The sequence below is a fragment of the Neovison vison genome, chromosome 1 (assembly GCF_020171115.1).
Source record: "Neovison vison isolate M4711 chromosome 1, ASM_NN_V1, whole genome shotgun sequence".
NCBI lineage: Eukaryota > Metazoa > Chordata > Mammalia > Carnivora > Mustelidae > Neogale > Neogale vison.
This window is the reverse complement of record NC_058091.1, coordinates 282,174,340-282,318,518: the sequence shown is the minus strand read 5'-3', so window position 1 is coordinate 282,318,518 and position 144,179 is coordinate 282,174,340. Positions and strand designations below refer to the sequence as shown.

The 144,179-nt window shown below is 37.2% G+C and overlaps 1 protein-coding gene across 1 annotated transcript; it reads right to left on the bottom strand.

The window, feature by feature from the left end:
- Positions 1-52,850: 52,850 nt before the first annotated feature.
- Positions 52,851-139,960, bottom strand: FGF10 (fibroblast growth factor 10). Its single transcript, XM_044241351.1, has 3 exons — positions 138,798-139,960; positions 57,402-57,505; positions 52,851-54,480 (listed from the first exon to the last, which is right to left on the bottom strand). Exons 1-3 carry the CDS (start codon positions 139,141-139,143, stop codon positions 54,283-54,285), a joined length of 648 nt encoding a protein of 215 aa, XP_044097286.1. The 5' UTR covers positions 139,144-139,960; the 3' UTR covers positions 52,851-54,282.
- Positions 139,961-144,179: the final 4,219 nt, after the last annotated feature.

Genomic DNA, 144,179 nt, shown 5'->3' with positions numbered 1-144,179 from the left:
AAAGTTTAATTCCAAAGAGAGTCACTGTGTGGACGGCCATGATACATCTGAGGTAGACAGTTGGGGTAAGGCTTTGGAATAAAGGTTTCTGAATAGAACTTATAGCATCATAAGTTCTTATGCATTTGGGTTTCTTAAAACCATTTTTATCTAATTTTTATTCCATATCATCCTTTTAGAACATAGACTCTCGTGATTTTTATATAAAATTTATTTAATGCTTTTTGATCATTTTTGTATAGTAAATTACACTTCTAACAGGTCAATTAAGTTGTCAAGGTAGGGGGAATGCATTTCAAAATAGTCCAGTTATTATCTAGTGAGAATCAATGAAAGTTAAGACCTCCTCTCTTTGGAATAAATGTTAACAACCAAGGGATTTAAAGACATGTGGTTTTCAAGACAACAGCTCAGTGTGCATTTTGGTTTAATTCCCAGTAGGTTATTTATCACTTTGGTAAATTCTTACATTCTAAAACACTTTGCTAAAAAGGAGATAGATAACTTAATAAATTGAAAAGAATTCCTTAAAGGAAAGAAAAGTCCTCTAGAAAAATGCTTGTCGAAGTTTTATGATTGCTTTCTCTCCTCTACAACTGCTACTTTTGCTGACTGAAATAGCTGTGAACATCAAAGTAAGATCTTCAGTTCCAGAAACTCTCCAAGCTTGCTATAGCTCTAAACTTGTGTTTCCTGTGTTGACTTCATGTATTGCTGTCATCCGTACACATTTCAAAGCTTCAGGTTAAATGTGGTGTGGTTTCCCTTTGCCTAACTTTTTGTATTTTAGAGTGGGAATAAGTAACGTGAATCAGCAAGCTAATGGATACTGTTGAGAATTCAGTATTGGCTAGTTTACCATTCTCTGGTTTGTTTTCCGGCAGCTATGGTGGTCTTGCTTTTGACATTAGCTAAGGGAGCAGTAGCTTGGCCTTTAAGTGGAAAACAATCCAGGAGTTTCAGAGGAGAGGAACTAAAGAACAAGAGGCTGGGAGCCATTATCTCCTGAAGAGAGACGAAAGGCTCTCTGGTCCTGTGCTTTTTTCCCCTGTTGCCTGCCTAGACTCCAGTATGAGAAGAACCTATCTGTGGTAGAATTTGGCTGTGGGTTTCTTTAGTAGCTAAGTCTCATTGAGTGAGACACAAAGTCACTGTTGGCTCAAGTGTGATTGTCCATGGAAGACCAGGAATGTGATGGGCGTAGATCTAAAAAGGTTGAGGAGGGGCAATGAAGGAAAATCTATATTTAGACTTAATATCTAGAGAAAATATCTAGTGGAAAGATCCAATTCAGTAAACATTTTGGGAAAGCAGGCTAGATGAAAGCAGTAAAAGAGCCATTATTTTGACATTTAAAACTCTTCTGAATGAGTTCTCATCATGAATAATCTTATACGGGTCTCCTTTGGAGAAGTTGAGTTACAAGTATTTTCCTTTCTAAACTTTTTTTGTGAGTGGTGTGAGATCTAAATTCCAAAAAAAGAAAAAAGAAGAAAGATAATTATCTATTATGTTTTTCATATATATATGCATATCTACATATCTTATCTATATACATACATATGTATATATAATATATACATGCATATGTATATACATAATATATACATAATATGCATAAATGTATATACATACATTTTCACATGTGTGTGTGTGTGTATGTATAACACCCTGAAATATACACATAATATCCTTCCAGGCTCTTGCCAAAGAATATTATTTCAAGGTGTACAAAGGAGGAGTAGCTTTTGTTCCATAAAAGGCCAATTCTAGGAACTAGAACTCTGACCTCCCTGCGTTTCTGGAGTTGAAAGTGAGATTGATGAACATACAGCAGGACATGTGTATGGGAGCTTATATGCATTGGACGTATATGGAAATAATTTTTTCTCTTTTCATCTGGCACAGAGTTCAGATTCTACCAATGTTTTGTGTGGTAAGCATGTTCAAAGAATAAGGAAGTCACAAAGCAGTAAGAAAAGTTGGGAAAGGTAAACTGATACGCTAACCTAGGCTCTGAAGCGTTCTAAGATAGGAATTAATAGTATTAAGTGTCCATTATTCAACTCCAGTGAATAAAATTGCTCTTTGAGGCCACCTTTGGTGGGATTGGTTTTTATGGTTTTTATACTTGATCAGGGTAAAAGCTAAAGAGAATCCAAGAAGTTTTTAGAATACATGATTCATAAGGGTTGTTCATGAATAAAATTTATAGAAAACAGATCTTCAGAAGATGTTTATTTGGCTATCTCCTGTTTTAAGATAGACTGCAAAAAAAAATCTAAATTTCTGCTGGAATTCTTGGCAGAAGCTAACGATAGTTTCATATAAGGTTTTGAAACATGCCTTGTTAGTTGTATCTATTTTTGAGGAAAAACTTTCTGTCTACACAAAACTCTAACATCAACATTTGGTATGTATATTATTTATACTCTCATGTTCAGAGTGTATACAAAATTGAGTGTGTAAACTAGAATACATTTTAATTTGATAAAATGCCAATCACGAAGGGGTTGTTGATCTTAAAATAATCAATGAGTCTAATCTGTTAAATGTGACTGAAAAATTTTTTGTTGTGGTGTACAATACCTAGATAGTGTTGTATTTCCAAGTTCTAATAATTTTAACATAGATTTTCATATTTAGAGACTTTCTGAGAAGAATTCAAAGCTCTTTGATTAGTATCACATCCAGCAATTTCTTTTTCTTTTAAATTAAATTTATTTATTTTCAGCATAACAGTATTCGTTATTTTTTCACCACACCCAGTGCTCCATGCAATCCGTGCCCTCTATAATACCCACCACCTGGTACCCCAACCTCCCACCCCGCCGCCACTTCAAACCCCTCAGATTGTTTTTCAGAGTCCATCAAGCAATTTCTAAGGTAGAGAATTTTGAGAGAAACATTGGAGGATAAGCTAAGAGATCACTCCTTTAAGAAAAATAGAATCTTTTAAAATCAATACCTTACTCTAACTTTTCTTCTTCCTTAGTATGAACAGTGAGCATCTCTATGCTTTTTGGAATTAAGAAACAGTAGGAAAAATGTTTTGCTCAATTAATAACTGCTTCAGCTCAACCCTATATTGAGATGGATTCTTCTAGCTCCATTCACCCACTAGTGGTTCAGTGGGTACTTCTGTGCCTCAGAAAAAAGCCGGGAGCATGAGGTGATTGGTGGTTTAACCAGTAGAGTTAATTTCATCATGCTGTTTTTCCTCTACCTTTTTTCACCCAACTTTCTTTTCAGGAACATCAAATACTTAAAGTGGTTCTATATCATTCCCCCAGTCCTTCCAGGTTGCCAGTCCTGAGCATGCCCAGCTCTTTACTTCTTTGTCCTCTTTGTGAAAGACATGAGTTGTGTCTCCTTGTACAGAATCTAGCCACTTTTTTTTTTTTTTTTTGGCAACAACTCTCTGATTTTCATTTGAGGAATCTCTTTCTCCTACTCTCAGTCCATGTGGTTTAGGTGGGATTACTTTCTCCACACTCAGAGCCATGGGTGGCTATAGGGCCAGATTTATTCACCAAAACATTCTACCCCTCTGATGGTGATGATAATCAAAGCAGGTTAATGATATTCAATTCTGGGACTTCTGTTAGAAAGAGTGATTAAAAAAAAAAGTTCTTTCCATCAGACTTGCTAAGCTGTAGGGAGATGTTCTTGCAAGAGAAAAAATGTTCCTGCTAATGAGGGCAACCCAGAGGAAAGTAGAGCTATGTGTAGAGGAATACTGCTGGTAATATCATAGAAATACCTGCATTTTATTATACCTGGAGATACCTAGTCCTGGACCGTTGAGCTTTGAATACTTTAATTTATTTACTTGGCTTAGTTCACTTTGGGTTGAATTTCTGTCATTGAGATCAAAATAATTCTTCTCTACATTGCATTCCAAAATCACTCATATTTAGAGTAATATAAAAAAGACCAATATGATGCTTATGATATTTATCAGTGAACTAGTAGAAACTTTTCACAATCTGTCATGTATGCATGTTGAGAAGGCCATCCTCATAGTAATTTTCTCCTGTCATTTTTAAAAAATTTAAAATGTAATTATTAATCAGAAATTTCAGGCTGCCTGGTGTCTGTGTGAAGGCTCATTAATCCCTTGAAAACTGTTTGAGCATCTCAAAAAGTGGTAATAATGTTAATAATAGCTCCTGCCTTGCTGGGATTGATGTGCAGATGGTAGGACATAATGAATGGGAAGGCGTTAAGCCTAGTGGAAAGCACACGTATGTAAAGTGTTTAATAACTGCCCACAATTATGTTAAAGGCCTGGAATAGGAGTTCTTTGAGGACAAGGACAGTATCATGGATGCTGCCATGTCTGTGGTACCGAGCTCCATGAGATGAGTTGAGTTCATATTTCTGCATATGCTGTTTGGAAAAGTGCTGTTATTCTAAGAAATCACACCCACCCACCTCATGGAAGAATTCTATGTGCAAAATCTGTACTGCAGGAAGAACTGGGTCCTGAGATTTCTGCTGTTCTTCCTCAGAGGTTAAGACACTGTAGGATTTACCTGAAAAACATGATCCTTTCCTCATGGGAGACTTTGTTGAAAGCGTTTCCGCTGCATTAGATGGGAGACTGAAATTAATGGAAACCTAACATATATCAAGGGACCATTTCCTTTGATTGATAATAAAGGTAAAATAAAAGAATCATGTTAAATATATGCTTGTCTTTCTCATAAAAGGTTTGGTCTTTTGTCTAAGGCATATTCTAACAGGACTGAACTACTGTGAACAAGATGGCCTGGTCTTTATCCACCTCCTCAGCAACTGTCTTATTTTAGATAAAAGGCAGGGGTTTTCTAGAAACATAAAGTGTCAGGCATTAACAGGGTTTTTATTATTTATATTCTGAGCTTCATTATGGTTGATGCTGTCTCATTTTTTCCATTATAAACCCCTTCTTCTCAAGGGCCTTTAACTTCCCCAATAAAAAGAATGGCTTCAGGCAAACACTGGAAGCATTTGCTCTCAGCTGAGGAGGACTTTTGTTTTTCCACGTCTTGAAAATGAAAATCCATTAAATTCTTTTCAAATTATGGGAATGTTAAAGTGAGAAAAAAAAACACCCCAGAAATTACTGCTTTCATATGTGTCTCTTTACTACCTGGGCTCAGAATTTGTTTTGAACAGCTGCAGCCCCCTCTGATTATATTAACAGACCTTCCTTTATTATCTGAGATAATTCAGTAATGTCCACATGTACCTTGTCCACTGGCTTCCTCAGAATACTTGCTGGAGATGGTTTTCTGGGTAGTTTGTATGGGTCATTTCTCTTTCCCTGATAGATGACCCAGTGTCTCCCAGAAGAAAGAATTCACTCAGAACACGGTCACCTTCCCTCAGGGAAACACCATGGTGAGTTGCCATGCTGAGGGCGAAGCACCAATAGTGGACCATGTTACTCTGGGATTGTGGTCTGTTAAAAACAACTTAAAAATGTCTCTTCCTATTATGCTCCCAGAGAAGTACTGAGCTAGAGATGGTCATGGACTCAGGTTGTGGGCTATAGATAAATTCAGGCTGAAGTTGTGGTCCTAGAGATAACATTTCAGAGACTCACAAGAAGCCTGAAGTCTGTCCATGGCAGGATTTTGAGACTCTGGTCATGCAAATGGTTGCAGGATATGACAGGAAGACCTCTGTCGCTGAGCCATACCTAAGAGTCCCCAACATCATTGATACTCTTTTCTTCCTCTGCTTTCCAGCCCACTACTATCTCATATTAAGTATTTTAAAAATAAGATTTCCAGTAGTTCGTTGCTTCTGGAATACACACATGCACACACACACAGAAATCCATTAAGTTTTCTGTAACTACTTCTGTCCCGAAATAGCTTAAAAGAAAGACTATAATTTTTAGAATGTGCTGCATTCTGGAATCTTCTGAAAAGATTACTTTTAGGAGTAGATTAGAGGCAGAGTTATAAAGCAGTGACAATAGTGTTGTGAAAGCTGGTTGTTTGTATAGGAAAAAAGAAATTAGATTCCTGTGTCACATCATACAAAGGAAGATATATAGGTAGAATAAACATCTAATTATTTTCTTAAAGTTTTTACAAGTAAATACAGGGGAGAGTATTTTAGGGGAGACATAAGATGATAAAAGCATCATGTAAAATGCCAAATTTGACTGTTTCAAAGTGACCAAATTCTAAAAAAAAAAAACCCCACACCTCACAAAGTTATTATTATGCATTATTTTAGATGCATAAAGCTAGCAAGATGCTATTACCTAGGATATGTAAATAATTCCTCCAAATCAACACAAAAATAACAAAACAACTAAATAAATATGCAAAGGATGTAGTAGGCAATTGATAGGAGAGGAACCACCAATTAACTTAAGAACTAATGCACTATTTCATGAATAACAAGAATATACATAAAAACAAAAGGAGATACCATTCTATTAGATTGTCAAAAATTGAAACCAAAGTTTGTACTAAATACCACCGAGAATGGCAGAAATGAGAATTGTCATATGCTACTAATCGGTAAAAAAACTATTTGGAGAGATTTTGACAATATATAGTATTGCTGAAAATGTACATATCCTTTGAAATCCACACATTTCTCTTCTTAACATATGTTCTTGAGAAACTCTTGGGCTTATGTCTAAGAAAATGTGTACAGGAATGTTTATTGCAGTGATGCTTGTGTTGGTGAACAACTGGAATCAGCCTAACTGCTCATTTATTGTTTTAAAAATGTATCTGTGTTGATGTCTATTTCTTGCAACTATTGCAGAGGATTCCACAGTATAAGTATATCTGAATTCATTTATCCATTATTTCCATTGATTTATCCAGTGCGGAAGGAAAATATCAAGATCATAAGAATCACCATTGTTTTACCATCATTTCTTAAAAATAAAGGATTTGAGAAAAGTATGAAAAAATATTAAGATTTAATAAATCTAGATAATGGGATGGGATGTGAGACTTCTTGAGGGCTTCTCATTCCTAAGATCTTAATTATCCAGTATTATTCAAAACTATATCCTCTTCTAGGAAGTCTGTCTAAGACATTTAACTGTGACTCTTGGGTAACTGTATGACTTAGTAACTCTCCAATTATAGTGTGTCCATTTGCATATACCATATCAACTTAGACCTGGTGACTCATTACTTTCTAAGTCTTCTAGTGAAAGACTTGAGTGGTGAGGGTGACGAGCGCTACCACAGGAAAACTAAGTCCGGCATGAAGTCATAGGATTGGGGGAAGGGGAAAAGCTATATGAAGAAAGAAGAGTCATGGACTAGAACTGTGACCTGAGGCTTACAGCATTTTAGGAAGATCAGACAGGGAGACTGTTAAGGGAGACTTTCTCTAATATGAACTCTGCACTTTCTGCCATCCATTCAGCCCTGGATTAATTGTTAAGCGAAATAAGCAGGTGCACCAAGGGAAGGGAAATAGATTTTCTTCCCACTCTAGCTTTTGTGCCCTTTGCTTTTTCACTGCTGTGCCCTTTGCTTTTTCAGTGCTTCTCTTAACATTAGTCCATTTTTTGTATTACCTTCATCTGTCATATTTTACTTTAATCTGTTATTAAACATTTTATTTGTCATGATGAGCAACTAAATGTTTGGGTTGAAGCTATTGTCAGATATCACATTTGTTTCTATCTCATGGCTTGAGAGTTTCACTTCTATCTAGTGTAAACATAGCTAGTGAGTCTGGCTAGAATTAACTTACCAGCTAGTTAGTATATATGATCCTGAAACTCTTCGTTTTGAGCTGTGGCTGAATGGTTACCATTGTGGGACTGTGCTGAGGGCATCAGTTGGTCTTTTTTTTTTTTTTTTTTTTTTTTAAGATTTTTTATTTATTTATTTGAGAGAGAGAGACAGTGAGAGAGAGCATGAGCGAGGAGAAGGTCAGAGAGCGAAGCAGACTTCCCATGGAGCTGGGAGCCCGATGTGGGACTCGATCCCGGGACTCCAGGATCACGCCCTGAGCCGAAGGCAGTCGTCCAACCAACTGAGCCACCCAGGCGTCCCGACATCAGTTGGTCTTAATGGAGGCTTGCATTTATTCATTAATTCATCTCAGGTGTTCAGAAAACCAGGCATTTATGCTGGCACTGGAAATACATGTTAGAAAAGACTCACCATTGCTTCTTTCCAAGTTTACTATATCCTAAGGGTTAGGCTGATAAGAGGAGTCACAATAAGATATATTTATATTGCTTTAGTCTGTTTAGTCAGCACTCAGTCATGGATCATAAAATATGTGTGTAGCAACCTTGACCCAAAATGTCTTCTTTCCAACAGACAGACCTGATGCTCCAGCAAATCAGAAAGTGAAACTTAAAAAAAAAAAAAAGAAAAGTTCTATTGAGAGAAAAAAAAGAAAAAACCCTACAAGATACACTAGGCCACAGTTATTTACAAACATATATATTTCAACTTTTCTATTTGGAGCTGCAGTTCTCAAACCACAATTGTCTAATTCCATCTTCTGTCATGTATGCATCCTCCTTGCAACCAAAGGTAATTATCTCTGAGTACATGAACCTAAAATTTGGATTAGGAGTGCCTAAAACCACTCTGGAAGTGCTGAAACCACAATACAAGAAAGAATGAGCACAATACCAGTGTGGGTTGTTAGGCATAAACACCAAGATCAGAATAGAAACATGAATCAGTAGCTGTAAATAAGATCTGTCTTAGCTTTGTTACGATTGATAGAACTGATGGATATTAGTTCTAATCTAATCTAATTGTTTGAAAGAACAGTTGATAATTTTTTATCTTGAAAGCTAGGCCTGGGTTATGATGGTGAATATGGAGCAGGTGTCTTTTGGGGGGGGGCGTTTTTTGGAAAACAACATCTTTATTTTTATATGTAAACCCTTTTTCCAAATACACAATGCCCCAGGTTGTAATAAAAGGCCAATCTGATCATTCTAAGTCATCCCAAATACTTCCTACTTATCAGGAGAGGTCAAGGTAGGTATGAACCCTGCAGAATGAGCAAAATGGGCCTCAGAGATATTCTGTGACTTGCCTAAGATTACACAGCTTTTTAGTGATAGAGTGAGGAATGAGCCTTATTTTTTCAGATGTGCCTAAAGAACAACCATATCAGAAGCCTGGAGCCTAGAGGCCGGGCTCTGGGCCATTCACATCTTAGTACTGGTTAGGGACCAGTCATAAATAAAGCCAACAGCAACACGCTTCTCATAGGGAATTTAATACAGAACATTAGCTACGGGTTAGAAGAGCTTGAACTAGCAACTTGGGAAGCTGAGGCAACTCCAAGGTAAACACCTGCAGAAATTTACCCTTATCCAGAGGCCGGAGGGGAGTTAGGAGGAGAGGCTAAGGTAGGAGGGAAACTTTAATGGGGGACAGAAAGCAGGACTACTGAAGATATTTCTGGGAGACAGAGTAGAGGGGAATATTAGATTCTGCTTCTTATAGCCTACAAAACAAGCTCAGTGGTAAGCCAGTTTGTAAGAGAGTGGGAGTCCATCCCCTTCGGAGCATAGCAGAGCATGAAGAGATCAGGACTGGGTGTGATGACCAGCGTGACTTTTCCAATGGAGTATCTCTATTTCTAATCTCACAGTGTGCTTTGTATCTTAAGGATGAATTCTTAAAGAAGGGATTCTACATTAAAAAAAAAAAAAAAAACCCAGAAGTTTAAAATTCACTATATTAGGGCAGCTCACTTTTAAGAAAATATATCTCTAGGATAGCATTTCTGTGTACCTAAGTACTTTTGGTTGTGTTCGCTCTTAGAATGATGAAATTGATTATATTTTAAAATGAAGAAATTGAAGCTCAGAGTTATGAATAGATCTCCCCCATAAGACATGGCTAGAAGACTCAGCAGCCCAGACCAGAAATCTGAGTCTTGGGCTTCAGATTTGCTAGAGCCACCATTTCTGAGTTGTGTACAAAGGCATTCCTGTGTGCTACAGCCGATGTAGAGTGACATAACCAAGTATTTCAAAAAGTCAAGGGAAACGCAGTAACCTCTTTCAGACTCCACATGAGCTCCTCTAACGGTTTAAATGTTAGATTGCCATGTTCCATTTGTTCGTGTCATATCTTGGTGAGGCTGAGTTTTCTATGATAAAAAGCAAGGACTGTGTGAAGTCATTTTGGGACAAGAAAGAGCGTAGCAGTGTTCTCTCTGATTGCAGTTTGAGATGTGTTGTGCTCCACAGGCACTGAGTTATTGGGATATAAGTCCTTACAAATCGTTAGACCCTAACTACTGAATAAATAGAATTGTTAGGTATTGCTTGTAGCTTAGGGTGTGCTGTAAAAAAATTACTGTGATATTAAGAACATGTAAATGAAGAAGGCATCTCTGCTCTGTTGACATTACCCCATAAATACCCCAAAGCAGTAACATTAATAAGTTGAGATTGTGAGTGGGAGAACTCTTAATTGTCTGGACGGTTCTTTCAGAATCTTTAGCCTATGACCCCCACCTCTGTTTGCTTTTATATGAAGAGTGACATGGGCTACAGTGGAGTTTGGCAATTGAAAGCCAAAGCCATCCTTATTAAGAAAAGAGAAGCTATGTGCCTCCTTAGCTCTTAACTTGTTCCTCAAATCAGTGAGTGGTAATTCTGGAAGATAACTTGCTAGCTTATCAGACTCTCAAAGACCACATGCAAGGCCAGTATGGCAGGAGGTCCCTTCCAACGCCTTCTTATCAGTGTTTGCTCTTATCTCAACCATTCTTTGCTGTGCGCACACTTGGAAAGCTTAACTGCACAATAAGGGGGCCATCTCTTTAATTGTCCCTCAGATACTAGTTTTTTCTTTTACCTTCCAAAATGTAAATCTTTTTATTTATTTTTTATTTATAAACATATGATGTATTTTTGTCCCCAGGGGTACAGGTCTGTGAATCACCAGGTTTACACACTTCACAGCACTCAACATAGCACATACCCTCCCCAATGTCCATAACCCCACCCCCCTCTCCCGAACCCCCTCCCCCCAGCAGCCCTCAGTTTGTTTTGTGAGATTAAGAGTCACTTATGGTTTGTCTCCCTCCCGATCCCATCTTGTTTCATTTATTCTTCTCCTACCTCCCTAACCCCCCATGTTACATCTCCACTTCCTCATATCAGGGAGATCATGTGATAATTGTCTTTCTCCGATTGACTTATTTCACTAAGCATGATAGCCTCTAGTTCCATCCATGTCATCACAAATGGCAAGATTTCATTTATTTTGATAGTATTCCATTGTGTATATATACCACCTCTTCTTTATCCATTCATCTGTGGATGGACATCTAGGTTCTTTCCATAGTTTGGCTATTGTAGACATTGCTGCTATAAACATTCGGGTGCATGTGCCCCTTCGGATCACTACGTTTGTATCTTTAGGGTAAATACCCAGTAGTGCAATTGCTGGGTGATAGGGTAGTTCTATTTTCAACTTTTTGAGGAACCTCCATGTTGTTTTCCAGAGTGGTTGCAACAGCTTGCATTCCCACCAACAGTGTAGGAGGGTTCCCCTTATTCCACATCCTCGCCAGCATCTGTCATTTCCTGACTTGTTAATTTTAACCATTCTGACTGGTGTGAGGTGATATTTCATTGTGGTTTTGATTTGTATTTCCCTGATGCCGAGTGATGTGGAGCACTTTTTCATGTGTCTGTTGGCCATCTGCATGTCTTCTTTGCAGAAATGTCTGTTCATGTCTTCTGCCCATTTCTTTTTTTTTTTTTTAAGATTTTATTTATTTATTTGACAGACAGAGATCACAAGTAGGCAGTGAGGCAGGCAGAGAGAGAGGAGAAAGCAGGCTCCCTGCTGAGCAGAGAGCCCGATGTGGGACTTCATCCCAGGACCCGAGATCATGACCTGAGTCGAAGGCAGAGGCTTAACCCAATGAGCCACCCAGGCGCCCCTGCCCATTTCTTGATTGGATTTTTTGTTCTTTGGGTGTTGAGTTTGCTAAGCTCTTTATAGATTTTGGACACTAGCCCTTTATCTGATATGTCATTTGCAATACCTTCTCCCATTTTGTCACTTGTCTTTTGGTTTTGTTCACTGTTTCCTTTGCTGTACAAAAGCTTTTGATCTTGATGAAATCCCAGTAATTCATTTTTGCCATTGCTTCTGTTGTCTTTGGCGATGTTTCTAGGAAGAAGTTGCTGTGGTTGAGGTCAAAGAGGCTGCTGTCTGTGTTCTCCTCAAGGATTTTGACGGATTCCTTTCTCACATTGAGATCCTTCATCCATTTTGAGTCTATTTTCATGTGTGGTATAAGGAATAGTCCAATTTCATTTTTCTGCATGTGGCTGTCCAATGTTCCCAGCACCATTTGTTGAAGAGGCTGTCTTGTTTCTATTGGACATTCCTTACTGCTTTGTCGAAGATTAGTTAACCATAGAGTTGAGGGTCTATTTCTGGGCTCTTTATTCTGTTCCATTGATCTATGTGTCTGTTTTTGTGCCAGTACCATACTGTCTTGACAATGACAGCTTTGTAATAGAGCTTGAAGTCTGGAATTGTGATGCCACCAACTTTGGCTTTTTTTTTTTTCAATATTCCTTTGGCTATTCAAGGTCTTTTCTGGTTCCATATAAATTTTTAGGATTGTTTGTTCTATTTCTTTGAAAAATTGGTTGGGATTTTGATAGGGATTGCATTACGTGTGTAGATTTCTTTAGGTAGCATAGACATTTTCACAATATTTGTTCTTCCAATCCATGAGCATGGAACATTTTTCCATTTCTTCATGTCTTCCTCAATTTCTTTCATGAGTACTTTATAGTTTTCTGAGTATAGATTCTATGCCTCTTTGGTTAGGTTTATTCCTAGGTATCTTATGGTTTTGGGTGCAATTGTAAATGGGACTGACTCCTTAATTTCTCTTTCTTCTGTCTTGTTGTTAGTGTAAACAAATGCAACTGATTTCTGTGCATTGACTTTATATCCTGACACTTTACTGAATTCCTGTACAAGTTCTAGCAGTTTTGGAGTGGAGTCTTTTGGGTTTTCCACATATAGTATCATATCATCTGCAAAGAGTGATAGTTTGACTACTTCTTTGCCAATTTGGATGCCTTTAATTTCTTTTTGTTGTCTGATTGCTGAGGCTAGGACTTCTAGTACTATGTTGAATAGCAGTGGTGATAACGGACATCCCTGCCATGTTCCTGACCTTAGCGGAAAAGCTTTCAGTTTTTCTCCATTGAGAATGATATTTGCGGTGGGTTTTTCATAGATGGCTTTGATGATATTGAGGTATGTGCCCTCTATCCCTACTTTGAAGAGTTTTGATCATGAAGGGATGCTGCACTTTGTCAAATGCTTTTTCAGCATCTATTGAGAGGATCATATGGTTCTTGTTCTTTCTTTTATTAATGTGTTGTATCACACTGATTGATTTGTAGATGTTGAACCAACCTTGCAGCCCTGGAATAAATCCCACTTGGTCGTGGTGAATAATCCTTTTAATGTACTGTTGAATCCTATTGGCTAGTATTCTGTGAGAATTTTCACATCTGTGTTCATCAAGGATATTGATCTGTAATTCTCTTTTTTGATGGGATCCTTGTCTGGTTTTGGAATCAAGGTGATGCTGGCCTCATAAAATGAGTTTGGAAGTTTTCCTTCCATTTCTATTTTTTGGAACAGCTTCAGGAGAATAGGAATTAGTTCTTCTTTAAATGTTTGGTAGAATTCCCCTGGGAAGCCGTCTGGCCCTGGGCTTTTATTTGTTTGGAGATTTTTTTTTTTTTTTAAGATTTTATTTATTTATCTGACAGAGATCACAAGTAGGCAGAGAGGAAGGCAGAGAGAGAAGAGGAAGCAGGCTCTCTGCTGAGCAGCGAGCCCGATGCGGGGCTCAATCCCAGGACCCTGGGATCATGACCTGAGCTGAAGGCAGAGGCTTAACCCACTGAGCCACCCAGGCACCCCTGTTTGGAGATTTTTGATGTCTTTTTCAATCTCCTTACTGGTTATGGGTCTATTCAGGTTTTCTATTTCTTCCTGGTTCAGTTGTGGTAGTTTATGTGTCTCTAGGAATGCATCCATTTCTTCCAGATTGTCAAATTTGTTGGCGTAGAGGTGCTCATAGTGTGTTCTTATAATTGTTTGTATTTCTTTGGTGTTAGTTGTGATCTCTCCTCTTTCATTCATGATTTTATTTATTTGTGTCCTTTCTCTTTTCTTTTTGATAAGTCTGGCCAGGGGTTTATCAATCTTATTAATTCTTTCAAAGAACCAGCTCCTAGTTTCGTTGATTTGTTCTATTGTTTTTTTGGTTTCTATTTCATTGATTTCTGCTTTGATCTTTATGACCTCTCTTCTTCTGCTGGGTTTAGGCTTTCTTTCTTGTTCTTTCTCCAGCTCCTTTAGGTGTAGGGTTAGGTTGTGTATTTGAGACCTTTCTTGTTTCTTGATAAAGGCTGTACCGCTATATATTTTCCTCTCAGGACTGCCTTTGTTGTGTCCCACAGATTTTGAACCGTTGTGTTTTCATTATCATTTGTTTCCATGAATTTTTTCAATTCTTCTTTAATTTCCTGTTTGACCCATTCATTTTTTAGAAGGATTCTGTTTAGTCTCCATGTATTGGGGTTCTTCCCAAATTTCCTCTTGTGATTGAGTTCTAGCTTCAGAGCATTGTGGTCTGAAAATATGCAGGGAATGATCCCAATCTTTTGATACTGGTTGAGACCTGATTTATGACCCAGGATGTGGTCTGGAGAATGTTCCATGTGCACTAGAGAAGAATGTATATTCTGTTGCTTTGGGATGGAATGTTCTGAATATATCTATGATGTCCATCTGGTCCAGTGTGTCATTTAAGGCCTTTATTTCCTTGTTGATCTTTTGCTTGGATGATCTGTCCATTTCATTGAGGGGAGTGTTAAAGTCTCCTACTATTATTCTATTATTGTCAATGTGTTTCTTTGATTTTGTTATTAATTGGTTTATATAGTTGGCTGCTCCCACGTTGGGGGCATAGATATTTAAAATTGTTAGATCTTCTTGTTGGACACACCCTTTGAGTATGATATAGTGTCCTTTCTCATCTCTTATTATAGTCTTTGGCTTAAAATGTAATTGATCTGATAAAAGGATTGCCACCCCAGCTTTCTTCTGATGTCCATTAGCATGGTAAATTGTCTTCCACCCCCTCACTTTAAATCTGGAGGTGTCTTCGGGTCTAAAATGAGTTTCTTGTAGGCAGCATATTCATGGGTTTTGTGTTTTTATCCATTCTGATACCCTGTGTCTTTTGATTGGGGCATTTAGCCCATTAACATTCAGGGTAACTATTGAGAGATATGAATTCAATGCCATCGTATTGCCTGTAAGGTGACTGTTACTGTATATTGTCTCTGTTCCTTTCTGATCTATTACTTTTAGGCTCTCTCTTTGCTTAGAGGACCTCTTTCAATATTTCCTGTAGAGCTGGTTTGGTGTTTGCAAATTCTTTCAGTTTTTGTTTGTCCTGGAAGCTTTTTATCTCTCCTTCTATTTTCGATGATAGCCTAGCTGGATTTAGTATTCTTGGCTGCATGTTTTTCTCGTTTAGTGCTCTGAATATATCATGCCAGTTCTTCCTGGCCTGCCAGGTCTCTGTGGATAAGTCTGCTGCCAATCTAATGTTTTTACCATTGTATGTTACAGAATTCTTTTCCTGGGCTACTTTCAGGATTTTCTCTTTGTCACTAAGACTTGTAAATTTTACTATTAGGTGACAGGGTGTGGACCTATTCTTATTGATTTTGAGGGGCGTTCTCTGCACCTCCTGAATTTTGATGCTTGTTCCCTTTACCATATTAGGGAAATTCTCTCCAGTAATTCTCTCCAATATACCTTCTGCTCCCCTCCCTCTTTCTTCTTCTTCTGGAATCCCAATTATTCTAATGTTTTGTCTTATGGTGTTACTTATCTCTTGAATCCTCCCCTCATGGTCCAGTAGCTGTTTGTCCCTCTTTTGCTCAGCTTCTTTATTCTCTGTCATTTGGTCTTCTGTATCGCTAATTCTTTCTTCTGCCTCATTTATCCTAGCAGTGAGACCCTCCATTTTTGATTGCACCTCCTTAATAGCTTTTTTGATTTCAACTTGGTTAGATTTTAGTTCTTTTATTTCTCCAAAAAGGGCTTTTATCTCTCCAGAGAGGGTTTCTCTAATATCTTCTATGCCTTTTTCGAGCCCGGCTAGAATCTTGAGATTTGTCTTTCTGAACTCTAGGTCTGACATATTACCAATGTCTGTATTGATTAGGTCCCTAGCCTTCAGTACCGCCTTGTTCTTTTTTTGTGGTGAGTTTTTCCGCCTTGTCATTTTGTCCAGATAAGAGTATATGAAGGAGCAAGTAAAATACTAAAAGAGTGGCAAAGACCCCAGGAAAATGGGCTTAAACCAAATTAGAAAAGACCCCAAATCGTGGGGGAAAAGGGGGATAAAAAGAAGTTCAGAGGAAAAAAAAATTTAAGAAGACAAATAAAGAAAAAATATAAAAAAGAAAAAAATATATATATATTAGATAAACTAGTTAAAAAACCTTATAAAAGAAAAGGGTAAAAGTTAAAAAAAATTTAGCAGAAGAAAAAAAATTAAATTAAAAAGATTAAATTAACCACAAGATTAAAGAATCATGGGGAAAAAGCCACGAGTTCCATGCTTTGCTTTCTCCTCCTCTGGAATTCTGCTGCTCTCCTTGGTAGGTGAACTTAGTCTTGGTTGGATTTCTTGTTGATCTTCTGGATAAGGGGCCTGTTGTAGTGATTCTCAAGTGTCTTTGCCCGAGGTGGAATTGCACCACTCTTACCAGGGGCCGGGCTAAGTAATCTGCTCGGGTTTGCTTTGGGGAGCTTTTGTCCCCTGAACGCCTTCCGTAGAGTTCTGGAGGATGGAAATGAAAATGGCGGCCTCCCAGTCTCCAGCCGGGCAGAGCCGAGAGCTCCGGCCGCACTCCTATGTGCGCCCTCAGAGGAAAGAGCCCAGTCACTCCTGTCTCCCTGGCCTCTGGCCATGCTCCGAGCTCACCCAGCCTGCGACTCGTTCAAGGTAACCCTGAGCTAAGAGCTCACTCCTCGCTCTGTCTCTGTAGCCGGCTTCCCTGCTCTAATACCCGCGAGCTCTGAGACACTCAGACACCCCTGATCCTTCCGTGACCCTGCAGGATCTGGGGCCACGCTGACCCTGCATGGGCTTCACCCCAGTTTAGCCTCTGGATGATGTTCCTCAGTGGAGCAGACTTAAAAGTCCTGATTTAGTGCTCCGTTGCTCCGCCACTTGCCAGGATCCGGCCCCTCCCCCCAAGGTCTATCTTCCCGTTGCTTTGGATTCACTTCTCCCTCGGTCCTATCTTTCAGAAAGTGGTCGGTTTTCTGTTTCTAGAATTGCCATTTTTCTGGTCTTTGATCTCCTATTGGATTTTTAGGTGTTTGCAATGGTTTGATAAGCTATCTAGCTGATCTCCTGCTACCTGATGTAGTCTCAGCCTGCTACTTCTCTGCCATCTTGACTCCTCCCCCCCAAAATGTAATTCTTGAAATGATTTTTATATCTTGAACACTTCTCCTTAACTGTCCGTACAGACCTCTAAAATGTGCCTTATAAAGAAAATTACACCTGACAATAAGCTCTCCAAGAACCATAGACATCTTAAAAGGTCCAAGAAAATAGGGATTGAAATTTTTAAGTGATGTTATTTTAAGAAAAAAATGAGTGAAACTGACATCTTGTGACATTATAGAGTTGTGAGATATTTTGTACCTTGGAAACTAGAGAAATGAAAATCTCAAGATTAAAAAGATGAGAGATAGAAATCTGAAAGTGTCCAGTATTCTACAAATGTATGAAAAGTTCTCTTGTGATGAGTTAGCATGGAACTAGAATTCCTAATAGTTGCTATGAGAATACTTGCTTGAAGATGCTTAAATATACAATACAGGTGCTATGACTTTGTAAGTGTGAAAATATTCTCAGCCCTTCTTATTAATCAGAACCTTTCATGGAACTTTAAAGAAAATGCAGAGGTCAGTGTTCTGCACCAGACCTACTGAAGGTCCTGAGCTAAGGCTCTTGAATCCATATTTTAAAAAATACTTGATGAACAGCTATGAATTAAGAGATTACTAAATTCAATGGCAGTCTGGTTTAGAACTACAGACCAGTAGCATTGGTATCACCAGGGAGCCTGTTAGAAATGCAGAATCCTAGGTCCCACCCTAGAACTACTACATTAGAATCTATAATTCAGCAAGATTCCTAGTCATTTGTTTTCAAGTTCCAGAAGCACGGTCTGGGTGAAACCAGCCATACTGGGATTCAGGGTTCTTGCATGCCATAGCTCTGTTCCTTACCAGCTTATCCAGGCCATTTATTCTTTGTGAGTCTACTTCTCCAGCTAAAGGAACAGATATAATTATACCTATCCAGCTTACTCTAAGACTGTTGCCAGGATATAAGATGGAATATGGAAAAATATGTGGAAGTACTTCAAAAGATTAAAAGTGCCCTGTTTATATAAATTGATACTCTCATGTGGTCAATAGAACCACAGATTTGTAGAGCTACTTGGCTCTTCAATTTATTCCACCTCTATATTTTGAGCCACATCCTTGATTGCTACATGGTTAAACCCCACTCACATTTGTTTAGCCTCCTACTAAAAATGCCCAAAGGTAGCATTGCTTTTTTCTTACATTTTTTAAGTCCAAAGGAAGTAAGAAATTCGAGTGAAAGAATAGCCTATTTAGTATCCTTGGAGTGTCTGGTAATTTGCTGCATATATGAATGTAACTCCATATACAGAATTTTGCAAATTAAGGATTTCAGTAAAGCCACCTTGGCATTATGAGTCTTACAGTCTCTTGTGTCATGGATAATTAGTGTTTGACTCATGGTTTCTTGATTAATGGGTCATCTTCTTGTGATAAGCTGCTCTGTGCCATTAGGTGATTTTAGTACTGGTGCTCTGTCATTTGTGTCTAGGAAAATAAACTACCAAGAGTATAACCTCCAGAACTTGTCTGGGTCCTGTTCTCCAACCTCCTTTGCTCCGTTGTGACACCTGATACCATTTGGAGTCTCCTGACTTTTTGCCACATTTTTAGCCCGAGCTCCTCCCAACCTCCTCCTACTCTTACCCTCAATACAGACCTATACAATGCCTTTTTCTATGAGGCTGAGAATTCGCTAAATATAAACCTAAATTTGTCTCTAACTGCAGTTCTCATGTCTGGCTAGAGAGCCAGTGCAGTCCGGAGAGTCTCTTCTGTTGTGTGTGCGTGGGTCAGAGTATCTCTGCTTGTACTTGATCCTTCTGGCCATCTCCTGTTCTTGATGCTAATTCTAATAAAGCTTTTCTTTGTCTCTTCTCCTATTCCCTTGATTTTCTTTTTTCTCTTTCTTTTCTTTGTTTTTTTCTTTGTTTTGTTTTGTTTTGGTTTGTTTTTCCCACCTGAAGTTGCGTAATACAATCCTTGCTCCATGTACACTCAGCTTATCCTTTCTGTTGTTTCTCTTCTCCTTCCGCCCATTTGCTGCTGATCCTATTTCTTTTTTTTTTCTTCCTCTTCCTCTTCTTTCTCCTCATCCTCCTCTTCCTCCTCCTCCCCTTCTTCTTCTTTTTCTTCTTCTTCTTCTTCTTCTTCTTCCTACTGTACTCACTTACCACTTGTGTGGAAACACTTGTGTTTCCCTTCTGGCTAATGTCTATCTCTAATTTAAGATCTTCTGGCCATTTGTTACTATGGGCAGACATGAGCAAATAAAGTGTTTGACCTCACCATTAATAAGTTTCTCTCTGTCATTTCCTGGATGGTGGGGGACACTATTGAACTCCATTAGGAGTTCATTGTCAATCTGGAGGACTGGGAGTCAGTCATGAGGAAATAAAGCCAATCCAGGTTACATGATGTTTCCTTTGAAGATTTCTTGTCAAAAAAGTAGGACCAATGAGTCAGTCATCCAATAGGACTTTGAGAAACTGCAAAAATCCTTTTTGTTTATATCTCTGTATGGTCTCTATTACATGTAGGTTTACACATAGGATACACATATGGCATTTCCAGCAGAGATTTCCTTTATATATGTATAAAGTCAGATTATAGTTTACAAATCTTACTTTTTAGTTACATAGCCACAGGCTGATAACAACCAATGGTGTCAGCTTACAAGTTAAATGGTAAAAAATTATTATTTATATCATTTGATTTAAATTTCTTTTGGCAAAATTTCATGAGGTCCTTGTTATACATATTATTCTCTGTCTTCTTAGTGCTTAGAGGGAGTGGTAAATCCAAGCAGCAATCATAATAAGTATCAATTACTGAAAGATTTGAGAATTGAAATTAAAATAATTGAATAAAAGGCAGGTACGTGTCTAGAATCCCACAAAGTTTTGGTTACTTGCATTTGTATTTTATTTTAAAGTGTGAGTAGCTTTTGTGCAGCTATTTCCCAGAAATTTTTGTTTGTTTGTTTTTAAAAGATTTTATTTATTTATTTGACAGAGCAAGAGAGCACAAGCAGACAGAGCAGCAGATGGAGAGGGAGAGGCAGGCTCCCCACTGAGCAGGGGCTTGATCCCAGGACTCTGGGATCATGACCTGAGCTGAAAGCAGTCGCTTAATCAAGCCACCCAGGCAGCCCCCAGAAATGTTTTAATCTAAAAATGTGCCAACTAGTCATGCTTTGAAGTTCTTATTGTCTATGACTTTGCAGTACATCTTTCATGTTTATCGGGATTTTTCTTATTGTTGTCGTGTTGCTGTTGTTCTTCTTTTTTTCCTCTTCCTTCCTCCCTTTCTCTTTTTTTCTTCTTTCCTTCTCCTTTTCTTCTTCTTCCTTCTTTTCTGGACTCAGTTGGTACAGCTCATCTGAACCATGTCTACCGCCTGGTAATCACATCCTGGTATAGTTTCCTACCACATGGAACAGAGATAACTTGTGTAACCTATAGAACACTGGGGAGATGGTGGAATGTGACTTCTGAAACTAAGTCATAAGACATTGTGGTTTCCTTCTTTCTTAATACGACTTGCTCTGGGGGAAGCCAGCTGCCATTTTGTAAGGACACTCAAGAAGCCCCGTGGAAAAACCTATGTGTAACGACCTGATGCTTTTTGCCAACAACCATCGAGAAACTGAGGTCTCTTGCCAGTAAGCATGAAAGGGTGAGCAATTTTTGGAAACTGATCCCCCAGCCCCAGCCAAGCAGTCAGATGCCTGCAGCCCTGACTATCATCTTACCTGTAATCTCATGAGGGAACCTGAGCCAGAATTTCTCAGTGAAGCCACCCCTGAATTTCTGGCTCCCTAAAACTGTAAAAAAATAAATGTTTGTTATTTAAAGCAGCCACATTTAGGAGTAATTCATTATATAGCAATATATAACTATTGAATATGTACTCTACCACCAATGGGAAGATCTCTGACCCAAATGATATTAAATTAATACAAGTCCTGAAACAACTTGCTAAAGAAATTAGATCTAGTTTATATTTTTATGTGCCTCAAATAAAATCACTTTTCCTTCATTTTATATTTGACGATAATTTAAGTTAAAAATAAATGATAATGCTATAAATTGGATATAATGCTATAAATTGAAAAGTCTTAAATGCAGAGGCTATTATTTGAAGGCTTTAATAATAGAAATAGTTATTCTATCTCTAAATAACCAGAAATTAATAATCTCCACTTGGGTTGGCAATTTTTATATATATTAAAGAAACTAGAATAACATAATTAAGTGCCACTTGCCAGTATTTTCCAGTTCTGTGTAAAGTTAACTGAACATTATAAAACATATTTTCTCCTGCTGTTGACTTTTTATTGTCCTGGGCCTGTAGTAAATGTAAGACTGCTTTGCTTAAGGGTATAATTTTGTGCAGGAAACCACAATAAGGTCTGGGAATAATTGCCACAAAGACTAAGATTAAAAGATAAAGTTAACAAAAATCTTTTGACATTTCTATCAAAGTCTGTACTCTAGTAGAAAAATTCCAATTATTTCTTCAATGATGAACTCATTATTAGAGAAAATGCTGTTGCAGATTTCATTTTGTTGTATAGTCCAGAAACTTTTCTACCTTCATATTTGTTCTTACTTTAGAAAAAATTAGAATATTAAATCTTTTTGGAACCAAGTCCCATTTAATTTTATTTATTTATTTATTTATTTTTAAAAGATTTTATCTATTTATTTATTTGGCAGGTAGAGATCACAAGTAGGCAGAGAGGCAGGCAGAGAGAGAGAGAGAGGGAAGCAGGCTCCCCACTGAGCAGAGAGCCTGATGTGGGGCTCGATCCCAGGACCCCAAGATCATGACACGAGCCAAAGGCAGCGGCCCAACCCACTGAGCCACCCAGGCGCCCCCCATTTAATTTTAAAATGAAGTAGCCATATCCTTTAGAGAGAAAAAAATTTAGATTTCCAGTTTTCTGTAGCTTTAAATATTTTTATCATGCTTGCCCCTTCCCCTTGGTCTTCTCACAAAATCAATTTCCTCATTCCATTTTTCTTGATAACATTATGGGAAATAAAATAAATTTGGTTTGAATAGTGTGTTATAATTATTGGAAATATTCTGGTTCTTTCTTGGGATGTCACAGAGTTATCCTGAAGGCAGCCCTGCATTGGTTTCTGTGATCCCAGACCTCTCTAAATCAAAGTCCTTGGGGTCCAGAGAGAGCATATACATCCCAAGAGTACATCTTTTTGCATTTTACTCTAGAGTGTTGAAGTTAGTGTAAGGATTTTTGTAACATACCTAAAAGTAGTCTGTAGTTAACAGCTTTAACTCAGCTGTGCTGGAGATCGTTGAGGAATTATGCTGTGGTCTTTTCCCCATCTGTATCTTTAGTTCAGTATAAACCCCTAGTCAAAGTGGGGAATGAACTCTTCCCATACCCTTCTAGACAGTGTGCTCCTTACTCCCTACATGCCTGGTCTTGGGACAGTTCCCTAGAACACTGTCAACACTTTTATTTGGAGGTTTTATTGGAAAGATCGCAGGGAGGCAAGTTCTAAAGACAGTCCCTGTGGCTAGTTCCTTATCGGAAAACCATCACTGGATATGGCAGAACATGTTAATGTGAGAGATAGGAGGGAAGAGAGACTGATTTCACAATATAAACAAAGCATTGTTCTTTCCCCCAAATATTTATTGAACACATTACAGGCATGGAGCTCATGCCACATGCAGAGAAGGCATTTTAAGACTTATTTTAAGTAGACATTCAACTTCCTGAACTAATACAGGCATAAATGGTAAATAAAAGGCAGTATATTATGACATTTTTTGTTTGTTTTTCCAGAGGAGCCCTCAGCCTTTATTGGGAAATTATTACTAGAAAGATATCTTGCTCTTAATATGCAAAGTCAATGACAAAGATCCAAATTACTGGGTTCTATTTCAACATGTGAATCCATAGTTACTTGAATAGTTCTGCAAGTAGATGATGACTTAGATCACCATCTTGAAAATTCACTTTCCTTGTTCTGACTTTGTACAGAACAATGTTGGTGTTGAATAGAGAAATAGCAAACAGTAATTTCAGCTGGTTGAATTCCAAAGCTCTGTTTTCCACAGACACATAAAATTAGTTGAGAGTAGCCAACATTCTGGCCTGTACTGCGGTCTGGGTTTGCTGTGTCGGCTTCTGTTACTACATCCCGTCTGCAAACCAGGTGCACAAAACATTGTAAGGAAGTGAAGTCTGGTTGCTGGTAATTAATGGAGTTATTTGGTGAATGAAAGTCAAAGCAGTAGCAATGTATTACGCTAGAGAGTGTTAGAGAAGTTTTCCTGAAGCCAGAATGAATCTTATAAATGGGAGCTTCTAATCTTGGTGAACTGGGATATTCTTACACTTATTAAAATTCAATTTCTGATTATCAACCCTTGCTTAAAGAGGGGAGGGGGGAAAAGAATTTTATGGGGTGAATAAAATGTTCTCTGTAAAGCAAATATGGCAAAGCTACTCATTGTGATGAACTGTGAAAATAATGACCCACTAAACATCTTACTGTGCTTAGGGGCTAAAATTAAGGCTGTGTCACATATCGCTTCTCAAACTAACTATGTGTCCTCTGGTTAAGCAGGGTTCATGATTGGTGCAGGAATCTAGATTTTATTTTCTTCCATATTTGATACAGTATCTAGATACAATCATGATTTAAATGATGTTTAATGATGAAAATGTGACTGCTTATTTAGAAAAAATGGAAAGAAACGGTAGTAGAAGTCATATATGACAAATAATCATGATGTATGCTGAATAACTATGAATAAATAATTATTTTATAAAAAGGAAAATATTCTACAAGCTAATGAGAATTTTTGGAGGGTTTGTAGATCATGTGTTCATATAATAATGCTAAGCTTCTTATTTCAAAGAAAATTGTGGGATAATAATCCCATTAATGCAAGAAAGTTATCCTATTTGCATCCAATGTGAAATTGCTAAAGAGGAAATAAAAGCCAAAGCAAAGCCAAACAACAAATAACTGTCTTACCTATTAGAAAGCTGTCATCTTTTTCTATATATTAAGTGTGGAGTCAAATTTCTAGCAGTTTTGGGTAGACCTCAATCAATTAACAAGTATTAGTCACCACTAGGTCTTTAACATTGGACCAGACTGAGCTACTCTGGTTTGTAACAGAATCATCTAGGCAATTTATTAATGCAGGTGGTGATAGGCACTAGAAATGTTGCTAACCCAGTTTCATTATTCTGAAAGAATTATCCTAAAGAAGTGAAACACCTAAGTTTTTATGCAGAGGGAGAGGAGACTATTATCTATTATCAGAAGACTAGACCTTTATACAGAAAATAAAAGCAAATAATTGATGGCAATTATAATTCTCCTCAGAAGACAAATATTACTTCTTATATTTGCATTGGAGCAGTATGTTGATGATTAAAATTCAGTTGATCAGTTAGAAATGACATATCCCTTGCCTAGACTACTGATACTAATTTTTTTTTTTTTTTTTTTTTGGGTGGTAGGCTCTTGTTGAATTTGATGGCTATTTGAAACTTTTTTTTTCAAAAGGAATAGTTTTTAAATTATTGTATGTAATTGAAAAATGAAAATGATTCCAACTATGCACCTTCAAATATGATACATATAAATTATATACAACCAAAGTAGTATAGATACCTACTTTTAAATATGTTTTCTTAGAGAAAGTAGAGGCATAGTTCTTTGGTTTCATTGTTGGATGATAATTGAAGCCAAAAATGTTGATAAAATTACCCATGGGAAAGGTTTAGAAAATGAAGAATGGAGAAAGAGCAATGCTGGAAGACACACAAAATTGGGGGTTGGGGAATGAAAGAAGAAAAGCTCATGAAGGAGAATAAGAAGCAATAGCCAAAGAGAAGAGTTGCCAAAAGTATTATGACAGGAATGGGGGGAATGTATTATCATGCACAGAGTGAGCAACATTGCTAAGTGTTATTGAGGTAAGGTAAGGTAAAGAAGGCAACTATGTAGTTGGCTATTTAAAAGAAATATAAGTAAAGTTTTCAGGACTTCAGGAAGTCATGGATCTATAAGATTAGAAACTATGTTTTGTTTTGTTTTGGTTTTTTGTATGGATTTTGAAGTTCTCTAGGATAATAGCAAGGCTCAGTATGTAAAAGGTAACTGATCAGGAGTCATTTGTCCTAGATGTGAGTGTGTTTTTAAGGAGTGATAGATGATCGTACTAAGTAAAAGTGGAATATTGGTACTGAAATGCAAGATTAAGTCTAGAGGTGCCACAGTTGTGCTCTCACATTGTACAATGATCATCACAGAAACATGCTATTAAGTGAATATGCCATGTAACATTTGTCAGGAAGAAAATTATAAATAGGTTATTTTACATTATTTCTTATTAATTGACTTAAATTATGATATAATTTAGAAATGTTTTAAGATCTAAAGAACTAAGGAAGTGGCTGTTAATACTGGCTACACATCATATCCATTCAGGGAAGTAAAAAAAAAAAAAAAAACCAAACCCAAAAAACAACCCCCACCCCCCACAAAACAAAAAAACACCAAAACAAATTCCTGGCAACAGCCTAATCTAATTGGATTTTAAAAGCCCCCTAAGACTTCTGGCTTCAGCTCTGACATATAAAGAGCTTAGAGCTTAGAAGTCATCATTCCTGTCCTTATAACAAGAAAAGATCAGAACAAACTAAAAATCATTGATTTTTGTTGAACCTACCAAAGACTAAAGTCATAGGGAAAAACCATGGTCTCCAAATGTAGAGAGATTGATGATTCCAGATAATTACAGCCAAGCAGAATAAAAAAATATATAGATATATACTCCTAGGATATATTATTTTCAAGCTGCAGAAAATCAAAGACTAAGAGAAAATTTTGAGGTAATGAAAAAGTCAGAGGGAATGAAACCCCTTACCTATAGAGACACAGGATAAGGATTACAGCAGACTTCTCATCAGAAATCATGCCAACAAGGAGAAAGAAGACTGAATTATTTAAAATTTGAAAGAAAAACTCACTAACCTAGAATTCTATATCCAGCAAAATTATTCTTCTGTAGTGAAGGAGAAATTAAAGTCCCTTAAATGTTTTATCTTTTTATCATTATTTTTTCAAATATTTTATTTATTTGACCAAGAGAGCATGCATGAGCAAAATGAAGGAGCAGAGGGAGAGGGAGAAGCAGACTCCCCACCAACCAGGGAGACCGATGTGGGACTCAATCTGATAGCCCTGGGATCATGACCTGAAGACAGATACTTAACCAACTGAGACACCCAGATGTCCAAGTCAGCCTTTTAACAAAATCAGACAAAGACATTACAGGAAAAGAAAACCGTAGGCTGGTATTTCTCATGAAAACAGATAAAAAGATCCTTAGTAAAATATAATGAAATTAGGATCAACAATTTTAAGAAAATGTTATGACACCAAGATTGAGTGGAATTTATCCTGGAAAAGCAAGGCTGGTTCAGTACTCAAAATCAATGCAGTTAGGATATCAGTAATTAAAGAAGAAAATCCATATGATCATATTTATACAGAAGAAATTTTAGACAAAAGTCATCATCCATTCATGATAAAATTCTTGACAAACTAAAAACTGAAGATTACTTTCTCAACCAAATAAAAAGATCTTCTTCCCTCCTCCCTACCCCTCAAATAGAGTAACATAATACTTCATTGTGAAAGACCAAATTCTTTCCCCTTAAGGGAGAAGAAAGTGGGAAAGAAGAGGGAGAGAAGGATGTGAAAATGTGAAAAGGGAGAGAAGAAAATATGCACAGTCTCATTTCACTTCAATTTTACATTATGTTGGAAGTCCTTACCAATGCAACAAGGGAAGTAAATAGGTAAATAAATAAATGCCGTACAGAATGGAGAGAAAGGATTAAAATGTACTCTACTTATAGATGGCATGATTGTCTATGAAGAATGTACACAGAGGGACGCCTGGGTGGCACAGTTGGTTGGACAACTGCCTCTGGCTCAGGGTGTGATCCTGGAGTCCAGGGATCGAGTCCCACATCAGGCTCCCAGCTCCATGGGGAGTCTGCTTCGCTCTCTGACCTTCTCCTCGCTCATTCTCTCTCTCACTGTCTCTCTCTCTCAAATAAATAAAATAAAATCTAAAAAAAAAAAAAAGAATGTACACAGAACCTACAAAAAAGGTATTGGTTTAAAAACTGAGTGTAGCAAGGTCAGAGGAAACTAGGTGAAAATGTACAAATCAATTGTATTGCTATGTACTAGTATAAAGAATTTGAAATTGAACAAAATTCTAAAGTGGAGTTTAATGACTGGACACTCATTAATTTAGTAAAGTTAACTTATTTTTCCACATATAAAATGCTATTTAGAAGCTTGGTCAAGATTTGATTTGGATTTTCAGAGCCCTTCAAAAGAAAATAATGTATTCATTGGTTGGGGCTTCTCATGGTTCAACATACTCTTGGTGTTATTTCAAATCTCTGATGGTGCACTCACAACTCAGCAGTTGTTATATGCAACACAGATTGACAAGAACTGTTGTTTTCAACAATAGATCTGAAATAGTTTTGGTTGAGTTCAAATAATTTGTGGACAGAAAAGGCATGTCATCTGCATCATGGCATCTCATCACCCCAAAACATGTGCTTAATAAGCTCTAAGGAAGGGACCAGAAAAAAAAAAAAGAAAGAAAGAGAGATTTCCTGAACAAGCCTGTTGAAGGTGACAGTTGAAAAGGCCTTCAGATCTCTTGGAACCCAACGTGTCACTGTGAATTTCATTAAAAAAAAGTCTGTCTTTCTGAATTGCTTACACGGTGAACCTATTTATAAATAATGACTTGAAAGTGAAGTGTAGATGTTGTCTGGATATGGTTCAGCTTTTATTTACTTTTAACTTAAATGTTAAATTTTCTTCAAAACATTGACTTGAAACATGGTGGATTCCTCTCTCCTTAATAAAGATTTTTTGGCCTCTGTTTTACAAGGCACATTATATGATATGGCACTGCTATGTTCATAGGTGCCAAGCTATGTTCATAGCTGCCTTGATGATAGATGTACCATTAAGTGTGTCTCCACCAGAGCTATGAGGCATTGAGTATTTTTTCTCTGCCACATGTCTGCAAGGCCCGCAAAAGAGGAAATAATTATTTTCAGGCCACCACAGTGACCTAAGTAAAAACATCTGGTATTTCTGCAGTCAGTATCGTAGAAAGGTAAACACACTAAAAGCGACCCATTTGCAGGTGAAGTAGTTATTTTAGAGGGGCATTATATATTCCATCAGGGTGTGGTTTTTGTTTTTCCCTAACGATTTTTCAATATACATTATTCATTTGTTCAAATATTTGTCTCAAATATTCTTCAAATGTTTGAGAAGGTGGTACACTTGAGACAGTGAACCAAGATACTTAAGTAATTGTGTAGGAAGCAAAGTGAAGCAAATTACATGGAATTATTTCTAAGAACTAGTCAGTCCAGAAGAAACAGAATCTTCAAATACAGGGGCAATAAAGTACTCAGATTAGTTCTCTAGGTACAAGTAAGGTTGCCTTTTCATTGTGCCGTCAGAGACAGAATCTACATAAAAGAAAGTTGTCTTCACATGGCCTACGGCTATCATTGTTCTATGAATGTCATGCACAATTTTATTTCCTACTTCTTTGTTTCAGTTAAGAATATAAATATGTAAAAACATTTAAAATATGAAATGTTGCCAGAAAGGTAAAAACAGCTCCTACTGTTCTCTTCTGTCAAAATAACTTTAAAATGTACTTGAGCTGGAAGAAAATGAGATTGGCCTTAAAGGTTTACATTAGTTATGTTGTTACTGTCTGGAGGGGTAGCATCATTTTAGAAACAAGTGAAAGTGAGGATTCCGTAAGTGAAGTCTAAGAACTTTATGTCAGCATTGGTATTCATGTCCTTGAGTTCTGTTTACCCAAAGGAAAAAGAGGGTCAAAAAGCCCAGAAACATTTTGTGGGCAGCTTTTATAGTTCAAAACCAGTTTATTTGCTTTGGTGGCTAATTCTTTGTAAGCAAATTCTCCTATTTTCCCAGCCTCCGTAGCCACACCATTGTTCGGAGAAGTATACTTTCTGTATTATGATATTAATAACTAGGAGTGACTAGTTACCACAAGTGTGGAAAAGAGGGAAAAACTTGAAACAAACATATTTCTTTTATATGAATGATGCCATTAGAAAACTAATTTTATAAAATCGAAGGCAAGAGTTAGGACACATAAATGGCATCTATTAGTTTTTACAAGCTTGTTTTGAACTCACAGTTTAAGCTTGGGGATCTAGTTAGAAGAGTGCATTTTTTTAAAACCCACAATCTGGTGTTCTCCATTCACATAAAACCAAAAGAAATATATGTAAGTCCTTATGGGTTTTTAACAGATGAATTTAAGTATTTGAACCATCTAGCAGATTTAAGGGAAACTATCACTTTGAAATTATTTCTTTGGACCGAAGGCTCTTGTGTGGCCAAAGAGGGATGCCGCTTAACTGCCCAAGGCCTTGTAATAGCTATGGGAACATACTCCTTTTGAGTACATTGCGTCTTCAGTTAAACAGTATTTGAATCAGCTTTAGTGGTGCCTTAGATTTCCATAACCCAACAGCAGTTTTGCATTTCTTAAAACACAGAATATGAGGTCACTGTATCAAATTACATGGTTTCATTTATAATGAAAATGATGAGAAGATGACAAGAAATTTTAAGACTCTAAAAACATCTTACCTAAGCTTGTCTTATCTAAGCTTGGATAATTACGTATTTCTTTTACCTCATGCCAGGGGATCAGAGAAGGAGGGATAGCAAAGAGACAGATGGAAGAGACAACATACTATGGGGTAATCAATATTCTGGAGTGTAATGGGAGTTGGGGAGGGAGGTACAACTTGTAGTATAGGGTAGTCAACACAATGAAGGATGGATCCAGGGAGTACCAGTTCTTGTTTTGGGAAGATGTTCTGTTTCTGTGAACAGAGAATCCTCAGATTTAACATTAGGTATTACAGAACCTAACTTGCAAGATCATGGAAAGCCATAGAATAATGCTTGATCCTAAGCTTGGAACACAGTTGGTTCCCAATAATATCTGGCTTCTCTGCTTCCTACTATAGCATTTATTATCCAGTATGGGAGTTCTATTTTAACCATACTGGATTTTGAGGTCCTTGAGCAATGAGCCATGTCTCATTCATTTTATACTCTCAGCACTTTATCACACTTAGTCATGATGGAGTGCAAAAATATTAAATGGAAATAATAGAATTTTTGTGTACAGGAAGCCCACAAGGGGAAATATTTCAAAAATAAGCATGTTAAAAGTTACCTAAATATCACTGGTAGCAGTATAGTAGTAGTAATGCTGGTAGAAGAAGAAATGGTTTTCAAATGTGGTATAGGATTTGGATGTCAGTGGAGTATGGTTGAGAAGTATTCTTTTTTTTTTTTTTAAGATTTTATTTATTTATTTATTTGACAGACAGAGATCACAGGTAGGCAGAGAGGCAGGCAGAGAGAGAAGAGGAAGCAGGCTCCCTGCTGAGCAGAGAGCCCGACACGGGGCTCGATCCCAGGACCCTGGGATCATGACCTGAGCCGAAGGCAGAGGCTTTAACCCACTGAGCCACCCAGGTGCCCCAAGAAGTATTCTTTATTGGTTGCTACAAATGTTCATTAGTTCCGAGTTAATGGCTCTGTAAGTATCAAAGATGCACTTTATTGTTCAGATCCTGCTTGTTCCAAGGAGTCTTTCCAAGCATTCCAGGTCAAATGAACTCTCCTTTTTTCTTTTCTTTTCTTTTTTTTTTTCACATGCTGCCACATTCACAGTTGAGGTGATAATCAGTGACAGACAGTCCAGACCGCAGAGTTGGTTGTTACTGTGTACCAGGTACTGTTTCAGGCCCTGAGGATAGAGCGGAGTAAGACAGCCAAGGCCCCTGTTGGCATGCCACGTGTATTCTAGTTGGGGTACCAACACTGGTACCCCTGATTCACTTTTAAATTTCTGTTTCACAGCTGTAGATTTTGTCTCCAATTCTTTCCCAGGAAGACCACTAGTTCCATTAAAATAGAAAATTGTCATATACTTCCTTCATAGTATTATCCTTGCTAGGAATAAATGTTGAAAAATCAAAACCAAACAAAAACTAGTGGCTGGGATGAGACCATAGGTTTTCAGTTTGCTGCTCTCAGTCCTAACACCCTTATGCCCCTTAGATCAATTTTAGGAAATGGAAATGGGTTATTTAGGCATATTCCTAAATAGAAATGATTGGAGAACCTCTTAAAAGAGAAATGGTTGATCATCAGACAAAAATACTTACTGTCAGATCCACAGTAGGCACTCAAGTGATATTTGCCCCACAATAGTGGGTTGTCTTAATTTTGGTCAAAGATGCACTGTATTGTATTCACCTCATATCACAGTGTGAGAGAAGTTACAAGAAAAATAACATTTTTGAATTCTGAGTAGTGAATGGAATTGATTAGGTGTAATTCCAAACCTAAGGGTCCTAATTATTTTACAAGCTATTGAGACGAAGCTGAATTATGTTTTCCCCTAGGATTCACAGGCCCAACTTATGCTGGAATGGCTTATAGCTAGACTTTTGCATTCATTTTATAGGCTACTCATCCATGATAAGAGTGTTGTCCAGTACAGATGCAAAAACACAAAGTTATATGCTAACCACCAAAGTTATTTGATAACTTGAAGTAATAAAATTAATAAAATTACTAACAGAATTTGAAAAACACCAGCATTGTAAAATAAAATCTTAGAAAATCCAAGAAATATTTAAAATTAATTCAGTTCATCAGTGGGAATTATTATAGAACATGCAAAAGATTAGATTTCATCCAATTCATAGGATTTGCTTCCTTATGCAAGTGTGGGTGTGTAAATTGCTTTAATTGACACACAAAGGAAGATTCAGGGTAGAGTGACAAAACAATTTCTTTAACAAGGTGTACTGACATAATATAAGAGAGTACAAAAGATATTGTTTCTTTAGTATCTATACTCATATTATCAAATGTTAAATAAAAACTAACTAATTCCAAATCAAGCTCTAATTGGTAGTTTTCAATAATACTGAATGAAATACAAAACATTCAAACATCTGAGAAAAATGACTAGAATCAGACTTAAAGAGATTGTTTCACTAAATTAAATGTAAGGAAGATATCAAATGGATTAGCGTTTTTGAGAGGAAGATATAAGGATGGCCAATTTGAAGAGCCTTCTGTACAGCACTCAGCACATCACATTATGTACTCCAGGAAAGAAAGCTAGACTCCTTGTCTCTGTGTCTTTATAATATCCCTTTACTCATGGGATAACATACTGTGTTTTTGAAATACCTGTTATTCATCACGGAAGGAACACTAGAGTGTGAGGGAAGAGCTTGACATTCTTGGAACAGAATTGAAATGCTTGTTCAACTCCTTGTATAGAATGACAGTATCTCAGAGAAGGCAACCCCAATAATTCCTCAACGTCATGGGAAACTTTCCTTGCAAAAGGAGGCAGGTGGTGATGAAGTATCCAGAGGTTTTCCATCCTTCCTTACAGTGTAGGGGAAGAATTTGAATGTTTGGAGTAGGAGGATTGAATTTGAAACATTTCTGCTTCGTGTGTGCAGAACTGATATTTTATGTCTAGAAAAATGTTTAGAGGGTGCCTGGGTGGCTCAGTGGTTAAGCCCCTGTCTTCGGCTCAGGTCATGATCCCAGAGTCCTGGGATTGAGTCCCGCATCGGGCTCTCTGCTCAGCAGGGAGCCTGCTTCCTCCTCTCTCTCTCTCTGCCTGCCTCTCTGCCACTTGTGATCTCCCTCTGTCAAATAAATAAATAAATAAAATCTTAAAAAAAAAAAAAGAAAAATGTTTAGAGCATAAAGTTGAAAATATTATATACGTACCCTTCCAAAATATCATGTTTCTAATATTAAACACTACAAACATAGATGAATAGGAATGTCTGAAACCTAGGAAAATGGCACACTCTTTCAAGGGGAAACAAATAGAAAACCAAAACAAAATGGGAAGTTCTAAGAAATAATCTCACACTCTGCATTTTATGGAAGGGAAAGGAAAGGGCTTACCAAGAAAGTTGTTTTGGCTTCAGGAAAGAAACTTCATTTTCTTATATAGAATGATATCATCATACTTGGATAAGTTAAAAAGAAAATTTTTCGTTGTCTGCTTGATTCTATTGACTTGATTCTTTTACTTCTTTTCTGGAAATTATTTCGTTTTTACTACCCTTATAGGAATGGTGAATTAAACATTTTCTTCTTTATTTAAACTATTTTATTAAGTGGAAAAACCCAAATGGGATTATCTCAAATAGTTACTATATATTTATGAAAATAGTCATAGATATATAAAATTTATCCTGGCAAAAATGTTACTGTTCACAAATGTTAAAGGTGTAAAGAACAAACAAAAGATTCTGATGGCTGCACCATTAATTTTATTTTAACATGTGTCTTTAATAAGAAAAATACCCGTTGGCTTCTTGGACTCTGTGGATATTGTTAAAACATGTACAGATTATCTGAAAAATATTATTTTTAAATAATAGCTTTCTACATGATTTTTACCTGTTCAAAGAACAATGAGGAAGAATGATAAAGTAGAATATGATTGTGTGAAAAGGGGAAGGAGGAAATGATTGTGAGCCATCGGCCACAGGGGGTTAATGTCAATATTAAAAAAGGTGATTTTTTGATATGCAGAGTCCAAGAAATCATGGGCCCAGAAACTGGTGGAGGAATTAATAACAGAACTGCATATTTAAAGACCTGGAGGCACAAAGGTCATGGCACATTCAGAAACCTGAAATAAGGTCATCATGGCTGGACCCTATGTTTAAGAGCATTAAGGGTGCTTCTAGAGTGGATGTAGAGCAGCCAATTACAACTGATCTGTGGGCATGATTTTTAAATATTCCTGTGATCTGTAACTATAGATCTGTTAAATAATGATTAGCAAGTCTAATTTTAAATTGCCTATCAAACAATTTGAGAAATTTAAGGGCAAGCTAATGTTTTGGGAGCATTACTCTAATTAGAAGCAAATAGTCTTATAGATCCAGCTCAAATGATAAGAAAAATTGGAGTTAAATAAGAAACATACCATTCTACTTTGTTTGTACAGAATCAGCTATAACCCTCAAAGATATATAGCAACACTTGCCAAATAACATGGGTTTGGTTTTCAAAATTCTTGGTTCCCTCAGAAAAACAGTTGGGTCTTGCTGTAATACTATTCATGATTTTGATAGAATTCACATAATGCTCTTTGATTTTTCTTTATTCATTAATTTAAGAAACAGTTACCTGGACATATCTTTTTTTTTTTTTAAGATTTTATTTATTTATTTGACAGAGAGAGAGATCACAAGTAGGCAGAGAGTTAGGCAGAGAGAGAGGGGGAAGCAGGCTCTCCGCTCAACAGGGATGCTGAGGCAGATGTGGGGCTCGATCCCAGGATCCTGAGACCACAACGTGAGCCGAAGGCAGCGGCTTAGTCCACTGAGCCACCCAGGTGCCCTGCCTAGGACATATCTAATGCTAGGAATGACCTACAAACCTATGAAATATTCATCTTTGTTAACTAACTTTTACTTTCAAGAGTATTAATGGTTAACAGTGAGTTACCATTTCACACCACCAGGTCACTAAAATATTTTTTTTAAAGTTTTAAAAATACACTATGTTGGTGAGAATGTGTTGGAATGGGAACATTGTGCAACTGTAACAATTACCGTTACTCTGAAAAACCATTTCATAATACCTGGTAAGGTAATAAATGCACACATACCATCAATTTTACTCCTGTGCATGCATGTTCTTGATGATGTGTTGTACCAGCAAAACTATGAAACAAAATAAGCAAACAAAAGCTAGATTCTTTAATACTAGAACAATTAATTACTGATATCTTTATAGAACTGCAAACATAAATGTGAATTAACTGCAGCCAATTTTTCAACATGGATGAGTCTCAAACCCACATTTGGGAAAATTTTACAAAATACATAGTTTGGTTTTTTTCATATGAGGTTCATAAGTAAGTTAAACTAAACAGTAAGTTGCTTAGGAGTACATCCATATGTGATAAAACTATTAATGAAAAACCAGGCATTGGTTATCTCAGCACCCTTTCCCCTTAGTATCCTTTTTCTCCCTTTGATGGTGAGATTTATTTGGCTTTCTGCTTCTCCTCTTTCTCTTTACCTAATATCGCCTGCTTAAACCTTACCCTGTTTTGAAAAGCCAAATTTGAATACATTTCTCCATAATCCAGAATTTACACAGTCTTTTCTGTAATACATTACTATATTATCACATTATATTTTGTGAAAGATTATCTACTCGTCCAGGATTCCTTTTAGATTGCTACCATCTCAGAGATCATACGTCCTTAATTGTTTACAACCTCACAGCCTTTAGTAAAGCACCTAGAATATGTACAAATGTACTGGTTTTTTTTTAGATTTTTATTTATTTATTTTTAGAGAGAGAGACAAAGTGAGAGAGAGCATGAGAGAGGAGGTCAGAGGGTGAAGCCGACTCCCCGTGGAGCTGGGAGCCCAATGTGGGACTTGATCCCAGGACTCTGGGACCATGACCTGAGCCGAAGGCAGTTGCTTAACCAACTGAGCCACCCAGGTGCCCCACAAATGTACTTTTTTATGGAATTGTATATTTAGACCAAAATTCACTTTATTATAAAACCCATAAAAGCCTTATAATGAGGTTGTAAGAGGGGAGAACACTTTGCTCTGCATTTTCAAATTTTAAACAAGATATAAAGAGGAGGATTGTTTTAGTGGCAAAGCTATGAAAATGGAATTAGGAGAAAAGATTCACCATGTGTGTGTTTGCATGTGTGCTCATGTGTATGCACAGGCACAGATACTTGAGTTTTTAAAAGTAATAAATGTATCAAATTTCAATATAAAATCATGTAACAGTAGAAACATTTCCAAGCCTCTGTTTCCAAATTACCCTCACCACCCAATGAGTGTACTTTTTAACAAAGCCTTATTTTGAAGTTTACTGATAAAATTTTACTTTGGAGAAATGGACTGTTCATATTTTCAACAACTGTGCCATCTTTCTATGTCAGATTGGGTTGCATAGTTACTGTTTGAAACTTGTGATGAAGTTAAAGCTTGGTCCTGGAATAGAAATATTTCTATTATTGTTTGCTTGTGCTTCTATCAGGAGCATGTTTATTCTGCATGTTTATGGAACGCTTTTATGGCCTTTTGTTTATTTCATCTTATGAGGGCTAGTTGAATTACAGCTGGCTAATATAACCTAGTAAATCTGCTTAGCTGGCCACATGTAAAGTCCACTATATGCTAACATGCTGAAAACAAATAAGTCTTGAGGGTCTCACTGCCTTGATCCTCCCTCAAGGCATCTCACCTTGAGTGAGTGGCCATCAGACAAAAGGACTACAGAGGTCTACAGTGTCTGCACGTTTGTTGGATTTTATGAATGTTTAGCTTCTGTTTACTTTTTCATTTAAAATATCTAACAGTTTTTCATGCATCACACAGATAATTTTTACATTCCACTTTTGAGATCCTATAAATTAATCTAGTGCTTGTTAAGGCAGTATGAAGAGATGAAGAATTCATAAAGAAACTTTTTCACAGTCAGTGCACACATACGATTTTCCTCTCTATTATCTTGGGTTGAAGACCATGGTTTTATGATCACAGGAGTCATTTACTTAGGAAAAAAAAAGAAAATTCCAACCAAGTGTGAGTATAAATGTGAAGATACTTGGCCAACCAGACTTTGAGACCCTCAACCAACAGTAATTCCCCAAAAGGAATTTTGGGTTTCTTCATTTCTTCTTCTCCTACTTCTTAAATCTTGGGCTTTAAAAAAACAAACTATAAAATTATATTTAAGTTGTAATTCCAACACAGGACTTCTAAGAAACATTCATATGAAAAGAGGTGAAAGGAAAAACCTCGGAAAAATGAAAGTGATCAGTCATGGAATTGTGAATTTTATTTTTTACATGAATTTTTGTCATTACTCTAAAGCCAGGCTTGGAAAATTTAAGGGTCAGGGGCGCCTGAGTGGTTCAGTGGGTTAAAGCCTCTGCCTTCGGCTCAGGTCATGATCTCAGGGTCCTGGGATTGAGCCCCGCATCGGGCTCTCTGCTCGGCAGGGAGCCTGCTTCCCCTCTCCTCTCTCTCTACCTGCCTCTCTGCCTACTTGTGATCTCTATTTGTCAAATAAATAAATAAAATCTTTAAAAAAAAAATTTAGGGGTCAAGTCAGTTTTTTATTTGAAACAAATATCAGTAAGGACCTTTAAGAATTCAATTGGTTTTGCATTTATTGGGCATTTTCTGTAAACCAGAAGCTGTGCTAGGAGCTTTTTATGCATTGTTTCAGATCTTTATAATAACCTTCGAGGAGAGAATTATAATCCCTATTTTACCATAAGTAAACTTCCTTTAAAGTCAGCTAAATGACTAAGCCAAAATTTGAATACAGATATGTCAGACTCCAATACCCATATTATCTCAACTACACTGATTTTTCAGGCCTGTTATTTAGTAAACCAGTTAAATAGTTTATGAAGAAGTGTGTTGTTACTTTACCTTGGGCATGGAGGGGGTGAGGAATGAGAAGAGACAAGAAATGATAATGATTTTCATCACTGGACAGTGAATATACTTTTATACCACTGGAAAGAATGAAAGGTAGTTCTTTCTCAAACTTCCTAAGTTTGGTTTTAGCCTGACCTGCATAACTACATGTAAAATATTTTCTACAAGTGATTATTCTTTATTTTCTCATATCTTTGAAAACTGTTGTATATGTATGTAGACACTATCACATGCACTTACTGAATCTGTAACTCTACATACAGGACAACAAATCTGGTGCAAATTTCATGCTCAATTAAAAAGAAATCTTACAACTTTTCTATGTATTATGGAAAGATCGACATCTGTCCTCCATTTAATTAGGTCCATCCTGATTATGTTAAATGTGTTCTGGCTCCCGTTAAGAAAATTACCTAAATATACATGAAGGAGAACCTTGTTAAAAATGAATTGTCAGCAAGACACAGGGGAGATTTAAACAAAGAAATTCCAAGTAAAACTTAACAAAAGAAATTATCTCAAACATGAATGCTCAGGCTGAATAATAACCCTTCCCCTTCATCTCTCGTGATTGATCCATACGAAAATGCAAATGCAATTTGAAACCAATAGTTTTGGAGCTTCAAGAGTTTGGTTAATTTTTCCTTCCTGTTGCTTTTCACTTTGGAACACCTTTTGGCTTCTGGGATCTGACTGGAGCCAGGAGGGGAAATGCCAAAATACTATGGGGAAAGGCTTGTTCTTGGGGTAATTAAGACGTGATTTGAGGAAACCAATCCCTGCTATAAATTTTATGTTAAAAAAAGTTCTGTCTATGAAATTTCTAGTGGGCTGAACAGAGGCAAGAATTTCAGATAAAAACATTTAGATAATAATGTAAAAGTAGAGAATGGTCAGAATTCATGGGAGAACTTGGGTTTAAACTTTGGATCCTGAAAAGATTGTGTTCCCTTCTTTGTTTTGCTATTATTTCTGTGATTTTTTTCTCCCATACTTTTTCTTTGAATTCCTGCCTTTAAAATGAGCAGCATTAAGATCTCCCTGTGTCACATCACTAGGGATAGACAAGCATTTGAAGGGGTGGAAATTCCTTTTATCATTTATTTTTCATTTGCCCAACAAATGTTTGCTTGCCAAATATGTGCCAGGAGGTAATCTAAGTTTTGGGATGTAACTGTGAACAAAAGGAATCTGTTCTTATGGACCTTAAATGCCAGTGGAGAATAAAGGGCCAGGCATAAAAATGAATTCATATACAAAAATATTTTATAGAGAATGGTTAGGAATGGCCTTTCTGAAAAGTGACCTTTAAGCAGAGACCTGATTGAAATGAGCGAATTAGCCATATAGGTGCCCTGGGGAAAGAGTCCCACAAAGGAGACAGCAAGCACAAAGGTCCTGAGGTGCCCTTATGCCTGTGTATTTGAGAAGCAGTGAGAACAATATGGTGGAGATGAATGAGCATGGAGGAAACAGTAAAAGTCATGTTCAGAGTTTTAACAAGAAAGAAGTCCTCAGTTAGAGTCTAGATTATAAGCTGGTGAGTGAAAGAAATAGTAACCACCACATTCACTAAAATATTGGCCAGTCCACCATGATTTAGGAGTATACCTTGAAGGACTCTGCTACATGATTTTAGAATATCAGACTGTTCCCTTCACCAAATTTATCAGAACAGCTGGCAGGGATGCACTTACAAAGGGGGAAACCTAAAAGCTTGAGAAGAAGTAGAAACTGATTGAAATAAGAGAAGGAGATGACTAGAGAAAAAACAAGTTGCCCCTAAATAGGCTATACATTTTTAGTAGTTCAATCAAAACCCCAAAATGATGCTTCCTATTTCTCTTCTCCTCCCCTACCCCCTCTCTTGCTTTTTCTTGCTTCCAAAAGGCTACATGCTATATGATTTCATTATATCACATTATTGAAACAACAAAAGCATAGAAATAGAAAACAGACTAATGGTTGCCAGATGTTAAGGGCAGGGGGTGAGAAGGAAATGGGTGTGGCTATACACAGCAATATAAAGGATGCTTGTGGTAATGAGAACGTCCTATGTGTTGACTCTCTTCATCCCAGTATCTTGGTTGTGATAATCTATTACAGTTTTGCAAGACGTTACCATGGGGGAAATTAGCCCAAGGATTCACAGGCTTTTGCTCTGTTGTTTTTTACAACTCCCTGTGAAATCTGTAAGTATCACAAAATATAAGTGTAAGAGCTTAAAAAATAATGACCACTGTGATCCCAGAGGACAGCTTGAGGCATCTGAACTCCGTCATTCATATCACAGTTCCCCATGCATGTTTCCACCATGGCTGTCATAGTACCATATATTCTACCCATTTGTATCCCTTGGTGTAGTAAAGCACATGTATTTCTTGATGCATGAAAACAACATTGTCAATACTTTAAATTCACTGGTACTCTCCTCTGCAAGCAAACAGCTGAGAGCAGAAAAACTAACTCAGATGAAACCAGTTTTTAGAGGAAAAAGATGAGTTGATTTGAAAACTCCTGTAAACTAAAAAGGGGTATGAAACATTTGGGGACATTTCTGGTGAAGAAGGTAAATAAATTGTTCTCCCTTTTTCCTCTTTGTTTGACAAGACACCAGCAGTACCTAAGATTATCCATTTTACCGAATCTTCTCCAACACTTAGTGTTACCAGAATTTTCAGTTTCCTAATTTGATGGATATGAAGTGGTTTCTTTATTTTCACAGAAATTTATAGGAGTTCTTGATACATTCTGCATATTAATCTTTCTCAGTGTTATGTGCTGAAAATAACTCTTCCCAATCTGAACTTTCTTTTTTTAAAGATTTTATTTATTTATTTGAGGTAGAGCAAAAGAGAGAGAGAGAGAGCACACATAAGCAGGGCAGAGTGGCAGAGGGGGAGAAGCAGACTCCCCGCTGATCAGGGAGCCCAATGTGGAGCTCAATCCCAGGACCCCAGGATCATGACCTGAGCTGAAGACAGATGGTTAGCTAACTGAGCCACTGGGGTGCTGCCCACTCAATCTGAATTTTGTATGAAATAGTTTTATACTGTAAGACCATGTGTTAACATTTTGTTAAAACTGGCCTGAAACTATCTGGCATTATAAGATCATCACTAAAATTGTGGGTTGCAGCTGTAAGAATAGATAAACTTTAGCAGAGAAACCAAAAAATGGAAAAAAATGGACCCACACACACATTTGAATTTGGATTATGAGTAGAATGATTTTATGTCCCAGCTTGCCTGGACAGTTTTTCTTATGCTTGACTAAGCATTATTAGTAACAATTCCCCCTTTAATTTTGAGAGCTTTTTGGTTTGGATGAAAAAATGTATATGGTGACTATATATATATATATATATGACAAGGATGGACCTAAAAACAAATCGGGATACCAATTACTGTCCATATAAAATTTTATCCATATCCTACATTGTAAAAAAAAAACAAATTTCACATGAATTGAAAATCTAAATATGAACAAAATCTTCAAAACTTTTAGAAAAATGATAAGAAAAGCTTTATAACATTAAGTTGGGGGAAGAATCTCTTTAAAATGACATGAAAACATAAACCATGTTAAAATGAAAAGTTTTTCTTTTGGAGAGCAACTGGACAATATGTGAGAAAGTTCAAAGGTGATAAAACCCTAGAGTCCATCTCTAATTACACACTGAAAAGGCCTTTTGACCTTGGACACCAAGGGACTTGGATGAGATGTTTCACTGTATCAGTGGTTATAAAAATTTAGAAACAACCTTATATGTGCATCAGTTTGAGGATAGATGAATAAATAAATAATGCTATTTTCATAAAATGGAATGCCATTCAGCAGTTAAAACAAGTGTACCGTGTTAAAATTTCCAAGAAATCATGGAAAGATCTTGGCCTTTTTCTCTCCAAATTGATGGAGTCACCTGTCTCTTGCATTTTGCATAGTAAGGCTGCTGAAGACAAATTCAAATTTCATCAAAAATTATTTTTGTGAAAATAGACAATGAGGGACACTGTATTCTTTAATATTTTAAGATTTACTAATAGGATCAGAATAAAAAAATAAACAGAAACAACACCCAACATATACTATATTGTGTTTTAGCTGCTCAGGGATATCTTAGATATAATGAAGAGTGAGGTTTTTGAAAAAGTTGATTAAGGATATGGTTTAGAACTTAAATACTTCCAAAACTGTCATCTTGTCCTGTGTTGAACTGATACATATTAATACAAATATACTAGTTTATGTAATCCTTGACAGCCTCCAGAAAAGAAACATTGCATATATAAGGTGAATTAAATGGATTTTATGTTTTCTTGGGTTAAAATTGTTATACCATATGACTATCTCTAAGATTTATTTTAATCTAAGTTTGTTTTTACATCAAAAGGCTGTGTATTGGGGCGCCTGGGTGGCTCAGTGGGTTAAGCTGCTGCCTTCGGCTCAGGTCATGATCTCAGGGTTCTGGGATGGAGTCCCACATTGGGCTCTCTGCTCAGCGGGGAGCCTGCTTCCTCCTCTCTCTCTCTCTCTCTGCCTGTTTCTCTCTGCCTGCTTGTGATCTCTGTCAAATAAATAAATAAAATCTTAAAAAAAAAAAAAGGCTGTGTATTCCCTCTACCCAATTTCTGACTTGGGTTATTAAAATATTTTCTTGAATCCATTAAACTAATAAATTCCGTAAACTAATATTTACTGTTGTCTCATGGACATTTAGGTATCTATCTCCATTGGGCTTGAAGAATGTTTCTGCTTTTCATCTTTATTTTCACTACTGGCCACCACTTTCCCACAGTGTTAAAACTGTATATCAAGAGGCTAAAGGGATATCTGTCCTAAAACCAATCACTTGCTCCCTGAAACTTGCAATTTCATGTTAATGTTGAGGCCAGTCCAAGGACTGAGACTCGGGATCAGGACGTAAATAGTATCCAGGGTGGAGGGCAGCATATTCTTTGGTCTGCTCTAGTTTTGCTTCTTCATCTCTGAGCTGAACATCTGTCTCCTAAATCCCATTTCTTTTAGCCTCTTTTCATGCCTTACAAATGGCAAAGCAGTTAATGGGAGGGTGTTAGGGCAGGGATGATGGTGATAAGGATTTTAGTTGAATGATTATTAACCTATTTCTGTCTACTTACTATTTTAATGAGAACCTGGATTTTGTTGTCAATACTATGGGTTGCCCTGTTTGAGACTTCTTTGAAAAATTTCTTTAAAAAAGTCTTTCACAGAAATAACCATATTTTATATTCTGTATTTCTTCAGAGGCAATCCAGGGTGGGCTCATCAGAATATAAACTGGCAAATACCAGCATGCTGCAAAACAATGTGGAAGCCCTCTAACTTGTGAGAAGCACTGTACCTCATTTCTTTGACTGGTTTTGCTATGTGGTAATTGTTAAGGAAACATCTGGTTACTGTCACATATTTGAGTATCGGATCTCATTGCGTGACATTTTGTTCTGTGACATTTAGTTCCCACTTAGGACTTGGAATTGAAAACCTAAAATTAAGTTCCATTTCCAACATAATAATAGGGAATTGTCCTGGATAATGATGTTTGAGGCTCTCCGTAATGGAATTTCAACATAGCACATTGGGGAAAAATAATAGCGAATTGTTATCAGTGATTTTCTTCACAAAAATACAAATACTTAGAAACTGTTTTTGGAGGGGCTGCTCTGGAACTCTTCTTAGTTTTGCAACTAGTATCCTTTGCTTTCTGGACTCATGGTAAATTGAATTGAACTCTCTTACTGTAAAATTCATCTACTTACACATCTCTCATTTTATACTGACTCCTTTCCCCCCCATTCCCGGTAAGGAAACATTTAGGAATATGCCTTTAAAAATGTCTGAGTATACTTTTCTAACCTTTAGGTTTTCCACAACAGAACTGCATCTATCATAGGTTCTCTCAGCTGGTTCTTTCATAAAATAAAAAGGGAAGGATATTTAGACAACTGCCATTTTGCCTCTGCATGATGTTGGCCCTTAGCATAGTGCCCATGGGCCTGTAGTTCATATCCTAGAACTAGATCTGCAAACCCAGTCTTAATCGCTTATGCTGTTAACTCTGTCCAAGCCAGTCCTAAAAATGTCTGCTTTCCTCATCAGTTTGTTCCTAGGAAGTATTCTGTGTGTATCCTTAGGTTTCTCCAGTGGACTTACTATTTATTTGTTATTTGAGTTAAAAACAGAGACAACCATTATTCAGAAGAAGGGCTAGTTGTTTTGCTACAGTTTTATCAAATAGTCCCTACCTTAAAAACAAACTATGCTTAACAGGAAGTCTTAGAACTAGGTCCAAAGGAAACAGACTCTGTGATGGGAGATTTGCATGTAGGAAGTTTATGGGGGTGTGCTCTCAGAATGAACACCTGTGAGAGGTGAAGTAAATAGCTCTAGGCAGAGGGGGAAAATGTTGATCTGAGATGAAATCACAACAGATGTCTCAGCTGATCCCACAGGGATGACCCATCAAGTAAGGCATGACCCTTATTCCCAACTGAGCAAGGGGCCAAGGCTAACGCTGAGTGGTCTTTGGATGAGGCTGCCACAGCAGGGACCAGGGGAAGCATGCAACTTGCCTTTGGCATCTAGGGAATGAGTGCCTAGGTCCTGAAAAGGGGACCTGGGCAGTGTATCACCCATTAAGTATGCAGGATTCTAAAAGATAACCAGTTTGCTTGGAAACAGAGGATAGATAGTCATAGTTTCCCTCTTTTCCCAATTTACTTGCAAAAGGATAAAACATAAAACATAAAGCAGGTGGCTACACAGTGGAGAAAAATTTGTGTGTGGGGGGGTTGTTTGTACTTGCTATTCACTGTGGGTTGGATAGTTATCACTTTCACTTTCTAGGAAAGTGAGGCTTTCTATTAGTTGTCGACAAAAAGCTGAAAAGCTGCTAAAACATTGCTATACTAAAGCACCTAGAATTTGACTAGAAACCCTTGTGCTCAAGGTATTTATTCTTCCAAGTGAACATCAGTCCCTCTTCGTTCTCAAACCAGACTTTCCATAGACGATGCATCGCCATATCTGAAGTAAGGAAGCTATGTCCATGCATATGTTTTTTTTATATTTTCTGTGCCTCCTTCATTCTGATGCCTCAGAAAGCCCATTCCCCCCCCACCCAGGGGAGAAAATTATACTTTAGAACCAAAGTTCCTCCTCATGAGCTGGCCCACAGCCCAGTAATCAACAGTGCCGAGAGAAGTATGATTTTAATATACATTCATGATCTAGTCAGTGGTCAGAAAAAGGTTTTCTGGAGAAGAAAGAAATAATACATGAATTAAACCTGAAATCTGTGTAACGAAGTAATCTTCTTGAGAAATGTGGAAATTTTGAAAGTGACCCAGTCATTATTTTAGCACATTAGGAAATGTTCTATAAATATTAACAATTGACCAGTGAGAGGGCAGAAAGTCAACTTGTATTGAGCACTTATTGCTTGCCAGTTGTTGCAGAAAACAGTTAGCAGATACGAATGTTCAATCTTTACCACTGTCCCAAATATTAGGAATTATTATTCACATTTTTTCATTCATTTTTATCTTTTTTTTTTAAGATTTTATTTATTTATTTATTTATTTATTTATCTATTTGTCAGGGATAGAGGGAGAGAGAGCGAGCGAGCACAAGCAGACAGAGAGGCAGGCAGAGGCAGAGGGAGAAGCAGGCTCCCTGCCGAGCAAGGAGCCTGATGTGGGACTCGATCCCAGAACGCTGGGATCATGACCTGAGCCGAAGGCAGCCGATTAACCAACTGAGCCACCCAGGCGTCCCTCATTCATTTTTATCTTAAATGGGATTACTTTTGTAAGTTTACACTGCCAGAGAGTGGAAGAGCTCGGATTAAAAAGGATCTCTCTCTGATTCAAAAGTGTATGCTATTCCTCTCAAACAACCTCCATTAAGAGAGATGCGTCAGTGAAGGAAACACCTTCATTATCCTTAGAAGTACACTGAAACAAAATATAAACATTGGGCTATAAATGGTGTGGTCTTCATTTCTTTCATTCTTTCTTGGCCAAGTGTCCATATAATGGAGGGAACAGTGATTTTGGAGTTAGGAGACCTGTATTCGTTACCTCGCACTGAGCTCTAGTAAAGAAACCGAACCTCGGTCTTGTCATTTTTAAAATTAGGGCATAAAAGCAGAACGAGATAGCTCAACCTGTCAGCTGATTTACTGCATTTGATAGAGGAGACAAATTTTGAACAAGTTTTCCTGTGATGGGGCTACATTGTATCCTGGAACCAAACTGTGATACTTTGAACACTGAATGCTCCTGTGGTTGTATGAAGCACTGACAGCACTGGGTTATCTGGGAGTCATTTTGTTTCCATAGCAGTTGGCTATTTTGATGCTGACTTCTTGCTTATTTGATTACTAGTTGTACATAAGAAGATGGAAGTTCAGATGGTAAATGATCAAAGGAGGAGGAATAAACAAATTAGGAGAAACGGTTTGGCAAATGCGACTATATTTACAAAAGATCCTTGTAGTTTTGGGTACTTAACACAAACATTTCCTCGTTTATACATTGTTGGTTCCGGATGGATTTACTAAGGTTTTTGGAGAAGGGGGGTGGTTGAACTACTGTGGGATCATAGGAACTGATTCAGTAATATATTTGGACTCAAAAGCTAATTGTGTAATTCTACTGGGAAAATTAAGACTACAAAGATGGAAGCTAGGATTGTAAATGAGTGTGAGCACAGTACCTATCTCTGGTGTAAACCGCTGTGGATGGGATGGAACAGAAAGTCACTTGCATCATCTCATGCCCTTGAAAGGAGGTAGGAATTGAGAACATTTGATTTTAAGATGAAGAATATCATTAATATAAATATGGTCTCCTAATGTTCTCTGAAGTGGGCAATATTCATTAGATGCATAAATTTCAATATATTAGCCAATTCCATTATTTTAAGTCCTGTCTCTTTTATAGTCTAATTATAAATATTTCACATATGAGATGTTAATTCCTAAAATTGTCATAAATCCTCGGGAATTAATGGGGGCTACCATATGTAGATTTATATTTGTATGTCTGAAATTGATTGTATTTTGTTGTTCTTCTAGTAAACGAGGAAGGTCAAGATTTAAAAATATCAGAACTCCCGAAAGTATGTCCGTTTCTCACTAAGTTTACTTAGAGAGTGAACTCACTAAGTTTTCTGGCTTCCATCAGTTTCATCTAACTAGCATTTTGAGACTTTGGTCAAGTGTTGTTTTTTGAATCTATCATATTTGGGGCATTGAGCAAACTACAAAATTTGGGGGAAAAGTGTGACATTGTGGGGAATATTTCATCTATGGGTTAAGTAAAGATTTATTGAGCAAAACCATGCATTAGACTTTGCAGTGCCGCCATGGCTTAGGAGTTGGTTAAGGTGGTTTGATATGATGCTTGGTGCCAAACAGTTCTGTGTATCACGTGAAAGCATTATGATTCCAGGTGTGTCAGACATCCTCCTGGGAGTTCCGTGGGTCTTATGTTACAGACTCTCTCTTAGTTTCCCAGGGCTCCCATAACAAAGTACCACAAACTGGGTGCATTAAACAACAGAATTTCATGGTCTCATTGTACAGAAGGCTAGAAGTCTGAAATGAAGGTATTGGCAGGGTTGGTTCCTTCTGAGGGCTGTGAGTGAAGAGCTTTTGGTGGTTTGCCGGTGATCATTGTTGTTGCTTGGCTTGCAAATTCCTCACCCCAGTCTCGGTCTTTGTGTTCATATGGTATTCTCCCTGTGTGCATGTCTGTGTCCGAGTTTCCTATTTTTATCAGGACACAAGTCAGATTAGGGGTCCACTCTGGTTTAACTTGGTCTTAACTAATTACATCTGCAAAGGCTGTATTTCCTTTAAAAATTTTTTTTTTTAATTTTTAAGGAAGATTTTGTTTATTTATTTGACAGAGAGAGACACAGCGAGTGAGGGAACATAAGCAGTGGGGAAAGGCAGAGGGAAAAGCAGACTTTCCGCTGAGCAGGGAGCCTGATCCGGGACTTGATTCCAGGACCCTGAGATCATGACCTGAGTGGAAGATAGATGCTTAACGACTGAGCCACCCAGGCACCCCAAGGCCTTGTTTCCTAATAAGTCTACATTCTAAGATGTGGGGGCTGTTGGACTACAACCCCTAACAGGTCCTGTGTTTCAGTTTTGGTTTTCTTTTTTCTCGAAAGTGAGAGTGAATGATTTCAATGATTAGGAAGCACAAATTTTATCACTAGGGAATATTTCTAACCATAGAGAGAAATAGAAATGAAACAATAAATAAAATCAGAAAAGCAAAAATAACAGTTCGAGGTACTCAATATTAGATGCCTCCAACAACCTCTACTAACATTACTATGGAGTCTTTTACTCATTTGAAGCAACTGAAGGCAGGTATGGGTCCAAATAAAATCTATCTTCTTCTGAGTTTAATAAGGAAATAGATTTCACATAGCTATTTAATATCACCTAGAGTTAAGAATGAGGAAAAAGAGAAAACGTGGTTGATAATGTGGTGATTTGACTATTTCTTAGGAGATTTTAGAGGATGGAGTGCAGAACTTTCTCCTAGGGTAGGATGAAGAGGAAAATTCTCCAATCTGACTTTAAAAATTCTATTAAAAATCCTATTAAATTTCATTTGTTTCCTGCATGAGGTTGAGCTTGCATTATAAAATACATTTTATACTTACTATCAATTTATCAGGGAAACAAATAAGATATTGTTTGTAACTTATTTGCAATGTCATTTTTCAGTGTTTTTCTTTTGTTAGTTGGAAAGCTCCCTAAAAAACAGTTTTTTTTCTTATATCAGTTTCACAGATATTGGCTTAAATATTGTTAATGTCTGAAAATATTCATCATATCACTGAAAACAATGGGTATGGAAAATTCTGACAGTTAAATACCAGATGTTAAAATATTTTTATTGTTGAATTGAATTGATAAGCGACCTCTAACCCAAATGCCTCCCGTAACCATAAAAGGCAGTCTTTTTTTGATTTATAATACCTATGAAACACTGATTTTAATTTACTGCTCCTTGAAAGACCTGGGAATATTTGCATTGTCAGCAGCTTAAATTGAGCACAGAAATGATAACTAATTTAGAAAATTATAAGATTATTTAGTCATTTACGATGTGTATAAGGTAATTAAAAACAAACTTTAGGAGGGTTAAGACCTCACTGTAGTTGGTTATTCTACAGCTGGGGTCACTGCCTAAGTTGTATGAAGGCATATGTTCAATTTACAGTTGTAATGAGGAACATGGGATGTTTTGATTCTTCATTTGCTGTGCTCATCTCTAGAGGATGCAATTGCCTATATTAAAAAATGAACATAGGCTCTTTTGTAGAGGATAATAAAAATGTGTAAGATAATACATGCCACATGCATATATGGTTGACATATGGCTTTTCTCTTTGAGTGTAGAATTGTTGCCCTTAGCTGATACCATGGAGCAGCCACATGGAAATATTCATTATGAGCCACTTAGGAATGAAACCAATTCCTTTGATCTCATTAGTTTGATCATGATTATTCCACTTTAACTAAGATGTGGTGTTTGTAAAGTTGTTTTCACTAGGTTATTCACTTGCAGGAGTATTTTGTGTTTTATTCTAATCAGCAAAAGACAGAAATGCATGTTATGAAGTTTTCTTTTGTCACATAGTGAATGCATACAAGGCATAGTAGAAGACATAAAACAGGTTTTTTTTCCTTTCTTTTTTATTCTACATTAAAAAAATGGCATTTGAGTTGCAGATTTTTTCCTACATATTGATTAACTTGAAAATACTGGTACATACTTTTGAGGTAAATACTTTTGCTGTCATTATGGTAGAGGTTGATATATAGTAGGATTACCTTTTGATTTAGTGAAAAATTGCATTCATCTCAATTATTATTCTTTAAAATTTGCAGAATTATAGTGATTCTGACTATATTCAGGGTCATTCTCTTGGCTTCAAGACAAAAGAAAACAAAACAAATGTAATCTTTCTCTCATAAAAAAAACACATAAAAGAAGAACATCTTGAAATGTCTCCAATTTGAACAAATTATATGAAGGCCAATTAGAATTAGTGAAAAATATAAGATTAAATGATACATGTTCTGGAAAATGGTATATGTTTGTGTCATCGGTCTCATTTAAACAGGTGTAACTAAGAGCCTTTTTTGTTTTTGCCTCTGTCCAGCACTGCCCTTCCCTTGGTACCCCGTTCTTCATTTCTTCCAATTGTGTGGGCTGCCAAAACCTGCACCTTGCAGCTCTCTGATCACGTGACCCAAACCGGGCCAATCCCAATGTCCCTATGCCTTGTCAGACTATTTGCTCTGGAGGTTGAGGTGCTATCCAGTCCTGGCCAATAATAGTCATACCTAAGATGTTTCCATTTGGGGATCTTGAGAAAAAGAGGTTTTGGGTTTTAAGAGTTGGAAAAATGTAAATTGGTGGCAACCAGTAGCCTAGCAAATAAAGCCAGTCAGAGGTAAGAGGAAATGAGTGCAGAGTTTAGTCGCTTCGTGTCCTGGTTCTGATGGAACTCAGACCTGCCCATTTCTTTCCAGTATCCTTCCAAAATGCTCTTCTTTTTTTCTTTACTGCTTTGTTTAAGTTGCAAAAGTCCTCTCAAGTGAAACAGACAAGAATTCTTAACACGGTATTTGTTTGTATTACATGGGTTACTTCTAAAGCAATAGGTATTGTAAGTATTTCATGGTTTCCTACAGATATTTTTATTTAAACAAAGTTTGGACCAGCTAGAGCCTTCACTGATAAGGACAAGGTAATTTTTTTTTTTGGCTGCATAATCATAAATCCTGAATTAACAACATCCAAATTATTGGAACTGTGCAGCATTAATGCTGATCAATTTAGATAGTGTCCATAACCTTGCTTGTGCTCTGAACCCAGCTTGCATAATTATATAGATTTCTCTCTCTACTTTTTAAATCAAATTCATTGGCCTACTCTCTCCCCTTGAAATCAGAGTTTGCAGCCTCCTGGCTTTCCTCCAAAAGTCTTTCATTGTTTCACAAGCCATCCTTGTTTTCAATTCATCCTTCTTTATCCACTGTGTAAACTAGGTGGACCTGAATACTTAGGAAAAATCTAAAGCATTTGGTTGTTATTAGAGTAAGGATAGCTGACTCACACATGTAAAACATTAAAGAAAACTCACAAATGTTTGAATGATTTTTTTTTTCTTTTGTTGTTGTTTGGGACTGTGGGGCATTTCACCACATCCTGCCATGCACAGAACACTTGAATTTCTCTTTTTGTTAGCAGGTAGAGTTCGTTATAGGCTAATAAAACAAACCAGAACAATATTTTTATTTTCTTTTCCCAGCATTTTTATTGATTTATTTAAATGTAACATACTATACACTGTTCAGCCTTTGGGGAGGTAGGAGGAGGGAGGGGTTCTATATCTTTATGAGGCGTCTCCTCAGAACCAACACTCACATGGGCACACGTTTGTGGCTGACACACCTTGACATCGTGGCCAGGGACCACACTTCCCACAGAGGTTGAGCTCCCAAAATCATGATGTTTTTTTTTTTTTAAACATACAATATTCAGGGCTGGAAGTGCTTTTTCTTCACTAGCACAAACCAGCTGCAAAGGGGATCAGAATTCTACCTCAATATCAAGCAAAGATGCCATTTTTAAATGCAGGAGAATCTCCTTTCTCCTTACCAAATTGTTTGTCCGTGTGTGTGTGTGTGTGTGTGTGTGTGTATGTGGTGTTGGAGTAAGGAGTGGTGTTGGAGTAATAGTAATTTCCTATTTTTGGCTTCTGTAAGCTTTGATATATTTTGCTAGAAGCTGTTTTAGTGTTTGGAGTCCGATAATGATGTCTGTTTACACATAGTCTCCTTGGTAATCTAAGTGGCTGTGTGAAATATGAATCCAGTTTGTGCCCTGTTTGCTGTTCGTGCAGTCATCTATTCCTGTATTTATCTCACCAAACGTTTAATTTTGGTTTTGGGTGGTCTGTGTTCATGTGTCAGGTGCAATTATTATTTTAGAATAAAAGAGCAAAGATAATCTAGTTCTGATAGCAATACATTACATTAGAGGTCTCAGACTCAGTTACCAATTATGTTTTCACATACAGATTCCAACCACAAAAATTAAACATTTTTAGAATCTGATTTGTTAAGAAGCAAGTTGGAAGCCAAGTGCTATGAAATGCAACTTTAGCCATAAGCCCAAAACTCTCTGCCTCAACTGCATACCTTTTGAAATCCCGACATTTTAAGGAATGAAAAAAAATAAGACCTTTTACGGGATGACTTTATGGTAAGTTTCTTAATAAAACTAATTCTTAAATAACAGATTAACTGGAAGTGCTGGTTAAGCATTGACACAATTAAGTTATAAGAGAGGATCACAAAACACCAGCCTTTCTAGAGGTTAAACTTTAGTAAAAAGACACATGTACTGAGTCTTTCCCTTGTACCAAAATACTGTGTCCAAACAGTAAAAATAAACAGACCTTTTCAAAACAAGAAGTATGAAGATAAAACCGCAGCATCAATATAATCTTATAGTTATCACTTAAAGTATTTAAAACAAATAGTATTTTTCTACACTTTTTAAAAAAAAATCACTACAGACACTGCAAATAAGGCTTATGTATTTATTTACTGGAATACAATGTGATGATGACTGGTATACTCCTATGTATTGTTTTCTCTACCTGCTCTAACAAAATGAATTTTGATATGATTACATGATGGAGTCTTCCAAAGCTCTTTACATTGACAAGAAATAAGTTTTATTTGGTTTTGTAAAGACTAGATCATACAGCTCGAACAGGTTTCAGTATATGGTTACACATATACCAGGATATAGTTGCTCAGTTTAAGCCCCTGGGAGAGTTACACTTCAAATTCCTTGATAATTTCCTTTGGGGGAGATGCACTACGTGGGACTTATAAAGGGATCTTATATATGCGGACAGCCTCTTCATCTCTAACCACCATGACACATGGCAAAAAGTCGTTGGTAAATAATGAGGCTGGGCTACTAAAATTTATTTATAACAATTTTCCTTCTTTTAGTATATTCTTGGAGCCCCATTGGTGTATTGAAAGAGAAGACTTGGCCTTCTGGTCTATTTCTTATGAAAGGAAGCCTTAGGAGTGATAGATGTTTTTAAATGATGGCAGATATCTCTCATCAAGCCGTGCCACGACACTGTCATATTTATTGTTGATGGTTCTTATTGCAGAAGTGATATTAAGTTAACTCACAGCACATGGGGCTCTCACCCTGCTTTCCTATCTCCTCTCCTATTCTTGAAGTGTTTGCCAAGTTTTAAAAACACTTTGTCATGAACATGCATGTGGTGTGCTGAAGAAAAAGAAAAGGTAAATCAGAGGGCAACTGCTGAGGATACTCTTTAAAACCCCAAAAGATATTTAACATCCTATTAAATAAATAACTTAGAACGAAATAGAAAGGGATGAAGACAGAATGCACAAGCATACCATACTATTTGGTTTGTTAGAACAGTTTTACACTAACATGTTTACATTTTTAAAATCTTATCCAACTCTTCCATGATGCCATGCCCAAAGCGCCTTTGGTTGTGCATATGACGTGACCCAAGTGCTTTCCAGTAAATGCTTGCGTGTCTGACTGCTCATTGAATCGTTAGGCTTGCATGAGCAATGAAAGTCTTTGATATGAGTTTGTATTCCATAAATAACTTTCCCGAAGATCATTCAACAGATTGTTCCATGTCCTTTCAGTCCTATCTCAGAGGTTAAAAAACAACAACAGAAACAAAAACTTCACCAAAAACCCAGCCAACATACAATGTTGTTCACTTAGGAGTAACTTCCATCCCATTTAATCTGCCTATTATCTCGGTTATAAGGCATGACACAGAACTAATTAAAAGAACATCATATGTCAGCAGTGAGTACAAAACCTTCAAAGACTTCCTTTCTTTCAAGCGAGCAGACATCTGCAATGTGTCTCTGCCTTTTGAGCTACTGTCTTCGTGAAGAATACCAACTAGTCCTGGCAAAAGAACCTTTGGTTCTGCTGCATCCACAAACATTGCCTTCCTCTATGAATGTACCACCATTGGAAGAAAATGAGCTGAGGTGTTTTTCCTTCGTGTTTTCTGTCCTCTCCTAGGAGCTCCTTTTCCATTCAATGCCACGTACATTTGCCTCCCATTGTGCTGCCAGTTAAAGGATGCATATGTATTGTATCCATTTTCCTCTATCCTCTCCTTGAGCTTACAGTCATTGTTAAATTCTTTCTGCAAGAGAAAAATAAAATCTTTTATTTCTGTGATGACGGTACTTACTTCCGTTGGACACACACCATCCAGAGAACTCCAATTCAAGAGTTTTGTTTGCTGTTGCCATTTGTACATTGGTTATGTATTTAATGCACCGTGTCAACAATAGAAGAGTAAAACTCACAACCACAGAACAGAATCTGTGTTTGAAGGCTCATGATTCATTTTAATTGATCATCATAACCACATGTTAGGGCCCTTTTAAAAAGCTGGTGTGTTTTGACTCTGACATGGCTTAAGTGCCTAGAATGATTATTAAGAAGCAAACGTTTCTCTGACAGTATTTGTGATGAGTCAACGACAAAGAATAGTCTTATAATCCCTTTTTTTCCCCCTGAGTAATGACCAGGGGTCTCATGGGAAAAACAGAATTTAAGAAAAAACTTGAGCTTATCAGTTTTGCAAACTTTACCTTTAAATCCATAATAAATACACCCATATAGACAAGAAAACAGACCTTATAGCAAAATCATAATCATTCGAGATAACCAAGAGGCCAGGGAGGGGTGGAGGTATGTCTTCCTATTTTACAAATACTAGATTTCTCTATTTTGTAGATAATATATAATTTTCCATAACTTGGAATTTTAATAGATTTACTCTTAGGTCTAGAAGTAATTGAAAACTAGGACATGAAATTCCTCACTTCGTGAATTACCATATCAAAGAAATTACAAACATGGTGACTATCACTACCTTCATTGTATAAACCTGAGACTTTGATCCTGGGAAATTCCACTCTATAGCCATAGTCCTTTGGCTTTGTTTCAAGTGGCCATGTGTTTTTAAGGGAATCTTTGGGACAAGAATTCATGTTTCCTTCATTCCATAAATCCAGTATCTCACTCTGAATTGCTGATGAAGAGTAACCACTCATTTCAAAACTCTGCCTTTAGAAATGTCATTCTTCTCTTAGATCCACACTAAAGCAGATAAGAAGCTAAGGAATAGGGGCTTTTGCTCTTCTGGCTCTACGTTTCCCAAGCAAAACCAAAGGTATTGTAGGGATCTTTAAGTTGGCCTCTCCTGGGCGGTTCAAATAGGTTTTCTCACCATGGGATTTAATTTTTTTTTTTTTTAACTCAATTCTCAATTCCTAAATATCTGTATTTTTAAGTGTCTGGGTTTCTGTGAACTAGATCATCATTTTGAACATTATCAGAACCATCACAAACATAGTTTGTCTAAAACTGTATGGCTTCGAAACAGAGATGATTTTTTATGTGAATAATTATATTCATTCTAATAAAAGGGATGCAGTTTAGAGACTGGGAGAATTGGGGTTATTTGAAATGATTTTATATTTGCAGATACACAGAGCTGTGTACAAAAAAGCAGCAGTACTTATTTTTCACTCCCCCAAATAAATTTATAGAGCAATTAAGATTTGTTTATTTGAAAGAGAAAGCAAGAGCGTGTGTGTGGGGGAGACTCAAAAAGATTCCCACTGAGTGTGGAGCCCAATGCCAGGCTCGAACTCAGTACCCTGAGACTGTGACCCCTAAGACACCCAAGACCTTTTCTTTTTTTTTGACTTTCATGCTGATGATTTGCCTACATGCTATAAACACGTAGATCCCTAGGTCCCTCCTCCAGAGATTCTGATAAATTTGAGCTAAGGTGTAAATATTTAAAAAACAACTGAGATTAGGAGTCTGCTAGAGGTGTATCTCACCTCTTTGGGGCACCTAAGTTTTGACTTAGTGTTTTAGTATCTCTGCAAAGAGCATAAACCTGGTCCTTCCCCCAGTGATTCCTATAATAGTAGATTAAGGAGGGACTCAGTCATGTTCATTCAAGAAAATAAATAATAAATGCCTCAAAAGTGATTATGCTATGAACCCCTAAATGGTACCACTTTTAAAATGGCCCACTACTCTTCTAGGCTTAGGAGCAGAACTGCACATAATGGAAAAATCTTAAATTCCTTTAACCACCTCTCTCGTCCTGCCATGCAAAAGGCAGTTCCCTAGAGAAAGGGACTGGCCCACAGTGTGTGTGCCTAACTCCCCAGTTCTGAGTGGACCAAATGAAATACAAGACTATTCTATAATCAGACCAGTGGTCCTTAAGTTGGGTTATCAAAGTGTTGCATTGGGAATACCTGGAACATTGTTAGAAATGCAAATTCTTAGATCTTGGGACAGCTTTAATTATCAAAAAATCTAGAAGTGTGTTTTAATCTTCCTAATGATTGTGATCGAGTTTGGGAGCCACTGGCTCTGGGTAGGCAGTGCAATTGTTCTTACGCTAATCAACAAAATAAGGTTACTTACACATTTTGAAGTGATATTCCTTAATACTTGCTATGAAACACAGAGGTGTATGTACCTTAATCATGGGCTGGATACCAGCTACATCAGGGAATTAATGACTACTGTCTAGGTAAATAAAATTATGGAGTTGATTGAAGGCACGCAAATAGTGAATTTCTTAATCTGTCTCCCCATCTCATGTTTTAGCAGAATACAAAATACCAAGCCCCTGTTTTATCTTCAGCTTTAAAACACACACAGTGTATGGTTTCCTACTCAACTTAAGATCTTTGTTTTCAATGATTCTTCTCCAAGTTGTCTGTAGCACCCGTGCCAATCTGACCAAATGCTTCCGTGAGAGTCTGACCCATTAATAGTTCAGAGCATTGACTGACGAATGCCAGCAACAGCCTGTGTAGTAGGCTGATGGGTGAACAACAGAGGAAATTACAGAATTGTAAGAGCTGCCTTGCCAGCCCTCGAAACTCTGGTGACCAGCCTGTTGTGGCTCTATTCACTAGCGATAGAATGATAACAAAGCTCTTCAATGTCTGAGGGAAACATTCCAAAACTGTGGTAATGATTTACTGCAATGGACTTGGAAAACTAAGGCAGAATACTTACTGAGCCATAGAGTTTCCCCTTCTTGTTCATGGCTAAATAATAGTTGCTGTTAATGGCTTTGACGGCAACAACTCCGATTTCCACTGAAGTTATCTCTAGGATACCTAAAACATACAATTAAAAAAAACAAAAAAAGATAAACTTAAGGGTCACATACATTTAGGTGAAAGAAAAAATCAGAACTATTGAGTTTTAATTTATGATAGTTTTAAAATTAGTAGATTTAAAAAACTGGGGGCACCTGGATGGCTCAGTCAGTTAAGCAAACGGTTCTTGATTTCCACTCAAGTCATAATCTCAGGGTGGTGAGATCGAGCCCTGTTTCAGGCTCTGTTCTCAGTAGGGAGTCTGCTTGAGATTCCCTTTCTCTCCTCCCTCTGCCCCTTTCCTCCCCCCATGCGTTTTTTCCTCTCTCTCAAATAAATTAATCTTTAAATAAATTTTTAAAAATTAAAAATTAGAAAAAACCCAAATCTCTTTTGGTGTGCCTAAAAACACAACAACTATATGGAAACAGGTAATAAGTCTTTAAGAGAATTCCCTTATATTTTACTCTGAACATATAAGGAAAAATATTGTTTTCATTAAAATGCTTCCTTTGCTAGCTCTGCATTTTCAACCCCATAAATATTGAAACAACTCTATCTTAGCCTAGATTTCACAAAAACTTATCAGAGCACACATCTGTACTATGGTATTAAATTAAATCCATAGCATATGTCAATAATATGTCAGATTTGCCTCAATCTGTAAAAACAGTGGTAAACTATTTCTGCTTTGTAGGACACTTAGATAAACTAAATCCCTTGGCTACATTTAACTGATAAATTCAGTTTTGGAAAATGTGTTGACATTCTGTGATACAGAAAGACTAATCCCAACATCCACATTGTCTTTAAAATAACAAAATCACTACTCTGGGTTGGGAGGATATCCAGTATCCATCATCATTTACAAAGGCTTTTTTTCTTTTTTTTTCCCCCTAGAAAGAATTGAAAACTGAGGGAATTTGTAACTGATAGATAAGAGAACCTTTTTCCCTAATACACATGTTTGGTTGGTGCATCTAGAGGCAATTTTCTCTGAAAGGTCTATAGGTAACTATAGAGAAAGGATTCGATATTTTACCTTTAAGGTACAAACAAATACATCTGTTTATTTGTATTTTTAAAAACACTTTCTTGGGGCCGCCTGGGTGGCTCAGCAGGTTAAAGCCTCTGCCTTCAGCTCAGGTCATGGTCCCAGGGTCCTGGGATCAAGCCCCACATTGGGTTCTGTGCTCAGCAGGGATCCTGCTTCCCCACCCCCCCCTGCCTGCCCTCTGCCTATTTGTGATCTCTGCCTGTCAAATAAATAAATAAAATATTTAAAAAAAAACTTTTTTGTAGTTTATTTAATTTTCACAACAGTCCTCTAAGAAGACATTTTTCTTCTTAATTACAGATGAAAAACAGGACATGAGATTGTCTAATTCACACATAAGATGTTAAAGTGACAGAGGCCAGGGGTGCCTGGGTGGCTCAGTGGATTAAAGCATCTTCCTTTGGCTCAGGTCATGATCCCAGGTTCATGGGATTGAGCCCCATATTGGGCTCTCTGCTCAGCAACGAGCCTGCTCCCCGCCGGCCCCCTTCCTGCCTCTCTGCCTACTTGTGATCTTTGTCAAATAAATAAATAAAATCTTTTAAAAATAAAAAATAAAGTGACAGAGGCCAATAATGATGGATCCAACACCTGAGCTTTTGGCTTTCAGACTATTTTGCCCTCTATGTCTATTTGTCTCTCTATTACATCTCCCCACTCCTTCCCACTTTCCCAAGGGAATCCTGTTGGAAAACCATCTGACAAAGTGATGCATAGAGATAACAGTCTTTAATAGGCGTGCCACAGAGGAAAATATTTTAAGTATCAGGGAAGGGAATCTAATGTACTTTATGTCACAGAGAGAAGACACAGAGCAAGGCAAGAGGTTGAAATCTTGGGCAAAATATTTAGGCCGGTATTTATTTTGCCTAAGAAAAAAGCATTGTTAGGAAATTGCTAGCTGTTCCCTATGTATGCTTTTGTGACCAAAAATTGTTAGGATGAAAAGTTTGAAGGATGGTTTTAGCAAAGATTAAAGCAGGATTTTTGAAGGTGACAAAAGGAAGAACGTGTTACAAATGTCCCTCAGTCCTTGACCAATCATTTTTGAGAGGGCACCGCGCATGATTTATCATATTTAGTTTGGAAACCCCTGGGTTTTTCTGCTTTGCACAGATTGGGAACTCAGTATTCAAAGAATTCATCCATCAATTAACCAACTCTGCAACCAGTTAAGGCTAGTGTGAAAAAGTTCACTACGCTTCAAAATAGAAAGTGGGAAGACCTAAATGATTTAAGGTTTTTTCAAATTCTGAAAAGAATTTTTTGGATATGTCAGTAAAGTATAATCTGATAATTTTGTGGTAATGAACAAGGACTGTCTCTATGATAAACATCTGTTAATGTGAAAGTAACTTTCTGAGGGGCTCAAGTATAGAGGGCTTGTCAATTTTTTTTAATAAAAAATCTCTCCAGTGTTCTCTGTTCTTTGGTAAGGATGATCAAGTTTGCTTATGAAAGTATTTTTGAAAAAGAGAACCAGGATTTTACTTGATGGTTGTTGGGCTAATGACTTAGCATTCTATATTCGTATATTTTGATGCAAAATTAAATGCCAATTGAAGGAAGACCTCCTAGGGGAAAATAAGTGAAAGAAACACAGATTTCTCTGTATTTCTTACCGTTTTTGTGAATCTATAATTATCTTAAAAGTTATAAATTATTGTTTTATTACTTGAAGAAACTTATACCTGAAAATTATATTATTAATGGAAGGGAACAAAAATTGTATTTCTCATTCATATAAGTCAGATATTTTCTAAATTTGAAGACATATTCTTATAGTGAAATTCTATTACTTACATAAAGTTTTAACCACATCAGTTTTGATGTCTCTTGAAAGATGAATATACCAGGTGGTAATCTAAATCTGAGAGCTTTTGCACAGTTAAAAAACATAGGAAGACCTATGTGGAGAACGGCACTCTTTTAGGAAATGGGAACATAAAGCCAAGCAAGTTATGGCTTTCCTTGAGCAAAATCTATGCGTATTGGGAGTAAAAGACAAATAGGTAGAGAATTATGATAGAACATATTAAGTGATAGTAAAAGCTAAGATAGAAGACATAAGGGGCAAAAATAAATGTAGTTCATCATATTGGCTGGGGCTCCAAGGCAGACTTATTATTTGGAGATGAGACTTGAATTGGGTTTTGAAGGTTGAATAAGAAGCATCCAGGTGAGAAAGGTGGGAACACATAAGGGGGAGGACATTAAGGTGCAACAGTGCGGTATTTTCAGAAAAATCATGTTTGACTTACCAACTAGAGAACAGGGAAAAAGGCAGGAAGTCACAAGAAGTGAGGTTAGGGAGTTACGTAACTCAAGGTAGCAACCATCTTGTACGGATGCTAAGAATTTTGGCATATAGGAAGTATTTTATCTAAAAATATGTAACTTTAAAAAACATACTAAAAAGATCCAATATTTGGCAAATTTATTTAAGTAAATAATAGCAAACTATAAAGTTTATTTTCAATTATATTTGAAATCCTTAATAATAAAGTTTGATTATCAACGTTACAAGTGATGTGGCATAAATCAGCTCCTGTTAATGGCACATTTTACGTTAAGAATGCATCATCACCATAGTAATGGGGAGGATATTGCAAACTGATGAAATGCAAATGGAAATAAGCTAGAAGTCACAATTTTCACATAAATCATTTTTTCTTTTAGCTTGCCAAAGCATGAGTTATGTTTTGATGAATCACTGAGTAGTTAATCTGAGGAGGGCCATTCACAAGTTTCTTTCCCAGTTTATGCTTCTCATCATTCTCCAGAAGAGAAGTATCTGACCCATTTTCTTCCTGGCAGTCCAAGACTACTTCTCTCTTTGGGCTATTAGAATAAACAGATTATTGGCCAATGTGATTAACTTTCTCCTGAAACATTTTTTTCATGGAGAAAGTAAAAGGCAAGGAAAACTTTAATAAAATGGTTATAGACAGGAGAAAGCTAGATGTAAAAAACAAATGCAAAATCCCATCATCCTCTCCTAAATGAATAAAATATGAATATTTAAAGAAATCTAAAAGATTCTTTGAGTAAATTAAATAACGTATTAAGCACCAACATGTAGGATTTGTGTTAACTCTTACTGTGGAGGATACAGACAAACAAGATGCAGTCCTTACCTTAAAGAAGTTTTAAAACTGGGTAGAATAAGGACATGTATAATTAAAGTAATTACAATACAGAGAAAATACTCTGAGAGGTACATGAGAGAGAAAATACATTGTCTTGGTTTTTAATAGTAAAGTTGTTGTCCTGAAGAAGATGGTTGATGTTTGAGGTGAACCTTTCAGGGGTAGGATTTTAGTAGGTGAGAATTTGAAAAGTTGGGAGGAATAGTCTATACAAAGAAAAATGAAGGAGTAAAGAAAGATAGGTATGGGGGAGGGAAAAGAATTCAGTGTTTATTTGAGCTATGGTTGGTTCTCCATACCAGTTGTTCTTCAAGGGGACCACTCAGTAAAAGTGTAGATTCTACTTCATTGAGTAGTGGTAGTGCTGTCCTGGGTGAGGAATGTACTTTTCAGAACCTGTTGTGAAACATGGAAGCAGCTCAAGAAATGTCAGAGCCTCATGAATTCAGAATCAGTCCTATTATTTTGTTCTAAATATTTTACTCAGAATTATAATCCTATGTAGCTTGATAGTTTTAGTTAATGTGATGAAATATATTATAATTAATATAATGTAATACACAAATCCTAACTTCACCGAACTAAATCTCTTTCTCATGAATTGTTGTCAAGTGTCTCACATAGATTATATTATATCCTGATATAAAAAAGCCTATGGAACTCCCCAGAGGTGTTATCACATTTATGCTATACACCTCAGAGATTTTGTAGCCATACCCTGGAGTGTGGTCTTGAGAATCATCATAGATCATACCTTTGTAAGTGTGTATCTCTCTCAAAGATCCATAGCAATTGCAGTGGTCATCTTCTTCTGTTTATTAGAGCAGGGTATATATACATAGTTCATAATATGTGCTCAATATATTTTTATTGAATGAATCAATGAGTGATTATTCTAGCAACTGGCTGAGTAAAAGAACATTCAGTACTCATTAAATACAGAATTTTTCTTCTTTAAAAAAAATTTTTTTAAAGATTTTTATTTTATTTATCTGAGAGAGAGAGAAAGACAGACAGCACAATCAGGCAGAGGGGCAGAGGGACAGGGAGAAGCAGACTCCCATCTGAGCCTGATGTGGGGCTCGACGCTAGGACGCCAGGATCACAACTTGAGCTGAAGGCAGAAGCTTAACCAACTGAGCCAACCAAGCACCTCCAGAGTTTTTTTTCTTTTGATAGTGTTGTCAAATTTGTAAAACTTTGAGATAATAAGTCTACATCCAAATAAAATGAAAATAAAAGTAAAAGGAAATGCCCAAATGAGCATACTTTAAAGGAAAAGTCATTGAATTACAAAAAATAAGTATTAGTTGTTTATAAGCAGTTATTACAAATCTGAAACTACTTTAAATTTTCTAAATAATATATGTCTGTCTCTTCAACTATTATTAAAATTGTGAGAAAGAGTTCTCAAATAGGATCTGAAAGGTTATGTAGAGTGTGAGGTCTTAAGACAACATTCTTGGTTAAGGAAAGCACTATGGGGGGTAAGTTGAATTTAAAGACAGTAATAGCACAAAAATCAAGGATGATAAGGGAGTGACTATCATGTGTCATATACTTTAATATTCATACCTGTGTCTCACAAAATATATCCGGGAAGCATTATGTTCTACACATGTTGAAATTGGGCCTTGGAGAAATTAATAAATTGATGAACATATATTCACCTAGGGTATGGTAGATTTGGTATTTGGATCTAGGCCCATTCTCTTTCCACTAAATCAGGCTTTGCTGAATAAAGCTGAGGATAGCAAAATAAAAAAGGCAATGATAAGGAACATTTTATCTATTTTGAATACTTCTCCATATTTTAGCAAACATTTGATTTGTAGATTTCAAAAGTATTTTAGAGAAGCATACTTATACAGTTAACACAAAGCGATTAATTTCCATATAGATTAATTTTCTAGGTGGCTAAAATTTTACAGCTCCTTAGACATTATTTATTTAAATAATAATTTGACACCTTCATCTCCAAGTTCATTCACTTCTTTGTCCATTTATGGAGATTACTGATAATGTAATGCTTTTCTTGATGACTAATGGACTTCAACATTATCTCTCGTGACTTTCTCTGGTATGAAAGGAGAATGCTCTAAAGAGCTTCTGAGTACCTCCATTAAAATAAACTGATGATTTAATATGAAATCTGGTTAGAATTGAGTCAAAATTATGGGCAAAACTTGGTGGTGTTTTTTTCTGAGTACAGAATATGAGGTTTTTTTTTTTTTTTTTTTTAAATTTTATTTATTTATTTGTCAGAGAGAGAGGGAGAGAGAGCGAGCACAGGCAGACAGAGAGGTAGGCAGAGGCAGAGGGAGAAGCAGGCTCCCTGCCGAGCAAGGAGCCCGATGTGGGACTCGATCCCAGGACACTGGGATCATGACCTGAGCCGAAGGCAGCTGCTTAACCAACCCAGCCACCCAGGCATCCCAGAATATGAGGTTTTGTGTAGAAATCCTAGGATCTCTTTTCGATAGATTCTCCATTACATTCCAGAGAGTGACATTCTACACAAATATGGTGCAGAATTCTGGGGAAACAAAAATATTTAGGTTTATGTCTAGAACAAGCTACATTAGTTTTATCTTTCATATCTATGATAAAACATGTAATAATTTTCTTATGTTGTAAAAATTATGATAATTTGCAAATGATCTAATGGGGTATACTTTTGCTTCATAAATACTGATGTGGAAAAAACTACACAGCAATTATTATTTTAGCTGGTAGTTCACTGATAGCCCTTGAATTGGTTGAAAACCTGATTCCACTCATAATTATTGACAGTGAAATGCTACTTTACATCTAGAAAGTCCAACAGATTCTAGGTTTATAAGGTCATGTTTAGAAAAAATACATAGCAGTTTTCTAAATAATTTTTATCATGATAATTAAGAATATTTCAAATAATGCTTTCATTTTTCTTTAATGTGAAACAGAGTTACATTAATTAAGGTCTCAACACATTATGTGAACTGCTGAACTCTCACACATCACAAAGGATCTTCCTGAATACTATGCTAAGAGTCTTGACCAAACTTAAGCTTGTCTTCCACCTGCACTAGGCTGTGTCCCTAAAGGTGACCTCAGGTCCCATGCTGAGTCTTAAGAAAATGCAGTGCTGTCCATTTACAAATCATACATTGTCCCAACCCACCTTCCCAAACCATTTTCAATAATTCCCTACCTACTCCCTTCTGTAAATTTCACTTCCAAAGTCTCTCATCTCTCTCTCTTTTTTAATCACCTTCTCCACTTTCCTGTAATCCCACTCTGTTCTCCCTTAAAAACCTCTATCACCTTTGTCTTAGTTGGAGTTGATTTCAATTAATATTGTAGTTTCTCTCCCTTCCTACAGTAGTTTGTCTTGTCACCTTTAACCAGCATCTGGTGCTATTCATTTGCTGGATAGTTGCATGAGCTCAAATAACTTCACAGAGATTATGGAGTAGAAAACTCTCACCAAATTGATAGTTAGCATGTGCCCAGCAAAATAGTCCATGAGTGGTGAATGCAAAATGGAAGAGGAGAATGGATTTTTGAAGACTGACTGGGAAAGAAGAGCACATAGCTCAGGGGTAATAAATATGTTAGTATCTCTTAGTTTAAGCACACCTGTTCGGGATTACGTATTTGCTTGACTTTCAACAATTTCAAAAAGGGCACTTAGACTCTAAGTTAACTGTCTTGAAAGAATGTCAAAATGTATCTAATTGCTCTATATTGAGTGACTGGACAGGAACATTTGTTACACTAGTTTTATTTTTTGTATTATCTACTTATTTTCCCATTTCTCTCCACACTGCCCTCCACTGTCTGTCTCTCACTCATAGTTGTGCATGCACGTGTGCACACAAACACACACACACACACACACACACAGGGTAGCTAATAACTTCACAGACACATATGCACACACCAATTTTTAAAGGGAACATCAAAGTCATATTTTATGTGACAAAATTAATGGAAAGGTTTAGGTGTAAACAGGAAGGAAATACCTCTAAAAGAGCAAAAGAACTTAGCTGAACATGTCATGTCAGCTTTGTTACTTAACCAACTGTATGACCTTGAATAGGTCATTTATAATTCCTAAATCTTGGTTTCCTTATTTGCAAATTGGGGCTAATTGCCTACAGCTCACAGGATTGCATAGAATCTGGAGCAGTGGGTATTCAATAGGTATTTACTGTCTGCTGAATCGGGATGGTGGGGTGTCAGCCAGTTTTTCATACCAGTGGTTCTCAAACTTGAGCCTGCATTACAATCATCTGGAAAGTTTGCTTAAATACAGATTGTTGAGATTTTTGATTTAGTAGATCTGGGGTGGGGCTAAAGAATTTGAATTTTTACCATTTCCCAGGAAATGCTGATTCTGCTGGTCCAAGGACCACACAGTGTTCTATACACTATGATTCAGAGACAGAGAAAGCCTTTGATAGGAAAAAGCATGGACAGAAACATGTGCAGAGAAGCAGATCCACAAACAGGAATAGACACAAAAAATGACAGCAGCTTAACATCAATGAAAATTTTAAAGAGTGTGGAAAGGAAGTGCTAGGTTTTTCTTTTGTGTATTTTTGATAGGTGTGCGACTCAGCATCTGCCTAACGATAATTATGTGGATTTGGAATTTGTGTACAAATACACTTCATTTTTGTCTAGAGACCTTTTTTTGTTTTTAAAGATTTGCAATAAGATTACCATAATCTTTGTTTTCTTCCCCTCACTAAGGTTATGCAAATGTTGGTTGAAACTTAAGTGCCTTCATTTACTCCCTTAAGTATTTTACATGCGTTTTCAGAGGGCTAATGGTGTCAACAACTCTAAAAAATTGAGGGACCCTGTGGCCCCTTTGAAGTCACACTGATGGCCATGAAATTGCTACAAATCAGTAGGGATTCACTTGATCCCATATTTTCCACCCAGAGTTCAATGCATATACTTGTTCTAGAATGATCTCACCACTTTTTAAAAAGAGGACACCGCAGTGGGCTAATCATTAATCTTGGCCCACCTTGAACTGTTTTAGGTTTCAAATGCCCTTTCAGCATAGTGCAACAGAGACATTTAGTTTCTCCATCATCCATAACTCTTTCGGATACCCTTGACATTCATTTAGAATTGCAGACAGAAACAGGACCTATGTTAGCAGAAAATTCTTACCATCTTTAATAAGAAGATAGGTATTTTTCTCAATTTGCTAAAGATCAGTGACCTTTTACATTTTCAGCTGGTGCTTCAAAGATAAATGCAGTCATTAGCTTGGTCTTATTGAGGAATATAGTGGTAGATTCTAAAACATTCCTCAGTTTAAGGCTATATTTAATTGACCAGTATTGTAATTTAACCATTGTCAGTGACCTACCATGAAAAGTATCAGAAACTACTTTTGATAGTCCCAGTTGTAAATAGTCCCAGTTGTAAATTAATTGTCAAAGTGTATTAAAGATTAATATCATACTGCATTTTAATTGCAAATGAGATGTGATGCTGAAGTCTTCCATTTTGATCAACAAATGTTTGCAGATGGTCATTTAATGTGTCTCTCTACTAAATAGATTTCGTAAATGTGACAATTTCTATTTTTTTCCCTCTCCAGAGATTGTCTTTTATCTGCTTCATTGAATTATTTCAAGAAATAATTAGTTATCAACTTTAAAAAATATATTTTATTTATTTATTTGACAGAGAGAGATCACAAATAGAGAGGCAGGCAGAGAGAGAGGAGGAAGCAGGTTCCCTGCAGAGCAGAGAGCCCGATGTGGGGCTCGATCCCTGGACCCTGGGATCACAACCTGAGCCAAAGGCAGAGGCTTAACCCACTAAGCCACCCAGGCACCCCAGTTATCAACATTTTAATAGTGCCATGTTTTCAAACGTTACCTTCTGTGTTTTTAGGATATATTCACAGTGAGACATAGATTAGATGAGATCGGGTGTGTTCAGGGTTGCATGCCCAAAGACAAGACATAGTTTAAATGTTTGTTAAGGATGAGAATTTATTTGGAATCTTTGAGAATTGTCCACAGTAAGTGTTGATATAAATTTAACTAACTTGCAAAGTGAGAAAAGATAGTATAACTAACTTTGCATGAAGTAAAGACTTAGAAAAGCTTGTGTGCCCCTAGAAATGGGAATCATGCCCGTTATTCTCAACCATCAGCAACTGGAAAACAAACAAGCTGCTTACAACAACAAAATGCTTACATGTTTGAGTTATTTGTTGTGACCCAGGATAACTGACTTTGGATCCCATTTTACAATGGGACAGATTGGTAGGAAATAGCATAAAACAAGAGTTTAGAAAAGGAGGCTGAATATAACATCAGAAAAGCCCAGTACGATTCATTTGAATGGTAAGAAGGCTGTGGGTAAGGCTGAGAGTAGATACTGAAAATATTTCTTCCCAAAAAGTCAACTTATTTCTGGACCAGAAAATATATTTTATATAAAGTCATAAAGCTATTTAGAGTTTTGCCTCTCCCTCCTTCCCCCATTTTTTTAAGTAAAATCAGTTCTTCAGGAATAAGTTTAAAAAATTAGAAATCCTTGTTTCTTATCCAGGGCATCCTAGCCACGCCCAACTTTGGCCCTATCTTATTATGCCTCCTGCATTTCACATTTGGGGAAACAAACCTGACAGAATCCTCATGTGGCCTTGAGTCATGTGTCTCTTCACTTGAGCCATGGAGAGAAGGAAAGTCTGCCATTACATACAGGAAGGCTGTTAAATACTAACTGTGCAAAAGTAAGGAACAGTTACTGCAATGTTTTTGCTGTTGGAAAAAAATCTATGGAGAATACAAAATAGCACTGGAAATGTGTTAGCTCTAGTAAAAGTCCACTGAGTTTCTAAATTAGATCTACTGTGATAAAGGAGGTGTGGGCAGGAAAGTTAGTTGTAATACTTCCTCACCTCCCACCCCCCCGAAAAATCCCTCAATTTTCAAGATTATTTTGAGAAGTGTTCTATATTCAATCTAAGTTTCTGATCAGTCTAATTTAAAGCACAGACTTTAAAGCCTCAAAAATCAACTAAAATTACTAAATAAGAAAACCTGATCTCATTTTTTTAATGATAAAAGTTTAGATCATATAAGGGTTAAGAGAAATTTAGGTTTGGGGGCACCTCGGTGGCTCAATGGGTTAAAGCCTCTGCCTTCGACTCAGGTCATGATCCAGGGTCCTGGGATCGAGCCCCGCATCAGGCTCTCTGCTCAGCAGGGAGCCTGCTTCCTCCTCTCTCTCTCTCTCTGCCTGCCTCTCTGCCTACTTGTGATCTCTGCCTGTCAAATAAATAAACAAAATCTTAAAAAAGAAGAGAGAGAAAAAGAAAAATTTAGGTTTTAGTAAACTGTAGAGTCTGAGAAGAGCTTGGCAAAATCTAATAGTTGTCTGGTTCATCTCTGGTTCTCTTCTGTAGTAGAAGACGCTAGGAGATCCAGGGCCACTGAGGAGCTTACCAAGCACCTCTAGAAGATTACCATAGGACTGAAATAGTCCATGTTCTTTCTACTACACCATGAGGCTCCTACAAACATTTACAAATTGTTGGCAGCCAGGCAAAAATTTTATATCCACTTAATGTTTTATAGACTAATTTATCTTGTTCATTACCCAGAAATAATTCATTCTAGTTGGGCTTGACCACTGTGTTTTATTTATAAAGGAAGAAAAACTTAAAAGCCAACAGAAAGGGTTGAAGAAATTACTTCATGGCATATTTCACTAAATGAGCACCCTATCAGTACAGATACTTAGCCTAAAGACATTCCTATAAAATGTCTACATTTACTAAAGTTTTTATGAATTTCCTTAATATAATTACATATAATATAGACTATCTTTTCTCCTCAATTTAATGAAAACAATAAAGTAGGTCAGTAGAACACATCTTGGTGTTGGGTTTCTGGCAAGAAAAAGTCTTACTTGATGCATTGAAGAGTTCACAAATTCGCTAAGCACGAACAGCCCTAAGTAGTTTAAAATACTTAATGTACAACAAGTTTTAGGATTCAAACTCAGGCTCACTTTGAACACATGTATTGTAAATTTTCCAAGCTTTCAATGTGGCATGAAATAATTTATAATTATCATCTTAACTCTTTCAAAGATTTTTTCCATCGATACTTAAATAGTGGGTAATTATATTGCTAAGAAATATAAATACTACTACTAGTATATATATTTTTATCTAACTGTGTGGAAAGACAATTTGCCTGCTTTTTATATACTGGCCAAACCAAAAATTTACCATATATGAAATTATGTATTTCTGTGACTTGTGATATTGGCGATGAGGAATTCTGGCTTCTGCTGAAAAGGGGGCTTAATCAAGATGGGAAGCTCATGGCCTTCTGGACTGAAGATTTCCCCTTTTTGGCCATACACCAAGGTTAAAGTGATTCTGTATCCCCAGAGTCCATAGAACTGCCCTGCCGTTGCCACAACATGCAGCTGGCAAAGAATACAGGTCTCAGGCTGGAAATACAAGACAGCATCACACATTCATTTTGGATCATGAATTAAAGGACATCGCCAGTATTTTGCAGAGCATATTGGAAGGAATGCTTTCATAGAAATTAATGTAAAGTGTTTTCTTGGTACTTGAAATTGGTATTTGGAGAAAGCATAAAAACAAAGATAGAAACTCCATCTAAGAGTCTGACATTCTAGCATAGACAACATCAGAAAAGCAACATGGGAGAAGAGGAGATGTTCTAAGAACAGATACTGTTACCTTAGCTACATGTGGGGTTGCAGAGGATGGGGGGTATATTATTCCTTCTCTAGTGAGATGCAACTAATGATTGATATTAGAACCCAGTGCATATCCTTTATTGTTCTTTGTCATTATACATGAGAAATGGAATGCTATGTATGATTTTTAAACCCTTACTGAATATTTTTGTTGTTTTCATTATATGTTGAGTTAATAGCTATCTACAAAGAAAATATTAGACAAGAAGAATTATTTTGGGCACATTATATCTTTTTCCCCATGGTGAATGATGACCAAGAGTTATCTCAATAGCACATCTTATTTAAAAACCAATGCTTAGTTTGGTTTAAAATAATATGCTCTTGGGGCATCTAGGTGGTGCAGTGGGTTGAGCAACCAACTCTTGGTTTCCATCTGTGTTGGGATCTCAGGGTCAGGAGATTGAGTCCTGCATCGAGCTCCACAGTCAGCACAGAGTCTGCTTGGAACTCTCTCTCCCTCTCCCTCTGCCCTCCCACTCATGCTCTCTCTCTCCCTCTCTCTCAAATAAATAAATAAATCTTTTAAGAAAAATAAAATAGTATGCTCTTGAGAAAGTGCACATATCTTTTAAGAGAAAACATGAACTATGTGATCCAAGTTTGAAAATAAAAACTGATGGTTTATAAAGGAAGATTCTATGTAGGTCGTGGTCCCAGATAATCAAAAGGAACACTTTGGAGAACTTAAAAAACAATGCTGAGAGTCAACTAAGTAGAGAATTATATATGCATATTTTAGACAGGTGTTATTTTATACTCTTCTTTGTGTAAGTCTTAGTAAACTTTTCTCATCAAAACATGCTGAAAGTTTAATATTTAAGACTAGAAGATAGGTTACAAATACTATGTACTTGAGTTCTTAAATATATATTATTTCTAGGATCCAGATTATAGAAAGAAATAAACAGAAAACCAAAACCCAGAAGTTGACAGAGGAGAAACACCGAGAGAAATAAAATGATTGAACTGACTTGATCCAAACCATGCAAACTGCAAATGTTTCAATTTGCTCTTTCAAGTAAAGAAATTGTTAAAACCTTTAAAAATTTGGGGGAAAATAGTATTCCAAGAAAAGTGATCTTAAATTTCTTTGTAGCATACCTCAGTTATGCCAGAAAAAATGCCACAATATTATGTTTTGAAGAAATGTTTCTGTTTATGTTAATTTATCAAAATCTGAAAACATTTCCCCAGAAGACTCAATTAATATTATTCGATTCAAAAATCAATTTTAAGAGAGAATTTGAATGGACTTGCTCAGTTCAGACTAGTTTATATAGTATTGTCAAATAATTATTAAATTCAACTGAAATAAGATAATTTTTAATAATTCATGGTAATTAAAATTTTGGTGCATAGATATGGCACAGGGAAAAATGGAAGCTAGAAATTTGAAAATAATTTGTCAGATAGCCATGAAAATGGCAAAATACAATTCTAGGTAAAGTGGTTGGCTTTTTAGCAAGTGAGGTTAGTAAATTAACTGAAACATCTATGAAGAACAAGTAACATTAAGTAGTTTCACACTATTCAATTCCTAGTGTAAATGTTTCCTCCTCTCCTACTAATTCTAGATGACCAAAAGAAAACTCTGACTGTAATATAATTTAATTTACTACAGGCTGAAATATTTCAGTGTAGATTATTCTTGGGTAAGATTCAAAGTAAACTCTGTTTGTTTTCATATAAGAAGCTTTACAAATGATGTCCAAAGAGATTTCAAATCTAGTGTCATAATTTAATTTTAGAAGGAGATATATTTAAAATCTCCACATTTTACCAAAACAGACCCAGAAATTCAGAACCCATAATACAGTATCCATTTCTTGGTCAGTGTTATTAAATAGATAGATGAATAGAAATATGCACATCTGTCTTATACAAACAGACCAGTTTAAATACAATTGTAAACACTAAGAAAATTAATCAAATAAATAAAAATAGACATGCCCTGAAAAAGCTCATAAAGCTTGACTAAACTATGGTAGCATGGAAATGGGGCTCAGGAGTGGAACTCTATTAAGCAATTTTTATTTATGGATAGGTTACCCCTACTCTGTTGCTGAACTTAATTCTTGATGCATTGATAAAAGAACTGGACTAATTTTCTTATCAAGGAGAAATGTTCAGTATGCAGATTTCAGATTCTTTCAAAACTCTGATCTGGGGTCATTTGGCAGAAGTGAGAACTATGATGAAGAATGAGGAGAGTGAAGTTGGCCAGAGGTAGGAAGATTCTCCATTTGCCCTGAGTTTATTTATTGAAAGCATGACTCTTCTGTTTCTCCCTGTGGGCCACATCTGTACTATCAGCACCTTGACCAGCAGATGCCCAGTAGATAATCATGGAACAAATTAGTTCATTTATCTCCATAAATTCATGTGCAAAGCACCTGTTGCAACTTTGGCAAACTTATTTTCCTCTGGAAAGAGGAAAGGCGGGAAAGCTATTGGCAGGGATTCCTTCTTATTTTGAGGGTGCCAGTGCAACTCTGAGTACTCAGGTAAAATCCAAAGCCAGTTCCTGTTCACCTTCCAGGGCAGACAGGAATGCAGAGTGTCCCCCTTCACTGCCCCAGTTTGTCTTCCCATTCTCAGCATGGTCTCCAGTGGACCCAGAGACTGGTCCCTCACATTCTTCTTGTGTGTATATATATATTCAACTCAAAAGTAATGAGTTGTTACCTCAAGAGACTGATTACCAAATATTACCCTATGAAAATATTTTAAAAATATTACATGTTGGGGCGCCCGGGTGGTTCAGTCATTAAGCATCTTCTTTTGGCTCAAGTCATGATCCCAGGGTCCTGGGATGGAGCCCTGCATCGGGCTCCCTGCTCAGCAGGAAGCCTGCTTCTTCCTCTCCCCCTCCCCCTGCTTGTCTTCCCTCTCTCTCTGCGTCTCTTCTTTGTCAAATAAATAAATAAAAATTTTTTTAAAATGTCATGTTCATTGTGTAAAACCACCTACCAAGCATAAAAAGAGCTGTGACTTGCGTGGTATCAGAAGAGAAAGAAAAAAATGAAATCACAACCCTGAGTGCAGAATTATTCTGCCCAGTCGTTTCCTACTAAATTCCGCTTGCTTCAACCACAACAAAAGGACCACTTTATTCTCTCTCCTTACATAAGTGTGCAGTCCTAAGAACGTGTGTTTGAAAAGCTTAAAAAAAAAAAAAGTCCCCTAACCATAGAGCCTAGTATCTCAGTCCACGCCCTGGATGTACTTTGCTTCAGAAACTTGGTCAAGGATGTTAAGGCAATGAAGTCTGCTGCAAATGTCCAAATATAAACAGGTCCTTGTTGACTCTAAAACCCTGAGGGATGTTTTCACCTTGAGTGCTTAACAGCTTTCTGACATGGTGGGAGATGCTATCTTTATTCCTCTAGCCTACAAACAGCCTTCTCATCCCTCTTTGCTTTCTCAGTCAACACTTGAAGTTCAGAGAGGATGACAGAGTCTTCTCTTTATGTGGAGACTTAAAAGCTCCTAGAAGAGTCCCATCATTTCACGCCCTTCCTCTTTCATCATCATCAACTCCTCTTTTTATTGTTCCTCTAACCTGCCATTCAACAAAAACAGCTGCTAATAATTATGTTTGTGGTACGAGGCTCTTGTGATCTAATTGCACAGACTTGTGCCACATGTCTTGTCCAGTTACACAAACTTGATTTCCGAAAAGAGCGCTTCAGAGACATTTGCTTAGCTGTCTTCCCACTCCCAGACTTCAAGGGCTGTGCACACGATCCTGGTAAACGCCTCTGCCTCACCATTGTGTTCATGTTTTATCTTCTTTCACCTTCGTTCAACTCTTCCAAAAATACTGGCATCCTTGTAGAGTGAGGAGTGTCTGACTTATTGGAACCTGGTAGTTTCCTTTCTTCAATTGCCCTTGCTCGCTGGCTATGCTGTAGGGTAATCACTTTGGAAGGTCAGAGATATTTTTGACTTTTAAATTGAAGTGAAGTATTGACACACTAGGTCTTTTTTTAGACAAATAGACAAATTTTTTGACAAATTTATTAAAAACAGAAAAAATATGTAGTTAACTTTCTTTGGAAGATACATTCTCAGACAGATTCTGTACTTTTCCCCTAATTCTGACCATAGACTGACAATCTCACCTACATTAATAAATACTTTTAAGAAGTTTAAGGAGAGGGTGCCTGGGTGGCTCAGTGGGTTAAAGCCTCTGCCTTTGGCTCACGTCATGGTCTACGGGTCCTGGGATCGAGCCCCACATTGGGCTCTCTGCTCAGCAAGGAGCCTGCTTCCTCCTCTCTTTCTGCCTGCCTCTCTGCCCACTTGTGATCTCTGTCTGTCAAATAAATAAATAAAATATTTAAAAAGAAAAGAAGTTTAAGGAGAAGAAACCCATATAAGGAAAATTATTTCAAGTAGATTCCTGTCCAGAATAACTTGTTGCTGTATGTGAAGAATTGATATTACAGATGAAGATTTTGCTCTTACTTTTAGCAAATAGGTATATCTCACGGAATTCCTTTGACTTCACCAAGTCTAGTTTTTATTATGTTTCTTGAAGCAGATCTCTTCCTAGTTGGTTGGCGTATTTTGATGATGGGCTTTTTACCAGACATCACTGTCTTCTTCATCAACATCTCCATCCTCAACCAGCAGCCATATTCACATGGTAAGTGAAAAATATCACAGAATGAGCACACATTCAATATCAGAAACATTTGTTTTGGCATCTATGGCTCAGGCCTTCTAAGTAGTCCTGGCAAAATCACCATCTAGTCTCCAACACAAAACAGCTGTTTTAGGTGGCAAAGTCTTGTCGAGCGAAAGAACCCAGCCCTTCAGAATGGATAACTGGCAAGGTCTTGTTCCAGTTCATCTTTCATCTCTACTGAATCTGGACAAACAACTGTGAATTTGTGCCAGATTCCTCCTGTAATAGGCAGCCTGGCTTCCCACGGAGACATAGAGTTTTTAGAGCCTTAGTATCCCCAGGGTATCTGCTAGTACAAAGCTGGCATCGGATAAGCCACATTAATAGCAGTTTCCTCTTGTCATTCTTAAGCTGTCCTTTTATATTTATGAGCTCATTCGCAGGAGTTAAATGTTTTGCATATATTTTTACTACTTCAATAGCTGACACTTACTCAAAAACGGCAGGTTCTTTAATCCTTTAGTCAATAGCTTTCCAACATTTCCCAAAGTATTGGATTTTCAAAAGAAAGTTGACTAAAAAGACATTATCAACAAGGTGCAAGGAGACAGTGGTAGTTGATACTTCTCTTTCTCAACATATGGCTTACGTTACAACTGAGCAGGTCCTAGCTTTTATCTCTGGGAGCTGTGAGGTTGACTATTTATAAAGTCTCATTGTCTAATTAATCCTTACTTAAAATTCTCCTAAGTAGTCTAACATGAATAGGAAGTTGGTTTCTGTTAGTTGTTTCACTTTTCAATATACCACACACCTGGGAAATATTCAGTTTAAGACCAGATCCAAGCCTTTTGGCATTAACTACCTCTAAACGTTAAGATATCACCGGCAATTTGCCTCTGTTTCAAAAAATTAAAAACATATTTGAGATATAAATATGAGTATGCCACTACTATTACTAGCAATAACTGAGAGCTATTCTTTTATGTAATGGGGGGGAAAAAAGAATATTCTCAGATGAAATAGATAGCACAAGTCCAAATGGTAATATTCTTTTAAAATAACTGCATATGCATTTTTATGTGAATGCTAAAATAAAGTTTATTAAATGCTACTGTTTTTCTTTATGGTTATTATACTGTTGTTATGGTAGGGAAAACACAGACCCTATAGAAATAGTATATAACCTGGTCTCTCAGGAAAATAACAAAACAATTTAAATTGCTTATAGGGTAGGGATTATTAGCTCAGTTGATTAGACATTGCCATTTTTTGCAAGATTACAGTCTGTTTAGTTTAAAATAGGAAAAACCCTACTTGGATCTTTTATTCAAACTGATTTGATCTTAGCAATTATATTTTGCATTCATATTCTGATCATTAAAAATGATCTTGTGAGTAACACTTTAAATAGTTATGACTGGTAAAATGATTACTGTTGGTTATGACATCATTTATACAGGATAGCTAAAGGTCAAAAGAGACGTGGGTGAATGGGAAGGGACTCTGAAAAATTTATTTGGGAACTAGATTTACTTTTTTTTTTTTTTTTGTCAATGTAGAAATTAAGCAAGATTAGATATTTCCTTAAAAGTGTATGCACTTATTTTAGAGCTTCTTTCTTTCTGGGGTCTCCCCACTAAGACTTTGTTTCACTACATTTTTTTTTTTTTAAATCTTGGAGCTTTGCCCAGTAACTGAGACTCTAAGGAACTCCTTGCATAAATATCCATCCACATCCCAACGCTTAAGTCTACTAACTTTACGTGATTTTAGTTTTTATTAAATAATTGCATTGATAAGAGAAAAAGGAAGAGGAAATTGAAAATGTAGCTTTGTGCCTTTAATTAGAGACTCAGAAATTGTTCTCATACAATTTCCATGTTTGGTTTAATGTTTTCTAAAAAAGCGCTGACATTTAAAACATTCTTTAAAAGGTCATTTTGAAGACATGTGAGCAAGTTGTACTGAGGGTGTTGTATGTGCAATTAGGGTTCCTTTCTCTGTAAAGCCTTGCCAGTGTCTTAGATGAATGAGGATCTACCAGCTCAGTTTTCATCACCTTCTGTATCTCTGGGTCTGACACAATGTTGTTGATCCCATTTTGCATGCAAAAAACCACATGGGACTGAAAATTAGAAACAGTTACCAGCCAAGCTATTATAACACACATCACCAAAGACCACCAAGAGCAGAAATCATGCTAGCATCATGCTAAAAGGAATGCGAAACAGTGCCATAACCATTATGATTACTCAATACTTAATGATTGGTTGATAGTTACATGTGGACACTTGGGGGCTAGAGCTGGAGACATGTAGGTTTTGTTTCTGATGGTAGTGCTGTTGAATATAAATAACCAAAGGAAAAACAATACAAATGCTTCCCTTTCTGTCTTCCCTCTTGAGATAATAGTGTTAAATCCAACATATGTGTAAAGCACAAGTATAACTCCATTTTACCACTGAATACTACAGAGTTATGCTTAGTGTTTTGTTAAAAATGTTTTACTCTTGGTAGGGAGTCTGTTGATAGGAGTTCCAGCTTTGGCTTGGCAGGTCGTGAGCTAAATAAATTTGGAAGAGCCGGCTAACCCCTCAGAATCTCCTTCCTCATCTGGAAAATAAGGAGGTTGCCCCAGAGGTGATTATCAAAGTCTTTTCCAACTTTAGAAATCTATGATCTACGAACAAAAGCCAAAAATACAATTTAGGATTTGGCACCTGATTTTCTACTACGCTGGTACCATGAACAGCTTCTTTCATTAATCTCACATGTTGAATTTCTCTGTGTAACCTGGTTTGACTTTGTGGTTTTTTCCTTTAAAGGAACTAAGTATACTATCCCTTTGGCAACTGCAGGTGATTCTTAAAAGAACTTTTCCTCCTACTTGGGAAGTAAATGTAGTGCCTAATGGTGCACATGCCCTACTGCCCTCTAGTGGGTGAAACCATATCTTCCCTAGCTCACCCACAGACTAGGTTAAGAGAAGGCATCTCAAACTAATCACATGAGGTGGGGGGAGGGGGTGCTCAGCGTCTGCATTACAAATTTCTGAGTGATTTCATTGCCGCTGATCCTAGGACCACACTTTGACTGGGAAGAGTTTAAATGATGAGTGTCCTTTGGCACATAATTTATTCAAGTAAGGAAGGAAACCCATTCGGTGTGAGCTGAGAAGTAAGTTTGTAGTTAGTAGAAGATGAAAAGGAAGAAGAAGAACCGGGGAGGAGGGGGAAGGATTGGAGAGTAAGAAGGAGGAGGAGGAGAGGAAAACAAGACCACCAGATTGAAAGGGCTCATTTGGCAAAACCACATTGCCCTTGATCACTAGCCATCTCGGGAAAGTTTCTAAGTCTAGGCTTAATATGACTATTACATTAGGACTTAGGATACCACTAATAATTTATTATATTTTAATTAAAAGATAGGTAGGCCTACAAAAACTTAGGACTAATTGAACCTAATTTGGAAGACAATTCTATAGTTATGTAGAAACACATTAGAATCAGTCTAGACAGAAAATATTCCCCATATTTGTGTAATTTATTGCAGAAGGAAGCTGAGTTGTCATGGAACAATGAGTACATGTGTCCAGATGCACTGAACTCTTGCAGAGTGGGATTACTTTCCAGACAGAAGAATAGTATAAGTTTAGCAGCAAAAAATTATATCTATGTCCAAAGCACTTGTACTTGACTCTGTGCCAAGCACACTGTGGTCCTTACCTTGATGGCCCTAGCTTATATATATATATATATATATATATATAAGCTGAAATTGAGAAAGATCAGAGTCAAGGCCCAAACTCTAAAGAGGCATCAAATGTGTAGGCTCTTAACTGCTAGATTATGTTGCATTTCATTGGTTTTCAAAATGTTAACTCCAGTTGACTAACAGATGAAGTGATTCCTTACCTTTTTGTGATTAGATTTCCATATCCTCAGCAGCTGCCTCTCTAGTGCATTGGGAGGAGATGATGCTAAGACTGCCAGTTTGAATGATAAATGATGTGTGCCTGGATCCCACTATCTCTACGTTTGTATTTTATGTGTGGGGAGTTGACTTTAGGAAGAGGGAGGAGCTGGCAGGAGGAGAGAAGGCAGAGCCTGACCCTCTCATCTGTTTTTAGGTCTGACTTCCTATTCCTCCATCTGAGCTTTCATTCTCCACCTCTTCTGGGCCTCGCTTTCTTTTCAGAAGCAAATGGTCACAGGATACAAAAAGGTGATTATCATTTCTTTGGCACCTACAGTTAGAAAGGGCACCACTTCCTTACACTAATGCTGTTATTACATATTTATCTTCCTCACATTCTGCTTCCAGTAAATCTCATTGTCTTGAAACTTTGTGATGCCCCAGTTCATGTTTCTAAATGAGGATACAAGTGCCGTCTTGTTTTGTCTATAACTTTGGGCCCTCCATCTTCTCCCATTTGGCCGTATTATCCCTGTAGTCTAGAATAAGAATTTCTCTGAAAAATACTGCTGCTTCTAGCCTTTTCTCAAGGGTATTTTGAATATTCTTAGGAATCATCTGCAAAGATTTCTTGAAACCCAATACCAACCTAAGTTTTCTCCTGATTCACTGAAAAGAAATGCTTGCCGCATTATCATCCCAACTATGAAGGGGAATATAATCACTTCACACAAAAACCACACTCAGAAATACCTTAGACACTTATCAACACAAGTGCCTTTAGAGGTTATATTGAAGAATGTCAGTAATTTGGATTGGACAGAGTGGATGTATAAAATAGTTAATTGAATTACCTTGTTTTATACAGCAGTGGTTAGCCAGGTGTTTCTAACCCTAGCCTAATGTTTTTTCTACTAGCTCTAGAAAAACGATGCTACGCAAAGTAGCTTCTACCAAGATGGTAATGCCAGGAGAACAAGAAAACTGATGCCTGATACTGTTTAATCAGGTCGCAAATAAATATTCTGGTTATAAACCAACCTCAGGAGGGCTGAGTGGAAATAATTATAAACACTGAGAGGAAATAACTGAGTGGTAGAAAATCTCTATAGCACAGAACTTTTCTCTTTCACTGGTGCCAGAGTCAGAATTTTAACTTAAACATAAGGAAGGGTAAATAACAGCAAGCAAATCATAAAGATCAGAATACTTTGTCTTTTTCTAACCACGAAGTTATAAGGACAGATGCATACAGGTGGGAATATGTGAGTCACAACAAAACAATGATCAGTAGTCGTTCGCCAAGAGACTCTTGTGCATCCTCATGAGAAAAAAATGACCTACTCCACTTTCCCTCAAGCAAGCACTATTAGATTGGAAAGGTCTCCAGATCTCTTTTTTTTTTAATCAAGAAGTTTTGATAATTTTGATCATTTAAAATCTTCAGTTTTGACTGTATCCTTAGTCCTGTTCACAGCTAGTATTCTACTTAGTATATATCTTGGTATATAATAAAAGAAGTCTTTCATATTCAGTATACCTTATCAAAAGAAAATGTAAACAGCCTTCTTGGGAATTCTCCTGGGAGGAGACATTCAGATTTTATGATCCCAAGGCTACATGCAAAATATAACTTTTGACATGCTAAATTTATTTGTTAATTTACAACTTGAGCATCATTAATAGAAATTAGTGTAGTTCTATTTGTTTTGTATTAATTTATTGTTTAATACATGGAAACTGATCATGGAAAACAAATCATTCATACAAATTTACATTGTAGTGGGTATTTACCCTAAAGACACAAATGTAGTGACCCAAAGGAGCACGTGCACCCATATGTTTATAGCAGCAATGTCCACAATAACCAAACTATGGAAAGAACCTAGATGTCCATCAACTAATGAATGGATAGAGAAGATTTGGTATATGTATACAATGGACTACTATGCAGCCATCAAAAAATTGCAATCTTGCCTCTTGCAATGACATGGATGGAACTAGAGGGTATTATGCTGAACGAAGTAAGGCAATCAGAGAAAGACAATTATCATATGATCTATCTGATATGAGGAGTTTGAGAGGCAGGGAGGGAGAGTTGGAGGGTATGGAAGGGAAAAATGAAACAAGATGGGATTAGGAGGGACACAAGCCATAAGAGACTCTAAATTTTACAAAACAAACTGAGGGTTGCTGGGGGTGGGGGGCTAGGGCTAGGGTAGTTGGATTATGGACATTGGGGAGGGTATATGTTATGGTGAGCGCTGTGAAATGTGTAAGCCTGATGACTCATAGACCTGTACCCCTGAGGCAAATAATACACTATATGTTAATAAAAATACTTAAAAAAAATTTACATAGTAGTGAAGATATATGCTTAGATGTTGTCTATATATCAAGCTTTAATTTACTGTTTTCCTCCCTGTTGACTATACATGTTGGAAAAGTGCGGATTGTGAAAATGGAAAAAAATAATTCTGTCAACACAGTATAGAATATGCTTTATTACATATGGAGACCCACTTTAATAACTCATAATTTATATTCTTTAATATTAAAATATCAGAATATAATTAGTGAATGTTCATAATGATAATGACCTCAATACTAGAGGTGACCTTCAAATATCCTTAGAACCTATGTTCTTCATTACCTGACTCAAAGTGAGAAAAGAATTGATTTTAGATAAGATAGATACTACCTTTACTACCACTGCGATTGTCAGCAATTTCTCTAGTGCTAACAATGGATCTAGGATCTACTGGTTGTAATTGTGAATGTTATTTAATTTTCTAATCCACGTAAGCCCATGCTTTATTAATGATCCTATTTTATTTTGGAAAAGAAAAAGCATACCACTGACCCTGAGATATGATGAAGAAAACACAAAGAGAAAGCTACCATTACATCTTAAATATTAATCAGATTCAACAATACACTATAGAAGATGCCATTTATTAGATTTATCCAGAAATTCAAACATAGTTTAATATTGGGTAACTACACCCTCTGATACAACTGGTATTTAATATTAACAAAGGGGGTGCTTGGCTGGCTCAGTCAGGGATCATAAAACTCTTGGTCTCAGTGTTGTGGATTCGAACCTCATGTTGGGTGTGGAGATTACTTAAAAATAAAAATTAAAAAAAATATATTAACCAAGAAGTTCAGGTTGGTGAAATACAAAATTGAATAGAAATTAGAAGGGTAAATATTGAAAAGAAGATGCCATACTATCATTAACTTTGGGTTATAGGATTACCTAACTACAACACCCAAATAATCTACTGAAAACCTTAAGGGTTCTTTAAGTTGGTTCAATACGAGATATTTAAAATTAATAATTTTTCTGTATGCCTACCAATATTTAAAAATAATCCCTTTATAAATCATAAGAAATAAAAAATTAAGAAGCAATCATGAGCAAAATATGCAGGACTTTATAGGAAGAAATAAAATATTGAGAGATACAAAAGGATGAATATAAAGAGTTACGAATATTGTAAACATTTGACTTTCTCATTTATTATGTACTTGATACAATTTTGATGTTTTAACTTAGTAAAGCAGTCTTATATCACTTTAGAAAAAATAGTTAAGAATAACAAAAATTTAACCTTAAAAATATGTAAGTTTGAGGAAAACATTTTCTATCAGGTAGTAAAATACATCATACAGATATAATAACTTCAACAATGTTACAGTGGCACAAAGGTTAATGGATGGGATGACAGCTGGGGCTTTAGTTATCCTACATATAAACATTTCCATCAAGCAGAGGGAGTGTGGACTTCTCTTGGAAATATGACATGATCTTTTATCACTTCTCAGTTTACTCACGAAAACGTCATTTCCATCCTGACTCTTCAAATTGTTAATACTTGCTCTGCCCTCAACTATTTGCATACATTAGAGGCATTGTGAGGACGTCTCAGGTCAAATATTTTTAAATTTATGCCTACCCAATATCTTTAAAAAATCACAGCAGTATCAAAAATTTTGAGGAATATAGGATCCATTCTTATAAGAATGATTTTTAAAAATATAGTTAAACTTACCAGAAGACTAAAACTATGGGTTTGAAAATAGTATGTTAGTAAAAAATAGATTTCTTTTTTAGTGTTGCTCCATTTGTTACAAATATATAGTAAAGAATACATTTTACCATATAACAGTGTCCTTCATTATGGTTTCATCAGGCAGATAATCTGTAATTTTTAAGGGCTTTAAGTTTTTTTATACTTGTGAATCCTCAATCCTACAGCATAGTAAACTTGTCTATTCTCACTAGCTGCTTGAACACCCAAGGGACACTCTTTATAGTCCATTCCTTGAATAATTATGTTTGAAGGTAAAAAATTCATGTTAACTGATTCTTAACTCCATCTATAATTTCAACTATTACTTTTTCTTTGCTTTATTTTACCTTTATTTTATCCTTTATCTTTACATGCTTTTAAAATAAATTGGAATTAAACATAGTGTTAGAAAATAATAAATAATTAGTGTGTCAAATACAGTTTATGATTCAGATAGCAAGAAAAACAGAAGATTCATTATAGGATGCTGGGCAATTACCTAAATATTTATGTAATGGGGAGTGATTGGATCCTGTCCTCAAACTGATGTTATACCCTGAGTTAATGAAAGCATTAACTTTGAAGAACAATACTATCATGTAATCAGATATAAAAATATAGGGAAATGACCTGTCCTGGGGCATGAGAAAAGATAAAACACAAGAACATACTCTCAAAGTGAAAACGATAGATTTGAATATAAAAAAATAATGATTCCATATATTATTCTATGCATAATAAAGAGATTTAGAAAGAGAACATTTCTACTATAAATTTGACAAGGAAACTAACCCCAGTTGACTAAGAGTTACATAAATCAATGAAAAAGAACTAAAATTCAACAGAAAATTAGGCAAATGACATCAAAATACAACTCAAAAGAAAAATACAGGTTTTAGGCATACAAAATTCCCTTAGTTAATAAAAGAAATTCAAATTAAAACAAGAAAATTTTTGCTTATCACATTAGCTAAGATAAAAAGAACCAATGAGAGCCAGTGTTGGTATGGGTTTGGTAAAGTGATGATAGGTGTGTAAATTGGAACATTTTTTTTTTTAAGAATTTTTTTACATTTGTTTTGTTTTGTTTTTTTAAGATTTTATTTATTTATTTGACAGAAAGGGAGAGAGAGCCCAAGCAGGGGGAGAGGCAGAGGGGGAGGGAGAAGCAGGCTCCCTGCAGAGCAGGGGAAGTCCGATACAGGACTCAATCCCAGGACTCCGGGACCACCACCTGAGCCAAAGACCGTGGCCCAACCCACTGAACCACCCAGGAGCCCCTAAATTGGAACATTTTAAAGCAATTAAGCAATTTACTGGAATAGCCTTAAAAATGGTTAAACCCTTTAACCAAATAATTTCACTTTTAGAAATCTGTACAAAAAAAATTAGGAATGACAAAAACAGATTGGTGTATTAAAAAGTACACTGAAATCATTATATATAGTAACACAATGGAAAACAATCCAAATGCCCAACTAAACATGTGTTAAATTATTATTGTATGATATTATTGTTATATTTCCACTGGCAATCAGAAAATATGTTAGAAAAATGTTAGAAATAGCATCATTTAGTGATAGGATTTGCTGGTCATGTAAACTCTAAGTATGATACTGTATGATCGCAATTCTCTAAAAGCTACTCTTCGGTACCTATCTTATATATTACTTACAATTATCAGAAAGGAGGAAGATAATCTAAAATAACTGATCATTTCTGAGTGACAGCCTTATTGATGATTTTCCTTTCCCTTTTAGATCATCTGTATTTTCCACAGCCAGTACTTTAAACATTTTTTTTCTGAGTGCCACGTAGTCAGAAAAGATGTCTTGATCATCAAAGTGGAGAGATACTAAAAGACAGAGAAATTATGAAGCTCTGCGTAGACCTCCTAGAGTTCCTAAAGTGATGGGAGCTCCTATTTGCCATTGAAAGGAGATAAATGCCCTATCTCTATAGGAAGATAGGGGACAGATACCATTCAGATTGACAAAAGCACCTGTCCCGCGTGTTTGGCTTCCCAAGCTTTGATGTGTTTAAAAGATCAGCTGAGCTTTCCCCTTGCCTTCTCTCATTGCAGCACAAGTTCAAAGAAACGTTTATTATGAAGAGGCTAAATTCTAACAAAAGCCTCCCTTCACTTTGAATTACAATGTAAAGTTTGTAAAGTTTATCTGTAACTTTATTTATCAGAAATGCCCCAATAGCTGAGTTTCTCTATTTCATTAGCTATTTGTGATTTCAAGTATCAAAGACAAATAATAGAGAAATTTTATTGCTATTTCCAATGAGGAATGTTATAAGGTAGAAAATTAATTTAGAATAGCAAACTGTATTTAGATTAAGATTATCTAACTAGCTAATAATGATTTGAAAGGGCATATTACTAATGTGTGGATAGAGTGTGGATAGAGGTTCACGTAAAGCCAAAATCAATGAACCTAATTTTCTGTTCATTTAACACAAAATATATTTAATTTTAAAAATTTCATTTCCTTTTGCCATTTTCCTTTCTATAAGCAATTAATATGATTTAAAGAAGGTATTTTTTGAAAACTTCTAAAATATTGAATCTGTCTCAAAACAGAGATTAAAATCCAAGCACAAAGAACTTTTAAAAATTTTGTTTACTTATTTTCATCTGAAGTTTGTACATCTTGGGCTTTAAGTGTTGCAATGTGATGATCAGAATAGTTAGATATTTTAGAATTTGGTAGTATAGCAAGTATAAATTAACCCAGCCCTCAAAAATGTTACACATACTATAATGTAACTGGGGTTTAAATTTTAAATGTAGAAATGACATTTCTGTTCTTAGAATATATTAAAGAAATGTGGGGTTGAGGAAAATAGGAAAAACACAAAATAAAAATAAAACTTTAGTATACAGCACCCTGTTAGAGAAATTATCCTTCTTTATATGAATGGGCTATGATCTGTCCTAGCAAGAGAATTTTTCATGTTGTATTATTTGCTAAGTCTCTGAAAGGCAGTGATAACCTCCTATCAATACACTACATGTGAAACAGAGACCTGTTAGGCCCATGCTGAGAAATTTCCACTTATTTATTCTTTTTCCACTTTGAAATTCTTTGAACGGTGTCCTCTTAAAGTTTTCCTCTTGCCATTTGACCCCTATCTTTAACATCTTGCTTTCTGCCCTTTGCTCTTAAGCTTCTCACCTTCTCACTTTTGACTGAATTCTCCCCCTTTTTCAGGCTTTTTATTATCTTGAACAAAGGACTACCAGCCAGTTCAGGCCATCTGCCCCCATTTTTTTAATGCTCCTATCAACACCCATCTCTTGCTTCTAAAGGCTTAGGTCTCCATTCTTACATTCCTCTTTAAAGTAAGTGCAACCTTGTTCATTTCCCGTAACTTTACATTTGTTTTCTTCCCTACTAGGCTAATAGGACAGAAAATGGTAAGAAATTAGAATTTATGGAAGACTAGGAAGGAAGGATTTTAGAATATAGTCATGATCTTTTCCCACTTAAATTGCCACTACTGCCGAAGTGACCATGAACTTTTCCACTTCACATGCATTAAGTGCTTTAGCACCAACATAGAATTTGGAAGGTGATGTGAGAGTGGCCCAAAGAACAGGAATATCATTCCTTGGGCTTGCCTCTTTCCCAGTCCTTTCAAGGATTGCTTAAGAACTATAAATTTGAGTGAGAGTCATAAAACTTTGAAATCTACCCTTATACTCATAAAGTGCCTCTCTTTTCAACTTCTCAATACTTTCCTTTAATTCTTTAAAAAAACACCCAGCACTGACTTAATAACAAAATATTATGAGACATAATAAAAGTTAGAAAGTTAAAGAACATGGCATATGCAGGCTTTAAGACACAGCTAATCCCAGGACACAGTTAATTATTTCTGTGTAATGATGGCATTAGATGTTATCTTTTGCCAGTGTGATAGTTTTATTTTTCATTATTCTAAGTATATTAACATACATGATTGCTAGCCCATCTCTTTCACTTTATGACTGAAAAGTGTTAGCAAACATTAAATTCTGAAAGAGAAAGCCTTTTGAGAATTTAGGCTCCAGTGGGATAGCTGTTTTAGATATACAGTTAGTCTTCTTTCTAAGAACTAGAATCTACCACATTGGATAAATTTTTTTAAAAAGGATAAAAAAGAATTAGGATTTTATGTATTTTCCTCTGTTCAAAAGAAAAAGAAACAGGTGAAATCAAAAGTAAAATCAGCCCAGGAAAAAAAGAATCTACTTCCCTATAAATACCCTAGATTAACATGAGAAGCTCTCTAAATTAGGATGGATTTATGTGATGATCTGATTTATATCACTATCTAATAAGGGAAAAATTTACTCTAATCAATTCTTTGTTTCTATTTTTTACCATCTCTGGAGTCTGTCTGATGTCTGGGTTCCAGAGTGAAAGTTTGCACATGAGTTGTTGGTGAAATAAATGGCAATAAATATGTATTAATCTAATAAATATGATAGTGTAAAGTTTCTTTTTAATTTTAAAAAATTATTATTTGAGAGAGTAAGGGAGAGGATGAGTGAGAGAGCACAAGCAGGGGGAGCAGCAGCAGGAGAGGGAAGGGGAGAAGCTGGCTTCCCATGGAACAGGAGCATGGACCCCCAACTGGTCAGATCCCAGGGTCTTGGGAGCATGACCTGAGCCCAAGGCGGACACTTAACCAACTGAGCCAACCAGGTGCCCGACAGTATCAGGTTTTATAAGGGAATTTGCTTCCTTCCTATTTATATTATGCAGAATCATTGAACATGTTTTCTTGGAATTTGATGTATATAATAAATACTGGGCAAAATAAAAATTGCTTAGATTTAGCTTTTAAGGAATTCTTAGGAACAGGAATTTAAAGTAAAATTCTATCACTCAGTTCTACCTATTAGGTCAGGGATCTGATTTATTGATTCCATTGAAAGGCCAACATAATATGGTTCACTATTTTACATATTCAGGTAGATAGATGATACAGAAAGAGACAGGGGGAGGATAGGAGTGTAAGAAAAAGAGAAAGGGAAGGAAGGGAGGGAAGACATAAAAGGACAGAACGTTGGTCAAAACAATAAAAGCTTTATAATGTCCATATTACAGAACACCCCCATGATAAGGGGATTGTCTTAGAAGATATTTCACACCGTCATTTGGAGACCTTAATCAGAGAACTATCAGTGTAGCTGAGCACTGCTATGGTAGGACCCAGTTGTAAGAACAGAAGCATGACTGCCTTTGATCGAAATGATGGGGAAGAAGTTACAGGATAGTGGATTGACCATAGAATTTAAAATCAGAAAGACCTGAACTCAGTTCTACCTTTTATTATTTTAGGTGATACTAAACAACCCTACTTCATAAGTTTCATATAAGGAATAAATTATTTAATACATATAAGGAATAAAATACTTAATACATTTATTTAATAAATTATTTAACAATTAAATAAAATATTTAATTATTTAATACATCATTTGTTTAACAAATAATGCCTATTTGTATTTCTGTATTCGAATCCAGTAGGCTTTGCAGAAATGCCATTTGGTGACTATAGAGGCAGAGCTAGAAAAGCAGCCCTGTCTTTTCTAACATAAGCTTTAAGAACTAGGTACGTATCCCTTAACGCCATTGTTCCTTTGATGTGTGTGAAGTTAATCCTATTTGGAAGCTGGTAGATGCATATTTTCAGTCTGTACCACATATTGCTATTTATTCCTTAGTTGTCTCCTCTCTAAAATTATATTTTTTTAGTTTTAAATTTGATTTCATAAACATCACAGACAAATCGATGACTGCTTGTCAAGTACCATATATCATTTACTTCAGGAAATAGCAGTCACACTCTTGCATCTAGACCTTGCTCTTAGTTCAGTCATGAAAATTCATTGAACACTGTATTGGGCACATCCTGTCAAGGGACAAATACAGTGGTCACGAATACATCTGTAAGTATACAGGTCATAGTACAAACAATAACTTCAACAGAAGTTCAAGGGAATGAGGATTTTGGATTTGGAAAGTGACAAAAGATTTTATGGAGAAAGCAGAATCCATTATTCAAAATATTTAGTGACTGCCAACTCTAGGTCAAGCTGTCTAGTAAAACATAGGTAGGAGGAGGGAGCTAAGGGACCCTTAGAATAAAGGAAATGAAAATTCTATGTAACATTGCCCATATTAAAGTTTGTCTACATTTTAAAACCATCAGTTACACACTTTGAGATATTTCAGTAATTTAGGCTGAAGAGTGTTTCTCCTTAGAGTTTAGTATTGTCTGCAAACTTAAGGGTGTCACTATTTCTTCTGGATGAGTAAAAAATCTTGTGTGCAGACAGTTCAGGGGAAAGCTATGGATTAAGGAACAGGAGAGTTGGACAGATGTGAATCCAGACATTGGGACCAAGAGGACAAGCCAAGAGAACAGGATTTCTGTTGGAAATCTGGGCAGCAAGTGAACAAAGGGATGTCCGTAGAGAACAATGAGAAGGGCATGTGCATGACAACACAGTAAGGTGTCTGCTTCTTTCCCAGCCCAAGTCCTTGAATGTGGTCCATCCTCACAGTCCAGTTTAGGGGGTTGCATAAACTGTATCCCTGTATGGGGATACATTCAGGTAGATGACGGTACCGTGCTCCATTCAAGACAAACTTGTTAGCAAAACAGCATTTGGAGCAATTGTACTTTTCACTAAGTTGCTATAAAACCATTTGAAATTTTTAAAAAGGTTCAATGAATGTTTTTGCTCCCTAAATGTAAATCAAACACAGTAAAAATGCCAGATTAAAGTGGAGTTATAATGGGCAATAATTTTTTGTTTTACCGAAATAGAGTTTTCTTTTCTTTTTTTTTTTTTTAACTCCCTGACCCACTTCTGCTTCCAGGAATAAAAATATTTTGTATTTCCAACACTTAGTATTAGAGAATCTGAGTTTTCCTTCAAGATGATATTCTGTGAAACATTTGCTAATAATAACAGTTTCAGCATTGTTCTGATTTTGGTATGTACAGGGTCAGTGGTTTCTAGGGGTCAGTAAAGGGAAGGAAGTGTTCGGACTTTGAAAGGATCTCATCTGAAAAATAACTTTTTTGAATTTGGATAAAAGCACTTGTAAACTCCTAGCAACTTCCCTGATTCAGGCTACAGTAGTAATTACAATTACTTGTTGGCTCTCTTCTTTTCATATTGTATGGGCACCTTCAATCTGTGGCCATGGGTACCTTAGGGATTTCAGTTATTGTGATCAGTGGTCACATTACACATGGCCTATAACCTGAGTATGCCTCATTTCCCAAGCATGTGAATATTTTGTAGTGATAAAATTTATTTTAAAGCATTCATACTAGCTTTTTATCATTATGTAATTATAGTGATTCCAAGTAGGAGTCTGCAAAATATCTTGACCTTTAAAATGGTCTTCTTCAAGTGCCAAAAGAGAGGGAATTACTGACAATATATTATTTGTTTTATTGAAAAAATAATGAATGATAGAATGAGGAAACAAGAAGATTCAATTTGAAGATATATTGGGGAAAAACAAGTAAAATAAAATTGAACCAAGATTGTATTTCCCAAGATAAAGAATTTCAACCATATTTTTTATTCTTCTGTTTGTAAGAATATTAATATATTAAAATTCCCATTATTATTGAAATTCTGTTCATATTAGCTCAAGCAAATGGCCATTACCATCATCAATTTCAACCCAGAATTATTCTCTGTAATATGTTTGGGTATCTCTCATCTTAAAAAAAAAAACCTACCTTTTTTCCACCTAGATTTCAAGTATTTTTAAAAATTTTGTTTTTAATTTTAGTATATGTGCTGCCGAAGCGAGCACTTGTTTTTAATTTTAATTTCAGTATAGTTAGCATACAATCTTATGTTAGTTTCAGATGTACAGCATACTGATTCAACAATTCTATAGGTTGCTCAGTGCTCTTCATGATAAGTGTATTTTCTTATCCCCATCACCTCTTTGTACCCCATTCCCCTACCTACCACCCCTCTGGTAACCATCGGTTTGCCATCTGTAGTTAAGAGAGTTTTCATTTGTTTGTTTGTTTTGTTTCTTAAATCCCACATATGAATGAAATCATATGGTATTTGTCTTTCTCTGACTTGTTTCTCCTAGCATTATACTGTCCAACTCTATGTTGTTGCAAATGGCAAGATTTCATTTTTTTTGTGGCTAAATAATATTCCATTGTATATATACATACCACTCCTTTACCCATTCTTCTATCGATGGACACTTGGGCTACTTGCATAATGTGTCTGTTGTAAATAATGCTGCAATAAACATAAGGTTGCATATATCATTTCAAATTAATGTTTTTGTATTCTTTGGATAAATACCCACAAGTGCAATTCCTGGATCATAGGGTAGTTCTATTTTAACTTTTCTAGGAACCTCCATACTGTTTTCCACAGTGGCTGCACCAGTTTGCATTCCCACCAACAGTGCATGAGGTTTCCTTTTTTCTCCACATCCTTGCCAACACTTTTTGTTTCTTATCTATTTTATTTTAGTCATTCTGAGAGGTGTGAGAAAAACAACCTACATTTGACCTCGGGGTTTTCCTAAATTTCTTTCCATTTTTTTTCCTACCTGTCTCAGCAGAACATAAGTAGTCTATATGTCCCACTTTTTATTCTCTTCCTCAGATCAACAGGACTGGACTTCCACTTGGCACCTTTGCATTAGGTGCCAACGATTTCCATGTTGCCAAGTTCCAATTGTCTCTTCTCATCTAAGTCTTTTGTCAGTGGCATTTGGAGTAGCTATTCTCCCATAGTTTTGTAAACAGTTTTCTCCTGTATCTTCTGGGATATCACACTCTCTGGATTTTTCTCCTGTTCTTTTGGGCACTCTTTGTAAGACAGCCATTCTTGTAATTTTTCCTTTTGATCTACTCAGTAAAGAGGTTTTGTGTCGAGTCAGACCCAAGTACAATAAATGTTTGAAGAAAAAAATGGATAAATGGATGAATCCATCCCCTCTGCTTCTTGCTGAAGTCAGGCCTGTGTCATGGTATGTCTGGTTTATCCTCCTTGGACTATGTCTGCCTCACTTACATCTCTCCTTCATGTCACCATCTAGGAGATTGTGTAAGTTACACACTACTGCTTAAAACATGTTGGTATATGGCATGAGAATCCCTTACTGATAGCATGACTTTTGCCTCGCTGGCCTTCCTTATCTCCTGTCTTACCCTCGAGTAATACTGAAGTACTTGGAGTGTTCACACATCTCAGGCTGGTTTAAACACTTCCCTTTCATCTTTGGTAGACCCTTAATGTATCCTTCAAAAACGTGAAGGTATGCTCTGTATGGTGATTCACCCTTGGCAAATCTTCCTTCTTTTGCTGAAAATCACTCCTTTTTTGATACACCTTTTATAGCTTAGCCGTACTCTGATTCCTATATGAGTATATGGCTCTTGGTTTCAGGGACTGTAACTTACTTTGTAACCTTACACAGAGCATAAGTTCTAGCTGTAGCACATAGTTAGTGCTCCACCAGTAATTGTTAATTAATTATTAATTAAACTTGTGCCTTTAGAGCAGGATTCCATTATAATGGTGGATGGAACCCAATGTCTCTGGTTCAAGACTTTTATTGTTCCTATGGAAGAACAATTTTTTTTTTCCATTTCTTTTCCTATAGAAAGATTACTTTTAGTGTCTGGTAATATGGTTTTATTTTTGTTGGGACCATGTTTTTATTAAATTTAGAACGTTAAATACAGGGAGTCTTCTGTACAACCATTCTGCAGTGTGTCATTTTTCTTAGGGGTGTCATAATGTGGTATAAAATGTAAATAGAACCCATCTGAGTGAAAATATTTCACAAATATGAGGATAGATCCCAAAGATTCTACCTGTCTTCTGGCTGAACCACAGGTGAAATAGTTACCAAGGCACTGCTAGGCTTGCAGAATTTCCTTAAGGAAATGTCTTAGCTAAGGAGTTGAGCCTTTAGAGGTGGGCAAGCAGTGAGTTATTAAAAGTGTAATTTTCTTTTATGAAACCAATAGTAGGATGAAATCTAGATATATATATATTTTTTTTTTAAAGATTTTATTTATTTATTTGACAGACAGAGATCACAAGTAGGCCGAGAGGCAGGCAGAGAGAGAGAGGAAGAGAAGCAAGCCCCCTGCTGAGCAGAGAGCTGGATGTGGGGCTCGATCCCAGGACCCTGGGATCATGACCTGAGCCGAAAGCAGAGGCTTTAACCCACTGAGCCACCCAGGCGCCCCAGATGAAATCTAGATATTAAAGCTAATATTAATAAAACTTGCTGGTGAAATAATCCCTATCCTAATAGAAGCAGAACTAGGGACAGAAACAGGGTCCTCTCTTGACCTGCTCAGCTGCTGTAACCAAATACCAGACTAGGTGGCTTATAAACAGAAATTTGTTGCTTTTGGATCTGAAGGTTGGAAGTCTGACATTAGGGTGCTGGAATGGGAGTGAGGATCCTTTTCTGGGATACAGACTTCCGTTGTTTTCACAGGGTAGAAGGGAGCTCTGTGAATCTCTTTTATAAGAGCGCTACTCCCATTCCTGAGGGCTCCACCTTCATGACCTAATCACCTCCCCAAAGGTCCCACCTGTTAATACCATCGACTTTGGAATTTAAGATTTCAACAGACGAATCTTGACAGGACACATTCAGACCATAGCAGGTACTTACCATGGGATTTGCATTTTACAGTCTTTCTGATACTATGCATATTAGGGTTTGCCCTGTCTTCTGAGATATAAAGAAAATTCATATTTAACTGGAAGTCTTGTAGTTTTTCTGGCAATCCTCCTTGGGGAGGATGCTGGGAAGTAATGAGTTTTGCTTCTCTTCCTCACCTCTGTCTCTAAATTCTTGCTTGTACTAAACGCTCAATCTTATTTGTCAATTTCAATCTCACTTTCCATGGATCTTCTCTTCCGGATGCCGTACACTAACTGCATTGTGAAACTGGGTTCCTTTTCTGTGAACTCATGCAGGTCATCGTGTATGTAGTGGGCTTCCTTTAACGTTTGCAACTAGGGAGGGGATACAGGTCATAGTAGTGTAAATAATTTAAGATTAAAAAAAGATGTGCTTGGGCGCCTGGGTGGCTCAGTGGGTTAAGCCGCTGCGTTCGGCTCAGGTCATGATCTCAGGGTCCTCAGTGGGTTAAGCTGCTGCATTCGGCTCAGGTCATGATCTCAGGGTCCTGGGATCGAGGCCCGCATCGGGCTCTCTGCTCACCAGGGAACCTGCTTCCTCCTCTCTCTCTCTGCCTGCCTCTCTGCCTGCTTGTGATCTCGCTCTGTCAAATAAATAAATTAAAAAAAAAAAAAAAAAAGATGTGCTTGTTTTCCAGGCTACTTCAATCCCACTCTGCCCTCCTCCTACTTTCCACTATGAGCACATTTCTCACTATCCACTTATCTCAGTAATCCTTTGCCTCCTTTGTATTTTGTTTCACCTCCTCTTCATTTCTGCAAGCTTCTCACTTCTCTTGCTACTTACCCTAGCAGCCAGATTTCTACTAAGTTCACATGCAAAGCAATTTAGCTACCTCATCTTTTTTAACATTGTTTTACAGGCCTTAATTTTTTAAAATGGCAATTCTTCCCTAAGAAAAATACCTGTATGTGTATGTGTGCGCATATGTATCTGTATCCCAGCACCTTTAGTGAGATGCTGTTATTTCCCTTGCTGGAATGTAGCCCCTATTATTGAGTCAAGTTAGACTTTGTCTAGGTGGATATGTTGTATCATTTTGATTCATACTTTGTTTTGAAAATAGTTTGGTACTCTAATTTTGCTCTGGATAAATATCGTTTGAAAGCATTAAAAAGCTCTTTGGGAATATGTGTCAGTAACTTTAAAAATTTGAGTATTCTTTGACCTCAAAGGTTGGCTTCTAGACGATCATTTGAAGACGGTGAAGTTGAGTTGCTTGAGAACACAGCGTTTAGAATTGTACAAGCAATCCTAGTTTTGCCATCTGTCAGCTCTGGAAAACTAACTCTCATTTGTTTATCTGAGAGATTGGAATTAAAAGGATATTAAAATAGTAGGATTATTTTGAGTATTTAAGTAATGATATATATGTATTTCCTGACTATGTATAATAAATATATGATGTAAGTGGTTAAGTAAATTATGATACAGCTACAAGTCAGAATCTTACAGGAGTCTTAAGCTACTATTTATAAATATAAATTTATATTTAGCAATATGAAAAAGTGTTTATGAGGAAAAATGAAGCTATAACCAAGATAAAATGTACTATGCCCAACATGATATCCACTAGGAATATCCACATAATACAGAATATCATAGATACAGAGAAAAGAATAAAAGAAAATTGACCATAGGACAGCAGTCACCTCTAGGTACTGAAATTTTGAATAATTGTTATTTTATTACCTCATTATCTTCATATTTCTAACAATGAACATGTAATACTATTAGCAATGAGAAAGTTATGTTTGCATAAACATATGGATAACATACACATATGAAATGCATAAGTGAGTATTTGTTATATATGCTCTTAAACTATATATCCTATAATTCAAGAAATATATCCAGTTTAAAATTTTCTGTAAGAGTGTTTTTAAGTGAAGAATACTTTTATTCATGTTTCATTATAAGGGAAAAATGAGTATCTGGCTTTAGCAGAGAGCTTATAAAATCACTGTGGTCATTCTTGGTTTTGATTCATGCTTTAGATGGCAGTGCAGTTATTTTTTCAGAGGAATATTGATTTTTGGTAACTTCCATGTTGAGAAAACTATGTATATTTGCATCATTAGGTAGCTTAGAAAGTAATGCCCAAAGAAAACTTATATGTATTAAAGTACAGCTAAGAATTTATTTTTTTTAAAGATTTTATTTATTTATTTGACAGAGAGAGAGAGATCACAAGTAGGCAGAGAGGCAGGCAGAGAGAGGGGGAAGCAGGCTCCCTGCTGAGCAGAGATCCTGATGTGGGGCTTGATCCCAGGACCCTGAGATGATGACCTGAGCCAAAGGCAGAGGCTTAACCCACTGAGCCACCCAGGTGCCCCTATAGCTAAGAGCTTAGAAAATACTTAAAATAGGTGAATATCCATTGGTTATCTCAGGTCAGGTCAGATTGCTTTCTCTGGCATTGTTAAACTGATAAACAAAAGCTAATTCAGTTTAGCCCATGTTAAAATTTAAATTCTCTTGGATTTTAAATACTCTTATTTTCTCTCTTTTGAGAGAAGATAACAATCCATGATATGAGTTTTTTTATTTATCATTCTCAAAATACACTAATCAGCTGCATGAGGCATGCTGTAAGACATGACAGTGTCTTCCAATTTTCTTACATAAAAAAGTGCTTTATCATTCAACAATAGATAAGTAAACAGATAGATACTAGATAAAATAAGTCAGTGATTCATTCTCATACTATTTATGCTTTGAGGCTGTGCTTGATAAAAGACAGGTCATGTTCTCTGATTTATCTTATTTAACATAATCTATTTTGTTTTTAAAGTTACGTGGTTTTCCAAATATTTAACAACAGAAAAATCTCTGAGGATTTGGGAGTTACAAGTAAAACTTGAGTCAGATGATCGTAAATGCTGTGTTTGCTTAATTAAAGAGAAACATGCTACAATGGGTGTTTTCCCTCTGAAAACCATGAGTAGGTGTTTTTTTCAGGGCTCATTGTTGGTCTTTCTTTCTTTCTTTCTTTCTTTCTTTCTTTCTTTCTTTCCTTGAGAGACAGAGTGCACACACCTGTGAGTTGGAGGGACGGCGGGACAGAGGGAGAGGGGGTGAGGGAGAGAAAATCTCAAACAGATTCCGCACTGAGCATGGAGCCTGATGTGTGGCTCAGTCTCTTAACCCACTGTGCTACCCAGGGGCTCTGGGAATCACCTCCTTAAGGAAAGAAGACATCCAGGTCACCACTGACTAATTTCTATGCTAACATTTCCAGTGCTACTTTGCTATTACTAATAGTTTGTTGTTTGGAGCTACTGGACTGAACAATGTGAATTTCAATTTTTATAGATAGGATTTAGAGGAATATAGTTACTTGATTCAATCAATAATTTGTGCCTTTTATCAAATTAAATACACACACACATACACAGATACACAATCTAGAGTTAAATATTTATTGATTTATGCCTTACTCACTATTTTGTACTCTAAGTTGTGAATTTTCTGACAACTGAGAACTGTGACTTCAGTGGTAAAACTTAGAAGCTAGTGGATATTTGTAGAATCAATCAATCATTCTATTGTTAGTGATTCCATCTCAGGCTGAGAAGGGCCAAAAATAATCAGAATCATATTCCATGAAAAAGGAGCCCATTTGGAGATACACTGAGAGGTGAGTGGGTGACTGTTGTTCAGCACTGGTCACAGCATTGGGGCTGATTGAACAAACACAGAACCACAACACTGACCTAGTTAATGGGGTGAAGGCTTTGATAAAAGGCTTTGATAAAACTCTAGGGAGTTTTCTGAAGTTTCTGATGCAAAATGCAGGGTGTATTGAAATCCATTGTCAGAACTCAAGGGTTCAGCAAAAAAGCTGTTTGTACACAATACAAAAGCTGCCACAGGGAACTCATACCTGACCTTCCATTTCTTCAAAAGACAACACACAAAAGGCAACAGAGCTTCTCAGAAGTGCCAGAGCATGACACTTCTCTGGGCCAGGTTGCAAGCCAGGCTCTTACATTTTGGGAACAGAATTTCAACTGTGCATTTAAGAAGTTTTGCCCGACTCCTTCCCAACTCCTGTCCGAACTTTGAGATAACCGATTCCTGAGACTGGCAGTCGAAAGCCCAAGAACGTCAAAGTGTTTTAAGATGCACACCAGCATTAATTTAGATCACCATGAGTACATGATTTAGATATTACCCTGGGAAAATTCTAGGTTCTGTAATTATGGGGACTGAGGAAGTTGATCTCTCTATGGCTCTTTTTCTTCATCAGTAAAATACAGATATTAAGGTACCTAACGAGTGATTTTCTGAGATTTAAATGAGTTGATGTATAGTGTGTGCTCAATAAATGCTAACGGAAGTTATTTTGTTACTATTAAAAATAAACTTTAAGGCTTCTTCTTATTATATCTTAGGTATGTCACAAGAATGGATGCAATACTTAGAAAACATGTTTTGGAATTAAAAAAAAAGTTCTTTTAATGTGACATAGTACCATGTGTAGGTAGAATTAAATCACATAGGTTCAGTGTGCTCATCTTTCCTATAGAGTTAAATACTGTTCATTTTGCAGGGATCTTGTAATATTTACGAGTTAAATCATGTAGGTACCTAAAACAATGTCTGGTCAATACACTCTTCTTATTTATTTGGTTTCCATTTCTATAAGTCATTCTCTCTTTTGTACCCACCAAAGAATCCAGTGCCAAAGATATATTTTTGACTGTCCAGACAATCTCACTGTTGTTGTTTGTTTTACTTTTTTGTTGTTCTTGAGAACTATTTCATTGTTCTATTTTTCTCTTTACATTCAATAAGCTTAGAGCTAAATGTTATGCTTAATAGCAACCTCTAGCATAGCTTTTAATAAAACTATTGCAACAAAACCCTTATTATGTAATTCCTATTCTTATTTCCTTTTTTTAGTGGTGGTGGTTTGCATTTGTATTTTTTTAATTGCCTCAAATCCTTTGGTAATTGGGTAGAAATAATAAAGGAAAGAAATCCTGAGGGTACTTTCCAAATGTCACAAGAGCTTCTCAGATACCGTCTAAATAGAAGATTCTGTTAGTAAAATTGGATGTATCTGGAAAATTGTTCTTCAGCAAAAGAAGTTGGGAGGTAAGGAAATTTGTTGGGGCTTTACAGTCTCTTCCTATTGGCTTTAAGAGCCAACTGTCTCAACTATCTCAACTGTCTTTAAGCCAACTGTCTACTAAGTCATCATTAGGGAGAGAAAACTGAGCTATTTATCACAAAAAACAGCTCTTATTTTCCTTGCCAGAAAGCAGCTATGTTTGAAAGAGTACTTCTAGTTTACCCAGCTAGCTCATATATTTCCATCTCTGAACTAAAATGAATCTGTAACAAATGCACCTATTTCATAAGTAATTTGAAGATGTTCCCCTTTATTTTTGTCTCTTGCACTGGTAGTAACACAACTAAGTATAAAGCAAAGCACAGTAAGGTAGTGAATAAGAAGCTGTAGCGGGATTCTTCTTAGTTTAGGTGAATTAGAGTATGTTAGATCTACCTTACCTTTTTTTAAACTTTATTTATTTATTTTTTTAAATAAACATAGAACATATTTTTATCCCCAGGGGTACAGGTCTGTGAATTGGCAGATTTACACATTTCACAGTACTCATCATAGCACATACCCTTCCCAATGTCTATATCCCCACCACCCTCTCCCACCCTCCCTCCCCCCAGCAACTCTCAGTCTGTTTTTTGAGATTGAGTTTTTTATAGTTTGTCTCCCTCCTAATCCCATCTCCTTTCATTTTTTCTTTTCCTACTCCCCAACCCCCCAACATTGCATCTCTACTTCCTCATATCAGGGAGATCATATGATAGTTGTCTTTCTCTGATTGACTTATTTCGCTAAGCATGATACCCTCTAGTTCAATCCACATCATCGTAAATGTCAAGATTTCATTTATTTTGATGGCTGCATAGTATTCCATTGTGTATATATACCACATCTTCTTGATCCTCTCATCTGCTGATGGACATCTAGGTTCTTTCCATAGTTTGGCTATTGTGGACATTGCAGCTATAAACATTCGGGTGCATGTGCCCCTTTGGAGCACCACATTTGTATCTTTAGGATATATACCCAGTAGTGCAATCGCTGGCTCATAGGGTAGCTCTATTTTCAGTTTTTTGAGGAACCTCCACACTGTTTTCCAGAGTAGTTGCACCAGCTTGCATTCCCACCAACAGTGTAGGAGGGTTGCCCTCTCTCTGCATCCTCACCAGCATCTGTCATTTCCTGACTTAATTTTAGCCATTCTGACTGGTGTGAGGTGATATCTTATTGTGGTTTTGATTTGTATTTCCCTGATGCCGAGTGATGTGAAGCATTTTTTTCATGTGTCTGTTGGCCATCTGGATGTCTTCTTTGCAGAAATGTCTGTTCATGTCCTCTGCCCACTTCTTGATTGGATTATTTGTTCTTTGGGTCTTGAGTTTGCTAAGCTCTTTAAAGATTTTGGATACTTGCCCTTTATCTGATAAGTCGTTTGCAAGTATCTTCTCCCATTCTGTCAGTTGTCTTTTGGTTTTGTTGACTGTTTCCTTTGCTGTGCAAAAGCTTTTGATCTTGATGAAGTCCCAGTAGTTCATTTTTGCCCTTGCTTCTGTTGTCTTTGGTGATGTTCCTAGGAAGAAGTTGCTGTGGTTGAGGTCAAAGAGGTTGCTGCCTGTGTTCTCCTCAAGGATTTTGATGGATTCCTTTCTCACATTGAGGTCCTTCATCCATTTTGAGTCTATTTTTGTGTGTGGTGTAAGGAAATGATCCAATTTCATTTTCCTGCATGTGGCTGTCCAATTTTCCCAGCACCATTTATTGAAGAGGCTGTCTTTTTTCCATTGGACATTCCTTCCTGTTTTGTCAAAGATTAGTTGGCCTTAGAGTTGAGGGTCTATTTCTTGGCTCTCTATTCTGTTCCATTGATCTGTGTGTCTGTTGTTGTGCCAGCACCATACTGTCTTGATGATGACAGCTTTGTAATAGAGCTTGAAGTCTGGAATTATGATGCCACCAACTTTGGCTTTCTTTTTAAATATTCCTTTGGCTATTCAAGGTCTTTTCTGGTTCCATATAAATTTTAGGATTCTTTGTTCTATTTCTTTGAAAAAAATGGATGGGATTTTGATAGGGATTGCATTACATGTGTAGATTTCTTTAGGTAGCATAGACATTTTCAAAATATTTGTTCTTCCAATCCATGAGCATGGGACATTTTTCCATTTCTTCATGTCTTCCTCAATTTCTTTCATGAGTACTTTATAGTTTTCTGAGTATAGAGTCTTTGCCTCTTTGGTTAGGTTTATTCCTAGGTATCTTGTGGTTTTGGGTGCAATTGTAAATGGACTGACTCCTTAATTTCTCTTTCTTCTGTCTTGTTGTTAGTGTAAAGAAATGCAACTGATTTCTGTGCATTGACTTTATATCCTGACACTTTACTGAATTCCTGTACAAGTTCTAGCAGTTTTGGAGTGGAGTCTTTTGGGTTTTCCACATATAGTATCATATCATCTGCACAGAGTGATAGTTTGACTTCTTCTTTGCCAATTTGGATGCCTTTAATCTCTTTGGTGTCTTATTGCTGAGGCTAGGACTTCTAGTACTATGTTGAACAGCGGTGGTGATAACAGACATCCTTGCTGTATTCCTGACCTTAGCGAAAAAGCTTTCAGTTTTTCTCCATTGAGAATGATATTTGTGGTGGGTTTTTCATAGATGGCTTTGATAATATTGAGGTATGTGCCCTCTATCCCTGCACTTTGAAGAGTTTTAATCAGGAAGGGATGCTGCACTTTGCCAAATGCTTTTTCAGCATTTATTGAGAGGATCATATGGTTCTTATTCTTTCTTTTATTAATGTATTGTACTGATTAATTTGATTGATTTGCAGATGTTGAACCAACCTTGCAGCCCTGGAATAAATCCCACTTGGTCGTGGCAAATAATCCTTTTAATGTACTGTTGGATCCTATTGGCCAGTATTTTGGTGAGAATTTTCGCATCTGTGTTCATCAAGGATATTGGTCTGTAGTTCTTTTTTGATGGGATCCTTGTCTGGTTTTGGGATTGAGATAATGCTGGCCTCATAAAATGAGTTTGGAAGTTTTCCTTCCATTTCTATTTTTGGAACAGTTTCAGGAGAATAGGAATTAATTCTTCTTTAAATGTTTGGTAGAATTCTCCTGGGAAGCTGTCTGGCCCTGGACTTTTGTTTGTTTGGAGATTTTTGATGACTATTTCAATCTCCTTACTGGTTATGGGTCTGTTCAGGTTTTCTATTTCTTCCTGGTTCAGTTGTGGTAGTTTATATGTCTCTAGGATTGCATCCATTTCTTCCAGATTGTCAAATTTGTTGGCGTAGAGTTGCTCATACAATGTTCTTATAATTGTTTGTATTTCTTTGGTGTTGGTTGTGATCTTTCCCCTTTCATTCATGATTTTATTTATTTGGGTCCTTTCATTTTCTTTTTGATAAGTCTGGCCAGTGGTTTGTCAATCTTATTAATTCTTTCAAAGAACCAGCTCCTAGTTTCGTTGATTTGTTCTATTGTTTTTTTGGTTTCTATTTCATTAATTTCTGCTCTGATCTTTATGATTTCTCTTCTCCTGCTGGGTTTAGGCTTTCTTTCTTGTTCTTTCTCCAGCTCTTTAGGTATAGGATTAGGTTGTGTATTTGAGACCTTTCTTGTTTCTTGAGAAAGGCTTGTACTGCTATATAGCTTCCTCTCAGGACGGCCTTTGTTGTGTCCCACAGATTTTGAACCATTGTGTTTTCATTATCATTTGTTTCCATGAATTTTTTCAATTCTTCCTTAATTTCCTGGTTGACCCATTCATTTTTTTTAGAAGGATACTGTTTAGTCTCCATGTCTTTGGGTTCTTTCCAAATTTCCTCTTGTGATTGAGTTCTAGCTTCAGAGCATTGTGGTCTGAAAAAATGCAGGGAATGATCCCATTCTTTTGATACTGGTTGAGACCTGATTTATGACCCAGGATGTGGTCTATTCTGGAGAATGTTCCATGTGCACTAGAGAAGAATGTATATTCTGTTGCTTTGGGATGGAATGTTCTGAATATATCTGTGATGTCCATCTGGTCCAGTGTGTCATTTAAGGCCTTTATTTCCTTGTTGATCTTTTGTTTAGATGATCTGTCCATTTCAGTGAGGGGAGTGTTAAAGTCCCCTACTATTATTCTATTATTGTCAATGTGTTTCTTTGATTTTGTTATTAATCGGTTTATATAGTTGGCTGCTCCCATATTAGGGGTATAGATTATTTAATATTGTTAGATCTTCTTGTTGGACAGACCCTTTGAGTATGATATAGTGTCCTTCCTCATCTCTTATTATAGTCTTTGGCTTAAAATCTAATTGATCTGATATAAGGATTGCCACTCCTGCTTTCTTCTGATGTCCATTAGCATGGTAAATTGTTTCCCACCCCCTCACTTTAAATCTAGAGGTGTCTTCGGTTCTAAAATGAGTTTCTTGTAGGCAACATATTGATGGGTTTTGTTTTTTTATCCATTCTAATACACTGTGTCTTTTGATTGGGGCATTTAGCCCATTAACATTCAGGGTAACTATTGAGAGATATGAATTCAATGCCATTGTATTTCTTGTAAGGTGACTGTTACTGTATATTGTCTCTGTTTCTTTCTGATCTACTACTTTTAGGGTCTCTCTTTGCTTAGAGGACCCCTTTCAATATTTCCTGTAGAGCTGGTTTGGTGTTTGCAAATTCTTTTAGTTTTTGTTTGTCCTGGAAACTTTTAATTCTCCTTCTATTTTCAATGATAGCCTAGCTGGATATAGTATTCTTGGCTGCATGTTTTTCTTGTTTAGTGCTCTGAATATATCATGCCATTTCTTTCTGGCCTGCCAGGTCTTTGTGGATAGGTCTGCTGCCAATCTAATGTTTTTACCCTTGTATGTTACAGACTTCTTTTCCTGGGCTGCTTTCAGGATATTCTCTTTGTTGCTAAGACTTGTAAATTTTACTATCAGGTGTGTGGACCTATTTTTATTGATTTTGAGGGGCGTTCTTAGCATCTCCTGGATTTTGATGTTTGTTCACTTTGCCATATTATGGAAATTATCTCCAATAATTCTCTCCAATATACCTTCTTCTCCCCTCTCTCTTTTCTTCTTCTGGAATCCTAATTATTATTCTAATGTTGTTTTGTCTTATGGTGTCACTTATCTCTCAAATTCTCCCCTCATGGTCCAGTAGCTGTTTGTCCCACTTTTGCTCAGCTTCTTTATTCTCTGTCATTTGGTCTTCTATGTCACTAGTTCTTTCTTCTGCCTCATTTATCCTCGCAGTAAGCGCTTCCATTTTTTATTGCACCTCATTAATAGCTTTTTTTATTTCAACTTGGTTAGATTTTAGTTCTTTTATTTCTCCAGAAAGGCCTTTTATCTCTCAGGAGAGCATTTCTCTAATATCGTCTATGCTTTTTTCGAGCCCGGCTAAAACCTTGAAAATCATCATTCTGAACTCTAGATCTGACATATTACCAATGTCTTTATTGATTAGGTCCCCAGCCTTCCATACTGCCTCTTGCTCTTTTTTTTGTGGTGAGTTTTTCCACCATGTCATTTTGTCCAGATAAGATTTGCTTTCTACTCCTCTGGAATTCCGCTGTTTTCCTTGGTGAGTGAAGTTGGTCTTGGCTGGGTTTTTGTTGATCTTCTGGGGGAGGGGCCTGTTGTAGTGATTCTCAAGTGTCTTTGCCCCAGGCGGAATTGTACCGCCCTTACCAGGGGCTGGGCTAAGTAATCCGCTCAGGTTTGCTTTGGAGCTTTTGTTCCCTGAGCGCTTTCCGCTTTCCGTAAAGCTCCAGAGGACAGGAATGAATGTGGTGGCCTCCCAGTCTCTGGCCTGGAGGAGCCGAGAGCTTGGGATCCTGCTCCTCAGTTCGCCCTCAGAGAAAAGCGCCCAACCATCCCCATCTGCCTGGCCTCTGGCTGCGCTTGGGGGAAAGCCCTCAATCGCTCGCACTTGGAGAAAAGTGCCCAGTCTCTTCCGTCTCCATGGCCTCCGGTCAAGCTCCGAGCTCCCCCATCCTGCGATCTGTTCAAGGTAAGCCCGAGCTGAGAGCTCACTCCTCGGCTTTGTCACTGTTGCCAGCTTCCCCGCTCTAATACCTGCAAACTCTGAGACACTCAGACACCCCCGGACCTTCTGTGACCCCACGGGACCTGAGGTTACGCTGTCCCCACGTGGACTTCTCCCCGGTTTAGCCTCTGGAGCGATGTCCCTCTGTGGAGCAGACTTTTAAGAGTCTTGATTTTGTGCTCTGGTGCTCTGCCGCCTGCCAGGAGCCGGCCCCTCCCCCTGTGGTCTATCTTCCTGTCACTTTGGATTCAGTTCTCCGCTGGTCCTACCTTTCAGAAAGTGATCGATTTTCTGTTTCTAGAATTGTTGCTCTTCTTCTCTTCAATTTCCCGTTGGATTTGTAGGTGTTCTCAATGGTTAGATAAGCTATCTAGCTGATCTCCTGCTACCTGATGTGGTCTCAGCCTGATACTTCTCCGCCATCTTGACTCGCACCTACCTTACCTTTTGAATGTTACAAAGTCCCCCCACCTTTTTTTGAAGACTACAAACATACTGTGTAACAAAGAATATATACATTTCTTAAATTGCACTCTGTGACATTTAAATTTCCTTTTCAAGTTAAACTCTTAAATGGAAATTAGAGAGTGGGTGACATGTTCAATGTTGATGTTCTCGGTTGTTACTAAGTGTTTTTGTCTAGCATATATATTACCTTAGAATTGTAATTGGTGACATTTCTCATATTAAGAGGAAGGTACATTTTTAATTAGAAGTGCTTATTAAACATATAATATGTACTATATTGTATTTGAAATAGTATGTCTTCCCTGACTCTCCAGCCACCTCATATTAAAGGGCAGTTACATTGGCTTTAAGTCAAATAACCACTTTTCTCACATCTAATTGCTCATGAAGAACTTGAGAGCCCTCAAAGTTTTGTTCATTGTCATAGCAAAACTTTTTAAACATCATCTAACATACATATCTAAACTTCCTATTCTGTTGAGAAGGTGTCCAGATGGTCCCTAGTCCTCATAGAAGTGTTAAAATATCTGAAAGTGGTAGGGTGTTTGGTGGTAGCACCAGGGGACATATGGGAATTTGTTCCATGCAGCTGGTGTTTTAATACTAAATCTGTGATAGCTAAAACCCAGTGCTACTGGGTCGGCTACTGCCTGCCCTGAGTCACACTATCTCTTCTCCAAAACACATGTAACATATTAACAATCCAATAATTAGTGCACATTCCTGCCTCTTGCTCTTTTTTTTTTTCCTGCCTGCTCCTTAAAACCTCACTCCCAGAGGCGGCTTTGGTTGGATCTTGGTTTTATGATTCACTAACAGTAATACCAGTTCCCTTTTTCTTCATTAGGCTTTCTCTCTGGCTAGGCAGTGTTGATGTAAACTTGGATCTTAAAAAGGCAGTGACTTTATTCTCTTTACATCTGCCCAGTCTCTAAAGTATACGTCCATACTCTGTAGAACTACGGTCAAAGCAGCATGAACAGGAAAACAGGGTTGACAAGAACACTCAGTGAACTTGTGTTTAGCATGGAGAAAGTGGTGTAGGGAAGAAGACAACTGGTTTAGGAAGTGTAGTCTTTGGCTTCTGGATTCTTCAGCATCTGCCAAAACATTCTACTGCATGCAGCCCCAACCTAGTATTACAAATGATCTTCTAAATGGAGTATTTATGGAAAAGTCAAAGTATATTCCCTTTCTACATGGAATAATGTCTTTGTTGTGGACATGTTAAAACACTGAACAGAAAGAGAAAACAGGGGGCGCCTGGGTGGCTCAGTGGGTTAAGCCACTGCCTTCGGCTCGGGTCATGATCTCAGAGTCCTGGGATCGAGTCCCACATCGGGCTCTCTGCTCAGCGGGAAGCCTGCTTCCTCCTCTCTCTCTCTCTCTCTCTCTGCCTGCCTCTCTGCCTACTTGTGATCTCTCTCTGTCAAATAAATAAATAAAATCTTTAAAAAAAAAAAGAAAGAAAGAGAAAACAGCTTACAAGGCTCTGATATGAATAGTCTTGAGTAGCAGAGGTAAGCTCGCTGAGGACTCAAAAGTATAAATATATCCTGCTATGTATTTACAGTCTACACTAAAATGGTATCCTTTACTAAGAAAGTAGAGAAGGAATCAGCACCTCAGGTTTCTGAGATTCAAAGTGAAGGATGACTAATTGTTAGTTTACAAAGGTATCATAAAAACAAGGAGATTCCAGTGGCTCATGTTTTTCTGGAATACTTGAGCAACACTCAAGTAACAGTAAGTACAACACAACGTAGAAGACTTCTTATGTGCGATTCCTCATGGCTATTTTAAGAACAGGGTGCATTTATTTTAAAGCATCATGATTCAGTTTTCCTAATCTGCATTTTATAAGTAGAATAAATTGAGATGAATTATCCTGAGTGGTAATTTGGGTCAAATATTTAAAGCACATCAGTGCTTTCCCCAAGAGGCCTGATCCACTAATGCCTTAACAAGGGAATGCTGATCATACAACTCTCAGCATCAGGAAGGGGTGGGAGGTGAAGTTGTTATACTCTCCCCTAGGAAATTAATGATGGGAATCTAAGGATGTAATTTCAGTTCCATTCCTAAACTTTTACCAACTCCATTCCAGCGCAGAGTCCATAGGTCAGCCAAGAGGGACAATAAAGAATGCGCTTTGCCAACTTCATTTTAACAAATTTGAGAATCAAAATCAATTAGAAAGATGACCATTAGTAATTCAGTTGAGATTGGCCAACTTCTCCCACTGAAAAAGAGTGGTTCCCATGGGCAATATCTAGATAAGGGATCTCACCCCTTTATTATCAACAAAAAGTTGGATATGTTTCAGTTTATCAGAAAATCAACTCTCTCTGTTCCCTTTGGGGAAGAGAATTAGACCCAAATTCAACTTAGATTTAAGTCTAAAATAACTAATTTTATTAGCTGATCTACCTAACACTTTATTACACAATGCATTCAATGTTGTAAACATGATTTTTGGCAATCTTTTACTTCAGCTCAGGAACTGAGTTGGAAAACACTGGACAACATTTGGATAATGACAATCTCATCTTGTCTTCTTTGGAGAGTAATAATGTAAACAAAACGAGCTCTTTACTGGCAGCCAAACGTAGTGGAGTTTGCGTCTGTTCCTCTTCTAATATCAATGTCTTAGGGATATTTCCTAAATGTGTTTCTGGAGGCCAAAATGCCCCATGTCTTTACTCAGTGTAAGGATCTTACACAGCATTATCAACTCTTTCTTAGACTCTTCTCATGAAGAATATTTCTCAAGAAAATCATTAATTTATCTGCTGTTTTTAAAAGCAGTTCTAAAGTTCTCTGATGCTTTAATGGAGGGAGTGTCCATGAAAAGGTGTCCAGGATGGTTTTAGTTGTTAGGAAGGGCAAGGGAGCCTTATCAAACTGATACGATATTACTCAACTGCTACTCTGAGGAACCAAGAATGAGGTGAGAGAGAAAAGAATTACACACTTCAGACTAACCAGGTGACCTTATAACCCTTTCCCTGCAATATACTTTGCTTTCAAAAATCTAATGTTTCACTTCTTCCTGCTCCAACTGCCAAAACTTTTAGAAGGATCATTACAAAGAAAAACTACATATGTATATGTGTAGGTGAGGGAAGCCATTTAGATCACTAACACTACCTGTAATTTCCCAAGGTTTGGTGAAAAACAAACACTCTAAAGCAATTTGGAAACATGATGAGTTATTTTGACTTGGCAACGACAAAACTCTAGGGTTGGAATAATTAGATGTTAGACTTGAAAGGGGCCATGGAAGTAATCTACTTCAACCTCCTCATGTTACAGCTGAGGAAACTGGAATCCAAAAAGATCAAGCAATTGCACAGTCACACAGTTCACTAGTACTGGGATACAAAATTAGATATCTTGTAATCTATGTGTGTTTCTTTTCCCATTAGTTTCTAGATTTAAAAATGTATATGCAAATGGATACCAATGAACTTGATGTCAGAGACATGGATGGGATTGATCATTTCCAGTTGAAATTTGAACACTTACCAGGGACACAAAGTACCAAGTCATTTAACCATCAGAATAATCCTATAAGTGAGATTCTATTAGTATCCTATTTGAGCGATAAGAAGCACCTGAGGTTTAGTTAACATGTCTGAAGTCACATGCTAAGTGGTGAAGCCATGATTCAGAGTGGATCCAGGATCCTTGATCTTAGGCATTGTGCTCGTAGACCTCTCTTTGTAAGATGCTTAAGCAGTGTAATGAAAAGATGCCAATTGAGGGGAAAATTCTCCTCCTTTCTTCACATTTTGGTAAATATAGGGTTTTCTTTATGAGCCCAGTACCTTTTTACTTAAAAGGTCCTCAGGACCCACAAGCTTACTGACCTTTTCTCCTACAGAGGTCATTCAGAAGACCTGTAGGAATTCTACATTTCCCTCTGTCTCCTCCAGAATGTGCCATACCCACCAGATGATAAGATGATGAAACAGCTGGAGGAAACATGGACCTGATGTATTCCAAAGGCTGAGTGACTGCAAAGTCAGGAGACTTGATGGAAGACAAAAGCATTTCCAGGCCAGCCTAGACTCTTGCGCTCTTCCCCGCACCCCCACGTTTTTCTGCCCTTTTTGTTGTTGTTGTTGTTGTTGGACACTGAAAGAGTGTCACAGATAAGAGGGTCACGATAATTGAGAATTAGGAGACTTCCACATGGTAGAAGTTCCAAAAAATAAAACACAGCATACCCAGGGGAGGAGACATTTAACCTGTGCTTGTTGGCTAACTTATTTACAAAAGTTCTGCAGGTTAGGAAGGCTCCCAGCCGGACTCCAGCACAGACTGTGGAGTTCTGGGTCAACACTGGGATGCTTTCCGTGTGGTGCACTGGACTGCTATCTTGGGGCACATGATCTTAAATTAAGAAGTCTTCTTTGAGACTGAGAATGTAGATTCAATATTTTGATCCTCTTGGCTTTTCATTATTTGGCTTAATAAGTAGAGATTTGAATAAACATACATTAAACAAACAGAGGGCTATTTGAGTCAAAATCTCTAAAAACCAAAAGGACTTTATAGAACACAGACAGCTAGCTGCTTTCTTACTCTGCTAATAAAGGACTCCCTCCAGATTGTTTATGTAGCATGCACGGACTGTCAACTGATGTGGATTGTACAGGAAACTTTCAGACATAATTAACCTCAGTAGCCTCGTAATGCAGTTTCACCTATAATCCACAGCTCAGCCTGTACCCCTGAAGAATCTCACAGCTAGCTCACTCCAGGATTGCAACATTTCATGAAGATCTGTGATTAAAGCCAGACATATAGACAGTAAGAAACCATGTGGTGCATATTATCTCCACACATCAGTTTTAATGGTACATGCTCTACCCATGAGAACGCTAAAAAGCCAGTACATTGTACCTTAAATTGACACATCTATTTTAAAAGCCAAGAAAAAAATGGATATTATATAATTAATAGGACTTGTTTCCCAAAATAGAAAATTTCAGAATGATATTCACCAAGAAAGACATGGTGGTACATTTTTTCTTTCTGTATGATGCAATATACACAGGCCCAAGCCTCCAAACCTCAGTATGCACAAAGGCTCAAGTCTTTCAGCTGCTCATTATACCCCAATGAGAGCCCCCTAGCAGGATTCAAAGTCTTGGAAAGGTGGGAGTACCATCTTGTCCTTCTTTTGAACTGTACAGAGTACATTGCAGAGTGCTTAGACTTAGTTTTGTACTAGTGAAGTCTTCAGGGTTTTCTTCCTGCTATTAGGTGTGCTTGGAACTGGCACATTTTTACATCATGGATTTTGTAAAGAAAAATTATACTGACACACTAACTGGATGGATGGATGGATGGCAAAAAAAATCAGATACATATTCAGACACTGACATGACATTTTGGATCTCCTAGGGGAAGTAATCGTTAATTATTCTATCTGGCATTTGTTATTAATCAGCTTTTCAGGGAACTCACAAAACCTTCCACTTTATTGGCAAGAGGAGAAGTCTAGGTTGGAAGTACCTTCTTTGGGGTAATTGTGTAGACTGCATCAGAGGGAGGGTGTTGTTCATTGGACATTTCAGTAGGGACCTATACAATAGCACATGTAAATTGTTTGCATATGGCAGATACTCTTTAATGGTCGATTACCTTGTCCCTTAGTTAAGGTAGTTTGTGCTGGCTAGGTAATTGTGGTCTAATCTGACTGGACTGGAAAACCTCATTCCAGCTTAAAAATACCAAATCTATATTTAGCCTTGTGATTGTTTAGAAAATACTGTTTCCCTGGAATAAATTTTCTTTTTGGATTATCTGTATCCTTTTATGAACCCTTAGAGTTGGCCTTAAAATCATCCCAAATCCTCAAGTCTTAGAAACCACAAAAAGGCTTTGTATTGACCAGTGTCCATTCAACACTTTGGCTCATAATGACATATCATGATTTCATGGGATGACATTTGCCAAGACACGTTCAGAGGATTTTGAAGTCCAAGTGTTACAATTCATTATTCCACTATAAAATGACATTATCTTAATCACATAAGACTCATCTTTAATTAAAACAGACTTTGTTGTTTAAAATATACTTCATCAAGAGAAGCAGTTTTGTAGGGTAAGATATTTAATGTATTAATTGGACTTTCCTATTGGGACTGACATTTAAAATATTCTGATGACTATATGTCAGTATAGCTTTTCCTGCTAATATCTCACATTCTTTTCCCTAGGGCAGCCATTCATTCCGCGAATCCATCTGGTCCTAGATATCTGAACATAGTATACTAGTCAGAGATCTATTTTAAGCCATGGCCACCATCTTGAATTCCTTGCCATCTCAGCCACTTTTCTAGATTGCATTCTTCCTTTAAAGAGCATCTCTCAAGCCCTCATGGCTTCTTCATGCCTGCCTCTGTATGGACTTTACACACCATTCCATTTGTATTTATAATTAGGAAATTTTATACATTCTAACAACTATACTACCAACCTTGTCTCCTATTTTAGATTGTAAGACCCTTAAGCTTGGAGCCTGGACTCTTGTGTCACTTTGTGTTTTGCTGCAATTACTTAATGTTTTCAGCACATGATGACAATCATTATCACTACCACTAAAAGTAACAAAACACCTCTAGCAACTCTATCTCCAGTTGACTGACTGTCAAAGAATATTAAGGGCATAACCTTATCTAGAAAACGTTCTATCTTAATGACATTTCAAGATTTGGGTCTTCTAAGGAGGATGGATGCTGATGAAAACACGGGTGAATTTCTAATTTTCCATACGGCCACTTTTTCTGAATGAAATGTCCTCCTCGTTATCTCATTGACCCAATACAGAATACAAACCAAAGTGTCCTGAAATGTCTATACTAAAAGTTATTGCACTTACAAACATAATACAAATTTTTAAACGGAAAGAGTCGCCTTGCAGAGGCAACTGTATCAAGATTATTCTTCAGTGTTGAAATCTTGACTGGAATGATGACAATCAGAGTTTGCTAGTTCAGCTAAAAACAGCTTCTGCTGTCCCACAGAAGCTCTCTGGGCCTTCTTAGTTTGTAGTTTATTGCTTTCTGAGTTCAACAATTTTTTAAGTTGGAGGAATAACAGCTGAGACTTTTCAGACACTCATGAGAGACTTCTATTTTAATGCTGAGGCATTTGAAGGCCACTCAAGGGGTCCACCCATCCTACGCCTTCCCAGGGGCAGTGTCATAGATTTGAGAATTCTGACAGTCTCCAAGAACTACTGGGTGCATGGAGATGACCCATAGTGTTAATTAGGAGAGCAAAGCTTGGTGTATCACTCGGAAAACCCATTGGAGAGTAAGAGTTCCACTCCAGATGACTGATCATCAAATAAGAATTTGGAAGGGGTCAGAGCATCTGGAATTATCTCTCCAGATAATAGCTCTGTTTAGGAGCTGAGCCAGGGAGGAGAGAGAAGTCTGTCTTGCATAGTCTGGCAAAACTTAGAAATATTGGGCTTCTACAGATTCTTTGTGCCTTACAAACTCATTATTATGTTGCAGTTAATAAATCTGCATTTGATATTCTCCTTAAATTTACTTGAATTCTCACTGATTTCAGTTTGTCTGCTCAGCAGTTTTGTAGTTTCCATCTCCCGAGCACCTCGATGTCATTTTTCACTCACTTGTATCTGCATTTGCAAAAAGTCTTCCTCTCAGATATACCCCAAACTACCTCCTACTGCTCTCTCAGTTGCTCCCTTTACCCAAGGCGATCTGTGTTTATTTTGTTCAAATTCTGTGCTCTTACACTTTCTGCTGCCATTTCCGAAAGTCTTCTGGGGACACTATACTCTCTAAGAAATCTTACTCAGCCACAGAGCACACATAGCAAAGGGACAGATTCCGTAATGGTTGGGTCTCAGCAGACTAACGTGGCATCAGGGATTTGCTATTCACCGTCCTTATCAACTTCAATAAATTATCTTTTAATTCTTCTGAAAAATGAAAAAAAAAACTGTTCCATACTATTTTTGATAGAATTAACCAACACATATGTGAAGCTCCTATAACCCAGCATATAGCATGGCAACTCTTCTAGTTCTCATATTTGACAGTATTAACGTTCACAGCAGCTGTTTCTATATCCATTTTGTCATAGTTTCTCTCCCATATAGAGAGATCCTAGAGTAAAAATGTGCTATATGCTAGAGAACAAATCTGAATTATACTCTTCTTTGCCTTGTATATGCTACTCCCCTCTATTTACAATTTCCCTAACCTCTTGGAGATATTCTGTATATCCTGTCTTCTCTGCTGAAGAGATTCTTCCCTGGAGAAACACGAATTCCCATCACGCATCTCTGTGTGTTCCTGCCCAAGACATTCAGACCAAGGCAGGCTTAACTCTTCTCTCTATTTGTGCCTTCACTACACTGTTCTTTTGTTCTTAATGTACTGTATAATTATGTCTGTGTCTGTCTCTGGTTCTAGACTGTGAGCTCCATTTGGGAGACCTCAATGACTAATTTTGTTGTCCCCAAAATATTTCACAGGGCCTAGAATGTAGTGGGTACTCAGTACTAATTATTGCTAAATAATTAATATACTCCTGAGTAAGTATGCTCTGTAACTTGTCCAGTATTCCACAAAACTATCAATTTTCCCGGAGTTCAGCTGGGGGAGAAACAAGAGAAAAAGATAATTTACCTAAAAATGACATGTTAGTTAAAAAATCTGTTCACTTGCTTCAAGTCTCTAAATGCCCATCATTTAATGCACTCTTACTATAGTTTTCAGCTTGTAATAGAAAAAATATGGCTCTTTAAGTAAAAACTTGCATTGGAATAACTATTGAATCTCAGTTAAACATAATTCTCTTTTAAAAGCTAATTGTGAATGTTACCAGGAAACTTAAATAGTAGTAATGAATTAAATATTTAAGCTTTCATAAGGAAAGAAAATTATGAGAGAACCAGCGAGATTCAGCAATTAGGTATTCTTAGAATCAATAGCAATTAAAAAATCTGTAGGCTGTAAGGTTTAAAGACATTTCAAGTAAAGCTTGACTCCTATAAATTTTCCGTAAGAATTTGAACCAAGCAATTTTCAGAGTATGAGGTTTGAAACAAATTATCTCAGACACCCAAGAAGCACCAAAGAAATTATATTTTTTGAAAAGTGAAAATGAAGTGTGAAGGATTTGTCCACTTTAAATGTGACTTTCCAGTAAGGTCACTGAAAATATCTTTCTTCATTGATTAATGAAACCCTCTTTATCACATGAAGAAAATAATTTTTAGCCACTTGGTATATATTCTATGACATTAAGAAATTTATTAAATTAGAAAATAGAATATCACTGTCTACATATCTACTTGTAATCACTCATAATTTTGCATACACTTTCGGTCTATGGGAAATCTTAGTCATTCTTTTTGTTCTCATCACTTATTTTCTTGGTTTCCCCAGATAAATGTCTCCCCCATAATTTTTCTCTCCAGTTCTTTCATGTATTCCCAACTACACAAATAAGACAGCCCTGGATCACATGGTAGTGAGGCAAAAACTTGATTGGTAATAAACACGATTTCTTGAATCTCATTGTAAAATTCGCTATATATTTCAGAAGCTTTCGGCTTCAGAGAATACTATAAAAAAAAGAGAAGAATTTAAACATGAGACAAAATAGATAAATAATAGAGAAGACTTCAAGGCTCAGATCTTGGCTATAGACCAGGGATTAGGTGGCTAAGAGGTTTCTAAGCTTATTTATCTAAGGTATGTTTTCTTCTTTTGGAATTTAAACTTTTAAGAGGAAAAAAGAAAAAGAACATTTCTTACTGTGATTCTTTCTAAAGTAAAGATGGAAAATGATCTTATGATGGGAAACTAAAGGCCTTAGAAGGATAAAGGGAAGATGGTAGATTCTGTCCTCTGTGAGTGAATAGACACCTTGGTGATCAAAGAGGTGACAACTCAGCAATCCCATGTATAGTAGCAGGAAAATACACATCTTACATTTAGGAAATTTCAGGATACCTTATAGGAATTGAATACTCTTATTATCCAGATACAATCTGGTTGTCAATCTCTCAGCCCATGGCCTGTGACAATACAATTTTTCATTGTTACTACTGGGACAGGACTATTGTTGGCATCCAGGGAGGAGAGACCATGGGCATTGCTAACCATCCTATAAGGCACAGGACAGCTTCCCACAAAGCATTATCTGACCCAAAATGTCAACAGTGCTGTGGCTAAGAAAGCCTGATCTAGGAGAAATAGAAAAGTATAGCAGAAAGATTATTAATTAGAAATCAGGAAGAGAATTCTAATTTAAGTGTAATATGGTTAGTTTTTTCATACATATAATGAAGATATTATACCTACTCTGCCTGATTAAACGAGCTGTTGTGAAAATCAAATAAGATCATCTATGTGAAAGTGTCCTCTAAGCCAAAGTATCCAAATGAATTCAACCATTATGTCAATCCTTTTGATTTAAAGAAGTCAAGGTAGAATTATGACACTATATACTCTGTGGATGGTTTTCTATAGATGGTTTTTATATGGAAAAAGTAAAGTTGCAGGATACAAAATCAACATAATCAGTTGTGTTTCTACACACTAACAACCAATAATTTGAAAAAGAAATAAGGAGAACAATCCCATTAATAACAGGATCAAAACAAATAAAATACTTAGGAGTACATTTTATGAAGAAAATGAATGACTTGTACAATGAAAACTGCTAAGGCATTAACAAAAGAATTCAAAGAGACAGAAATAAATGGAAAATGTAAGGATTTTAATTAGCTTACTTAGACTCAGTTACTTCTCAGGAGAAACCAAGATAAAATGAAGTAAAATGAGAGAATCAGAGGGTTGTTAAAATTTTTCCTATATATATGTGTGTGTGTGTGTGTGTGTGTGTGTATATACAATTTTTTGTATATATATAATTTTTTATATATATATGAAAAATTTTGACTTAACCCTCTGATTCTCTGAGGTGTGTGTATATACATATATATGTATCATATGTATATATACATATATACGTATATACATACATACACACACACACATATATACATATATATATACATACACACACACACACACACACACACACACACATATATATCCAGATATTATATTCAAAGCTAGAATTGGCTATTAGTGAGAACTACTGATTTTCCAATTAGGATGATGTTTAAATATCAGTGTGGGTTTAAGATATCTAAAATGATAAAGAATGTGGTTTGTGGAGAGACAGGGGAGGTGACCTAAATGACCTCTGAAAGCTCCTTCCCTTCCTGCAGTCTCCACTCACACTTTATGCCCCAAGATTAGCGTCAGCAGTCTCTGGCAGGTTGTCTTGTGAGATTCCAGACATTGCCACATTGGGAGCCCTTCAGTTAATTGTCTTCTTTTGGTCTCTTCATGCCCCTTTACTGGTGGCCAATTCTGTTCTCAGGTAATTTGCCAAAGAAAAAGCTTCCTTTTCATTATTGTCTTCCTTTTTTTTTTTTTTCCCCAATAAATCCTGATTCTGTAATGCTTTTTTAAAAATACATTTGGAAGGAAACTCAAAACCTTCATCTTGCACCTCCCCCTTCTTGCTCCATAAAATTTCTACTCCACTGAGCCATGACTAACATGTACAGTATGCTTGCAATGAAAATTGTTTTTCTCTTTAAATGTCCTAACTCCAGATTTTCACTCTTATGACTTTAAGCTTGATTAGGACATATGTTAAAAGTAAAGATCTGTTTTCATCCCTGTCCCAGATCTCTTCCTTTGCCACTAAGGAACTTAATAGAAAAATCTCACCTTACCATGGGTTTCAGTTAGTTTCAGCATGGAGAACCACCTATAGATAATGCTATTAAAAGAGAAAAATACCCAACATTGGAAGGGGGAAGCAGGCATAATTATTAGCCAAAAGAATGAGGGTTGTGTGGATTTGGGCAAAAAGAGTCAGAGAATATTTGACTCTTCTTACAAAGTATTAAAAAATATGTAAAAAAAGGAAATATTGAAAAATAATGTAGCTTAGGCATGATTGACCATAGTTGGACAATTTCTGGGTACGTAGAATTAAGAGAAATTCTTTCCTTCCCTTCTGTCAACATACCAATCACCTATGGTTTGGTACTTTTGTAAACAACTCTTCCATCATTCAGATCATATTTCCAGATTTTAGCCAATCTACTGTAAAAGTTCATTCTCATCACTCTGTATCAATTATTTCCTATTTCATACTATTTTATTTGTTCCTTCTTCCCCTAATGGAAGCCAATTAGAATAATGAGGGCAAAAGGTTATATATACATCTGGTCCCTCCATTTAGCATCCTGGTTTATCTTTTAAGCTTTGTGGAGAACAATGGTGAAAGGTGGGCAGGGGTACCTTCTTGTATGTATTTTCAATGAGAAAAAAAATTCAATATTTTGTACATATGTGACATCTGAAGTAACTCAGACATGGCAACTTTAAGGAGATCATTGCTTCTTAGTTTCATGTTTAATTGTTGGAGCCAGCAAAGAAGGAGGTGAAGAAAGAAGGCAGGACTTGCATGGGCTGACACTCTGAGGGACCGGGCTAGAGCAGGCATGGCTTTCATTAGATTTAAGTGAATTAGTCTGTTTCCTTTAAACAGGGGAGATTAACAAGCCACCAAGGGCCTGCTGTGGGGTTCTGACACTTTTAGTGGCTTGTGACATATGATTTGTGAATATCAATTTGCCTTCAAAAGCAGAAAGCACATCGACCATTTGCATGAGGTATGACAAAAGCTGAGTCTAGGTAAATTTGGTTGAAATTCATTAAGAAAGACATTTGCTAAGACAGGGGAGTAAATCTTTTATTTGATTCAATATTTGTATCATTTTTAAGTTCTCCTTGGATTTAAAAATGGCTATATGTAGGTATAGGGGTTTAATTTGAATGACTTTCTTTAATAAAGAGAATACTTTGAGTCTTGAACTTGGAAACTATGGGGACATTAAATAAAAAGGGAAAAGTAAACTCTTAACATTACACTTTCTTAGTGAAAGAATATATCTTTGGGAAGTTTGGCTTCAAGATAAGTACTTCCCAAGCTGCCTGAAAACACAGTATTTTTTCCTCATAGGCGATTAGGTCAAAAGTATCATCTTTGATCGTACATAAATGACATAAAGAATTAAGAGCTGAAAGAACTGATAGAAAAATAACTTTGTACCATAAAACTTTGTTTTTTAAAACATTTCCAGTTTATCATTCTTTAAAAAGTTTATTGCTGGAAAAGTACATTTTTTTCCCCCTGTTTCTGTTTTAGTCATCGTGAGTATCAAGACAAACGTTATTGGCCTTTTGAAGCTGCAGGTACAAATTGGTAGATAGCAAGAAGAGGTCTTCTTTGGTCTTTAGGAGGCAACATTGGGTCAAGAAAGCATAGAACACTGCATAAAACTCCAGCTATCAGGTTTAATTTCCTAATGTCCCATACTGAAAGTTTGCCTCTGCTTGACTAAAGGATTTCAAATCTGACTGGTTGTAAGTTGTATCCTATGGAAGGGTGCTGTAGCATACTGATTAAGCGCATGCTCACTGGGGCCACTCTACCTAGGTTCGAGTCCCAGCTCCACCTCTTATCAGCTGTTAAGACTGCAGTGAAATTATTCAGCCTCCTGGCACATTTAGATTTCCCCATCTGCAAGCTGGAGTGACACTCCTGGTACCCACACGTAGGGTTGTTTGAAAATTAAATGAGTACACATGTGAAGTATTTAGGACTAACTAAGATAGGACTAACTAAACAACTAATGGCATGCCACTCTTTGTTATTCTTTTATCCCATTCTAAAAACAGAATTGAAACAATCTCTACAACCCTGGAGCTAGGTATCAGTAGTTAAGACTGTTCCCCCATTTTATGCCAATCATTCAATGTTGCCTAATAAAATCACTGTTATATTGTTTTTTAAATAAAACTTTACCTGTGTTTTCAGTGGATTCTGTTGATATCCAAAATGATAAACAATCGGTGGGACATGAAGAACCCATATGTTGATTAATACTTAAGTGCCTCCAGACATTTTCAGTGATCAACATGGAAAAACAGGGGTTTTCCATGCAGTTAATCTAAGAGATTGTAAGAGTACTACTGAATATTTATTATGTTTATGGTAAAATAAGAATGAATTTAAGAATACAACTTTTTCTAAGTTTGTTTGTTTTTTTTTTCTAGTTTCTTCCTAGTTTTACTGTAGGACAAAGGATTACTATTACTAGTTGAAAACTTTAATTCAGTTTAAGTGTCAGTCACTGAATAAGACCATGGGGTAGTAGGAAGGCCCAGAACAGGATGCTTTATTCTATAATCCTTGTCATCAAAAGGGAAAATAATATAACAGTTTATGGATGGCATATTTCTAGTGAATAAAATCAGCAGTGTTCAATATGAGATTTTTTTTTAAAAGTTGAAAAAATTTGATGCCTTCTTTGGAACACAGGACATTAGGGCAAAAACATCTTTGGCCAGATACCTCAGAGGGAACAGCAAGCTATAACAAATAATTTAAAACCCCATGAAGTCTTTTTGGACTGTGAAAAACCCAACCACACTACTTGAGGTTGGTCAGTACAGTAGCCATCTCAGATTAATAAATTATGATTACATATAGCTCAACTCAGATGGACATATTCTGGCTCATCTTATTAAATGACTTTGAAGCTTTCAGTATAAAGAAAAAATATGTAAGAAGAAATAAACATGGGATAAAAGATATATCAAAGGGTGTGCTAATCGTTGATTTTTTAATTAATATTTCCAGATTTATATTCCCTGTGACTTTGCAAGAGACATTCTGTAAGTTATTTGAGCTGTAAATCTGGTCCAAGATGTCTTTTGTAGGAATAAAGAAATGTCACTGAACCAGAAGGGAAGCCATCATTTGCATATTCATGGAACCCTCAAGGTGGGCATATCACACAGCCTTCACTGTAGTGCCTGCCAGCCGGAATCACCTAAAAAAGGGTCATATATGCGAACTGAGGTAATTTCCACAACTGAAGGAAAGAGAGCCTCACAACAGAGAGGAATTCCTCTTAATAATGCCTAAGTCATTAAAGAGCTGCTGGGGTTTGAAAGATCATTTTCGGGCAACGCTAGACTATCATCCGTATTCTAGCTTCAGGATTCTAGCTTTGGAAACTGTGCAGCAAAGTCAAGTGATTACTTGGAGGTTTCCATTCCTGCTAACACTCTTGGGATTAGGGATGCTTGTACACAGATTCCTGTGGCTTCAAAATAATAATAATAACAAAACAAGTGGGGAGGAGCCCTGAATCACTGAAAGTTTGTTTACACCATTGTCATTTGATGTAGCATCCCCAGCTCTTGCTGATAATTAGCAGTGGCAGGGCACCGGACACGGGGAGAAGACAGCCGGCCTCACACAGGTGTTGCATCATCTCTCCGCTCACCCCAGACTTGGCCCATGTGCCTCGGACCTTCACACAGTGAGCTGAGAACTGACCTCACCTCAGGTTTACCAGGAACTTCCACCAACCAGAGAGTGTTTACATTCCAGCATATGTTTTAACTCACTTTTAAAATGACTTTCTCTTTACAAAATAGACTGGCACTTTCCCCATTCCCCGAATATGTGCAAAAATGGAAAATAGGCAAACAGGCAGTATGCGTACGAAACTCATTCTGCCAAGTTTTTTAGATTATTCCAAGCTCAAAACACCTTTGGCCTTTTATCTCCTCACCTCCACACCTAACTTAGTATCATCCTTAATTTGACTTTTTCTTAGAGGTTTGTTGGTATTAAGAATCACTTGAGGTGTTTATTAAAGTTCAGATTCCTGGGTGTGTACCTCTTACCAGTTTCACCTGCCCCTGTGCGGTCCTTGCAGAAGAGGGACCCCTACCATTTGCATTTTGAGCCAACACCCTAGTTCATTCTGATCGTGTGGTCCAGAGGCCCAACTCTGAGAATACTTAATGTTGCTTAAAAAAAAAAAAAAATACTAGCTATTTCAAATATGGCCTCTCTTGCTCTTTTTGTTCCAAATGTCTATTCTATGTACTTATTAGAAGGAATCTTGTTTTTTTTATGAGAAATCATAAAAGAGAGGGACTGCCTCTCAAGTCAGAGCTGACAACTGCTATTGTATTGCTAAGCATGTTTTGGAAGCTTCCTGTAGATTTGGAGGGACCTATGCTATTTGCGCAGTCCCAGAAACTAGAAGTAAAAATCTTCAGATGCCACCAGGGATGGGAAGATTGATCCTCCTGCCCAGCATGCTCATTGTGCTGAAGATAACTGTGGATCAGATCTTTTACCCAGGTCCCTTGTAGGACAGCCCTATTCCTAATTGCACCCTCCTTTCCCAATATCACCACCATTGCCTCTCTTCTCAAATTACTGTAGCCCCAACCCTCTGTTAACTCTGAGTGTGAAGGAGAAAAAGGAGTGAGTGCCATCAAACTCCAACTTAGGAGGTGTCATCAGCCTAAGCTTGGAAAAAAAGCCCCATTACCCTAAGACATGACGACAAAACACATATCTGCTGTCTGCAACTTCATAGCCCCTACTGCTGAGAGGAACTAATTTTCTGTAAGAGGAAATGCCAGTTTTAGAACCATGCTTTTTTTCCAGCTTTAAAATTTTAAGTGATATAAACAGTCATGATAATAAATTTTAGGAGAGTTGCACCATTATGGAAACGTTTTTGTGATGTGAAAAGCTTAAACTAGGATATTATTGAATTTTATCCACAGTGACAGAGGATAGAGGATGCAGGGTATAGTTTCAAAGAGAGCAAATGTGACTTCAACATATTGAGAGACATTGAAATACTTTGGAAAGTACCACTTGTTTACCTTTTAATTATATTATCCATTTATTTTTTTTCCTAAGATTTTATTTATTTATTTGACAAACAGAGCTCACAGTAGGCAGAGAGACAGGAGGAAGCAGGCTCCCTGCGGAGCAGAGAGCCCAATGTGAGGCTCGATCCCAGGACCCCAGGATCATGACCTGAGCTGAAGGCAGAGGCTTACCCCACTAAGCCACCCAGATGCCCCTACATTATACATTGATTAAGTAGATCTTCTCTCACATTTAACTCTAAAAGGGCATCTTTAAGTTGGAAAGGTTTCCATGGGCTTAGCATGTGGTTCTCCTCACTGAGGAGAAAGAGAACAGATACTCTTTAATCCACACTGGATTTATAACCCAGTGGAAAAGTCAGGCCACAGTTCTGCATCAAACAATCAAAGCCCTTCTTTGGCCCTGGTAGTGACCAGCAATCAAGCTACTATGTGCAGATAAACTGTATTTGTTAAACAATGTTTTAAGATATATGGTCATTTAAACTCATTGTCAATTTAGATTCAACTAAAATTTGAGGTTCTGTTATAAGCTTGATAGTTGGCTAGATACTTTTACAGAAATTATTTTACTCTTTATTGATCAGATGAAGAATCTAGACACTTAGACAATTAAGAGGTGGATCAAGTGTTCGCACTGACATCTGAATTCATGCTTAGTACTGTCCATGATAAGACACTATTTTTGTCAAATTATCCTTAATTTGGGCAACATAAAATGGTCACAGGTGACTGTATTAGTTTCTTAGGGCTGCTATAACAAATGAGCACAAAGTTGGTGGCTTAAAACAACAGAAATTTATTTTCTGACAGTTCTGGGGACCAGAACTTCAGGAGTCCAGTATCAGTTTTACTGGGCTGAAATAAAAATGTTGGCAGGGTGACATTCCTTCTGAAGGCTCTCTAGGGGAGAAACCATACATCGTCTCTTCCAGGTTCTTGAGCCATATTCCTTGGCTCATGGCCCTTCCTTTGTCCTCAGAGCCAGTAGTACAGCATCTTCAAATCTTCTCTCTGCTTCCATCATCAGTCATCCTCTACCCTCTATGTGTGTATGTCCAATCTCTCTCTGCTTCTATTTTGTAAAGACATTTGTGATGGTGTTTAGGGCCTGCTTGGATAATTTAGGATAATGTCCTCGCCTCAAAATAATTGATTTAATCACAGCTGCAAAAACACTATATGTGATAATGTCCAGATGTTCCAGGGTTTAAGACCCAATATCTTTGGATGACCATTATTCAGCATACTATACCACCTTCTGGACCCACACAGTTCACATCCGTCTCTCATGTATACTATATTCGTCCTGTCCCAGCATCCCCCAAAGTTTATACATAACATAAACTCCACTCCAAAATCTCATTTAAATATCATCAGTTAAGAAATCCCAAGTCTCCTCATCTACAGAATCTAAATCAGTTGTGGGAAAGACACTGCTCCATCCTGGGGCAAAATTCCTCTATATCTCTGAATCTATTTAAACCAGAAAATAAAGTATCTCTTTCCAAAATACAATGGTGGGACAGACATAGTATGGCAGTTACAGACATTTCCATTACAAAAAAAGGAAAGTGGAAGGAAGAAAAAGGAAGAAAAGTGTCACCAGTGCCAACTAATTTCAAAATCTAGTAGGGTAAATTCCTGTAGATTTTAGTGTCTTAGAATAGTCATCCACAGTTTATGGGTCTTACCTCTGGGCCAATGGTTAGGGTATCTGCCTCTACACCTGTGGTTCTGCCTTCTGTGCCGAAGGCTCTGCCCTCGTGGTGATCCTGGTGATCCTTCCTTCCTTCTTTTTTTTTTTTTTTTTTAAAGCTACCATGTGTTTGTAGCCGAATAGTTTTATTGGCCTGTTTCCTGCCTGTATAGTTGTGGGAATCTGACAGCTCTGACTCTTTCAGTTTAAGCTGGCAGTGTTTCTCCCAATACAACATTCTCAAAATCTTGTGGGTCTCCTATGTATGTTGTAGGCATCCATGTTGGTAGTCGGAGGGTCTTCCTCAGATCCTCCTTTTATAATCTCTATTCCTAGCATCTGTTGAAATGGCTGAGGGAGCCTAGGAGTCACGTTGCTAATCTCTCCAGCACTAGATAAAGGCTCTTCAGCCAGCCCTGCCCTCAACCCCGGGCCTTTTCTATAGAGCCCACTTCCTTACCAGTGTAGCTCCTAACTGGATAGGCTGAGGATTTCCCAAATCACCAAGTTGTGGTTCTGTTTTGCTCAGTAGTTCTTTCTTCACTTTATCTCTTTTCTCTCACATTTTACTAAAAGCAGCAAGAAATCAGGCTGCATCTTCAACACTTTTCTTGGAATTCCTTAGAGTTACATTTGCAAGTTCACCACAGGCAAGTTCTACTGCCCACATGACTGTAATACACAGCTCAGCTAAGTGTCTGCCCCTATATGACAAGGATTGTCTTTCCTCCAGTTTCCAGTAACATGCTTCTTTCCTTATTTCCTTATTTCCTTATTTCCAGTAACATCCTTATTTCCTCTAGCTGTCATCAGAATCACTTTTTTTTTTTTAAAGATTTTATTTATTTATTTGACAGAGAGAGATCACAAGTAGACGGAGAGGCAGGCAGAGAGAGAGAGAGAGGGAAGCAGATTCCCTGCTGAGCAGAAAGCCCGATGCGGGACTTGATCCCAAGACCCTGAGATCATGACCTGAGCCGAAGGCAGCAGCTTAACCCACTGAGCCACCCAGGCGCCCCCAGAATCACTTTTAATATTAGTATATATCTATTAAATAATAATATTTAATAGAAATATTAATATTTCTACCAATATTCCATTTGTGAAGAGATATGTATTCTTTAAGATAACATAGGCTTTCTCTACTCTGCTCTTTACATCCTTCTGAGCCCTTGCCAGAGTGCTTTTAGATGCCTGTATTTCTACAGAAGTCTGTTTAAGACAAAAAAGGCTTTCTCCATCATGTGTCTCAAAATTCTTCCTGCCTATTCCCATTATCTAATTCTGAACTCACTTCCACACTTTTAGGTATTTGTGATAGCAGTACCCCACTCTGAGGTATCAAATCTATATTAGTTTCCTTTGGCTGCTGTAACAAATTGCAACAAAGTTGGTGTCTTAAGGCAATAGTAATTGATTCTTTCACAGTCTGGAGGCCAGAATCCCAATATCCACTTGACTGGGCTCAAATGAAGGTGCCACGCTCCTTCCATAGGCTCTGGGGGAGACTCTCTTTCCTCTTCCAGCTTCTACAGCAACATTCCTTGGCTCACATCTCCTTCCTTCATCTTCAGAACCAAAGCATCACATCTTTAAGTCTCTTTTTCCCTGTTTCCATCACTGAACTGCCTTCTGTGTGTGTCTGATCTCCCTTTGTCTTTTATAATAAGAACAAGTGACAGCATGTAAGGCCCATCTGGATAATGTAGGATTATCTCTTCATCTACAAAGCCTTAACTCAATCACACCTGCAAAAATTTTATCATAAATAGTAGCATTCACAGGCTCCAGGGATTAGGACTTCGTATCTTTGGATGGCTATGATTCAGCATATCATAGTTGTTATATCCTAATATTGGTATGCTTGCAGAATCTGGTCCTTAATCTAGGCAATGAGTGTATCGAGTAAAAATATTTTAATAATAATTTAGTTCATTGCACTCATTTTGTAGATGAGGTGTCTGAGGTCAGGTTAAAGTAAATGGCATGCCTAAGATTGCACAGCAGATGTTTTGACACGACTAAGACTATGAACCATACACTTTTACTCCCACTCTTTGCAGTACATTCTTCTTCTCTAAATGAATGACCAAGAATTTCTCATTTCTTAATTGTTACCAAATATTCCAGTATCCAACTATAACTCTGAAACAAAAAGTATCTCACAGCCAACATCATTTTTAAAAGATAATAAAGTCATCATTTCTATCCACTGACTGTAGTCAATAGTAGCTTTAGGAAAACTGGAGAAATATGGGTCCAATTCAAGGATTACATAATATTTCCATCCAGAAGTTTGTGTGAATTTGAGTACTTGACATTCAGTTAAGTAATGATGGCCCTAACATTTTCTGAGTTCTTAGAATTGTAGAACTTAGAACCCAAGGTAATTTTAAAAGATAATTTACTTAAACCACATTTTTTTGGGTAAGTGGTATATTAATCATGCTTTCCAGACAAAGTGACAGAACCAAGGAGTCTAAGTGATTTGTACTGAGGATAAGCAGTTAAAAACAACAATTTTTAACCCAGTAAATGTATAGAAAGGACCCATTATATGCCAGACTCTGTATTGAGGGCTTGCATGTGAAGGTGAGTATAATATATACAGTCCTTACTCTCAACATGTTTTCTGTGGATCAGGAAACTAATGGGTAAACTAATCACATGTGAGAGTGTGTTAAAATACTAGAGACAAAGTGTTTGGGGAGTGTTCAGGAAGGTATCCTAGAGATGACATCTAAGAGGATTTTGAAAGGAAGACGTGCTAGGGGCAAGGGAAGAAATGTCACTCCAGCTAGACCCAGTTGTATATACAAGGTCTGGACACGAGGGGACAAGGAATACTCTGGAACTAACATCTACTCAATATGTCTATAATGGGGAGTATAGTAAGAAATGGGGTGGGGAATCAGTAGGGAAGAAATACTGAGAGCCTCACAGGACCTGTTAAGGAATGTAGAACTTGTTCTTGTTCAAGGACATTGTGAAGAAATTAAAGTATTTAATAGGGAACTAGCTTGTGTAGGTTTGTGCCTTACACAGAACAAACTGGCCTTCAAGAGTGAATAGGGTGCTACTGAAAATATGCCAGGGCAAGACGTACTTGGTGAGACTGTCCCAGCACCAAGGCAGAAGGTCTCTTTGCTGATCCTGGACTAGGTTTGAATCCTGACTCGCTTATGCTAACTATCGCACTTGAGCCTGGCCTCATAACTTTCAGACTCAGTTTTCTCCTCTAAATATAGTATGGGAGTAACAATGACTATTCATTTTATAGAATTTTCCTGCGAATCAACTCATGAACACATAAAAATGCCTTATAAACTATAAAATAAAGTATAGTAGTATGATAATCAACTTTCTGTCTAATCTTATATTAGGCCATGACTTAGGGATCATTTCAGAAAATGAGATAATTTAAAAAAAACACAGCAGTCCTAGCATAAAATGGTAATGAGAGCTAACATACTGAGTTCTTAAAGTGTGCCAAGCCCTCTATTGAGAATTTCACATTTATAGTCTCAGTTGTAAGCTTACAAACTCCTCCTGCCAACACTGATGAGGTAGGTGATGTTATCTTCACCTAATTGTTGCAGAGATCATGATGTAGTAATTTGTCCGAGACCACAAAGCTGCCAAGCTTTACAACCCCGATTCTGTATCAAGAAGTTGGTCTCCAGAGCTCATGGGCTTCATCTTGGGTGCAAGTTTCGTACTTGCTGTCCATGTCTTAAGCCTCATTTGTTTTAAAAAATTTAAGTATATTCTTTTGCAAAAAAAGGAGCTGTATCTACTTTGTTTCTTTTCCTAATCACCTAAACCAGGTAAGTCTGAGCTAATTTAGAACAGTAATGACAAGAAGAAATACACAATGGGAGCAAGTACTGATGAGGCTTCAATAGTAGCCTTTGGGAATCGGTTGAGAAATGACAAAACCCTTCCCAGTGCCATGTATATTTTAAGAACTTCTGTAGTCGAGACTATTTTAAATTTTTAAGCAACGATGAATGCCATTTGGGGTGGATCAGAAGAACTATTTTGTGTCCCTAATATAAAATCAGTTTTGAGTTTTGGTTTGTTTTGCTGATCAAGCTAGAATTTCAGTATGTTTAGGTTACGTCTATTATACTATAATTTATACAGCCTTGTAAAATATTGCTCTGCTTTCTCTTTGTTCTTCCTTTACTTCAAGAAGTAAAACAAATAGCAAAGGTCAATTTTAAATGAAAAATCTGTTCATGTAACATTTTAGCAGAAAATTGAAGTTCTCAAATATAAGGGTATTTATATACCATACCCCTACAGGACAGCACTTTCTAGTGTATTTTACTTAGTGTTTCATAAGGTAGCCCCAGCCTGTAAACTCTGCTCCACCTCCTTTGCCTACCTGTTATTGGCTGGAAACTTCACACAAGGTTCTGTGCTCTCTTTTAGGACATTCTTGTTCCTCTTGTTCTGTCGATGTCTAGCTGGAGTCCTTATCATCAGTGTGATACTGCCCATGTCATTCATGCATTGCGTGGGTTGCTGTCCATTTCGTTTCTGCCCTGCTTCTTTGATGGTTAGTATAACCATCTTATATTATCTTCCAACCCCTTGTGAGGATCTCTGTCTAGACTGTAAACCCTTTGAGGCTATGGACCAAAAAGGCCACAGTCATGGGATGAGAACCAAGAACCTTCTACAGAATTTACTGAGAGCTGAGCCTCTCTGATAATCCTGGCTCAAAATCATATCCTCACTTGGAGCATAGTTTGTCTTGAAATATCTCACCTAGAATTGCTTTTCTCTTTTTGCCTTTTCTGCAATAATCTCCTTTCCTCCAATCTCCACAGTTACCTATTTCGTCTCTGTTTGTTTTCCTTTGTTCTTTTACAATATATCCTTGAACTCATGTGTTATCCTCTTAATTTTCAACTCTTCTCTCTCTCCTCAAATTATCTTCATTTTTCAAATATCTGTTACTAGTTTCTTAATAAACCAGATCTTTGCTCATTTCCCCCAAACTGTAGAGCATTACAAATACTACAATCGCAAATCTTAAGTAATTTCAGATGTTCAAATATTTCCCTTTAATAAAAATGCTAGGTGTATTCCTCATTCCTGCCTTTCTTCAGTTCCAGTTTTTTTACTTCCTTCTTCAGCAAATAATCTGCTAGTTGCTTTCCTGATCCTTTTCCTTAAAACAAAGGGAAGCATCATCTTTACATTTTCTTTATATAATACCCATTTGATGAGGCCTTATTAGGCACCAGGCACCATTAATCTAGTCCGTTCATTAAGTCTGACTTCAGACTTCTCACCAAACCCCAGGCTTAGTGCGCTGATTCTGTACTTCTTGGAGGAGGCAACACTCGCCATCCTCTTCCTACCCCCCACCTTCAGATGTCTTTTAACCATGAGGTTTAGAATAGTTCCCAGTTGTTTTCTTTTAGAGTATACTACTTGTTTCTTCCTAGCATTTACCCCAATTTTTCATCACATCTTTGTTTACTTGATCTTACTTTCTTTCGGTCACTGTCTTTAGACTATGAGAGGAAAACCATCGTTTTTCAGTACTGTATGTACGTGTCACACAGTATCTGACACAAAGCAGGCACCCAATTTCTGCTGAATGAATGAATAATCTCATTTAATTGCGACCATATAGGAAAGAGGAAGGTATTGTTAATGTTATTGTTTTACTGATAACAACTTGCCCAAGTCATACACTGTTGTCTGGCAGTTCAAAACCTTAACTGCACCCACTTCTGAGTCTTCAAAGCGCATTTTCAATCCAGGACCATACTTGTAATCACTTTTAATCAAGGCCCCCACCTTCAATCCCTCTTTCCTACTGCCTCTTTAGCAGGAACTCTGGACTTAGCCTTTCTTACTTTGATACCGTGGTGCGATTACTTCTGTAGGATTCTTTTTAGATCACAGGTTCTCATTTTAGTTAATTTAACGTGCCATCAAATGCCTGTGCTTGGGTTATATTTCCTTCACACCTTTCTTGCCATGTCAGCCCTTTTGCAATGCTACTCATTAGCTTGATCTCTTTCCTGGGAGTTCAGAACTCTTGTCCCCATCACTCTAGCAAAAAGCATGTCCTCTGCCTTCCACAGTCTGTGTCTAAATGCTCCCTGGCTTCTTCTGCTTTTCCTCTGGCTTCGAACATTCTATTTATATGTCCTTTACTGTCTCTCTTGCTTCAGCTTTAAAGCACTTCTGTCATTTTGTTTATTAAGTTTTTATTCCATAATCTGATCAACATGCTTAGCACTTTTTTTTTTCATATTTGTAGAATCATACCCTTCTATGGAAATGTTCCAAAAAATGCCCTAGAAATCTGGTTTACTATATTGGTAATTACTGTTATTAATAACATTGTAAATATAGCTCACTTTAGATGAGAAATAGTTTGTAAATTAATATCATATGTCACCATTTTCCCCATGTTACAGAATATTAATTTTTCTTTTAATAATTCTATTAATAAATCAAATAAATTTAAGCTTTGGAAATATATCTACATCTGTATATTTATATAATTTGAAACCAATTGTGTTTTTTTAATTTGAAGTCAATTGTAAAAAGAAGCTTGACTTTTAATTATTATAGTAACAGAGCAATCTAACATATATAGTCAGATTCTGTATATAATAAAAATAAATTTAATTCAGCCATCAGTACAAAAAGCCTCTTCCTTGAAAGAAATACGAACACACCTGTTTCTATTAACTCAAATTCTATTTTTTTTTTTTAAAGATTTTATTTATTTATTTGAGAGAGAGAGTGTGAGAGAGAGCATGAGCGAGGAGAAGGTCAGAGAGCGAAGCAGACTCCCCATGGAGCTGGGAGCCTGATGTGGGACTCGATCCCGGGACTCCAGGATCACGCCCTGAGCCGAAGGCAGTTGTCCAACCAACTGAGCCACCCAGGCGTCTTCCTGTCAGTGTCTTAATATTTTTCCAACAAAGATATATGCATTTCTATATTTGGTGAGGTTGGAGTATATATATGCATGTGTATTTTACATTTTTTGACAATCATTATTAATAAGAAATCGAGTTTTATTTTTTAAAGCTACATTTGGCAGGGATGTACAGAGAAGCTTTGTAATTTAAGGGAAATCATGAAGTTGGAAATAGTAAAAACCTTTATGGTTAGCATTCATCTTCTTTGAAATAAATGTTGACTAAAACAGAAGAAAAATAGTTATTTGATTCTCTAAATCGTCTTTACTTTCTCTCACAAGAGTCCAAAGACAGAAAGGTAGGGAAATTGACAAAGTAGCTAGTAAGTGTTACATGTACTAAAACAAGTTAAAAGAAAGGTAAAAGGAACCTGTAAAAAGAGAGTAATTGGAAACAGAATACTTAATCTGGGGCAAACTACAGAAGGATGATTTAATAACCAGTCAGCATTCATTCACAGAAGGTACTTTCTGTGGTTTGCCTATTTCACTAAAGGCAAGGCTATAAGAAATTGACCTGAGTGCTGGGATAAGAAAGAATTCACTGGAGATTCAACATGAGAAGAGACTCCTGATGGGGTATGTGGAATTGACATTGCTGAAGAAATTTATGCATAGAATATAAGCTATCTATCTTGGATGTTGCACATTCAAAGAGGTGGAGGCTGCTGACTCCAAATATGACATGCTAAGCAATGATAATGGATGACTTTCCCTGGCCTAAGTGGAATGGAAAGGGTTTGGAAACCAGGAAAAAGTCGGGTGGGAGGAGGGGACAAGAAAAAGAGGAGGAAAATAATGAAGGACTGAAAAGGCATCATGGTTTCTGAAAAAGTATCAGAGGCAGCGCTACCACAGATGGCTAATATTTCAGGTGTATAAATGTCTCAAGACAGAACTACTGAGGCCCCTGGCTGGCTCAGTCTTTAAGCGTCTGCCTTCAGCTCAGGTCATGATCCCAGGGTCCTGGGATCAAGCCCCGCATCAGGCTCCCTGCTCTGCAATGAACCTGCTTCTCCCTCTCCCACCCTCACCCCCAACTTGTGTTCCCTCTCTCACTCTTTCTCTCTGTCAAATAGATAAATAAATTCTTTAAAAAAAGAAAAAAGAGAGAGAGAGAGAGAGAACTATTAGAGGTTGATGAAACTTGACTTGTAGAGACTTTATGAATATGTCGGGTTATCCTCAAACAGGGGCAAGGCATCAAACAAGGTTAAGGATGAAAACCAACACATACGTTTTTCAGTAAAGTATGTTAACACCAGGTGCTTGAAAGAAAATAATGATTATAGAAAAATGATCTTTTTAAAAAGTTCTGAATTTTGCAGTTAAACATTGCTATTTGGAATTGAGTTGCAGTTAACCCACACTATTCATAAATAAGTGATAGCTGTGGTGCAGTTATTAGGTTATATTTAGTTGACAGTTACCTGAAGTTGGGGATCTATCGACTTAATCAATACTTTGCCTCTTCTATTAAGGTTAATTAAATGGTTCTTTAATCATTCCATGTCATCATTCACTGTAGGAAGCATGCCAAACATTTGAAAATTCCTCATTAATGATAACACACATACTGACAGATTAGATATAGGTAAAGGTGGACAGATTTAGGCTAAAGAATTATTAGGTGAACTATAAAATGAGGCAATGCTTTACTGCCAGCACTATGAATCTTTCAGATGGTAATTGGATGCACGTGTTAGCAGCAGTAAAAAGTCACTGTCCAGTTGTCCACCTTACATGGGAATCTACTCAGAGTGTCTTCTTTGATTTATTGTTCCAATTAGAACACAGTGTTCAAAGAAAGAACACAACTGACCTGATTTTAAGGCCAGGGAAACTTTCGGGCTATTATTTGGTGGATGACCTGACTCCCTTTTAGGTATCTTGAAACTTTCTATTTGTGTCAACTCCGTACTGATTAAATGTTTGGTTTTAAACTGATTCTATAAAACATTGACATTTTATATTCATTAATTTTTGGTCAGAGTGTCACTGATGACTTCCCAAGATGCAGGTACATTTTCTTTCACTAAATTTAGAGGCCTAGTTCTAGGCTGTCACTTGACATCCAGACTAACTGGCACACGTAAAGGGAGCAGGCACTGGGGGCTGGGGGAGGGGAGGGTTGGGGAGGAAGAATGCCAGTGATGAAAAGTTAAGTATTTTTGATTGGGAAAACCAAGTAACAACACCACTGGTCACATGGTAAATGTAAATGAGTCTAAAATTATTGCAATACACCATAAAAAATGAAGATATTTCTGCATAAAAGACTTGAGACAAAATGAGGTTCATTATCTTCTAGACTGTGATAAAGCTGTATTAAAATTACATAAACATAAATCTTATGTCTCATCATACTGGAAAATTGAAAAAGAACTTAAATTCTGGGAGGGAAATGCTAATATTTTACTTATATTAAGCAAGTATCAACTCTTAATGTGAACAAATGTTGGAACAGTAATACTAAAAATGTCATCTGAATTACTCTTCATTGCAGAGTTCACAGAATTAATGTTAAGATAGATTAAAATCACTTTGAACTCATACACATGTATTACTCTTCTTTCTGAAGGATAATTAAGAAATATCATTTGTACTACAATTTTGGATAAGTGTCCAGACATTTAAGGCTTAGGAAAGATGTAGATATTCACAGGCAGCTCATAAATGTGAGGAACATTAGCTCCATTTCAAATGAGCTGTCAACTTTTTTTCCAGCATTTTTGGCTTGTGGGAAGTCAGACATTTGGATAATAAATGGGGTTTGCCTCTGCACATGAAGGTAACTGTGCAGGAATTTAAAGTGCTCATTCATATTCTACTATAAGTTCATTAAACACTAAAAAGATGAACTGGGATAAGCCTTTTTGCTCTAAACCAGACAGTAAAAGTATAGAAAAAAATGTGCATGCAATGGAGTTTCCTTCGCTCTGTGAGACACAATTTTTCTTTTAAATTCTGTGCTTAATCATCATTTTGAAAACACCTGTTTTTAAAGAATGGGCCATACCTTTGCCTAATAGAATCCTAAAATACCCAAGACCTACCTAGAAATTGGCATTTCTGAGTTCTCAGACTCTAATATTGGCATGTGATTTCTGCCAACTGTTTCTTGGGTTTCTTCTAGTAGGTTATAAATCAGGTTTATGAAGAGGAAACTCTGTAACTGTGCATTTTTTAATGGATTTATGATAAATCCATCAAAGTGGAGGGTCCATATGGTAGGAATGCAATAAAGGCAACGGGACAGTGTCATGTAAACATTAAATACAGTGCCTTCCACCTTCATAAATCCTTAGTGCGCATGATTAAGTGCTATCAGCTGTAAATTATGCAACCAAACTCTAGAAATGACCACAACTTAAATAGGATACCAGTTGTATATAGGTTTTCTTTCCAAAAATCCATTGTATATTTATTAGGAGATGATATTCAAATCCCTATTTTCCTCAACAATTACTTTCTCGCCCTTACTTAACTTCCTATAATAAGTCCTAGTCCTGATTTAGAATAAGGCAAACCTTTAATCCTAGACAGTAATTTTTCATTTATATGTGGTAAAATACCTTTTAGATTTGTAGACTCATTTTAAAGCCTTCTTTATATATTTATAGCTTGAGGTCTCTACGATTTTGCCCTTTTTAGAGTCGTATATCAGAAGTTTCTGCAACAGCCCAATTTCACACTGGTATTTACAAAAAAAACTTACTTTATTACACGTGGGAACAATTAAACATTTTGCCCTCAGCTGTAAACAATTACTATACACAATGACATTCATGGGTTTTTCTTAAATGGTCATGTATTTCTAATGCCTTGTTCAAGAGATGAGATCTGTGTACATGTATCTTGTATTTCCATAAGCAGATATATTCCCAAACAAAATAGGGAAAGAGATATTTCACTTAGAGAATGCACTAACCTTGTCTGATACCGTGTAGCCACCTGCAGTGAGGACACCTTGAACATGTTTCATTTCTGTTCCTCTCCCAAATTACTACTGTTCCAGGTTGAACCTGAAGAACTGTCGGTGTTCATAGCAAGAAGTGATTACGATTTTAGAATTTATTGTTTAGAGTTCTGAGACATCTAATTAGAATATTATTGGCATCAATGTTGCCAGTAGTAGAGGTAAAAGAAATAACCAAATAGATTTGGTTTCCAGTTGAATGACCTTGGATAATTTCCTTTTTTCAGCTTCATCTTTGAAAAGATAAGGATAGTTATACCTTAATTATAGGACCATGATGTGTTAAATGATCTATATATTTGAAGAAATAGGCACATGCTACACTGATTTTTCTGTTGTTTCCGGAACTCCTTTTTGGCAAAGACTCCCAAGCACTGTGGCTTTCTGTTTTGAGAATAGCCATTCTTGGCAATCTCAAGTTTAGGGATACATTTTCTTTTCACTAGACTCCCCTTTTCTACCAGTGACAACCGTGGGAGAAGCCCACAGTCTTACTTCACATCCAGAAGTAAGTCCACCCAGTCCCAGTTGCAAGGGTATCTAACAGCTGTATCCAGCCTTTCTAGGAGGCCAGAACTGCAGCTGAGTGGTAATGTTACAAGGGCAAAGTGCTAGATGTAAAGAATGATAAAACAAACTTAAATGAGCCTAAGCAAACCTAGTGACAGATACACTACAGCTATTCTAAATTATTCAAGCTTTCTTAGACTTCTAGCTGAAAAAACACAATTCATCTTTGCTCTCCCTTTATTCTATTTTCATATAATGGCATAGAATCAAACCAAAAACCACCCCTCTTCCACAAAAAAAAAAAAAAAAAAAGTTATAATCACCCAAATTGCGAAGAGTTTCTTTAGGCATATAATATTTTTAGAACCATCCAATTTCTGGGAACCAGCTTTGGAGGTAGAAGTTAAAAACGATTTTGCAATGCTTATGGGTGATTTCCTTACTTCCCTTTTGTTAGTATTTTGCTGGCAAAAAGCCAGTAAAGCAGTTGTTTAATTACCCAGGACATCCCAAACATGTAACCTCTTAGATAAGCTGTTATTGTATTTTAGCAGCAATAATACTAGGGTCAAAAGTAACAAAGAAAATTAAGCTTCAAATAAGCAAACCTCAAAAGAACAGCTTTGTATATTGAGAATAATTAATAACTTGTTTAGGAAAATGTTACTGAAAAGTGGTTTTTGGACAGGGAACTGACACTCTTCAGAAACCCTAATATTTAGCAGGCTACCATTTGGTGGGCTGGCTGGCTGGTTACCCTGTAGGCATGGCAAAAGTTTGTTCACATGTAATTATGCAACATTTAGACAATATCTTAATGATACCATGTAGTTCAGCTGAATCAGTCCAGCTGGAAACTGTAGCAGTGTTCTGATTACCCAGCCACATGTGAAATTAAGACTTTTTCAACCTCTACTTTTCACTTGCTATGTTTTGATACAGATGTTCTTGGAAAGCCTAAATTATTATGGTTTGACATTATTTAGCAGTAAGCCCTACCCCCTTTCATTTTCAACCATTAATTAACATTGCATTACTATATAAGATATGATATTTTGACAAGGGCTGTTGCTACACTTTATCATATGGAAGAGATATTATATTTTGGATAGTTAAAGTGGAAATTTTCCACACTAGTTTTTATGCAATAAAAATTATATACTCTTCTCTTCACAGATAAGTCTTGTTGTAAAAATATATTTCTATGTGTATCCTGACAATCATTTTATTAAATAAGCACACACAATTATTATTATAGAAAATACTAATTTCAGTTGTATAAACAACCTAGTATAGATTGGTCCTTGTATCACATTATAAAGACAGTTAAAATATACCAATAGCAAAATCAAATTAGTTCAGAAAAAACAAATAACAAATGGAATTTTGCTCAAGGTTAACACTTTGAAAATATATTTATCTCCATGAACTAAAAATACAAAGAAAGGTTTCAGTCAATGGGGATTTTTTTTTTCTTTTTAAACTCCCATCTCACTCTTTAGCAAGTGTTTAGCTTACTTCTTCCCCTATCATCCTACCTGGATGACACAACTCTTGTTGTAGAAGTGAACAAAGGTATTAAATTTTAATCAACAACTATAACATCTATGCACAGTATCTAATGAATTCAGGTAACAAATGACTTTCAAACAAAAAAATCATAAATGACATTATTTCAGCCCCTTTCTATGAATCAGAATGGAAAAAAATAGGTAATGGACTATTTGACATCTCTATATCAAACACAAGATGGAATACTTTAAAATACTTTCACAAGTACTTTTATTACTTCTAAACATACTGCTAATTTTAGTAAATGGAAACAGCTGCTTTAGAGAAACAGAAGTTAATGCTGAATATATGTAGATCCCCAAATAAGAAATCTTAAGTCTTAATTCCTATAGATCTTTATTTAAAAAGAAAATGCTAAGTTCTGATTAACTGTCTTTCTCCTTAGTACCAGATACTTTTCTGGGCCAAGGTATCTTGGAATGTCTAACCCTTGTATTTAAGTCAGTTGCCAAGAAATTCCCAAACAACTGACACAGAAAGCGTAATTTGGAAGGACCATTGAGATAATGCTAAATGGTCATTAAAGATGTTTAAATGTCATTGTCTACTGTCGTCAGTGTGCCATTACATAGCCTCAGGATCCTTTCAAACAGCAATCAATAGAGAGTGAATAAGTCTCACCACTTGAAAGTAACTAGGAAAGGAAGCCAACGGAATAATCTGGCTTTGCAGGACTGATTCAAGAAGAGACACAATATCTACCCCTCCTCTTCTAGTTCTCCCTCCCTCTACCCAGCCCACAGCCCTGCAAGAAAGAAGCAAAAGAGCTAAAGAAGGAAAGAGAGAGAAGAAAATGGAAAGAAACCCAGGGATGAGGCGGAGGGCGTAATTCGTCCTGAGCAGAAAACCTCATCCAAGGGGACAAACTATAGCCATGGAAACAGACTTATGACTTTTACTTTGAAAATAAAAGAATGACAATGAAATTTGTGTGAGGTCTGTGTGAATCCAGTCCCAGATGTGTACAGTGCTGTAGTAGTATGGCTCTGCAATATGAGAGGTTTCAGAAGAAAGGAGTACAACAGGACACCACAAAGCAGCGCATATGCCATTGACAATGCAGACGTGAGTGAGCGTCATGTTACCAAGAGAGAAGGCAGGCAGAAGACAAATAGCAGCGGTGGTGCCTGAAAAGCTAACTTCGTGGACTGCGATCACTCAAACCAACATGGGGGGGGGGGGATCAGAACCAGAAAAATGTTTGCACTCCTGTCTAGATAGGTAGTGGGGTAAAGACATCGGGGTGGGGAGCCAGCAGAATTGACTTTTCTTTCTTAAATAAAGGTCCCATAAAGCCCCTGTAATTGACAGCGGATAATTATTTTCAGCTTGAGGAAACTGTCCCAAAACTCTTAATAAGATTGCCAGCGAAAAGAAACCAAATGTGTTTACTGGAGCCATTTCCAGAAGGGAGGGAGAGGGGACCTTGAGATGAGGTGCGAAAGGGCTATGGAGACGGAGAGGGGGGCATCTAGGCACAGCAACAACTCTCCAGCGCCCTGCGTGGTCCTGGGAATGACAAGCGGGAGAGACGGGGCAGATAGGGTGGCAAAGAGTCGGGGGGTGTGGAGGGAGCTGCGCCAAGGAGAGGGGGTGCGGCAGCACAATGTATGCGGGGGGAGTGATTTAGTGTGAAAGTACTCCACTTAATCATTTTACAGGGGTTGGGGACGTAAATATTTAGCTGGCCACATCTGGAACAGATTTTCCCCCCCTTGTGGGGTGGGGGGTGGATAATTGGAAGGAGGGGAGCGCGCGTTTGTTACTTACTGTACGGGCAGTTCTCCTTCTTGGTACCGCTGACCTTCCCGTTCTTCTCAATCTTAAGAAAGTACTTGGTAAAAGAGAATAGCTTTCTCCAGCGGACGTCTCCTTGGAGGTGATTGTAGCTCCGCACATGCCTCCCCGCACTGGCAGGGGAGGAGAAGGAGGAAGAGGACGAGGAGGAGGAGGAAGAAGAAGAGGAGTTGGTGGCCTCTGGTGACACCATGTCCTGACCAAGGGCTTGGCAGGTGACAGGGATGGAAGACACCAAGAACAGCAACAAGAAGCAGCAGCAGCAGCCAGGCAGGTGGGGAAAGGCTGAGGCACAATGTGTCAGTATCCATTTCCACATTGTACTGAAACTCTCGGCACTGGAAATTGTCTCATCAGAAGGAACATACTGGAAGGGTAAGACCTGGTGCGAGGCAAGGAGACAGCTGGAGGTGGCGGCCGCTGGTTAGCTCCCTCTGGGCGCGGATCTGGCCAGAAGTGAATGCACCAACATCCATAACTCCTCGGAAGGGCCGGCTGCCTCTCCTCGCTCCTTTCTCGGATCCGCTGCCTTGCGCCTCTCGAGTCTCCCGGTGAATGGTGGACGTGGGTGGCCGCAGTAGCAGGAGCTGGTGGTGGCGGTGGTGGTGTTGGTCACCAACGATCTTCACTCCCCTAGGAGTTACTTTGTTCTCTTCTTCACTCCTTTCTTCACCATGGTAGATGAAAAAAAAAAAAAAGTCTAAAAAACAGATGACAGCACGGTGAACAAAACCCACAGAGGTCGGGGTGGGAGGCTGGGGGAGATATCTGCGCCTCTCGGGGGTTGGCACCTTTTCGCCCCTCTCGGCAGAGCCCCAGCCTGCTAGCCGGTTCTAAAAGCGCGTCCCTTTGGAGTTGTCAGAACTGGAGGCGAGCGAGCTGCCGGTCGCCGTTGTTTCCTTCCCCCTCTTGCTTTCTCTTTTTGGTGGTGCCTGTTGATTTGAAGCCTCCAGAAAGTCACTTCTTGTTTGGGGGAGATGGCGGTTGGTGTTTTGTTTGGCCCTGTTTCCCTCCGCCCCCCACCCCCTTCCTTTGGAAAGCCCGCTTGTAAACAGGTTGAAGCCTGGAGTCTAAATGTCAGTGATTCTAAGCCAGAGGTGGGCTCTGCCTCTGCTGGTCAAACCTCATTTGCAGGGGTGGAGAAGCGGGGGGAGGGGGGTCAAACGGCGGTGGGACATCTGAAACCCTCGGCTGCTGGGAGCGCCAGGGAGAGGGAGGGGGAGGGGGCCGAGGCGGGGGTGGGGGGGAGAGTAGGGGAGCAAGGAGGAGAGAGCCCGATGCCTCCGCGGAGCTGGGGGCTGCCGGGTCCCTTCCCCGTGGCCCCGCGGCCGCAGCCTCCGCCCCGCGCCTCCAGCTCCGGCGCGCTGCTGGGAAGCGGCGGCGTGCGGGCTGCGCGGGCCACGGGCGCGAGCTGCCTCCTCGGGCTCTCCGAAGTTTGCCGTCCTCCAGCCTGAACCGGTCCCCTCTGGGGAGCCCCCTTCTCACTTGTTCTCCAGCGTAGGAGCTTTCCCCCCCTTCCTTTGGCAGGGAAGCACTTCTGAGCCACCTGGAGCTTGCCGCCTGGCCGACTGTTGTCCCCCGCTCTCCGGCTCCCAGAAGGAGGGGTGGGCTGGGGGAGAAAGCGGAGGATGCTGTGGATAAACCCTCTGGAGCGGCAGATTATAAACTGGTCGGAGTGAGCACAGAAAAGGGAGACATAATTAGCTTCTTTTCCTCCTCTTCTGCCAGCTTCCAAGGAGGTCTCCGCTTTAATGAATCACTGATTTCTCGCTTCCGTTGCTGAAGTAAAAAGTTCACACTTTGGCCCTCTCTGCCTTTTAAGCTGAGGGAGATTTATCGTCACCCTTAAAAGTCGCCTCTCCCTTGGCGCAAATGAAATAGGGGACCGAAAGGACCAGTTTCTAATTGCTAGCATGAGTCCTTTGCTGAATCACGCGTGTACTTCAAAGCGAACGCACTTTACTGAGATTGCGAAGATTTGCCCATAGGATTTGGCCGAATGTTCTGCTGTTTTCCATGCGATTTCCTTTGCACTTGGCCATAATAGGGGCGTCCTTCTTTTTTCTATCCTTACATTTAATGTTAAGAGGGCTCTATTTTACGATAGAGCTGCACTACCGGTTCTCCCTCCTCCTCACCCTCACCGGGTCGCTAGCAATGCTCACAGTCCAGGTATAGATAGAACCAAATCCCCGGCTAGGAAACCTTGCCAAGAATGAAGAGGCCCGAGACGCAGATAACTGTGATCATCAGTTCTGATCCCAGTAAGAGATAGTTCCTAGAGGATCCCTACAAGAATTGCTGTGTACTGGGTAGGGAGGGGTTGACTGGGAGGAGGCATTGAAGATGTCATGGCGTCAAATATTTGTGTTCTGTAAGGCAGTTAAACATTAGTGTTATGTTGAAGCATATGAAATTGCTGTATTTTCTATTTTTTTGACCTTCCAAAGCGGCAAATTTCACATGCTTCAACTTAATAGTTAGACTGCTGTTCTAAGATGGAGAATCGCTTCAAGGTGAACTTGGGAGTTTGACCTCTGTAACTGTAATTGGAAGGGAGCTAATCAGAGGGGCTGGGGTCTGTATATACAACAAGCCAGAATCCCTACAAAGTGCATTTGACCTTAGTCTTCATTGTGAAGAGGAGAAAATACAGAGAAATAAAAAAATCTAACTTTAGCGATGGGCATTAGCAATGATTGCCCAATTACGTTGTTTAGTGACCTGAAAAAAAATGACTACTTGCCTCTGCTTATATTTTCCTATGCATTCAGAGCCTTTGAAATAGAACCATGTAATGCTAGAATCAGGATTTTAATTGCATTTGTTTATAACCAATTGCAAGGCTTACTGAAAAGATTTTGACAATGTGGTGAATAGCACAGTAGGTTTTTTTTAATTTAATACAATTAGTTTTGATTTTTGTAGCCATTAATTGGAAACTTAAATAAAGAACATACGTCATTCGTATGCTCTAAGTTTTGTTCTTTCATTAAAGCTTGGATGTTTAAAAATGAAATCACTGTGCTAATTTTAATTTTCTAGTTCACAGTTTTATACCTGACCTAACGAATGCTTGAGAGAAAGCATAGTGTTTCTAAGGGATTTGAGTTTCAGTCCAACTGTTCAGTAGAATCCAAATGTTTGAACTGACAAAACTAATTAAAACTGCATGTTTTTTTTTAATGTTTGATGAAACCATACAGTAAAGATTCTGCTCTAAAAAGTTATAAAATAAAGGAAGTTGTAATTTTGAGGTTTCTCTACACTGGACATCAACACTATTGATGCCAGCTTGAGATCCTCTTAATTTATTTATTTATTTATTTAGACTCACAAAAGACACCCCCTCCTACCCTGAAGGTAGTTCCCCCCTCTATTCCCCTCACCCCCACATCTACCGACTTTCTGCTCCAGCAGAGAAAGCTGTTGGGATCTTTGTGAGAAGTTTCATATTTTCATTCTGTTTGAAATGGGAAAAAAAACACATCGTCAGACTTCCATATTAAAATCTAGTTGCAGCAGGTGCAGTGTTTAAAACTTCTAGAGTCCTTTCGCCGTTCTTCTGTACAGCGTGATGACAGGAAGGGCATTCACAAAACAGCCCAAAGGAAAAGCTGACATAGCTTTTTAGATTATATCTCATTCTTCTTTTTCTTTTCTGTACAGCCTTTCTTTTATAGCACAGTTGAATCCCTAAATACTCCTCTGCTTTGCATTGTTAGGTCACCTCTGAGGTTAGCCCGAGAAAGCCTGAGAAAAGTTCCACAGGAAAGATGCACTATTTAACGGAATTCAATCTCTCCCAATAGATTTGAATCACTAACATAAATGTATGAATGTAGATTATATCTCTGTAATGAGGCCTGAATCATTCTCAGTTACTTCAAAGGACTGAAATTCTACCTTCCTTTTTTAGCAGCAATAATCACGTCTTAATGGGTTCCTTTATTAATTGTTTCTCTGCAGCGATTGAAAAGGACAGTACAAGGTTCAGATTGGAGTGGTGCCTAAACTAATTCTAAAAGGCTGTTTTTCTTTTTTTCCAACCTCTGGAAGGCATGCTTTATTTCTATGTCCTAAACATACCCAGTAATATTGGGCTAGCTCTTTATTGGAATAAATAGATGTGGCCTTTTGTTTAATGTGATGTCTTAAGAAGCTACTGAAGCTTTTAAAAGCAAGTCCGTGGCAGCAGCCACTGAAGAATCCTAAGCTGTGACTATTTAACCTCAGAGGAGCCGTTTGCGTATGTACTTCCAGATCCTTCGGTAGCTCTTCTGTGTGAGCGGTTTACGTTTTAAGTATGTATTTCCTGGATCCTTTATGTTGCTTGGCACTATCTGTGGTTCGGTGACAAGATGTGTGTTCGATTATGTGTGATGTAATTGGCAGTGTCAGTAAGTCGCTTCAAATAATAAGAAGTCAGGTCAAAAGTCAGCCAGGCTGTTCGACAAAGTAGACATGTGCAGGCCTCATTTTTGAAGTCTGCAAGGGTAGTCCTTGTGACTGTTGTGTTCCAGCCCATGTTCCCTTTTGGATGTGGGAGATGCCAGGGTTTTGTGTTTTGTTTTGTTTTGTTTTATGCTTTATGTATTCAGTGGAGAGAGAGAGTGTGTGTGTGCACGTGCGCATGAGTGAAGGGGGAGGAGCAGAAGGAGATGGAGAAGCAGGTTCTCCACAGAGCAGGGACCCCGATGCAGGACTCCATCCCAGGATTCTGGGATCATGACCTGAGCTGAAGGCAGATGCTTAACCAGCTGAGCCCAAGAAGCCCAGGAAGATGCCCGTTTTAAGGCATTGTTGGGGCTTCTGGTCTTTCCAGGATGTAGCTAGAGATGATGCTTGTGGTCAGTGATATTTGGGCCAAAGCAAATAGTGATATCTTGTTTTTTTAAGAGGAGGTTTCAACTGAAAGGAAGAGAGAGGTCTTAAAACACAAGAGAGTGGTATAGAACTTGAGAGCCAGGGGGAAACTTAGCAGTAGTTGAATCTAAGCTCATTTATTTTATAGCTGAAGGAACTGATGCCGAAGTCACTCAGTGGTAGAACAGAGTTTAGAACTCAGATGCTGAGTCCGAATTTTAACAACCATAGGCTACTGTCCTAAATTTTTTGGTAACACCTGCCTAGTCTGTTTTCTCTTTCCACCCTCTTGGCTTCTCTTTTTCTTATCACTGACCACTCATCACTCTAATGTCTGAGTTACCAGAGTGGAAATGATAAGGGGTTAGGAGACTTAACTTATGCAAAACTAATAAATCTTTGCTGTAATAGATTAGCCAGAGAAAAGTAATAAAATAAGTTGGTGTCGAATTATTAATTGGGTACCGGTTGGTTAGCCAAATAAATTTT

Excerpts from the sequence above, each read along its gene's own strand:
- FGF10 (XM_044241351.1), bottom strand. The coding sequence starts at position 139,143 with ATGTGGAAATGGATACTGACACATTGTGCCTCAGCCTTTCCCCACCTG. Across the intron at positions 57,506-138,797 it reads GAAGGAGAACTGCCCGTACA|GTATCCTAGAGATAACTTCA; the intron begins GTAAGTAACAAA and ends TGTATGTTTTAG. Across the intron at positions 54,481-57,401 it reads AGGGGAAACTCTATGGCTCA|AAAGAATTTAACAATGACTG; the intron begins GTAAGTATTCTG and ends TTTCTCTTGCAG.